Source organism: Vigna angularis, chromosome 7, assembly GCF_016808095.1.
Source record: "Vigna angularis cultivar LongXiaoDou No.4 chromosome 7, ASM1680809v1, whole genome shotgun sequence".
NCBI lineage: Eukaryota > Viridiplantae > Streptophyta > Magnoliopsida > Fabales > Fabaceae > Vigna > Vigna angularis.
In genome coordinates this window covers 16,850,405-16,994,583 of record NC_068976.1, presented here as the reverse complement: position 1 = coordinate 16,994,583, position 144,179 = coordinate 16,850,405, and the positions used below count along the sequence as shown (strand labels likewise).

Here is a 144,179-nt window from a genome sequence, read left to right as displayed (position 1 = left end):
TTTATACGTAATAATACATTTATGCAAGATATATATAAATGTAGATGGATCGGGAGAAGAAAAAAAGGTGTAATAGAAAAGAAAAAAATTAAAAAAAAAAGGTGATTGAATTGCATATGCGAGTGGTTTCACTTTAGGGACTGGTCTGCACTAGGCCAAGTTTGCGAATGGCCAAATGCATGGGAGACAAAGAAAAGACGCACCTGTTTCTCCCAGAAATCGTGCCAAGAGTTAAAAAGAATATATGCTTTTAAAATTCTATGCTTAACCAAACACGAAACCTATTTCGTTCCATTTTGATCCGGCAAACCAACGGATAAACGGGGGAAAAGAAAAGCAGCTTCGAGTTCAGCACCAACCACACAGCCACAGCCACACTCTTATTGTTAATCCACAACAACGAAAATACTATAAACAAATCAAATCAAATTAATCACACAGTGATAATAATTATAATAATTATAATAATGATAATAATAATAATAAGAAGAAAGCACACATCCAAATGCTGTTAGCTCCAAATGAAAATATATAGTATGTAGTAGATTAGATTAGAGTGCATGATGTGCAATGGAATTGATCGAGAATGAGAAGTGAGTATTTCGATAACAACGAAACAACATGAAAATCTGAACTGAGATTCGGACAAAACTAAACAAAATAAACAGGCTCCCTTTAATTTCGTGAATCATCATCTTCGACGTAATCATTTGTGACGAACTCTTAACTAGTCTAGCTAGTAGCAGCTACTTCAGCTGATGATGTTAAGAACTTAAGATCGATGCACATATAACACCCAACAACCTTAACCTTAATTATAAGAGTCCATGAAAAACAAATACCCGGTTTCAACTTTCAATCATTATTAGCTAGAGAGGAGAGAGAGTGAGTGAGAGAGTGAGAGAGAGAAACGTCCTTAGGATCTTGGGGGTGGGAAGAATTGCGTACCAGCCATGAAAGCATTCATCGGAGCCGGGTAGAGTGAAGCGTCAAAAGGGTTTCCAGCTGTTGTGGTTGTGGTTGTGGCGGCCATGAGAGCGAGTGGCCGAGCTTCACCGCCGCCACCGGAGGAACCCTCGCAACCTGCACTGGCGTAAGGACCGTCCACTCCTTGATCGTAGAGAATTCCCTTGAACACGTGCCCTCCTATGTTCACTGCGGTTTGGTACGCGTAACGCTCGTCCGGTGCATCCATTGCACTCACTTTGACGCACCGAAACACCGCTGGCGAGTTCAGCTCCGGTGGAAATTGACCCACCTCCAACCCTAACCAATAACCAACCAACCCACAGATTCATCAGAACCACAAATCAAATTAAACCGTTCATGTAAATCAAAGAAGCTAGTAGCTAGCTAGCTAGCTCCGATTTCTTCTCTCCCTCTAACGGATCACATGGAATTAGATTAACTTATTAACAGTAATGGAATAACAAAGAGAGAGAGTGGAAAAAAAAAAGCAAGGTGGTGATGGGTAACTATGGAAGAGAATTTCACTTTCAGAGTGAAGTGATATGGACCATAGATGTTAGGTATCAGACATAGAAGGCTATACTTGCTTGAGATCTCACTGTATCTTGATCTCTCTAGCAATAATATCTCATCCAATAGACTCAAATACCTATATAGTTTAACAACACGAAGAAGGATTTTCATTTTATGAACTTTTCTATCGTATGTGTATATATGGTGTTTCATCGTAATTTATTCTTTTACCTGTGGTGGTGATAGGAACTGGAGCGCAAGCGAGGGAACCACCGGCTGCAACACCTTCGATACTTTCCCTGTGTCGTTTGGAGTGATCTCCACGAAACTGTGGTGGTTGATTTTGTTGCTGCAACACAGCGAGTTGTTGCTGTCGTTCACGGCGTTTGGCGGCGGGAACCCAAGTGCTCTTAACGTGAGTCTGGCACTGAAACCCTCGACTCTTGCAGCAGGTTCTGCATCTGAGGTGCGAACAGTCTTTCTTGGCCTGGTTGCCACAGTCCTGACAGTTCATCCCGCCGCCTCCGCCGCCTCCCACGCCGCCTCCGCCGCCTCCCACGCCGCCTCCGGACCTCATGACGGTGAAGCCGAAGCGGTTGGACTCATCCGAGAAAGAGACAGAAACGTCGTCGTTTACGTTGTTGGAGGAGCTGTTGTTGGCGGTGTTGTTCCTGCGACTAGGGCCCACACCGAAGGAGTAGTAGTTGGTGAAGTTGTGGTGGTACGAGGATTGTGGCCATATCTCGAAGCCCTTGTTGGTGTTGTAGATCTCGTCGTTAACGTTTCTGAACAAAAATTGACTGTTATTATTATTGTTGTTGATGTTGTTGTCTTCTCTGTGATCCTCCTCGTCTTCTGCTTTGTTATGCCTTCCTCCTAGAGAGAAGAACCCCGCCATGCTCTGTTGCACTCTACGATCCCCAATTCAGAGATAATATCCATATCAGAAAGAAGAACCTTCGCGAATCTTTAAACAGTTCTTCACAGGTTTATATATTTTCAGACACACACCCCGCAACTGTAATACTAATATTTTTGGGTTTTACATATAAAGTGCATCTTTAATAAATTTTCTGACCGATACTAATACTTATTAATTTTCCACCCACTCAAAACCTCTTTTTTTTTCTTTATTTTTTCCTTTGTGGGTCTTGTTGACTCTCACTCTGTCACTGTGCCCAGACCGTGTGGGGGCGTCTCAACTATGATCTTCTGATCTCTTCCTTTTTTTCTGACTAAATCAGAAATTAGGTGCACTTCCCAAATTTCTAAATTCCCATTACTTTCGTTTTTAAACCGTAAAAACTATAATAACCACGTCCTCTCGTTCAATTTTGTTTCTTTCATCAACCCACAAGGTGAGATATTTTAAAAACGAACGTGACAGTAAAATTTAAAGATTAAGTTTTTATTTTTTGGTGAATTTAAACGTTCTGCAGGTTTTGAGGAAAAGTGATATTGAAAAAGAGAGAAAACGAAAGAAATGGTTGGTGTTTGTGTGGCGCAATAATGGCAGGGAATTAGAGTGTCTGCTACGCCGCCATGAGAAGTGGAAGCAGCGAAGAATTAGAAGAGAGAGTGGTTGGGAAATGAAAGAAATGTTATGTTGTGTTGTTGTGTTTGTGCTTACTCAGACTCAAACTGAGAGTGTTTGTTGTGTTGGTGTTGGTGTTGGTGTTTGTGATGTGAGACGGGGGAACAACAAAATCTGGGACTGCCAAGTTCTGAGTCTGGAATTCGATAGATCTGCGGGAATTTTGACCATCGGAGGGTGGACGATGGTCCACGTGTCGCGTCACTGGGTTTTTGTTATTCGTCCTTGCAGCGGAAAACCCGGTGGTACTTTGTCTGAGCGTGGCCATAATTAAGATTGTTTTCTTGCGATATTTATGGTGTGAAGCGACCACATATGATATTCTACACATGACAGCAGAGGAAACCCAATACGCTGCGTCACGCACATGCACTTACCTTCCTCACACGTCCCCATCACCGCTCAATTCTTCCTCCACTTCCCCATCAGACGCCTCTCCCACATCATATTCTTTTTCCACATTCGCTTCCACTTCTCATCATCCATAAAATCAAACATATTTTTTTTTTCAAGATTAATTAACTGATTATTAATAAAGAATAAAATGTAGTGTTTTTTTAATAGCGCGATTTTAATATATTCGTCACGCGTTATTGCGGCGAGGATATATTACCGATTCCGTAATATATAAATTAAAGAATAAAATATTCTTGAAAATATAAATATAAGGATAACGTTTTTCTTAATGTTTGAAACTAACAAGTACCTTCCTAATTTTAAGCAACTACTTCTATGTTAGGATTGATTACAAGTTAATTGAATATTAAAAACATAAAATTAGTTGGGTTAAATTTAGCCTAAGTCGTATTATATATTCACATTTTGATGTTCTAATGTTTCTAAACATTTTATGTGTGTTTTTTCCTCTTCAAAATCGGTATATGCTCATAAAAAGAGTCAAACCCTATATTTTTAAGATTGGATGAAAGTCTTGAGAATTCTCCAATCCTGTCTTAATTCTTATCTTGAAAATTTTTCTCAAGTGGCAAATCTTCTTCCATTTAAATAATTTTAAATAATCTATTTCTTTCATAGGATTAGTTACTTATATTTCCTTAAATTGATGAAGTGAAAAAAATGATAATATATCTTTTTTATCTCTTTCAATTTTCTTTTTCCATTCATCTTTTCTCTCTTTCTCTTACATTCAATTTACTTTGGTGGTTCCATTTTCTTTTTCAAACATGTTAATTAATATATAATTTTTTTTAATTTTAATATATCTTATATATTTGTCACCCCAAAATTCTAATATATCTATTTTGACACTTCTAAAATATTTCTTCAAGATTCATCACCGCATGTTTATCCGAAAATCAGAAAGAGTAAAAGAGATTTTAAGTCTTCTAGAAAAAAGTAATTAAGTGCAAAATTTTAAAACTTAATTGTTAATGCTGACTTTTTAACGACTTTTCTTTTTTTTTTAGATATTTTTTGGGTTAATTATCAAGTAGTTATTAACTTCTTTGGATGTATTAGTGACAGTTTAGTATTTTAAGTAAAAAATTGTGACAATTGCATTCTATAGTCAAGCTTCATAAAACCATCTTGTTATTATGAAATCGATGTTAAGGTATAGAGTTTAGTAAGCAATTTATATTTTTACACCCATTTACATAATTATTTCCTGAATATGTTAAGAGACAATAGTATGAACTAACTATTTTGGTTGTTGATAATAGATAAGATGTTGATGCACGATATCACCCACTTTTTTGTAAATTTCTTTTTTAAAACCTTTGTGAAATTGTGAATTTGATCACGTAAAGTAAGTGGAAATTATTAAATACAACTATTTAGAATTATAAGGAGTGAAATATCATATATAGTTAAAATATTTAGAATTAACAACGTGTTTGAATTATATGAGAAAATGTTAACCGTATAAAAAGTTTTATAAATAAAAAAATGTAAAACAATAACTTTATGATCATTTAAGTCCCTATTTTAAAGTTGGATAAACAATTTTAAATTTTCAACTATATATATAATTAAAATGAATTTGACATATATTATAATTATATTCAACGATTCAAAGTCAATTACGTTTAACTTGGACTTAAGGTGAAGAGGACCAGCCAAATTAAAGAGGTTTCGATTGATTTTATTTGCTTTAATTGGATTAAAATTATATAATAATTAATTTCAGTTTGAAATATAGTTATATATCACTAAATTTAATATAATATTTAGTACTACTACACACTCCAGTAGATTCATTTTGTGTGCGTGGAGCATTGCTTTCAAATTCAAGTTAAAAAATAATGCACTTTTTGTATTAATTTAATATCTTTTTGTGATTTCAATTTCCAAAATTTTCATACGTATTATCCTTCCCTTTTAAAAATCGCAAAAATTTTGTCCTTTTCATTATATCTCCGTTAAATTTCAAATGATATTAATACATTTTGATAGTTCTAAATCAAGTTAAGTTAATTATTTTTCACACAGTGATATTTTTTAGTTAAATTTAGTCTTTTTAATAATTTACGTTTTATTAAATAAATTATATATTATTAAGATGAAAATATTTTATTCTTATAAATATCCTTTAATTACAACTATTTGCAATATGTAATTTTGAGCTAATGCGAACCATATTGTCGATCTGGTTAAAATGGTGAAAGCCAAGGTAAAAGTGTATCTCTAAAACAACAATATGTTAAAAACTAGGAGACAAATTAAAAGATAATTGGAAGAAAAAACGCAATAAGCCAAGAATTTAAAGGGAATGATATCATTGATTGAAGTGAAAAAAAAAAGCTTAAAAAGTTTATCTGTGATGTCACTAATTACTTTGGTTAAATTATAAAACCCATTAATACCATAAAATAAAAATAATTTATTCTCGGGTGTAGTGAGAATTTACCTGCTAGTGTCTGCATTTTCAGATTAATGATATCAACAATTCAAATCCAACCTCGTTTTCAACTCAAAATTCTTGGCGTAATCATTATATGATTGACACTCAATTTCATATTATAATAATCTCACACATATTAAGAAATTTTTTTATTAATTAATAAATAAAATTACTAAAATGTTCTCACATTTACTTAATAAAGATTGATCAGCTTGCTTTACATTTTTCTCAATTTTATTATACATGATTGTTGTGTCATTAAAGACATAATAACTACATCTTTCTATAATACATTTATCACTAGATTTTTTTTATAAATATATAACACACTAAGGGTTGTTTCTCACTGAATTAAGTGGTTTGTAGCTTTTTCGACATAATAGCTAATACTGATCAAATAGTTCAAATAAATATTTATAAAAAATATTGAAATAAAATCATAACTTTTGCATTGAAAACAATAAATGATAATGAATTTACAAAATCATCGAAACAACTTAAATGACACATAATAGACGGGTGGTAAGTAACCAGTGAGCATGAAAGTACTTATCTTATAAGTTTTGAGATTTTATTAGAAATAAAATAATTTAATATTCATTAATTAATATATGAACATGTGGGAATGTAAAATAAATATTTATTTTCTATGATTAATTAAATTATATTCCAAAATTATTTTAGATGAATAATTCGAATTTCAATAAGATCTTTTTTTAAACTATTGATCCTTTTCTTTTAAAAAAAATACTAAGTAGATTTATAAATACAGAAAGGATAAATTAGAAGATAAACAGATATAAATATAAATAAAATATAATTTCAAAAATTATCAATTAAAACTCACTGCAAGATAGTGTTAGAACTGGGCCTTTGAAGAAGATGATAAAGTGAATATATAAAAACGTATAATGGAGAAAGTTAATAACACTCTCATTTTGTCCAAATCATATATCTAATAAATCAATTAACTGATTAAACAATTTGGAGTTCTTAAGATATTCTATATATTAGTTTTTGAGCATGTAATAACTTGAACACTGATAAAAAAGAAAAAAAAAAGCTTAACCATGTTGTTTTGAAGTGAAAAACAATGTTTTAAGTTGAAATTACTCATGAGATTCCACTTTTTCAGTGTACTTGGAAAACCTAATCTGCTTTAGTTAAACTGAGACTTCAATTTTAGGCCTTCCATTGTGGAAGATGCATCACGCATAAACCTCAAACATATATGTTTTTTTTTTTCACGTTTGATGATTACCATATATGTTGGGCGGTGGATATACTTCTCCACGACATGGTTTTTGTTTTATCTTTTTTTGAGGAATCTCATTGACATTGTTGTTGTTGCTTCCATCACTTCCACAAGTCGGGTAAATTCAAGGTTTTCAAATCCTATTTATTTGTCTTTTAAAGCATCACCCATGATCATTATGAGAGTGATGGATAGATAGATAGAAAGAAAGAAAGAAAGAAAGAAGAGTCTGACCTAGTTAACGCGTAACGTAACACACGTTACTTGACGCGTTATGCGAAGACCTACCTACATAATATTAAAGCCAAAAAAAAGTTAAATGCAATGAAATGCCTTTTTGAATGCTATCACACATCTTAAACCATCTTTAATGTCTTTAAATAATGCAGAATTTGTCATTTCATGTGGGTTGACATACATGCATGTAAGTAAATGCCAATAAAACTTTGCTATACTCTCTCAGCTACCCTTCTAAATCTCACAGACAACGTAAAATAATGGAACTGTTTCTTAATTACATTATATTTTAATATGTTTCATGAATCTGATCAGCAAGGAGAGGAGATGAGTACTACTGTCGTATAAAATTAGACACTGTGAATTGACAATGCATGCGTACTTTCAAATACAATATTATAATAATAGATTCATATACGTATGAGATTTTTCACATATTATGTCATTTCAAGTGGGAAAAATCTGGTAAATTCCGAGGGTCATTAATGGTTTGTTCAAAATTCAAATAATAGTCCAAGAGTTTTGGCTGTCATAATGTATTTTTAATGTGCCAACTTTTTTTTCTTGCATTGCTGCTGGATTGAAAGTTGTTTCAGAATATAGAGTAAATCACGTTTTCACAATTTAATTTTGGAAAATATCTCTTTAACAATTTTTTTTTTATAATTTTTTTACAACAACATATGTGGTAGCTTATGATTGGTCCGTTTCAAATATACAGACCAATAAAATAGTGACACGTAGTCTGTTGACAAAAAGTTGTTAAAATATCATGGTCCTTTAATCTTGTCTCTTGTGTCAACTTAGTCTTTTCTCTCCTTAAAATATGTTTGTTTCCGTTTTATACGGTCTAAATCCGAGCGGTGAATACTTGTTAAAGACATTTTGATGCTCAAATTAGTTTTGTATCGCTCATCGATTATAACAATTAAGTCTTAAAAGCTCAATAATACAACCACTTATCTTTTTACTTTTCCTCTCTATTTATAGGTTTTATATTGGACTTCTGCATAGGATTGATCTAATTGTGGTCCAATATTATCTAAACATGTTTTTATTTTGTTAATACGTGAATAAAAAGTTTAAATCGAACAATCTAGATATTGGAACGTCTCGAACATTCAATTCATTGGGTTGTGATTTTTGAAATTGCTTCTTATATGGTTGACCGATCAGGAAAGATGTACCGGTCGTTCCATACATTACAAAAACTTTTAATAAATGAAGTTTTTTGTTTGTATTGATTTCACTTATTATAGTATATCGATAGTAGAAAAACTGATATTGCACTGAGGTATTATTAGCAAAGAAAACGTTGGGGAGAAAGAGTTTCCTTTTTGAAACTGAACAGCATGAATTTGTATGGTGATGTGATGTGGCATGAGTCTGTGGTCACATAGGGTACAGTGTGCATAGCTGGTGAGATATAGTTTGTCACCGAATTTCTAGAAAGAAAAATGGTGCAATAGTAGTAAAGCAAAGTCAAGTAACAGAAAGATTGAGAAGAAAGAAATTTGGAATTGGTCAATTTGTAAGGATGAAGCAGCCTCATGCTCAGCTAGCTATGCTGAGCTAGTTGTCACTTAGAAAGCGAGAGCCACTAACACAACACAACACGAAACAAAACAAACAAATTCAGAATGCACAACACACAACAACAACAACAGTTCAAAACGAAACATCCAAATTAAAAAGGTTGTGTGTGTGTTTTTATTAGAGACAAAGGGAAGTAGCTATAGCAGAGAGGAAGGTTTAATTTAAGTAGCAGTAATTAACAGTGTTGTGTGGGAGCTGTCCACGGGTCTCAGAAATGAAATGAAAATTAAAATCCTCTTTCAAAATGATTCAGTAGCACGTGAACCGCCCCAAAGCGTAATTAATTTAAGACCACAAATAATTGCCTTCAATTATATAACTGGACCATGTAACAACAAAGGACAGTGTCTCATCGGCTGCGTTGCACTGCCGTACGCTAATTCCTTTTCATGTCATATTTCTATTCCGTTTTACTTCTCTTTAAAATCATAACACCCAAATCAAAAAATTACATTAACATTTATGATATGATTCATCGTCGTAACATTCAGTAAATTATATGCATTCGTACTCAATGGTAGGGATTGCAAACGTTGAAGAAGTTTAACTAGTCTGAACATCACTCCCAAATTTAAACCAGATTCTAGAATCGAAGAGAAAATGCTGGTTACAGTTATGCTTTCATATCAGGTAGATTATTTATAAAAAATAAACCTTAAATTTAATTCAATTCTATAATATTTACTTATAAGGTGAAATATTTATTTATTTATATAATATAAATTAGTTTTATATGATTATTAAGGAGTGAACTTTAAATGTAACCTACTCTCATAATATCATTTGTAAAATGAGATTTACATCTACTTATATATTTTCAAATTGATTTTATTTCTAGTCAATATAAAATTTTTATTAATAATTGAAATGAAGTTAAAAATATTTTTTATCACCTAAAAGTGTATACATATTAATATATATATATATATATATATATATATATATATATATATATATATATATATATATATATATATATATATATATATATATATAATTCGATAGGAGATGACTTATATACAGTAAACTTTGTTAAAATAAACTTTAACTCTAAGTGTAATTTAATTTTGTAAAACTTATCTGTGAAATGAAATTTCTGTGAATTGATTTTGAGAAACTTCTAACAATGGTTAAATTTAAATAGTACTTTTTAATGAAAAATTATAATTCATATTGTTATGAGAAGGGGAATGTTTGAGAAACTTGAAGTGGTGGAATGAAATATTGGTAAGAAAAAGTGTAAAAAAAGATGATTTTTTGAATAGTAACTGTGTTAAAAAGCAATGAAAAGTAAATAATGGAGAAGCATAAAAATTAGTTTAGACTTAACCAATGGTAATTTAGTGGGAGTATTATATATGATTAGGAAAGGAAAAGTTAGCATTATAAATAGAATTGTTATTAGGGGCCCGAGGAAAGAAATGATCTTTTTTTCACCAACTATTACTACTACCATTATTTGGCCGCCCCCTTTGTCCACTATGTCACATTCTCGCACTCTCAAGTAACTTTGCAGTGTTTCTCTTTTACTAACTTTTCGTTCTTTTGTTTTTGTTTCTTTCTTCTCTCTGCGGCATTAAAGATGCAGACCAACACTCTTTAATCAATATAATTATGATTAGACTAATTAGTGGCCCAATTCAAAATGCTGCTCTCAATCTCAAACAGGTCAACAATACCTTTTTACAAACACACCACAATCATACTATGCAAATTCTACCTCTAAACAAAACTCCCTTAGCTCAACACCTACCCACCACTTATCAAACTTAATTAATCCCAATCACTCCTTCAATTATAACTAATCACTCACTATTAGTTACACTGCTTCAACATATCATATTAACTAAAAATAATGTCAAATTTCAATTTACAACACAATTTTCTCAGATTCAAATAAACTTAAAAACTTCTTCATAACATAATATCAAAATTTATTTTGTTGAAAGTTTTACATTGGGATAAAGTCAATTTAAAATCTATAAGTGAATATAAAATTCATCTTACAAGTCGATTTTATAAGGTTGAGTCATGTTTAAAGTTCACTTCTTAATATGGTATCAGAGTTATGGTTAAAACTTATCTTAGCAATAATTATTATTTGTTGGACATATTATTTCACCCGCTATCATATCGCTTATGAATATCTAGTTTCATGCACGAGATATATATACCTCGAGAAGAAGAAAGGTGTTGAAAGTTTCACATCAATTAAAGATAAGGTTAATTTAAAGTATATAAGTGAATTTAAATCACACCTTAGAAACTGATTTTGAGAGATAAAGTTATGTTTAAAATCCAACTCTTAATATATTTTAATAAAGTTTATTAAGTTTATCATGTCTTAGAACATGTTAAGGGTATATAGTTTATTTTATAAATAAATTTTGTTAAATTGAATTAGATTTTAAATTATTTTTTTATTACGATATTTTTAGTACGATTTAGTAGAAATAAATTATTAAAAATTATCTAAGGTGGAGAAGTATTATCATGCATGTTATTGGCAGAAGCTGAAAAGAGGTTTTAAGAATGGAGAAGAAGCTGTATTTAGGGTTTCGATGTAACTTTCCTCTTTCTGTATGTTGCAAACCTCTTCTTCCCGATTTAGTGTATATCATGATTGAATTATAGACCGTTTTGAAGGTCGGTTTGGGCTGGCCCAACAAGATAACTTATTTAAGTAGCCATCATTCTTCGTGTCTTTTGTTCTCATCAAACTAATAGTGATAACCATTCAACTTGGTTTGATTTTCTAATAATAAACATATAAATCAAATGTAGTATTATTTAGTTTTATTTTAATTTAATGTAAAATTTAAATAAATCAAATTAACATTTTTAATTTGGTTTGAATTCTTTTTTATCATTATACAATTATTAAATAAATAATTATATTATATCTTTTTATGATTGTTCTGATATTCATAATTTTAATTTTCTCTCGTATTCATAACTAAAATACACGATCAAATAGTTAAAAATTATAATACAATTTTGTTATCATGTATAAGTATTATATTTAAATAAAATAAACGGTTTGATTATATGGTGTTCATTTTCAAGCGGAATTTTGAATCGAAATTCCTTAATTAAATTAATTTTGATTATTTCGCATTTTTTTAGTGGTATTTCATTCTTTTTTGGATGGATTTAATTTTAAAGAGGCATATATTTAAGTTGTGAATTACACATAAGGGAAGACGATGTGTGACAAGTCTAGTTACTAACCCTAGCTAGTTTCCTGTTTTACCATTCTTACTTTTCATAAAGGGTTTTATTATCTCTTTTATTTGCTTTTTATGTCACTTTTTTTCATTTATTTATTCTGAAAACCCTTTAGAGAAAGAGTTGATAAAGCAATTCATCGATCACATTCTCTATTATATATATATTAGTTTATGAAAACAAAATAATTTTAGTTCAGTTCAGAAGAACTTTGGGTCTCTAAAGTTTTGCTGTTGTAAGTTCAAATTCTAGAAAGTGTGATTTTAATATTATTGATACGATAAGTACAATGAAATAATTTAATTAAATATTCATAGGAATATTAAACATGTTTATAAGAAATTAACACTGGATTCATCCAAAATATTACTGATAAAAGCCAACTTCAATTTTTTATTATAAGACAGATAGTTTATCCACCTACTAATCCAAATTTAATGCACAAATCTTCTTTTAACTTATCATTAATACTTCTTCACATTACTCTTAAAATCATAAATAAAAGTATGTATATTTCAATATTCTATATACATAATAATATAAGTATCACATACCTCAAATATTTATACAAGAATGTAATGTTTAGATCCAAAAACTCTTTTTATTTAGAACTTTATTTGACATACTATATTCTAAAAAAATGTTATGAGGTAATAATATGATTTTTTACTATTTTGTTTTATTTTAATTAAATAATTTTATAAATCATTTAAATAATTTATTAATCAATGAAAACAGTTCCACAATGCATAATTTACACTAAAATAAACAAAAGACACAGAATTTGTATGGTTTGTTCATTACATTATTACATATGAAATTTTAAATTTAAAACTATATATCAATTTAACTGTTGGTGTCAAACATTTTGTAAAAAAAAAAATTATTGAATTGGGAGTAATGATATGATTTATGATGGGTTGTGCATGTTAGATTCATTTTTTCATCTCTCTCTCAGACAATATATGAATTTGAAAGTTTTATTTTAGTTATGAAGGTGAGAAAATTATTTAAAAAAGAGTATTATCCTAGTGGTCACTCATTCTTCCAATGTGAAGAACATTGTGAGCAAATTCTATATGATTATAGAATATTTCTCAAAGACAATATTTCACTCGAACAATATTTGTTGGCATTTCAGGGCATGTTTTATTTGTTAAAGAGTATTTTTGGATGTTTGTGGACCTAACATAATCTATTGTATGTGAGTATTGAGAGATATTCAAAATCAAACATTTAGACTATTCATCTTCTAAAATATATAAAGGATATTAAGTGGTGAAAAATCATCATAGATATTATAAGCTATTTTCAATATGTACTATATATCTTAATTATACGTGAGTTGTAAATTCGAATTAAAATTATACAACATAAGACATTCTGATATCAAATTGTTCATGATAAAAGGGAGAGTTTTCTTAAGATTGGTAAAGTTTTTTTAATGATGAATTTGTTTATGTTCTTCCTTAAGTGATTAGACTGTTAGATTAGATTAAATTCTATGAAAAATCATGTGAGATAGATGATTGGTTGGATAGAATAAAAAATCTGATCTTAGACTAAAAATTGTACAAATTTAGTGTTATGCTACTATCTTAATCGATTAACTATATTTCATAATTGATTAAAATGGATTAGAGGCACATTAGAAAAATGCTTTCTGTTTTGGTTGATTAAGAAATTAACCTAATCAATTAAAACAGAGTGTAAAACCTAATTGATTATGAAAATAACATAATTGATTAAATGCATTAGGTTGGTGCATAGACTATATATATGTGTTCCAAATCATTTTCAGACACGAAGAACATTATGTTTTTTTACCAAATTGAAGCAAGAACAAATTAAGTTGTCTTGAAATAATCTAGGAGCCATCAATCATAGTTTTGAAGAAGTTCAAAGAAAGTTGTTGTGTTTGTATTTGTGAAATCTTCAAGACAGAAGGGTGCCCATGCGAGCTTGCGAAGTAATGGCGCTCAGCGCCCTTAGAGGGGGCGTCCAAACGAGACTGCGAGGCTGATGGCGCTCAACGCCCTCTGCTAAGGGCGCTCAGCGCGAGCACACCTGAAATCAGCTTTTGTGCAGGTGGCGCTCAGCGCCCCTGGGGCCCTCAACCTGACTTTGCTGCACTGCATCTTTTTCTCTTTTTCTGTAGATTTTCTTACTTCTGTGGTTGGTTCAGTTCTTTACATTGTTGGAGATTCTTCCAAGCACATTTTAGCTACAAAATAAGGGGATTAGTGATGAATTTATATCAATGTAGCCCAAAATATAAATAACATTAAAATAAGATAAAAGACAGGATTTAAGCAAGTAATAAGCTAGAGGGGAGCTGATTGTGTCTCTAAAATGAACCTCAGATAATGGTAAGAATTATCTTTATGAGAGATTATTCTATTGTTGACTGTTATAAAATAGTGAATTCCATCGAACTCAAGTTGTTGGAGGATGATTAGATGTAGACTCGATTGAGAGTCAAATCAGTATAAAATTGTTGTGTTCTTTTGTTTTGTTTCTGTATTTACTTTGTTAATTAGAAAACCTTTTAAGAACAACATCAATAACTTAAATTTTTAAAGATTTTCAAAATTTGATTCTAATCCCATTCACGCCCTCTTGAGATTAAGAGGGTTTACATTTTAAAACAATTAATAAACAAATTATTAAAATGTTAAATATTTTTACAGAATCTAAACTTTTATTTAAAATTGGATTCTAAACTTGAATGTAAACTTTGGAGAACAAATTATAGTGAAACATTAATGAATTCTAATTTCACATCAAAATTTAAGCATTAAAAATATATTTAACCAGTTATTAAATTATATTTTTACTATTATATATATATATATATATAATATTGATCATAAACCAGTTACAAAATTAAGAAGTTTCCTTATCTTATACTCTCTCTAATTAAAAATCTAAATTATTGAGAATTTAAAATTAAATTAAATACTTACAAAATCAATTTAAAAATTGGTGGAAAAATGTCTTGAGTTTTAAATTAAGAAAAAGAAAAAAAAATGCAAATTCTTTTTATTGATTTTATTTTATTTGGCATATCAAATGGTTGGTTTAATTAATTTAAAGTTTTATTTATTTTGACCTTCTTGTAATTAGATAAATAGTCACTTCAGTGCAATATATATATATATATATATATATATATATATATATATATATATATATATATATATATTAATGTAATAAAATAAATAATAACTTTGTTAGTTTTATTTTTGTTAATAGTTTAGATAATTGAACAAGTGTCTAGCATTTAATAGTTATAATGCGTGTTTAGAAAATTAATGATCCTAATTTTAAAAGGATCACTAAAAATTCTAAATTTTACAAAACAAGATGTAAACAGTATAACAAGAGTAAATTTCAAAGTTAATTATATGTTGATGTTAATTTTCTCCTAATAAACACGCACGCCAATTATAATAAATAAAAATAAAACACATAGTTCCATTATCTTAATTATAAATAAAATATTCAACTAAAACTAACAAAATTAAAGTTTTTATATGAGAAATAGTATTTATTTATTGAATTAGAAATAAAATAATATTTATTTATTGTATTACATATATTTTAAGATTTTGTAAGAAAAAAAAAACTATCTTATGTAAGTTGTAAATTAGTATTAAAATTATAAGACATAAGACATTTGTGATATCAAATTTATCATAAGCAAATTATTAAAGAGTTAAAGAAATTTATTTATATTCTAAATGTTGATATATTTTTGTTACTAATTTTTATAAATAGATGACATAGTCTTCCTAATTTAATGTTATTAACTTTTTTACGTATCTAAATGATATTTTATACTAACATTTAAGCTAGAATGTGTCAAATATTATAAATAACTTAATTGATAATTGTCTAACATGTAAAAAATGTAACATGGTTAGATTGAAAAATGATATTTATTCAGTTTTAAAATTTGAAAATCTAAACATGCTAAAATAAAAACAAATTTTAATTTTATAGATTAAAAACATATTTAATTTATTATTAAATTATTTTTTTAGGATAATTTATATAAGATTAATTAATTAATCGTTTATATATATATATATATATATATATATATATATATTAGTTAAATATATTGATCATATATTAAAATAAGAAGTTTCTTATTTTATACCTTGAGTTTTAAATTAAGAAGAAGAAAAAAATGAAAATTTATTTTTATTGATTTTATTTTATATGACATAAGCAAAGGTTGTTTTAGATTAATTCAAAGTTTGATTTATTTTGATCCTCTTATAAATAAATAGTCATTTCAATGCAATATATATATATATATATATATATATATATATATATATATATATATATATATATATATATATATATATTGTTTTAATGCAATAAAATAAATAATAGTTTTAGTAGAAAAGCTTTAACTTAGTTTCTTTTTAATGGTTCAGGTAATTGAACATGTTTCTAATATTTAGTAACTGTCATGCTTGTTTAAAAAATAATTATCTAAAAATGCCATTAACTTTAAAAGGACCTCTAGAAAGTGTAAATGTACAAAACAAGATACAAAGACTATAACACATGTAATAAAGAGTAAAATTTCAAAGTTAATTATATATTGATGTTATTTTTTCTTAATAAATACGTATGAAAATTACTATAAAAAAATGCATTGTTCAATTATTTTAATTATTAACGAAATTAAACTAAAACTAATAAAATTAAAGTTTTTATATGAAAAATAGTATGTATTTATTGTATTACAAATAAAATATACCCTTATCGTACTGAATTCAATCGTTATTCCTCACCATTTTATTCATATATTAAATCCAACTTTATTTAATCATAATTGGATCAGTAATTTATAAATGAATTATACCTCTATTCACTTATTAACCCATTCAATATTTACCTTAGAAAAAACTAGTTCAATATTTAAAGCGTTAGCTTTTAATCAAGCATGAATTACGAAAAGTAAGGAAAAAGATATTTATAAAAATTGTTATATAAAAACATGTTCCAAAATTTATTAACGAGATAAAAAGTACAATCTTTCGTAGAATAATTTAACTAATGTTTTTTTTAATAAAATGTATCATCCATTAAATTAAAAAAAAAATCAGTATTTATTTGACAAAGGAAATAGATTTGTTTACCTTTTATAGAAATTGTCATTCAAATTGACATGAATTAGGGAGGGGAGATATCTTATTTTATTATGTTTTACTTTATAAAATCTAAATAACTTTGATAAAAAAAAGTAATAAATAATTTTGTCTTTCTGTTTGTTTATTAATAATAGTATTTTGAAGTAGAAACGTTATCCTTACGATTTGTAGTAATGTTATCCTTTTGAAGAATCCAAACGTGTCCCATCGCAGAATCCCGTTTTCCTCTCTCTCGAGCCTTGTGCTTCTTTTCTTCCATTCAAACTTCAGATGCTATGCTCCAACTTTATCATCACATCCATGCATCACTCATATCTTATCACATGTTTTTTTTTTAAATTTTAATTTCTTTTCTTAAAAACGTGATGAAAAAGTACTCAAATTCACATAAACATATATAAGTTAAGAAAAGTAATTTTTTATTTAATATATGTAATGTTACATAGAAGTCTTACGTTGGATGGTCCCCATGTTCCAATAGATATAGTTATAGTTATGTTATAGGGTTGGTCCAAAATCCAAATGACCTTGCATGTGACTCAAATGATGGTACATAAGAACATAGATTATAGCAAAATTATTGTTACACACTATTTTTTTAGTGTAAATAAATGAATAAATAATATGATAATATGTGATGTGATGTAATTAAAGGGAAAAAAGTGAAAGAAAAATAAGAATATTATCGAAAGTGTACGATCGTTGGCCTCTCAGCCGATAAATTGTCATCATGTCTCAACCAAGGTAACACAAAACTTTACTCACAATGTCTTTTCTCTCTTTTTCCTTTTCCTTTTCTTTAGTTAAAAAAATACTCAAAATAAACATTTTCTTATGTCTTCCTTACGTTATCATTCACGACAGAAGAAGAAAGAAGCACAAAATAAAATATTCTTTTTTCACCCTTTCTGATTTATGTTCAAGTGCTGTGTACCCTAAGTTATGAATTGTGCATATATTTATAATATAAAGTTTATCACAACTCATATGTCAAGGAAAAATTAGTTTAATAAAGTTGGGAGAAAATGAATAAATCCAAAGTTTAGCCTAATGAGCTGAGATTTTGTAGTATGTGATGTCCTTAAAGTTTTCTATTTGATTTTATCAATGACCTAATGAATTGAGATGTTTATGTTATGAGTCGTGTCATTTTAAGGAAATTAGTGATAAACAAAGAATTATTAATGAGATACGAAAAAGTAATGAGTATAAAATGAATCATCAAACGTAAATAATTATAATTAAAATACATAAATAAAGAGGAAAGTTTTAATAAAAATAGTAGAGTAAAAATATTTTTTAGTTTGCAAAAACAATATTTTCATATAATTTATGTGTTTCTACTCTCTTTTCCAAACCATATATTCGAACACAAGTTTTTTTGGTTTTTTTAAGACCAGACATGCTTTACTTTTGCCAGATAAAGAAGTTCTTGTCATGCATCTGCATTTTTTTCATCTATAATCTGTTGCTCAATTACAACTAGAGCTGTTATTATGCTGTTCAATGCAGTTAGTGTATTAATGATATATTCTTTCTGCTATGACGATACTGATCAGGACCACTTTCTATGTAATATGCATGATGATCCATCTGTAGATGATAAGTGCCTTGCTTTTGGTAACATTTCACGGAGAAGAAAAGCTATATATTGGATGAATTATCTATCCATGCACAGAATTTAATGCCTTATTCTGCTTGGTAGGGTTTCTTATAATGTTAAATTGCATTCTCGTTGTTATAGATTTTTCTGATATGACTATTTTAGAAATATATATTGCCTCAATAACATGTAAGGTGAAGTTTGATATATTTATATACTATAATATTGTTTTCTTTCTGGTTTGACCTAAGATTTTTAATATATATATTTATGTGAGATTAGACATTAACTAATAATTTAATAAAAACTCTATGAATGATACAATAAATTTAATAAATAACAAATTTTCATATAACAAAAACATGTAAGATTAGACATTGATAATTTAATAACGACTCGATAAAAATGATACAATAAGTTTAATTAATAATAAATTATCAGATAACGAATACACAATAAGTTCAATCAGTAACAAATTTCGTTAAAAAGTGATATCTTGGACATAACTAACATGTTAGAATTACATAGAGATGAAATAACATTAAAACTAATTATGCATATAATTGATATTTATATGTTATGTAAATTGAAAAGTTCTATTTCTTAGGTGTTGTAGGATGATTGTTTCTTGACACGAGGCTTCATTGTTCAAATGATTGTTTGATCTTTACCATCATTCTTGCTTTAAAATTGAACTTAAAGCACAGGGTATTGCTGAGCTTCTGCTTTATTCACGCCTCAAGTCCAAAGGATTTTTGTGGCAAGAAATGGTGTTTGAGATGTGACTAAAAGCAATTTCTAAGCTCACGCCTAATAGCTTAAACTTTTGGGTTGATTGCATCTTTGCATTTTCCTCTTTTCACTATTCTCTCTTCCTTTATTTCCTTTTCTATTCTCTGTCATTATTTCTATGTTCTCCTTCTTTTGTCATTATTCCTTAGCCTTCTTCTCTGTGCTTCTCCTTTTTACTTTCACATGCAAATTGCAAATATCTGTTTAAGCTTCTCATGTTTTCATATTAATTAATTACGTTGATTCGGTGAATATCTTGTAAGAAAAAATCTTTAGCTCGGTAAAGAGACAAGAACTGTTAGAAGATAAAAGAGTGAAAAAGAAAAAAATAAAAAAGAAGTTTTTTATTAAAACGAAACAAAGTGGAAATAAACAAATAAATACAAATATTTAATTGGTAAGAAAATTAAAAAGAAAAACACTTTTTAATTGACATTTTATCAAACCTGATTAATTACTAAGTTTGGTAACTGCCAAAAAAATTTGACTTCTTGTAATTTGGCATGGTTGCACAAACCATTAGCATCTTCTGTCATTACTCACATCTGTCCAAAATTGAAGGTAACACATTTTGAATTTGTGGCTGATGGTCTGAAAGACCAATCTTTTGGACCTTACAGACATGTCAGAATTGACTAAATTTAGGCCCAATCATCGGTGCTAACGTTGTCACAAAAAAACAAAAACTGTTCCTTTGTTAGCGTTGTCCCAAGTTTGTTTTGTGTATTACAAATTTAGCGTTGATACAAAAAAAATTGGATAGGACTCTACCCCTTAATAAATAATCTAGACCTACAATTATAGGTTTAATCATTACCTTCATCAATGAATATGAATTTATTCATAAAATTAAGGTTATCATTGCGTTAAACCATCTATAAGATATATAACAATGAAGATTTTAAAAAACAATTATACAAAATTTTAGGATTTTCAACACAATATATATATTTTGAATATAAAATTAGATTTAATAGCGATTTAATAGTGAGTAAAATAATATAATCAACATAATAAATATTTTGATAACGAATGACATAAACTTAATGAAAAGTAAGATAAATTTTAATTTATGACTATAATATTTTGTAATTCTATAATCTGAATTATAAAAATGAAATTTATATTGTAAAATCAACTTCTCTATAGGACGTAGAATTTCCAACCATTTCAAACAAAATCCCATAAATGTAAGCATAAATGTAAGTATGAAACCCTAATCATAACTACTGTGTAGGATAGGGTGACTCTCAAATGGTCTATCTGTGTGTATTAAATAAGGGTATGGTGGAAAGGATAAGATATGTTGTTCACTGTGCTATTACGCCACCTTCATGCAAAAGCATGTCTTCCCATTCCTCTATCTGATCCTCTCCATTGAAATTTATTATTAGACTGTGCACTAATTCTATCCAATCCATCTATAACTTTCAAGCATTTATGGAACAAATCAAATCATTTTAATGGTTAAAGTTTCATCTAATGAATATTTCTCAGAATAAAAATCTGAACTCATGAAAAAAAAAAATTCTTGATCAACCCGAACTTATATTGCGTAGACTACAATCCAACTTGATTTGTAGTTAATATTCCTATATGCAAGAGAGGAAATTTGAAGGGGAAAGAAAACTAAACCCCGCCATCGAATAAGGAATATTGAACTACTTGATTTTTGGTGATTATAAAGAATCTAAGTTGAATATATATTTAAACCTTATATAAGAAAAAAAAATCTATACATCTATTATTTTTAAGATTTTGGATTAAAAATTAATATGAATTTAGTTTAGATTTTATTATTTTTTATGAATTCGCATAAATGATTAATTGGGTATAGTTTTTGTTATTTAGGGTTGTTATTTTCATTTGACATATTTGGAGTGAGAGATTATTGGTATATACAATGATTAGTTGTTGCTATCACAAAAATTTACGAGGGATCATTTCTTCAGTCAACGCTTTTGTTAAGTGTTGGTTGTGGCAAGCACTCAATTATTGGTATAAAAAATTAGGTTATGTGAGAGAGAAAGAGAAATTGCATTTTGCAAGTGATTTTGGAGACAGAAGATTAGAAGAGGAGAAAAGAATGATAAAAATATTTAATACCATAATTAAAAGTAATGGCGGTGGTTTTTTTATATTTAATATTGTTTTATGGAAAGTGTAATAATAAGAGACACCCTGGCAAGAGTGGGCAAGTTGAGGGATGCTTTGTGTCGTAAAGTGTAAAAAAAACATTATCCGAGGCATAGTGTAGTGTCTGAGGTTTGAATTTTATGATTGAAGAATTCACATAAAAGATAATGATGGAAGAACCAGAACAATGTATAATGCGTATAAAATAGGAAGAACCTATTCATTTTCAATATTGCAACAAGTGAAGAAGCTGGTGTAGTCAATGTCATCAAAGAATATTGTTTATTTGTTTGTTCCTAAGTTAATGTTTTTGTTTTTTTTTTTTTTACTTTCAAAATAATGGATTATCAATGTGATGATGAATATTGGTATCTAGTTAATTTCAAAATAATTTGATGCTTAATATTTCTAATGATTTCATAAACCACATACTTAATGTAACTAGACATCAACAATGTATGTATGTTAATTAAAAATAAGAAAAAAATAAACTTATAGCATTACCTTAAGTATTAGCAATGTTCACTCGTGAATCTTTTAACTTGGACAATTTTTGAGGAAGTAAATTCTAAAAAAATCATTATCAATATATACGGATATAGAGTCAATTATTTGACTTAAAGATTGAGAATAATTGTCATTTTCAATCAACCAAAATTTAAAAAACAAAGGAGATTATTGATATTAGTTTGAAATTAGACACAAATTTCTAAGGGTTTTGGTTAGTGCAAATAAGTACTATTTTATTTAATTTTTGAAATTAAAACAAAGTTTGTTGTGTCATCTTTACATGTGTCATCATATGTGGTGTTGTTTCTTCGTCTATTTATTCTTTTTGAGAAACATATCATACATCTATCTTGTTTTGCAATATGTTATGCTTGATAATTGCCAAGATTTATTAGAATCTATCATTTGTACATCTTATATGCATGATCGAAATTTCCTAAAGAATAAATACTTTATTCATTTGTGTGCCTAGTTTACAAAAGTATCTCACAACGGAGTTTTTCAAAAGATATGTTTTTCCAATGCAATAAAGTTTATGCATACTTTAAGTGTAATATTTATGTTATCGAACATAAGATAAGGCAACACTTGAATGCATAATACACGTTATCAAATTAATTTCTTTTAATCTTGTTTTTATTGTTTTGCATATGTTATGATATTTGTTTTTATTCTGTTTTCTTCTTTATGTTTGTTACTTTCTTTCATCTATATATATAATCCTCTGCATATTTCACAATAAATAAGATTAATCTTTTTCAATCTTCTGTTATTATTTTGTTAATATACACTTAAATGTACGATAAAAGAGTATAATAAATTACAAAATATTTAATCAAAAAAGTCTAAGATCAGAATAACTTATATTGCAATATTTGTAGTTCTATGTCAAGAATTAAATGTATTATTTTATTAATGATATATTATGCAGGATAATTTTAAACAATTTGTAAAGTAAAATTTAACATATATGATTAAGATTAAGATGGTAACGTGGATATGTAAAAAAAAAACGTCGGTGTGCTGAATATTTTGACTCATTAACCTGCTTAGGTCTATTCATATAACCTGAGTGTGTGGATTAATATTGGAGTCGGACGAGTACATTGTGTGAATTTTTCTCCAAGTATGTTTATATAATTTATGATGTGTTCACTAATATGAATATTGTATGGATTTATAATTAATTAGGTTTTTTTGGATGATTCTTTATAAGTTTTTAGTTTTGTTTGACAACTTTAGTTACTTGGAATTTTCGTTTTGATTGTTGTTTCAGTTACATACATCACTTATGAAAATTTTCTGATAGATACACATATACTTAAAAATTAAATATTATAAAAGTATAAATATTACTTATTTTAAAAAATACACATATAGAATTTATTTTTTCTGCCAATTTAATTAAATTAAAATAAGGTTATCAAAATTTGTTATAACTAAAGGAAATAAATTAAAAATAAATAATTCCTCATTCGAGCCTACTTATAAACTTATCATGCCAAATGTTATATATGACGGATGAAAGAAATTAATCTACATTTTATATGGGAGACGGACCAAAGCGGGATGGGTCAACCCATATTACCATTCCTACATATTATACTTTTAAAATTCTAGTAACCTTACCACACTCGTTACAAAAAAAACCTAAATTTATTAATGGTCAATACGCATTTGAAATTGTAAGATTTTGTCCATAAAAATGTTTTGATAATATTTATTGCCTAAGTCTTCGATAATTATTGATAGATATGTCTTAGTAATTATCGACAATTACCAATAAATATATATATCGGTAATTATCGACAAATATATCCATTTGTAATTACAAATGGACTTATCTCTCGATAATGACATGACTCAAGCACTACAAAAAAGATGGGCATTACCGAAGGTCAGAAGCCCTCGGAAACAGTCCAAAACCGTTGGTAAAAGGTAATTACCTCGGTAAATCCCTTGTCGCTAACATTTACCGAAGGCTTTTGTCCTTCGGTAATTACCGAGGGCCAAAAGCTTTCGGTAATTACCGAGGGTCAAAAGCCTTCGGTAATTACCGAGGGCCCAAAGCCTTCGGTAATTACCGAAGGACAAAAGCCTTCGGTAATTACCGAAGAGCTGAAAAAAAAAGTATAAACTCAATCTAGAACCATGAACTGGGATTGAAGATTTCTATCAACAGAGTTCTAAGAATGAAACAGATGAGAATTCTGAGCAAAATGTATGAAGCACAAACTGGTCATATACCCTCCAAGTAATTAACAATGATTTTGGATGATACAAAGCAGATTGTGGTCCTATGTTGCGGCATTATTGGCAAGATTGCTCCATATCACAGACACTCCTCCAACAGGCTTCTTGTCTTTCAATTGATAGAAGGTACCAGCTAGCTCCTAAAATCTTCAACCAAAACAAAATGAATATTAGTAAAGTATGCTAAATTTTCTTTATTGATATCATTGATGTCATAATCTTGTAAATGTAAAACTAGATTTTCCTCAACAAAAATGTTAAGAAAATTGTAAAGAATAAAAAGGAAAAGGCTGGCACATATACAGTGGGAGTGGTAAGGTGAATTTGCTTGAGCAACAATCAAGGAAATGCAAGTTTCAATATACTCACATGGCTAGCCAACATGTACAGAACCAAGTTGTAAATAGCCCCTGCCCATGCTGTTTCTTTCACAACTCCCGTAGCTTTTACAATTTGGGATGAAAGTGGAAAAATCAGAAACAACCTTGGTAAATATTGAAAAATGATGATAAAGCGAAGCACATTCTTTGTGTTTGCCATGGTTGAACCTCCGAGATTGGGGATCACAATCCAAATTAACACCTGTGGCAAACATAACAACATCAATTTTACCTATCAAGTCAAAGAAACACCTTGGCTTCCATCAAGATAAAGGAAAAAGTATAGTAATTTACCTGAGGAAGAGGCAATGCAGCAATGAAGTCTAGACCAAAACCCTTTCTCAGGTACCTAGTAGCTATCTTGGTAGTGCCTATGACAAGTTCTCCCCTCCCAAATACCCGACAAGAAGGAGCAACATAAGCTGTTCGAAACTTCATGAGAATCTGAATCATGTAAAACACATCTGCCATTGATCTTATCATTGTGAGGAAAACTTCAAGTGTTGTTCCAATATCAATGCACACTTCATCTCGAACTAGTGGCAAATAAAAGAACAGAGGGTCCACAAACAAAGAAACTAGACATACTACCAAGAAAATTTTGTTCCATCGGTTAATGGTTTGTCCCCAGGGATCTAATAGTGTTTTTTTTCTAACTCTCTCGTAATCCTCTGAGAATACTCTCGACAATACTCTAGCCTTCAAGAACTTCCTTGTTTTCGTCAGACCCTTTTTACCCCTTATCTCAGCTAATCGTGTTCCATTGTTCCTGATTCCCTTGCCACTATTTGCAGTCGCAATTTTACCAATTCAGGGTCATCTTGAAATCTGTAAAGTGAAACTTTACATTAGAGGCTAATAGTATAGATTATGAAAATCACTTTGAAAGACAGCAGCAATTATTAGATATATATGTGAATTATGTGTATCTAAGAGTAAGGATTTTGTGTGAAGTGAATTTGTTTGTACAACAAATAGGTAAGGACAAGTTCATATTTGAGTTGCATCTTTAGCCTCAATCACTTAGTTTAATTGATGAAAACTGAGATTAAATGACAAATGAAACAAACAACATGACTGAGACATGCTAGAATATGATTTCCAATATTAAAAGACTCAATCAGAGGATTGCACCGAATAAAATGAAAATTACAATGACTCAAGCAACAGAACATTCAAACTTGGAGACCTAACACAGAAATGCAGATTCAAGAACAAACAAACAGATTGAATCTCATTCAAACCTTTAATCAAACAGTTCATGAGCAACATTAACCATAACACTCAAGACAATGCACAAAACAGAGGATTAAACCATAAGACAGTACAAACGAATAAAGAACAACGCGGAAGCTAAACGAAACTAAACGCATAAAATCAAAACAAGACAAAAACAAAGCAAATAAAGACAAAACGAAATGAAGATGACATAAACAGAAACACAAAACCAAAAACAAAGACTCGAAAGACTTATCTCCTGAAGATGCGCCTTAACCTAGGCTCTGAAATAGCATGGCGCTCCGAGGAGAAGACGAAACTTGAGCGATTTGGACTCCTCGAGGCATCCTTAAGGTTGATTCGCAGGGGAAAGAAGTAGAGAAACAGAAAACCCAAGGCGCCAAGGGAAAAACCCTAATTAGTGGAGGAAACCTTAAATGTACCGATTAATCAGTGAGAAATAGTGTTTAATCGGTGGGAAGTGAAGATTAAACGGTGAGAGGAGGTTTAATCAGACAAAACTGGCGAAAAAGGTGTAAGGAGGCAGAAACCATGGCAGTCGCGCGACACAATGCTCTAAAGGGATGCAAACAATTTCTTTTTTTTAGCCCCAATCGAGCCTCTTACCGAATGCCACACCCCCTCGCTAAACTCTTCTTTGCTGTCCGTAATGCTATTTCACCATGGTCTTCGGTAATCATCTATCTGACCGTCGGTAACGCACTTTTACCGAAGGCCAAGAGGCCGTCCATAAAAACCCTTCGGTAATAATTCAATTTCTTGTAGTGAAGTACATGACAATACTAACGACCAATATCCATTGATAAATAATATGTTATTTTCTAGTGCATTGGAATGTACTCTCTATACTCAAACCTGTCAATCTTACAAATTTAAACTATTTAACCGAGAATTCAAACAAACATTAATTTTAATACTAGACAAACATGACAATATGTTTATTAAGTAAGATAATCAAACAAACAACAAGTTTTTAAAATATGTTTATAAATTACTAAAGATGCATATTTGATCATAAGGTTGACTTTTTAAGTTAAAGCTCCAAATCAAGTTTTGGATGTTGGAGACCCTATACATCACTTGATTGCACGTATTAGAAGCCCCAATTTTAGGACGTCACGAGTCATAATTAATCCAAAAAATTTAAAACTTCGTATAGCGTAGAAACGTATTTTCTAAAAACTTAATGTTTGAAAGGTGCGGAAATAAATCAAATCATAAAAGTTCCAACAGCAATATCTAATTACATCGTTCAAAACTTATTTAAAATAATCCAGAAAATAAAAATAAAATCAATTACGTAGTTTCAAAAGTTTAAACATAAATAACTTTAAAGAACCTCAAATCTTTTTCGTCATCTCGTGTATCTATCATGCTTCTGAAACATCTATAATGTTATCTGCTCATGTATATACGATCATCGCCGAAATGAAAAACAACAAACATAAACATGCATGAGGTAAGTTACCGTTAAAATGAACCATAACAATAGAATATATGAATATCACTTAAACACAACATAATAATAATCACGCAAACCCTATCCTTATCATTATTATCACATTAATCACCAATCTTCTAAACCTCATCAATGTCTTTATCATAAATTCCTTGACTCTCGATATCATCACAAACGTCACTCACATGGGTCCTAGATCTATTCCTACATCAACACTCTTGCTAATTACACTACAATGGCAACCACCACGATCATAACCATCATAAAATCATCATGAGCATTATTAACATATCATAAACTTCACTATGAAAGACTCAATCACACTCTTATATCATACTTCATACATCTGTTATACTAAACAGAGTTGTTTGATTTGTTATCATCTTTCATATACTTTTTTTAATACCAACTTTAAAAAGAAAATAAGAATTATATATGCAAATAATAAGATTCATTTAGTGCAATATAAGTCATTAAAGAAAAGAAAGAAATTAATATTCTAACAACTATATTTTGTGTCCTTTCTAGTTGTAAAGGATTTAGTTTGCAATCATTGCAAAGATCATGTAACTTTGTTTTTCTTATAACAAAGATTCAAACTTATAAATCAATGTTTAATTTTTAAAAAGAAAATTTCTCTAACCGTCCAAATATAACTCAGAGTATTCACACAGTTATCAAATAGTACGACACAATGATTAATATTTTTTCTACAGATAACACGTGAAAAAAAAAAAGATTTAATAGTCTTTTTTGCCTTACCGTTATATGATAATTTTATTTTTATCATGTCTCACTATTTTGAATGTTCTTAATTTGATATCATTTACTTTAAATATAGGTTAGTTCTTTATGTCAAATTAATGGTAGGAATGTTACAATAATGATATGCCTAACAGAATTTTGACTCAAGCAACAAATATCACTTGTCACTGTATCAACATCAGTAACATTGTAATCATGAATTTGATCAAAGGAATTACATTAACTCTTTTATAAAAAAAATAAAATAAACCATATTCAAAACATTCAAAATTGAAAAAAAAAAAGTAAAATGAGAAAGGTAAAAGCTATTAAACGTAAAAGAAAATATATATTACATTTTCATTAGAAAACAGCACCAGTGGAAATGTTTTTTTAACTTTTAAAGTTTGAAAATGACATATTATTAATCAATCATTATAGAAGTGAAGAATGAATAACTAAATACGCAAAAAAATCAATAAAATTACGTATATTGAAAACATAATAACAAAGCCTTAACAATAAGCACATTTTAAAAAAATAATATATATATATATATATATATATATATATATATATATATATATATATATATATATATATAATATGTATTATGGTAATTAAATAGTAAAATAGTATATTATAATCATGGTTAATTATTTTTTTTATTGAGTTCATGTTATATTAAATGGTAATATGATAGTAAAACTATACTATAATCATATTGAAACTATGGTTAAAACATATGAAATAAAAATTTGATAGTAAAATATACAAAGAAAGCTTAATGTGTTTTAACTGTATTAATATGAATTGAAATTAAATTACTTTTTATAAAAAAATAATATCTAATAAGGATGGTAGACTAAACCACTTAATGAAGTTAAGCAATTGTTTCCACTGTTTGGTTTATTATTAATGCATAGATAACACGTTTCACAAAATGCGGATCTCCAAACCTAACCCAAACTACGACGGATAAATTAAGACAACGACGTTCCCTTCAGCCTCCGTTAATCGTATAGTGTAGTAGGCCATTCATTTATTTGCTTTCTTTCACTTCTTATGTTTTAGGCTATATTAAAGGAAAGAATGTTCTCTTCCTTTTTTTTCTTTCTTTTTCACACTCTTATAATGTTTTTTAGTACATATTCCAGTGGGTTCAGCAAAAATTTAAATTAAATTCAAAATTTATTCAATAATATTGAAATTGATAGAAATTGGTCCCAACAATGTTCTACTTTGGTTAGACGGATTGAGATAGATTTATACAATTTATTGGGTTAGATTTAGAGACTTTCTTTAACTTAAGTTGAAAGTGTAAATGAATCTCTTAGAAAATATCTCAGAGTTTACTTGAATAATTATAATGTTTGTTTTTTCATATTTAAAATTTTGTTATTAAAACTAGTTGAAAAACATGTCTTTTGAATGAATTTCAATTATAATAGCAAAATCATGTGAATGACTTTGAACTCTTGTATCGCAGAACTGTCGGACGGTCCTGGATAACAGGAAGTTGTTGAACAGTCCAAGAGCATAAGATACAGAACAAAGCGGAATCACTACAGACCCACTCGAACGAACATGAGCTGGTGTTGAGCAGCAGTATTTGGTAGTCAATTCCTCTCGTATCAAAGTTAAAGGTATGTATTGATTAAGTGTAATGAACACATATTAGGCGTAATTAAGGTTTCACTAATCCGAAATCTATCTTAAAAACTATAATTAGATATCAAAGTAAGAGATAGTGGTTGACATTTATTATACATTTAAGATTATTGCTCTGATATTTATTGTATATTTATTGTTTGCTAACTTAAACATCAGAGTACATTTTGGGATCAATTGGAACAAAGACAAAGAGAGAATCTAACACATGATTATCTAAACGAGTTGAAAATTTTTTTGTGAAAATGTTTGTAGTTACTTAATTCTGTATCCTAAACAAATTCATAACTATTAAAGGCCACCTTTTGACAAAAAACAAAAGTCATAATTCTTCTTTACTACAGTAAAAAAAGGTTCAAAATTGACAGCACATAAGAGAAGTTTTGGAAGTCGAAGCTGGGTAGCATTGACAATCGTAGACATTTTTGGAAAAGTCAAGGACGAATAGCTTCATCACATGAAAACAAAAAGATCACTGAAAAATTCTACGTTAATATAAAGGTAACCACATCAATAGAACTATGACAGCAAACCCAACTTTTATTTGAAATTTGAAACGTGACACTCTTCGATTGGAGAGAGAAGGATCGAGGATGGAAATTCCAACGTTAGACACTGTTAAGGTTTCTAAAAATTAACAAACACGATGACGTTGTTTCCAACAAAAGTAGTATTTTCTTTCTGTTTTGAATAAAAAAATCAAAAGCATGTTTTCTTTCTGTTTTGAATAAAAAATCAAAAGCAAGAAGAAGAAGAAAAAGGGAAGAAGAAAAAGGGAATGAGTTATGACCACTTGACCATATTTAAGTATCTCAATCACTTGCCACTTTTCATAACCATTCACGCTTCCTTTATTCTCCTTCTTCTCAAAACTTCATTCTCACACAAAAATCTTCAACTTTAAACCATGAAGATCCAATGTGACGTCTGTGACAAACACGATGCATCCATCTTTTGTACCGCCGATGAAGCCGTCCTCTGCGACGGCTGCGACCACCGCATCCACCACGCAAACAAACTAGCCTCCAAACACCAGCGTTTCTCTCTTCTTCGACCCAGACAACACCCTCTCTGCGATGTTTGTCAGGTTAGTAACTGATTAAACGAACGAAACAGAAACGAAAAAGAAAACTGTTTTTTCAGATGTTTGAAATTGTTGAAGATGGATTCTTTTCTGTGTTGTCGTAGGAGAGAAGAGCCTTCACGTTCTGTCAGCAAGACAGGGCGATTCTATGCAGAGAGTGTGACGTGTCGATTCACTCTGCGAATGAACACACCCTTAAGCATGATAGGTTCCTTCTCACTGGTGTTAAACTTTCTGCTTCTTCTTCATCGCAAGAAACCCCTTCTCCTTCAAACTCCGCCCCTGATTCTCTTTTTGACCTTTCGCATAAAAAAACAATACCTTTATCTTCCACCGTCAGTGAGCTTGGTGTTGAAGCGGCAGCTTCCATCGGCGCTAGCAGCATATCGGAGTATTTGATAGAGACTCTTCCTGGGTGGCAGGTTGAAGACTTTCTCGATTCGTATTCTGTTCCCTTTGGTTTCTGGAAGGTCTGCACTTTCTTCTTTTTTCTCTTCTTTCAATTGTTGAAATCAATTGATTCATCTATTCTCTTGCATTGAAAACATAAAGATGATATATTTTCTGTGACGGATCATTTGGGTACTATAAATATTTGACAGACTACGAGATACTATACAGTTTTCTGTTAATAATCTGAATTTGATAGTTGATCTTTGATGTGATACTACACATATTACCGGACGAAGTTTCAATTATGTAAATAAAAATGCATGAATTTATTTTATCTCATTCTAATTTCTTTTAATATAATAGATTTACTTCAATTAATTATAAAAAAATTTATAATAAAATAAAATAAATTTATCCATTTTTATTTACATAATTACAATGTTATAAATTATTTAATTGAAATCATTTTATAAAAATTTAATTTAATTACAAAAATAATTAAAACCATAAAATTTATTTATTTAATAATATTACATAACATTAATTACTAATTATATATAATTTACAATATTTTATATGCATTTAAATACATTATTTAAAAATTATAAATTATTTTAATTAATAAAAAATTAAAAAAGTAAAAATGTGTCGAGTGCACCACTTCATTACAAGAAATCGTCAACTCCCTACAATTTCAATTATAAAATACTTTTATTAATTTAAATAATTTATAATGAAAAAAATTGTTATAATTAATCATAATTCTTAAAAAAATATAATATAATAATAAAAATAAATTACAATGAAATAATTTTGTTTTGAATTTTTAATTACATGAAGTAAAAATGTGTGGGGTGTACCACTTCAATAGGAGAAGTCGTCAACCCCTACAATTTCAATATTTTTTTTTATCAATTTACAATGAAAAGAGACGTGGTAATCGATTACCACGTCCCAAAATCTTTTTTTAGGTACACAACTTTACCTCTGAAATATGTGTCAAGGTGAAGCCATGTAGGGGGCACAACTTATTCATTTGAAATCGTCTTGGTCTTCCACGACTTGCCTATATTGGTAATTACGAAATTTTTTGCCTAAATACGTAATTTTCGGTTTAAAATTGCCTATTTACCTACCAGGAGAAATTTCAATTCTGATAGTATTTCTAAAATTGGTATGCTGAATGATATGCTGAAACTTAAGTTCTGATGATAAAAATAAGTGAACAACATTAAAGGCACTTATAACCTGCATGAATTTTTTTTTTTCTGTTGTTTGTGGTTGGATATAAGATTTGATGATTTGTAGAGTGATGAAGTGTTGCCACGGTTTGATGGTGACATGGAAAATGGGTACCTTTTCAATAGAGAACGTGAGAATAAGGGTTCCTCAACCGTCGTCACCTCTTCTGAGTTCTTCACAGATGAATAGAGCGATTAGTCAAACGAAAACAACATCAAAGGTAGCAAATCGAGGTTGAAGGATGATAATTTCACTTTGCCACAGATTAGTCCTCAGTCAAATTCCAAGAGAGGAAGGTTTATGTGGTAAAAACAAACAAGCATCAATTTCCAATCTCATGAGCAAGAACTAACAACCTCTTTCTTTTGATTTGGTCTTAGGTTACTCTGTCAATGTTTTTAATTTACCTACATATTAAACTTTTAAAATTCTAGTAATATATTTTTCGGTAATTACCGATGGATATATTTGTAGGTAATTACAAATGGACTTATCTGTCGATAATGACATGACTCAAGTACAGGACATTATTGACGACCAATATCCATTAATAAATAATATGTTATTTTCCAGTGCATGTGAATGTACTCTCTATACTCAAACTTGTGAATCCTACAAAACTAAACAATTTAACTGAGAATTCAAACAAACATTAATTATAAATATTAGACAAACATGACAATATGTTTATTAAGTAAGATAATCCAAACAAACAATGAGTTTTTAAAATATGTTTATAAATGACTAAAGATGCATATTTGATCATAAGATTGAATTTTTAAGTTAAAGCTCCAAATCAAGTTTTGGTTATTGAAGACCCTGTACACCACTTGATTGAACGTATTAGAAGCCCCAATTTAGGAAGTCACGAGTCATAATTAAACCAAAAAATTTAAAATTTCATATAGCGCAAAAACATATTTTTTAAGAACTTAATGTTTAAAAGGTGCGGAAACAAATCAAATTATAATAGTTCCAAAAGCAATATCCAATTACATCGTTCAAAAATTATTTAAAATAATTCAGAAAACAAAAATAAAATCAATAACGTAGTTTCAAAAGTTTAAACATAAATAACTTTAAAGAACCCCAAATTTTTTCCGTCATCTCGTGTGTCTATCATGTTTCTGAAACATCTACAACGTTATCTGCTCATGTATATACGACCATCACTGAAATGAAAAACAACAAACATAAACATGCATGAAGTAAGTTACCGTTAAAATGAACCATAACAATATAATATATGAATATCACTTAAACACAACATAATAATAATCACGCAAACCCTATCCTTATCATTATTATCACATTAATCACCAATCCTCTAAACCTCATCAATGTCTTTATCATAAATTCCTTGACTCTCGATATCATCACAAACGTCACTCACATGGGTCCTAGATCTATCCCTACATCAACACTCTTGCTAATTACCCTATCATGGCAACAACCACGATCATAACCATTATCATAAAATCATCATGAGTATCATCATCATCATGAGCATCAACATCATCACAAACTTCACTATGAAAGATTCAGTCACACTTCATCCCTCACACATCTTTTATACTAAGCAGAACCGTTCGATTTGTTATCATTTTTCATATATTTTTTTAATGTCAGTTCTAAAAAGAAAATATGAATTATATATATATATATATATATACTAATAATAAGATTCGTTTAATCCAATGTAAATCATTAAAAAAAAGAAAGAAATTAATATTCTAACCAACTAAATAACAATTATATTTTGTGTCCTTTTTTGTAAAGGATTTAGTTTGTAATCATTACAAAGATCATGTAACTTTGTTTTTCTTATAACAAAGATTCAAACTTATAAATCAATGTTTATTTTTTAAAAAGCAAATTTCTCTGACCCTCCAAATATAACTCAGAGTATTCACAAAGTTATCAAATAGTACAACACAATTTAATGTTTAATATTTTTTCTATAGATTACACGTGAAAAAAATAAGATTTAATAGTCTTTTTTGCCTTACCATTATATGATAATTTTATTTTTATCATGTCTCACTATTTTGAATGTTCTTAATTTGATATCATTTACTTTAAATATAGGTTAGTTCTTTATGTCAAATTAATGGTAGGAATGTTACAATAATGATATGCCTAACAGAATTTTGACTCAAGCAACAAATATCACTTGTCACTGTATCAACATCAGTAACATTGTAATCATGAATTTGATCAAAGGAATTACATTAACTCTTTTATAAAAAAGCATAAACCATATTAAAAACATTCAAAATTGAAAAAACAATACAATGAAAAAGGGAATTTTATATATAGATATAAAATGATAAATAAATAGTAAAATAGTATATTATAATCATGTTTAATTATTATTTTTACTTAGTTCATGTTATATTAAATGGTAATATGATAGTAAAATTATACTATAATTACATTGAAACTCTGGTTAAAATATATGAAATAAAAATTTGATAGTAAAATATACAAAGAAAGCTTAATGTGTTTTAACTGTATTAATATGAATTGAAATTAAATTACTTTTTATAAAAAAAATAATATCTAATAAGGATGGTAGACTAAACCACCTAATGAAGTAAAGCAATTGTTTCAACTGTTTGGTTTATTATTAATAATGCACTGATAACACGTTACACAAAATGCGGATCTCCAAACCTAACCCAAACTACAACGGATGAATTAAGACAACGACGTTCCCTTCAGCCTCCGTCAATTGTATAGTGTAGTAGGCCATTCATTTATATGCTTTCTTTCACTTCTTATGTTTTAGGCTAAAATAAAGGACAGAATATTCTCTTATTCTTTGTTTTTTTTTCTTTTTCACACTCTTATAATGTTTTTTAGTATATATTTTAGTGGGTTCTGCAAAAATTTAAATTAAATTCAAAGTTGTTCCAATCATATTGGAATTGATAGAAATTGGTCCCAACAATGGTCTACTTTGGTTAGATGGATTGAAATAGATTTATAAACTTTATCGGGTTAGATTTAGAGACTTTGTTAAACTTAAGCTCAAAGTGTATACTATCTCTTAGAAAAAATCCCAGAGTTTATTTAATTCATTATAATTCATTAATGTTTATATTAGGAGTCTTACATCGATTATATATTAGGTCAATTTATAATATATAAGTATATGTAAATCTCATTTTATAAATTGGTTTTATGGAGTTGAGTTAGACTTAAAATTCAATTATTGGTATTAAAGGTAGCTTAAGAGTCTATCCCTGTGGGGACATATTATTCCACCCGCTATCGAACTACTGTTTATACGTGAAAATAGTGTGTTAAAAGTCTTAGATCGATTAAAGATAAACAAATTTATAACATATAAATAAGTGCAAATTTTATTTTATAACTCGATTTTATAAAATTAAGTTAAACTTCATTTCTTACCCGTTAGTTTTTTCATATTTATAATTTTGTTATTAAGACTTGCTGAAAAACATATGCCTCTTGAATGAACTTCAATTGTAATTGCAAAACCATGTGAATGACTTTGAATTCAGAACTATTAAAGACCTAAAACCTGTTGACAAAAAAAAAAGTCATAACTCTTCTGCAATACAGTAAAAAGGTTCACAATTGACAGTACAGAATAGAAGTGTTGGAAGTATTTTTCACAATCATATAGACATCTTAGGAAAAGTCAAGGATGAATAGCTTCATCACATGAAAACAAAAAGATCACTGGAATTCTACATTAATATAAGGGAACCCACATCAATAGAATTATGACAGCAAACCCAAATAATTATCATGCTACACCTACCATTCAGTGTGCTTATATTATTAAAAAGCTTAAGATAAAATTAAATAAAATACTACTGATGTTGGCTCTAAGCTGGTGCATCCTAATTCGATCAAAGGTGAAACTTTTATTTGAAATTTGAAACGTGACACTCTTCGATTGGATAGACAAGGATTGAGGATAGAAATTCCAATGTTAGACACTGTTAAGGTTTCTAAAAATCAACAACACTATCTGAGGTTGTTTCCAACAAAAGTAGTATTTTTCTTTCTGTTTTGAATAAAAAATCAAAAGCAAGAAGAAGAAGAAGAAGAAATGAATGAGTTATGACCATTTGACCATATTTAAGTATCTCAATCACTTGCCACTTTTCATAACCATTACACAACTAAACCCCACGCTTCCTTTATTCTCCTTCTTCTCAAAACTTCATTCTCACACAAAAACCTTCAACTTTAAACCATGAAGATCCAATGCGACGTCTGTGACAAACACGATGCATCCGTCTTTTGTACCGCCGATGAAGCCGTCCTCTGCGACGGCTGCGACCACCGCATCCACCACGCCAACAAACTAGCCTCCAAACACCAGCGTTTCTCTCTTCTTCGACCCAAACAACACCCTCTATGCGATGTTTGTCAGGTTAGTAACCGATTAAACGAACAAAACAGAAACGAAAAAGGAAACTGTTTTTTCAGATGTTTGAAATTGTTGAAGATGGATTCTTTTCTGTGTTGTCGTAGGAGAGAAGAGCCTTCACGTTCTGTCAGCAAGACAGGGCGATTCTGTGCAGAGAGTGTGACGTGTCGATTCATTCTGCGAATGAACACACCCTTAAGCATGATAGGTTCCTTCTCACTGGTGTTAAACTTTCTGCTTCTTCTTCATCGCAAGAAACCCCTTCTCCTTCAAACTCCGCCCCTGATTCTCCTTTTGACCTTTCGCATCAAAAAACAATACCTTTATCTTCCACCGTCAGTGAGGTTGGTGTTGAAGCGGCGGCATCCACCGGCGCTAGCAGCATATCGGAGTATTTGATAGAGACTCTTCCTGGGTGGCAGGTTGAAGACTTTCTCGATTCATATTCTGTTCCCTTTGGTTTCTGCAAGGTCTGCACTTTCTTCCTTTCTCTCCTCTTTCAATTAGTGAAATCAGTTTATTCATCTATTCTCTTGCATTGAAAACATAAAGATGGCATATTTTCTGTGATGGATCATTTGGGTACTGTAAATATTTGATAGATTACGTGATACTATACAGTTTCGTGTTCATAATCTGAATTTGATAGTTGATCTTTGATGTGATACTACACATATTGCCGGACGAAATTTCAATTCTGATAGTATTTCTAAAATTTGTATGCTGAACGACATGATGAAACTTAAGTTCGAACAAGTGAACAACATTAAAAGCACTTATGAACCTGCATGAAAAATTTGTCTTTTTTCTATTGTTGTTTGTGGTTGGATCTGAGATTTGATGATCTGCAGAGTGATGAATTGTTGCCACGGTTTGATGGTGACATGGAGAGTCATCTGGGTACCTTTTCAACAGAGAACATGGGAATATGGGTTCCTCAAGCGCCACCACCTCTTCTGAGTTCTTCACAGATGAATAGAGCGATTGGTCAAAACGAAAATAACATCAAAGGTAGCAGATCGAGGTTGAAGGATGATAATTTCACTGTGCCACAGATTAGTCCTCAGTCAAATTCCAAGAGAGGAAGGTTTCTGTGGTAGAAACAAACAAGCATCAGTTTCCAATCTCATGAGCAAGAATTAACAACCTCTTTCTTTTCATTTGGTCTTAGGTTACTCTGTCAATGTTTTTAATTTAGTTCTGTTTGATCTTTTTTTCTTGTCTCCCCCTCTATCTTTCCCACTGGTCTTTGTTTTGATGAATCTGTGTACCTTTCTGCTGCTGGTGCTGATTGTAAATATAAACTTTTCCAATTGCATGTTATTTTTGACACATGTTTAGAAGGGAAAAGGTCTTTTATGCAGAGAGAATGAAAGACATCTCTGTCATATCATACATTTCAAGACCATAATTGAAAAAAAGCTAATAAATTTGTTTTACCCACTAATATATAACTATATGATAATATACAAAACATTTTGAAAATCATAAAAAGACAGTCAAAATACTTGTATAGTGATAACTATGGAAAGTTGGTATTTGAGAGTGTTATGTTGTTTGAAATGAGTGGCACAGAGTAGTGAAAGTGTGTTCTTAGTAGTGTTGAAGGAGAAGGTTTTGATGAAGATGAATGAGGGAAGATGATTGAAGAGATTATGATGTGATGGTGATGGAATTGGGTAAAAGATAAGGACAGAGAGAAGGGCCACGTTTGGCGAAAAGGGTTTGAATAGATGCCAATGAAAATAGAAAATTCATTTGAAGGAGCAATTGTGCCTTATTCATCATTCTGTTGTTACCATCTCCAAACATGGAATTTCTTTTCATTACCTATTTCTTTCTTGCTTTCTACGTTAATTTTCTTTTTACAAAGTTCTCTTTGGATCAGACATAGAGATTAAAATAATTTGATCCAAACAGAATACATTAAAACATACTAAAGCATAAAAAAAATATTACTTTTATAAATAATAAACACATATAATATAATCAATTAAGATGTGACTATCATTAATGCCTATGTACGGTTTACTTTTGTGAAAATTAAGAAAAGTCACATTATTTATTTATTTATTTATTCTCACCTCTTCTTTTTATGCCATTAAGCTGTACATGTTTCAGTATTATATGATTTTTTGGTGGTTTCATATCTTAAACTTTTTTAATGAATCACTTTAAATAAAATATTCTATAAATAAAAATAATATCTAATATAAATTTTAAAATATTAGTTTTTAAGTTTTAAAAAATTGTATATAGATTCAAGGGAATTTCTTACATAAATAAAATTTATTAATATAATTTTTTTATATATCTGTCAAACAATTTTAATGAGTTTATATATATATATATATATATAGAATTATTGATGATAAAATAATAAAGTAATAACTTAATTGATATATTTTATTTTCTAAGAATATTGTAGAAGATTAAATCCGTGCATGTGGACACAATCTGACTTATTGTATCTGCCATGCCTGCTCTGCTCCACGCATCAGGACAATCATTACTGTATGGATGGTACCATAAATAACTTAATGTCCAACCCAAAATTTTCAACTTTTATTAAATTCACTACTTCTATTCTATGCCGTCAAAAAAATCAATATTGTTTAATAAACTGTAAAAAGGATATAATCCATAATAAAAATGGTCAATTTTGTCTCTTAGGTTGTTGCATATATCATATGGTAAGAGAATGTTAGACTAAGGTTGTGTTATTGTGAAAGAAATGAAAAATGGAAAGTATATGTTTGAATAGATTTGAAAGTGAAGTTTTATTGTATTTTCAAGGATTTGGAATAATGATGAGATAGATTTAGAAATAAAATTAGTAAAAGATTGATAGATTTTATTGATATGATAGATTAAATAAAAGTTTTAATAAATTAAAAAATAAGATTGTTAAATTATTTTTTTGTGTTAAAAATGATATAAAATGATATTTAGGTGATTTAGAATTATTACATAATTTTACATTTTTGGAGTTTTATAAGATGTCGAGCTTCTATACTGTTAATCTATTATGATGTTTGTCGAACTATTTTTATTATAGATTTTTGTCACAAACCATGAACGTAAATCATGTCCAGTATACTTATCAGACTCATTTTAGAACTTTGTGACACCAAACTATCTTCAAAACTTAGAGGAAACACCACAACACGAACAATGACACCAAACTATATTTTCACGAGAAAACACCATAACACAATTGTCCACTACTACTCGACTAATAATATATATCAATACACCAATAACTATTTAATGATGTATTGAAAAGACTCCTTTGTGCATGATCAAGTCAAAAATATGGTCAACAAGTCAAAGGTGTATGGTCACCTTTGAAGTCATCAATCTCTCCTATATTCTTCAAACAATTTTCATAAGTGCATGTGAAAAATAATAATATTAGTGGACATGTGAAAATAAAACAAAGAAGATATTTACTTAAAAATATCATATTCACTCCTAAATCTTTTCATGGTAGTGAGATGTCAAATTCTCATCTATCTTACAAATCATCGCTTTCCATAATTTTTTCATCTCTAAAAAATAACAAAAAAAATCTTCAAATCATCACTTTTTTTTTCTCTCTCAAGAATCATATCTTTCAAAAGAACACAAAAACAAATTTAATCATATCTATTAGAAGAAGATAATACAAATTTAGACATATATATCTAGACATAAACTCAAATTTATATAAAAAATTATAGTATCTTTAACTCAAAATATGGAACATTTATATGTTTTCATTGTTTTTCTAATAACGATATAATTATATAATATAATAGAAAGATATAATTTCTAACTAACTTAAAGATAAGACAAGATAGTGATATCATTCCAACAAAAATCTTAAAACAATAAATTTATAAATCTTCATCATATTCAACTTTTTTTTTTATAAGATGAAAGTTAAACTAATTTAAATTTTCAACGAACACTAAAGTAACATAAATCACATAATTTTGTGAGTAGTACAAACCAGAGTTTAAACTAGATGTTAACATAATTTCCTAGCTTACAAATGCAATGACATAGTAGTTATAATCTTGATGAACACAATTTTGGAACTGTGTCCACCTTAAAATCATTGGGAACAAACACAAATGAGCTGAACATATCTCAATGGAACTAGCTATAGGATAATCTTAACCCTGTGGTCAAGTTAATCTCTTCCTCACATATAATCAAATTTTACCATTGAATATATATAATGCAGAAATCGAGCAGAAGCATGTCATGATGTGTTGTATATCAAGGTCGACGACAATGAGCCTTGCACATATGTAAACAATCATAGAAACAAGGTCCACCACAGTGAAGAGGACAATCCAACCTCATACCTCGGCACCTTGTTCTTCCCATGCATTCTGCAAACTCTCCCATTCTATACTCTTCCTTGTTCGATCTCTGATGCTGCCCTTTTCCATGTCTATGTCTTGCTTCCCTTCCACACCCCCATTTCCACCATCCACCTCCTCCACCACCCCACCCCCATCCACTCCCTCCTCCACCGCCACCACCACCACCACCACCACCACCACCACCTCCCCCACCACCCCATCCCCATCTAAACCCTCCACCACCTCCACCTCCACCTCCACCTCCACCTCCTCTATAATACCAACTATCTTTGCTTGTGTTGAACAAAACTTCATTCAAGGAAGCATTGTGTTTTCCTTTTGGTTCATGGTTTTCATCTTGATGATGTGAGAGAGTTGCCATAGTGGCATTGCCTTGAGTTTGATGAGAAGTTCCATTTTTCACCTCTTCACCACTATGGCCAACCATTGTCAACACAAGAAGTAAGAAGAGAACCTGAAAAGTTCTCAAAGCCACCATCTTTTCTTTTGACAAAGAAAAAGGGAATGTTAAATATGTAGTGCTTGTGTTGTGACTATTCAATATATGTTGTTCCATCAACAGGTACCCACTTGAGAGGATCTGCGTATAAAAAATTTCAAAACACTTTTAGGTAGTAAAAATTGAGATGACTTAGTATTCACTTTGTCCCCACAGGCAAATATCGTAGCAATGAGTTGTTCAAAAACTTCATCTCTTTGCTTGGGCTTGTTTCTGTAATCATATATTCTGCCACACTTGCCCCATTCTCCAATGGAGTACAGACATTTCCAAATCCCTCAAAAGATGCACTGCAATGGTTAAAATATCTTCGTTAATTAACAGCTTTAAGAAGCATAATTGAACTTTTGCCGTAATATTATGAAAACGATCTTTTAGCATACAGTTGTTACTTTCTTTTCATAAATTGTAAAGATTGATGGTGAAGTTCCCACCCTATGATCAAAATTTACTGCAAAAGTTTCTCGATTTCTCCAAAAGACTTCAATAGAGAATGTTTCAAAACTATTATTCAGTTCGTTCAATATAAATTTAATGGCATATGTATGATGATAAAGAAGTAATGAAACCAAGAACATAAATTGATTAACAGTCTTGCAAATCTGACCCCATCTTTAGTTTTTTGTGAGATGGTTATATAAAGATTGTTGATGCATTAGGGAGTTTAATTTGGACAATAGAAGAAGAAACAGCGATGCAACATGTGCAAAAAGCATTCGGATAACAATGGACCCTCTGATAAGCATATGAAGCACCATTAACATAGGTCCTGTTGTAATCCTTTGTCATGCTATTTGCTTGACCTTTAAGCCTACTACTCGGAGAACGTATATGAAAAGACATTCTGCATATACCATACTTGAACATTATTACAAAATACATGCTTCATGCCTCCGACCATCCACGTGATATGTATTATTATATCAAGGCAACCAACTACATTATGAACTCTTTTTGGTACAACCCTATGATGCCAACAACTATATCAGTGTTTCTCCTTACAATCTACCATTAAAAAGAGTTATTAACAAGATACAATTTCATAACGTAATGGCTACATATGATGACCCTACATCCTATTTTAGAGAATTAAAAGATAGATGTAATAATCTCAACATATATTAACCATTTTTTATTTATTTTTTCTTTTGAAACTCTTTAGACCTAAAAAAAAGGTTTCAGTAGAGAATTAAGTCTCGCTTCATTTAAAAGTAGAGAGTAATGAAAAATTATTAACACTCTTTTCCTTTGTCACACGCTAATATCTTATTAACACAAATCATAACCAAGTTATCCCCACTATGTTCATTTAGGAATCAGAACTCAGAAATGTCAATCTTAACATATCTTAAATGAATTGTTTGCACCACACCTGATTCGAACATTAACTTCCACCATACTCTTCCAAAAGAAAATATTTAACAGTGTACTTTAGAGATAGTTTGATCATTAAAAAAGTTAAATTTAGTATTTTTTATAAAAAAAGAAAGATTGAAAAGTAATATAATAGATGTAAGTTGGTCATGCAGGCAATGTTTTGGTGCTTAGTGAATGCTATCAAGCTTGCCATAATAGTTTGCTTGCTGATGCAGTAGGCACGGTGTTCAGTGGAAGCGCGTAGTTTATTTCCTTTATTATTTTTCTATTTTCCGATGTATTAAAAAAATATTGGTTCGGTATAAGTCACTATCTTGCAAAATCAAATTGTGACCAGTGATTGGAAAGTGCAACGCTTGGTTTATTATCGATAGACATAATGAATCAGGAACTGAAACGATAGATAATTTACAACACTGAGGTACTACTACTGTAAAATTTTAATGAAATTAGATGCTAAAGTGGTTAATTACAATCTCAAGCTTTAGATTTATTCATTTCCTAATCATCTAAACATGGAGAATACGACAGTTTCCTTTTCATTTCCAAAGAAATGCAAGTAAAGCAGGGGGTTTGAGTATGATAGGAATGGCAAACACCGTACCGCCAGTATTTATCGCTCGACTTCAAAAGTGCGCACCGTTTAAAAAAGAAGTGCATATAAAGGGTGATCGATTGAAATTGAAGAGTGATTACCTAATAGATATACATTCGAGTTATAAAACAATAATATACTTACGACTCAAGGACAGATCCTTCAACAATTTTCCATCCTGGACCTGAAAAAGACATCTCATATCTCGTTGTGTAGGTTCTGCTGTTAGAAGCATCATGTTGTGGATGGCCTACGGCATTTAGGTGAGTAGACTCTGTTAGAGTTGTTTCCACCACTGCACGCTGCCCATTCTGTGATATGGTCACACTATCGATGTTGAGGTCCTCCAACATGTAGTCATAGGACCACCCACGCTCTGCAATCTCAGCTGCACGATCAGTCCATACCTTCAACATCTCACCGTCCAAAACCTACCAGGTCATAACTTTCAGCAAAACTTCATACACAAAATTGCCTCAAGACAGTTGCCAGCAACAAAATCAACAGAATCTTTTTACTGGTCCAGGAAAAAGAAAAATACTACAAATAATAAAGTACATTTTGAAGTTGCATCTCAATATGCCATAACATGGGACTTTGCCAAAATGCGATGATGATGCGATTACTCGCATCTAAGGGCTCATGTTATAATTGATAGTATTTGACCTGATTTCGAATTTCCAATCTGAAATAAAATTTAATCAGGTTCCTCTCTAAAACATTAAAAGGATGGAAATGCAACAACCATCTAAATCAGTGTGAGGGATGGATAGCAAAGGGAGCAGATTGAGAAGGGGGAATAAATAGTTTAAGTTTGTATAAGGTGCTCCGCTCATAAAAGCCCATCAGTGATACAAGCAACCCAGTCCGTTCAGAAACATAAGAAAGCTCCAAAACATAAAAAATAAATATGATGTAATTATATTACCTACATTAACAATAACAGGTTCATGGACAACCAGGGTGATCCAAAAATCATTGAGACCAGCCAACAATTACCCTAGTTTATTAAGTTTAGGGGATTTTTCGGTGGCCGGATATGGAGCCCCTATCATGTGATGAAGGAGTAGTTGGTTTATTATAAAGATTGTGTAGTAATCAGTTTTTAATATCCGTAAAACAAAATATAACAGTGCTTCCTTTTCAGAACTCCAAAACCATGGCCTACATGATAATGCATCATACCAGATTGTGAATCAATCGAAAAAACGGTAAACAAACTAAAGATGCATAATTGCACAGGTGCGACTGCATAATTGCCAGATTTAACATAACAAAGGGGGGAAATCAATTTACATAGATCATACCCTCGCTTCAATATGCAGATCAATTAAATATTATACCTCATGCAATCTTTCTAGGCAATGGTCAGGTCCAAATGCTTCGGATTTTATACTTTGCCACTTGCGAACTAGAGCTTCTGCAGCCCTTGCATCCATTTTTGGTAGTTGAACTCCTTTTTCTTCATCTCCCAATGAATCTATACAATAATAAGCAATCAATGCATGAAGCCAAGATTTTTACTCTATGAACTTAGAAAAGCTGATTTTGGATATGCAGCAAATAAATCATTCAGATCATCTATAAGAAATTATAAGTATTGATCTTCCAAATTGCAGATGTATCCGAAAACCATACCTAAGTTGACAGTATCCGATGACATTGCTGAACCAGTCATTTTATTAAGCACGGGCGAGCCATTCCTAGCAGGTAAAAACTTTAGACCAGCCAAAGTTACAAGTCCAATTACAACACCAGCACACATGATCTGCACACTTGCATTTTTAATTTCATCGGTAATAAATTCACCTTCACTTGCCACAGCAGTATTTTTTATTCCAGAACCATCAACACTGACAGAAGAATCCTCTTCTGATAATATCAGAGGATTCTCACTTTCGGAAAAGCTAAAATCATCTTTCTCACTGTTTTCTAGATGTTTCACAATTTGATCTTCAGAACCAACAGGAAACACTTTTTTCAAAGCATTTATTACATTAGCCTGAACCTGGGTAATAACAGCAGTAGCCTCAGCTCCGATCTTAACTATGGCTGCAGCAGCAGCTAAGGGTGAATGGCCAATACCCTCCAACCTTTCTAGATATCTAAGCACTGTAGGGTCATCATAATAATCTCCAAGCTTGAAACTTGTTTCTTTTGTATCTCTAAACCTAGGAAAAACCACCTCCATCAGCCATGTTTCCAACAATTTACAAAGTCCAGGAAGATCACTGTCTTCATCCCCCTTTGCATTTTCCATAATAAATTCTATAATAGACGGGTTTCTATAAGGAGAGCTATCGGTATCTAGTCCCAACCATGACCGACATTCATCGAGCTCCCCAACCAGCAGTGCACAAAGACCCCTTTCTAAAGCAAAATCAATCTCTCTCTTCTCACTGGGAGTATAAACAGAGGGAGCATTCCTCAAAGCTGTAACCTTAGTCTGTTGAAGTTGTTGGAACAAATTATCAGCATCTTGGATAAGATCCGGCTTTTTAGCCACAAAGGCTTGTGCAACAAGAGCAAGTGCCACTCCGTAAGCTTCAAAACTCTCAGCTGGAATATTACTTGGCGTGGCAACAAAAAGTTCAACCTTCAAAAGAAGATATGAGGAAAAGAAAAAAAATAAATGTAAATTCTTCTATTTGTAAACAAAGAAAAATAGAAAGAAAAGTCTGAAAACTTTATTTAGGAAAACCTGTTCGGATGCTGTCATGTGTAAGAATGCCTCATTCATGAAGTCTTCACGGGTATAACCCCCAGCAATGGCAGCTGCACCCCCTCCTCCAACTGCCCACAAAATGTTACGAACACCAAGAAGACCTTCCTCTCTCCGTGTTCGATGTTCGTCATCAAGTGGCAAGGCTAAAAGTTCCAAAACACAATGTGGGGTTATCTCTTCTAGCGTCTCGTCTATTTGAGCTTGCAAATCGGGAGCAAGGCTGGTTGCCCCTTCTTCCTACATGATCAGGGGGGTTATTGTGCAGTATATAGCAATGCAAGCACAACATAGAAATCTTCAAGATACATTACTATATGCAAATTATGTTATAGCACATTAAATACAAGAAGAAAATTTAAAAATGTAATAGTACAAAGCTTCAAAAGAAATTATATACTAAATGCTTTTCATTCACACATTTCAACCTCTAGGACCATTATTGTCTATACAAAATGACAGTGACTTGCTTTGATATGACAACAGCAATCTATGAAATCATCAACATGACAAAAGTTTTTTACATTGGAGGTTTAAAATTGTATTGGAAGAATAAAGAAGAGACACCGTAGATGAGGCTCCAGATAGTAGTGCCTTGAAGGGTAGATGTACAAGAACTAAGCCCTGCCACCACGAGAGTCTATTTCTGACCCACAGGTCACAACATCCCAACGTTACCATTGGACATTTGCAACAATGGTTGCTCTCATAAAGTTATGATGAAAGAATGGACCAAATTTAAAATGCACATGCTCTATAGCTTGTTAGCATTCCTCCAGCATTTAATGTGTTACTCCCTCCACTTTTTTTCATTATAATTTAGAAGATAATTTTTGTTCTTATTTGTCTCTCCTTTTCAAAGCCAAGTATACTATTAACAACTACTTTGTCTATTTTACCCTTCAATAATCTAATTGTTGAAAAATTTATACAGTTGCAGTAAATGGGTAAAAAATGACGTGGAGAAAGCTAACATAAGTAAGGAGAGAGAAATAAATTAACTAGAGCAATAATATAGAAGCTAACCGGCATATGTGGTAGTAAAGCCTTAGAATGTCATATCAAGAAGTTAAATTGTAATGAATTTGTGATTCAAAACATTACAAAGAAACTTTTTACTATCAGTGCATGAATTATTTATTCTATGAACTACTTATTCAACGTTTAAAGAAGCAAACAGAACATATAGGAGTGTGAATCACCTGCAAAAGCTTCAATGCCCTCTCAAGCATCTCACAAGCTGCAATGAAATCTGGTTGGGGCAAAGCCATGGCATCCCTTGAGAAGTCAACAAAAGCGAGCGCCATAGCCAACACAACATCCTGCTTGAACGTCTTCGGCAACCTCTCCCTAAGCAAACCCTGCCCAATCTCAAGCACAAGCTCGGGCTCTCCAGATTCCTGCAACACGCACAACGCTCCAGGAACCTACGAACCAACCACTTCAGTTATCAGTGAACCAACTAAAAATCAAACTACATTACGTTAAAAAAAGGAAGAGAAAGTAGAAGAAGCATTGGTTACAGCATCGGTCCCTGCCATAGACATGTTACTTTTTCTTCGCCACACCCAAGTTCAATTGTACAATTTTACATCCAACATTTAAAAGAAAAACTCATCAGAAACTTTATGCATCGCCAAATTAACATTTCTCTTAGCGACACAAATTCCACAATTAAAATAATGATATCAAATCCGCTAAAAAGAAAAATAAAATGGAGACGTCAAATTCACGAAAAATGACTACTGACTACAGTAAGAGAATTAAAATTCCAATTAAGCTAAATAGAGTGAATTACTTTGTCGAAAGGGATTTGAGTGAGATTGGCGGCGTCTTCGTCGTCGACGAGGCCTTGATTGTACTCTCTTCTGGAAGCAGGATCCGCTAGGGTTTCGCACGCGGCTTGGAGAATTTGACGGCGGCTAATTAACGCGTCGTTGCTGAATGCATACTGAGGAGGCTTCGAGAACTTCGCTTCGTAGGCTCTGCGAATGCCGTCGCCCAGAAAATGCGACTCCGCGCCTAGCACACGGTACAGGTCGAGCGGGATGGAGACGAAGCGCTCGGGAGGGTCCAGTCGCGGAGGAACGGAGGAGGGGCTCAGAGTGGCGGTGGCACCCGATGAGCCGTCTCCGAGGAATTGGAAATCGGCAATGAGGCGCTCCGCCCATCTACTGGTGGCGCAGGTGGCGGAGAGAGAACCTCCGCCGCGGCCGGCGACGGAAGAGGAGGAACGGAGCTTATTAGGTTTTGTAAAACGGTTAATTGTTGGGTGCGGAGTGCAGAGAGGGAGGCCAACGCGAGGTAGCAGCGTTTCCATTGAACTTAAAACCCTGTGTGTTTGCTACACTCTACTCTCTAGCGCATGTCGCAATGAAAAAGGTTTTCAACTATTTTATATTTTTACACAATTTGGAAATTTAATAAAATAAATGTGAACTGGATTAGATAAAATGTTGTCACATATTAATAAAATATTGACTTTGTAATATACAATTCAGTTTTTTTAATTGTTTAGTATTTGCATTAATGTAAGTGAGAAATGTGAAATCTGGAAAAAGATGAGATATATTTATAATTTCAGAAAGTTGGCCTTAATAGAAACTGTTTATAGGAAAACCATGGATAAGTTCTCACTGGTAATTAGATTTGTTTATTTACTGTTTAAAATCTTTAATACTAAGATTTCAAAATGGATGTTTAATTTAATTTCAAGGATCATCGTCCCACACATTAATATTTAATTTTTAATTGAATCATAAGTTATATTAAGAAATATTACTTATCTTAAAGTTGCCTTTATAAGAAACAACATAAAAGATTAACTTAATGTTCTAAATATTAATATTTTTATTTTTATATTTTTTTTATGATTTTAAGAAAAATGAGTTATTTAATAAATTATTTAAATATTAATTTATTTTTAATTTTTAGTTTAAACTTTTATATATTTATATTTTTGTTTTTATTTTTAATTTTGTATGTGTTTTTAAAAATATTGATATTTTCCTTTTTAATTTTTTAATGAAATTAAGAAAAAAAAGTATAGGTCGATGCGTAACTTCTCTTCAAAGGAAATTATGCTTAATATATACAATTAAATTTAAAAATAAAACAACACAAGTTGTTTGTCATGTAATACTTCTTGAAAGAAATGATTAGTCATCTTTATCATAAAAATTGTAAATCGTCTTTATTATGCACAAATTTAATAAAAAAAAATGCTATTCATATTTGTTTCATATGGCTTTAATTAATTCAGACAATTAACAAAACTAAAATTGTGCACGTGCAAAAATAAAATTTGAAAGTTACTTTTAGCTAACCAAAACTCCTTTGGAATTTTAAAATTAAAGTTCAATTCGAAGTTTTTAAATACGATTTCTTTGACATAAAAGTGTCTAATTTTAAAACACGACTTACGTGTAATTAAATAATAAGTTTTAATTTTGGTTATTGCGGTAATTTTGTGAAAAATTATACCACAATGGTATATTTTCCTATATTTGATCTTAATAGAAAAAAAAAATCAATCTAAGATAATACATTCCTGATTAATTTAACTGATTTAAAAATAATTATTTCTTTTCGAATAAATAATTTTCTTCAAAATAATCTAAACCAAACATGCTACAAGAATTCTCGAAAAGTCTTTTATTTTTCATTTGTTACACTTCAAAAAGTAAAATGGGGGCAAAGGTTTTCCCTCTTCAATACAGCCAAGAAAAATGTTAAAGATAAGAAATATCAAATATACTCTTTACTCAAATATATTACATTATCTATATTTAAATTTCATTTTTCTTATTCTTCAACCAAACAATTGAGATTATAAAAAAATAAACAGTATACATGTCAACAGAGATATCGTATTTACATTATAGTTGTAGTTGATTATAAATTTTCACCAGTAACACAATAAATAGACAACCTAATAACAAGTTATAATGAACATATTTTAGTGACAAGATCTATATTACAGGTCATTATTTTTTAAAATGCCCTTAGAGATGAAAAATCCATTTAAGCATGAACAGGACATGGCTTGAAATAATTAAGGAATTTAATTTGTGAAATTGTAAATAATCATAGACAGCAGTGCAGAGGAACAAGATTATTATACTCTATGCTGAGATTAGCCATTCAGGAAGGGATTCACGGTCTGGATGAGAACTTAGAAACCTTCGGCAAGCGTAAAACACAGCTGAATGAAAGCTACTAGGGTTGTCAATGAACACAAAGTGCCCGGCCTGTTATAATTGAATGAAGTTTGTTAATCCAAATAAGATTGAAGAAACTTTACTATTTGGGAAAATGGAGAGAGTGAGATACCTGAGGAACCCTAAGTATTTCACAGGGAACCTTCATATCTTTGCGAGCTTTTTGAGCTCCTTCATAATTCATCCAGTCCTGAAAACCATATATGAAAGTGGTGGGCACCTTCCACTCTGATGCCCTGTGAAACCAGAAAAATGGAGTTTAAGAACATAACACAAGCCGCGAGAACATGAAGGAGTACATCCTGTATAAGAGGAGTAGATAATTCGATGCAATACACTGATAAAGTTTTGACACAACCACTGCTAAAGCCAATGGTCATATGGCACATCTGTAGAAAACTACGTACTCAAACGTTTACATGTTCAGAATTTTGGATATTCACATAGGATTTTCAAACCATAGAAAACTTCCATTTGTCTCAGTCTCGTTTCATATGATATGATAAAGTAATTATCATCTGGATCTGAATAACATTGTTTTACTATTTGCTGATAAAAAAAAAAAACTAATAACAATCTTCCGATTAGAGACATTGTATTTTGCAATCGAAATGAAGAAATGAAACGTTAATTCAATAATATGATCAACAAACCTGTCAAGAAGAGGCGACCTCGGCAGTGCTCCAAATGAAAATAGATATTTTAAGCACAGCTCGCCACTAGCTTTCGCTGCTAAAGTATGGTAAACATAATCTGCAATAGCAAAATAACACTGAGTACTCAAAAAGAAGGGAAGAGAAAAGATATGTACATTCACAACTAAACCATGTATGGTTATCTATGTCAGCATACCTGTCAGTAATCTTGATTCAGATTCTGTCAGCATTTCTCCAGTTGTATGTGTAACAAACCTGGCACTGGTATACTTGCGGACCATATCAGGACCCCAAGGACCTAGACCCCTGCCAAAAAATATGAGAAGAAAATATTAAACAGAAATAACACTACAAACAAATGTTAACATATGAAAAGAAAAACAAAAAAAAAAAATCATATTCTTTTCTATATTTGTATTCCTATGATCAATTCTCAACTTTTTCTTTAATCATCCCCATTCCTCTACAACCAACCCCTCAATATATTTGATAGGAATATTATGATTCCACAATTTGCCACACCAGAAGTTAGGTTCCATGTGAGAGACTAGTCAAAGCAAAAACTATTCTATCCAAAAGTATTTATGACCATGACTTAGAGATTAAATTTAATCCCACTAATCATTCAATAAAGAGACAATGTGAATTTAACTACATATATTTGCCTACTTCAGTAACGGTGCCATTAGAAAAGATAACAAAGAATCAGATGTACTGACGTGAAAATGTGGACAAATATATGGTGCTTGTTATCATCAGATAAAAAAGTTAGTTTCGATAACAACTTACTTGAAAACATTTTAAAGATTTTGGTGTCCATTCGTGCATCTAGTGATCACTACATTATTATAATTGAATATCAGACGAAGTAACTAAACAAACATTTGAAACCCAACCATTTACAGATGATATACAAGCATGCGATACACCACCAAGGCGCAAAAGAACTGAAATAAAAAAGGAGTGGCTTTTATTTCTAGTGTCTCTATACTTTACATTTTCTGAATGATATTTCCTTCTAGCTATAGATTATAAAAATAATAAAGTATAAACATAATAGGATGAAAAAAATAGGGACCTGGTAAATTCTACCTGATGATTTTCTGAGGCGTAAAATTAGATTCCCATATTTGATTCAGGATTGATCCCTTCCATGTAGATAAGAACTTTGTAATTCTCTCTGATTCAGACGAAAATCCAGCAGGTCCCACCAAAATCAAGTGTTTTACATGTTCGGGGTGCTATATATAAATTATAAGATATATATATCAGAACAACAATCTAAAAAAGGAAATCAAACAACTCATTTTAATGCAATGCAGAAAGAAACTCACCTTAAGTGCGTATTTGGAAGCAACATAACCACCAAAAGAATGCCCTAGTAGTATAAAATTGCTCAGGTTTTTGGCTTTTCTCCATTCCTCAAAAGAATCAATGAACCACGCCTCAGTTTCTGTTGTATCAAGAAGTTTAGCATTTTGTCACAGTAACTTTCAAGTTAAACAAAAGCATTAAACATTCCCAATTCCAAATCAACTCTGGCACTGACCTTCAGTGCTTCTGCATGAAAAGTCAGGCCTGCTAGATCCACCCCAACTGCAAAAAATGTCACTAATTGAATAATCAGGTTGAAAAAAACTAATTTGCAATCATGGATGAAGTGAAGTCAAAGCTCACCCAAGTTGATCGATAGCAATAACTCTGAAACGAGTGGCAAGTGCATCAAAATTACGAAAAAAGAAACCCTGTGACGCGGCATATCCATGAACCATTACCAAAGTGGGAGAGTCATCCTTACTGTCAAATGTGACAGTGTTAATAAACCGTGGTTCATTGCTCGATGAACGAAACCATCTAACTCTGGAATCAGGTGGACCAGAACCAATATTAATCTGTTCTTGAACATATGGAGTCCTGCACAAAAAGAAAAGAAAAACATCACAACCCTATATATACATATACAACTTAAATTTACAATTTCAGGCTAAACACCCTTTTTTGTTACTGTTACACGAGGAGTAAAAGAATCCAGCTCATCTTGCTAATGCCCCAGCAGTTATTTAAGATGAAGTTACCGTAGTTATTTAGTTAAATTTATCCGAAACCATCATGTGTATGGTTTCCACCAATCTCCTTAGGATAACTTCAGAATAGGAGTGTTAATATATCTTCCAGTATATTCTTTCTTTAGCTATAATTTATTGAAGAACTACAAAAATCATGAGTGTGATTAAGTAAATAAGTAAAACCCATAATTTTTTGTGATTTTCGATAAGCATTGAATAATATGTTGTTACTATTTCTCTATTAGTCCATTAATAAGCATCGTGAACAACAATATTCAGAGATTTAAAAGCACATCAACAAGTGAACCAAATCCATGGTCAGAAGAGGAAAACAGAAGAAAAACAATCAGTTCATCAAAAAATTGTCCACGATTCACGTTCAGTGCGTAAAACAGGTGCCAATTGCAGAAAGACAAACGGAGAATTTAGGTTTGGTGAGAAGCGTACTTGACAAGAGAGAGAAGCCGCTTCTCGGAATTGATGATGTGGTCGGTGGAAGTGGGTATCCAACGTAAGACGGAAGGCCAAAAGCGTCGCGAGGTTGTCGTGGAAACAGAAGCAGCAGAGGATTCGAGGTTGCTCTTTCCAAGGTCTTCTGCCATTCTCATAAACCAACGAGAACGAATTGCGTTCATCCAATAACGAATAAACCAACTAACAGTGACTCTGTTTGGTATCAGAGTAGTTGGAAAAGTTACAAATGATTTGAACAAATTGAGAAAGATTTGAAGCAGAAGAGAGGAAAAAGGTTTTAAGCAGAAAAGAGAAGAACAACTGTCAAATTTGCTGATACTGAAACAACGAGAACGGAGCAGAAAGAAGAAAAAGGGAACATCGGAGAAAAAGCTTACGCGCGCAATGACGCATGTGCACCTTAATTTTTACTTCTTATAATTTAGAAAATATAGTATTTTATAGTTGTTATATATTTTTTTTAGTTATTATTTTTTTAGTAATTATTAAAACCTTAGAGACTACAAATTTGAGATTTTGGAACAGGCTTAAATTATGATTAACTTTGAATCAGAAAATAGTTACTTTAAAGAATAATTCTGAAAAGAAAATCTTAACAAATTTTTACGATATATAGTTGTGAAAATTTAATTGATATTTATATATATAGTAAGTAGTTATGTGATCCACTATGTAATTTTTGCTTGTTTGTTTGTTGTTATTAGAGAAATTAGAAAGAACCCAATATCTAGGTTTTATGATAAATGATAGAAAATAAACTAAAAGAAATATTAAATATTAAATTTTATCAATGTAATTAACTTACTTAAATTATTATATTATTCATATTTTTATATGATATATCATTTTTTTTATTTATTAAAAATATTAATAGGACGGTAATAAGTATGGCTTTGATGTTTATTTATTCTCCTTTGCATATTATAAAAATTTATATTAACTTTTATTTTTCATGACTTCTAGTATTTTTTAAGTTTTTAATTTTATTTTTTTACATTTAAAAATTTCTATAGTTTTTAAGCAAAAATAGCGATACGAGACACAATGATTTGCACTCAAATAAAAAAAATATTATTGTAATATAGATATATCAGTTATAAAAAAAACATAGTTTACTATAATAATGTATACTTAATATCCTACAAAAAAATATTAGTTTTTTACTTTTTGTTAAATTTAAAATGTGCAAATTCTGTTTTAAAAATTTTCATTTGTATCAATTCTGAAGGTAGACTTGCACCGCACACAAAGGCTTGACTTTTCATTCATTTTGAATTAGTTTAGCTGCTAATGATGTTGAAGATGTTTCAACCTAAGTGACTCTAAACTTTTACAGAGTTTTATTTAAAAAAAAAATACTCGAATAACATTTAATTTATTTTTATAAGCTTCAATAATATTCAAAATATCTTGATACTAATAATGTCAACACAAAATAAATTATATACGCTATTTTAAACAGAGAAATCTTATTTAATGCAATGTGAAGTACATTATTTTTAACTTAATTGTTCAGAAAGAGGTAGCATTATTTTATTTAATGACAAAAGTCTTTATGAAGCAATTGATATTAGTAATTTTAATGATTAGAATTCAATTAAAAATTACTTTTATTCAAACATTTACATTCGTTATTTAAATATTTATAATATATTGAGATTATGGGTTTCAAAGTGGAATTTATATTCATTTGTGGCAATTTAATACAATGACCATTTTAATACCATTATAGGAATCCCAATTTTCAAAAGGTAAATTGATATGAAAATTCAGTTTTAGAAAACTAACGTCAACTTCATTTGCAAAATTCATTTTATACTGTTTTAATTTACATTTTGAGTTTTACTATTCAACATTAAGCATATAGTATTACAAAACAAATGGAAATATTCAAATAAAAGGCAATAACAGAAGCGTAGCAAGCTTAAATGAGAAAATCAAATGCAAATTATAAGCAAACTAAAAGTAATGCCTGACAACTCTATGCACGAAGGCAAAGAGTGCCATAGTTTCATCGCGTAGATTTCAAAGCACCAAAACCTGTGATGTACTTGGCCGATGCAAAACCATTATCTAGAATGTGATCTTAACATCCAATGGTTGGCAATCCAACTAAATATGAAAAATAAATTGCAACAACCTTTCGATTCATCTATAAAGGTAATTAGAGAGGAACAGCACTGTAAAGATTAAGAGATATCAGAAGCAGCACAAAGATCAATACTGAGAGAACGTAATATGTTTTACACAAGGCAACTCTGAAGATATAGTATGCTGTGACATCTATGCATTATACAGTATGACTTTTTTTTCTCATATTTTTTCTGACCTCTGTCGAATGAGAATTCAAAATCCAACATCAAACCTAGAAACATAAAGCCAAAATGGTTATAACAAGATGATACAGCACAAATGTGTATTATACAGTACTGTACCCATAAACGATGCCGAATCATACCAGAAATGCGTCCAAAATAGAGTCTGAGGGTAAATTTTCCACTGGGGTATTCAGCCATTTTGAAATAGCATCACTAAAAATTAGGCTCATTCTCCTAGTGAATAAAAAAAGTACCACCAAGCAAACAACACAGATATTCTTGGCAACCAAATAGGTGCAACCAATATGAAAGGAATTCACAGGTTTGACCTATTGGGAGGGGAGAGGAGGGGGAGACTGCTGCAATGCAAAGACAAAATATGTACTCACCCCTAGATACACCCAGTGGAATTTAATTTCCCCAGCAGCGACATTTTTTAATCCAATAACACATACTGGTGGCTTGAAGACAGTCTGCAGCAGAAACAAAAGCAATAGAATCATAAACATGGCCATCCACCTCAACACTTTACAATGATACATACAGGTGAGAAAACAGAATAAACCTGAAAATTGGTTCTGAAGAAGGTAATAGTTCCAAATACATCAAAACAAACGGAAAATACAGAATACCTAGTTCCTCCCATTAGTGAATGAAATGATCTTTCTCAGCCTAGAAACCATCAGAAGAGCTGTAAGCATAATTAGTACAGGAGAACGACCATGATAGAACAGCAGCCCAATAATTACACACAAAGTACATAACCATATAAAAAGTCTTGGGCTGTTGGGCATCCCATGGCGCAGTCCTTTGAATCATCATTATAGTTACATTGACGAGCTTGTTTTGCAAGGAGGCGATGTATCTATTTAATTATTTTAAGCACACATGAGGAGGCTGACTAAACTATAAGTAAACAGGGTGTTCGCACATGTGCAACACAGACGAACAAAAAAGATAATGAGACAGAAGAAAAATAATTGGAGTAACAAAGTATCTTACAAAAGTTGGAATAATTCTTTCCCATCTTTGGAGAATGAAGAAAAAAAGTTAGTAATTGATGTTAAACTTAAATAAGAAAAATGTTTCTAGTAGGACATAGAAAATGGATATGTATGCTTGTCATCACTAGAACAATGCTAAGCTGTACAAATTGAAGAAATTGATAAGGTCATTTAATGTCTTGCCCTTCAGGAACCCCTTCAATAAAAATGGGGTCTAGTTTTTCAATCCTCAAAGGAATAAACCTCGATGAAAGATGATATATTAATCGACAGATGAATGCAACCTGCCGTCATCTTTAAACCTGCCAATACCCATCACCCTCAACATCCAACTGATATTTTCAATGAGTCTGCTTAGGTGTTGAAGCCTGTTTACTGGCAATCTACCAGCTGTATCTGGAATGCCGTTCAAGATTTTGCTAAGAAGGAATTCCATAGAACCCGCTTGATGTGAATGGATCAAGTTGTGTCTTTTTAATTATACCTTCTAGATCATTTACATAGGCAGATTGAGGTGCTCATGTGAGATCATGCTCATGGCCATCAAAACAGTGAGAACTGAAGTAGGAAGAAGAACCAGACTTTGGCAACTGTTACAAAAGACGTACAACAAAGTACAAACAATTCCCATCCAAAGAACATTAAGATTTCACATCTGATTTCATTGTCATGTGTCTCTCAATCAGTATATCCACAAAGGATCGAATCTGCATGTTAGGCATCAAATGAAAGTCGGTGAGAAAGAATAAATAAGTTAAAAGGGGATGTCAGAAGTGCATACATATTAAAAAGTAAAATAAGAAAATAAATAAATGATTATGGGCATATTTGATTCCTGTATTTGAAATATATTCCATTTAAAAATATTTTTAACAACAGTAGTTTTCGAAAATTATAGTAAAAAGTAATTCTTTTTTTCAGATTTTAAAATAAAATAAAAAATCAGAACATTTTTGTTTAGGTTTACTACTATCAGTTTTCTAATACTAATATTCCACCTTAAAATGTTCCATCTTCTTCCTCCACTCCCACATTCTAAACAATAGTTTTCTATAATAGCTTTTAGAAACTACAAAACAAAAGTGCAATCAAACACACCGTAACGCAGCTAACCCAATCCAACCCCACCCCTCAAGAAGCTGGAGTCCAATCAGTAAATCATGCCTATTAAGTAACATGAATAACATTTTCTAGAAAACAAGTATTCTGCAGAAGTATCGTATTATCAGTACCAGTAGATAAAACTGACACGGGAAGTAACAGAAAATTACCTTATTCTTCCGCTTAAAATCTAGAAACTCACGTACAGTCATGGCTTTTTCTGCGTCCGTAGCTTGCTCCATGACCTGAAACTTGTACCCACAAAGTTACAAAAAGGATGAAGAGCGTATTTCACTGAAGATAATATTCAAGTAATCCTTATAACCTCCTGCCAACCAGGTCACAGTGTAACACTTTCTTAATTTAGCAAATAAACAGTTTTAGAATATAGGGAAATATTAAAAAAAAAATCATATGTCACCAAACCTTTGTTTATCCTCTGAAATAAATTACCCGGTTACATTCTCTTACAATCAATTACCACATTTAAACTTACCATGATCTGTTCTCCTAATTCTGAATATATCAAACACATCAATACATACATTGTAATGCACCTCACTTAATATCAAATAGCATTTCATTCTCTTTTACCTCTCTGACTCCCTCTATACTTAAAAAACATAATTTCAACAGAAAGAAGCAAAATGCAGAATAAAAATTACCTTTGTTGCACTTTTCTTCATTATAGCCTTGTATCCATCCTTGTCTAGTTTTCTTGCCTTATAAAGGGGCATCAGCAGTGATGCAACATAGTCCACAACAGCCTGTTTAATATGATCTGCTGCTCGGGAATGACTCTTCAGGGCCTCCTTATTTACAGTAACCTGTGAAATAGAGCTCTCATTAGCAACACCATCACGCTTCCAGATTGGTAGCTTTGAACAGGCATTTGAGTCCTCCTCGTCCTTCAAATCAATGGTTGGGTTAGAAAAATAAGAATCTGCTGCAGCTGCTTGAGATTGCCATCTCTCAATGGCATGATGATCTTTAATTGCAACACCACCAGCTGTGTCAATCCAAGCTTTCGTATATATACTGCTGTCCCCAGCAGCACTTTCTCCTGAGTGCTCTCTGAAATTCAAATGGCTGGCAATCTCATTTGAATGACTCCTCTGTGAGAGGTTATCAACTGGCATTCTGGAATTATCAAGATTGACACAAGCAGCAGAGAAATCAACAGACCAATCCCTAACTCTGCAATTCCTAGAATCAATCTCTGAAATACAATCTTGCCTTCCAAAAACACCACCTGACCATCTTTTTCTACTATCACACTCGTCATTTTGTGAAGACTGCTCACGTCTAGCAAATTTATGGAATGAGGGTATCTTAGGAAGCTGTAACAGCGGATTGGATCTGGCTTCTGCAGAAGCATATGCCTGCAAAGAAGAACCATAGATTCTTGTAACAAACGTGACAACCAGTTAATGACGTAAATTTTCCCTATTATCCTATCTTTGCAAAAATAAGGGCACTTCAGATAAATAGAAACAAATATGTTCACAAATTCAGAGAAGAGTATAAAATTCAACTGAAAAAATTAATAATCTGCTAAAAGAAAAGACGACTCAAATAGAATGTTCAGTAAAAACCACAACCAAAGCAAATTGTCCTTTAGCCAAATCTTATAAGTATGCACACTAACAATGGAGCAACATAGTGGCATGAAAAAAATCTAAACACAAGGACAAAGCACAAGCACTAGCATCTGAACAAGTTTTGACATCAAAAACAGGACAAAGCACAACTAACACAATCCAACAAAGTTGCCCAAAAATCTCAAGTCTCAATGACCCAGGTTTGTCAATCAAATGAGTTAACTTGAGCTGGAAATCTGATTTATTCTATTCAATAAAGAAACTGGATTGAATTACAAACTTAGTACACAACAAACAATTTTATTAAGGAATCTTAAACACAGGCTCATAATTCAAATGATTCTTTAAAATCTAATATCAAATACAAGTTGTAGAAAGAATGGAACTGGCAGCAAAAAGAATTAAGCTTAAAGATTCACGCACACCAAGCAAATTAAAACTCTAGCAAAACCTTTTTACAGCACAATCACATTATACTATGAAATCTAACCAATTTAGCTTGAAACTATCAACTCATATTCAGAAGAAGCGCTGTAACAATAGACTCATGACATTAAAACCAAAACTCCAAGGGAAACAAACCTCAGCAGCAGCAAGAGCTTTAACACGTGCAGCCTCTGCAGCAGCTATAGCAGCCTGTTCTTCTTCAGATATAGCACAGTGGTTATCCTCCTTCTCTGTAACCACTCTGTCTATTGAACCTTTGGACCTGGAAGAACTGAATTCATGCCTTGAGTCATATGATGGCAGCTGTCTTCCTTGTTTGCTGTGCAATTTCTTCACATGGGCATGGGAAGGTGAATCGCTTCCAGCAGAGGTAGGATTCAGCAAGCCTCCTTTATTCTCATTGGTACCATGATATGTGCCCAGAGGTGGTTTTCCCGAGGCTGAATCTTTAGCAGATTTTCTCTTAGATAAATCTACTGCAGTTGTTTGTCTTGGTAACTTTAATCCACCATTAGAAGCTTTTTCCTTGCGAAAAACTTCAAGCCATACATTGACCAACTGGCTTGCTATAGCACGAATATCACGGCTAGTATGTACACAAACTTTTTCCTTCACTGTTTTCCCCATTCCTACACCAAGTAATAAAAAATAAATAAATACTAATACAGGGGAAACAGCAGACATTGTATTTCCATGTGACTTCATCCAACCAGAATCATCTACAGGACCATAAATATATCTTCCACTATAATTCATAGCTTCATAGGCTGATTACAAGATAGGAACCGATAAAAATAAGAAAAGACACAAACTAGGTCTCACATCAAATCTAAACATATATCTCATAACGTGTTACAATTAAAATTATTTTCATCTCCCACTTGAACAGCTATTTCTCCCTCAAAAGTATTATAAAAGGGTATGGCACATAAGTAAATAAACAAAACCTAAGATTAACGTAAATTCATGAAATAAATAAATAACTACCTGACAATCGTACAGCAAGAAGATCAGTTGAAACACGGACAAGAAGTCGCAAACAATGCCTCAAGAGTTGGGTCCCATCCTTTCCCATTGAATCCTGCATTTAGATATAAATTAGAAGCCCAAAACTAAAAAATTCCATAACCCTAAATAGCATGTTATGTCTAGCCTATTTTTTGGGGGGGGAAACAGCTTCATTTTCAAAAACTCTCACAAAAATTAACAGAAAAAAGCTATTATTTCTTCAAAATAAGCTGAACCAAACACACTAACACGCTTTACTTTGTAATTGTGAAAATGGATGTACTGTCAAACGTAAATATATTACACGGCAGTTTGAAAAATGCATCTAGTGATATAATAATACCAGTATCCATGAATTGAGAATGGCTAGCCCCTCTTTACTTCCAGCAAAAGACTTCAAGTTTCCAACAGAAAGAGTTAACAATTGTTTGGCCACATGCAAGCGTCCAGCAGTGGTTTTCGTATTAAAGAACATTTCCCTTAACAAAGCTTCCCGGGTTAAAATTTGAGCACCATCTAAAGAGTTCTTGTACATTATGTTAGAAAGTTCTACTGCATCAAGTCTCTTCATTATATCCCTCACTTCATCCCTTTCAGTGTCTAACTGTCCCCGTGCAGCTTCCAATGCCTCCACCTCAGCAATATAATCATTTCCAGTGCTCAATATGTCAATTATGCGAACAGACTCTCGTAGTCCACTCATCATTGCACCACCAACAGTATCCGGGTGCTCTTTGCAGGTTGCTTCACCAGCAAAAAACAAGCAGTTATCAACTGGTCTCCCTAATATATCATAGTCTTCTCCTGAGGCTCCAACCGCAACATAAGAATAAGCACCATAGCTAAAAGGATCCCTACCCCAATCAGTCACAACATAGGCAACAGGATCTGGAACTGAATCCTGCCCAAAAAGTTTTCGGAGAACCTTCAATGCATGTTTAACATGATCATAAGAGCTCAAGCTTTGACCATCTATGGCTGCCTTACCAACCACTAATGCAATAAGGACAGGAGCCCCAACTGTTTTCCTGACATTCCAGAACATAAAGCAATGACCTCTACTGTTTCTCTCCTCAGCTGTTGCTCCAAAGTAGTCCACGGCATCATCCCAAAATACACTAGGAAATTCCAAAGCCACTTTATTTAGAACTCCATAACCAAGACGCTGAACAGAAGAACATTTCCACTGTGGCAAAGGTGGGGAGAACTGTATAGTTTCAGCCTTCAAACAGCCAAGTGGAACAGTAACAAGGACAGCATCACCAAAGAACTCATTGCCATTTGCTGCAGAAACTTTGACTTTATAACTTTGACCAGGCTCCTTGATACCATATGACACATTTGTTACAACGTGGTTCAAGTGAATTGTAATTCCTTCTCCCAGAGACTCAACAACAGAACTGTAACCCCCTTTAATCATACAATGAGCTCCCCCAAAACCTCCATACACATCATCTTGATTCCAGTAGGGAAGAGAAACGTCATTAAGTGAAGCAGCACAACCATACTCCAAATGAGCAAAGTGCCAATCCATAACCCTCCTCTCCTGAGGGCTCAAAATCTCCTCATCAAGCTTTTTTTCCACAGAACTGTCCCTTTTGGAATCAAATGGTCTATTTGCAGAATTATTTTGTTCAGTTTCTTCACTGCTTTCGGTGCGTGCCATACGCCGAATCTTGAGGGCATATTCTAAACCATCTTCAAGAGACATTTTCATAGCTTGTTCACCTTTCTGAGCAACAACCAATACCATGTCATCTATAAGGGTATTATATTCAGCTTCAAGTGCTTCATCCATATCTGCAGGAACTTTTTTTTCTGTCACTATGTCATAAAGAGGGCAATCACTGTTCAACACCGTCAACTCAAGGCCCAACTGAGCACAAATCAACGAGGAAGGATCTGGTCTTCGCTCAGTGGCCACATCAGCCTCAACACCAGTTATAATGCTAGCTCCAAGATCAACAGGGACAGAAAGTGAGGAGTGATCAGTAAACACACGACCTCCTATCCTACTCCTAGCCTCAAGCACAGTAACAGGAAATCCTTGACGTTGCAAGTGGCGAGCAGCAGTTAACCCAGCAGGCCCAGCTCCAATCACAATTACTCTCTTTCTAGGATCTAAATCAGGCTGCAGATTGTCACCTACCTGACCATCCCAGACAGATTTAATGCAGGTAGAGTCATTGCTTTTCTCTTTAGCTATCAGAGAAGTTAATTTGCAAGCGGCAAAGTCGGAAGAAGGAACGGAACTGACAATAGTTCCATCCTGAAATCCATCATTGTCCTGGTAATCAAAAATTTTTCCTTCTGCCTGTTGTGATATGTTTGATAAATCCACCTTCACTTCATTACTGTGGCCCATACCTTCTGTAGCTTCAATTGTCAGGTCATTGCAATCCTTTCTTAGACCATTGTTAACCTCATTGGAAGCATCTGACATTTTAGTCTGACCAACAAGAAAGGAAACTCCATCTTCAGAGTCAGCCATTGAAGCTGCGAGACTTTCCTCAAAACCTTTTTCTTTTACCAGTTTATAACAGTGCCTTGCACTACTTCCAACATTCTCCTTCTGGGAGGCAATTCCAACATTTATATAACCCTGCCAAAATAGTATTATCATGTTTAAATTTCAATTACCAGAAAATAAACACCAATATGCTGTAATTTTTCAGCCAAAACAAACATGTAAAAGAAAAGGCTCAATTATCCTATGTTTGGTAGCAAACTAACCATTTTTTTTCTTTCAAAACCTCCCAAAAAGATAGCCAAATAAAAAGCTGAAGCAAACAAACTAAATATTCATCCATATATTCTTCTGGTGAGAATGCAAAGAGAACAAAACTGAAGGCAAACCAATATAACAAACAAACTTACATATTGATCAAGAAATGCATAGACCTCCCTAATAAGAGAAGAACGAGGACTTCCATCCTCAGAATCAGTATCATTAACTCCACATTCAGCAAGAGGCAAAATACGAGTGACATCTCGGCTCCAAAGACTTAAAATCTGATTTCTGCAATGAATTAAATTAAATGAGGCGAAACTCATTACAACAGGATACCTAGTTCAAAATAAGGGTATGAAAGAGATGTAGAACAGTCCCAGATTACTCCTCTCAGCATGATATTTCCATGAGAAGTTTAGAGTATTCGTCTATGACAAGGTGCTTTTACAGATCAAATATTATATAATCATAAAAAATGTCTCTAGTGCTTATACGCTGAAGCACTATTTAATGACCCAGCATTACCAAACACCCTCATAAGTTATCCCTATTTTTGAGCAGCAATAACATAATCCAAAACAGAATAAAATCCCGACAACAAAAATCAGTTACAAAAAAATCCAGATAACAAAATTAAATACCATAAATAAAATAATGAAACTAAACAGGTCAATCTATATCACACACTTGGGCCAAATTAAAAAAAAAAAAAAAGGGATAATAAAAACTAGATCGCATGATTCCCATCACTTAAAGAAAAAATCAGTATACGACATTTCACCAAGAGATGATGATAGTATTATATTGTATAACTAGTAGATATTAAACAAAATCATAGAAAACTTCTGAATATAATAAATTAACAGTAGTTAAGGGTAGCAGAACGTGTATGTATCACAGTAGAAGTATGCCCAACTCACAACTAGCTAATCATGTTGAAAATTTAGGAAAAAAGTAGCGATGAAAACATCTACTTGAATCTGCATGTGAAAAGCTATCGCAGATAAACTTTTAAAGGAGATAGAAGAGGAGAGATGGAGAATGATATTATGACCAATAAGTAATAAAAATATTATAAAGTGGAACACACAACCACATAATATACAAGTAAACATGAATTCCCATATAAACAAAAAAAAGGGAGAAAAATTCCATTGAATACAGGAAGTAGGCATGGTAAACTTTTCCAGTTCCAGTAAATACAGTCGGAAGGCCCTTAACCAGAAAATGTACAAACAAGTATCAAATCATAAACAATGGACAACAATGAGGGAAAAATTGAACCAACAAACAGCATCTCACCAAATGTATGAGTTTCTTTTTATATGTCCACTAAAATGTTCAGCTCCCAGCCCAACTAACTATACATGTGAATCAATAACCAGAAACATATCTACATACAGCAAGACTTCATTATCCAAATTTCATCCTTAAGCAACTAATGTGAACAACTCGTTCAATCATCACTCATGAAAGGTAAAAATTAAAAAAACATATATACAATTTTCTTGTTTAAGTAACTAAAACAAATAACATATTTGATCACCAGTCACAGAATCAAAAAGTATTCTCTGTAAATCAAGCACAAGACAAGAAAAACCCAAAATATTGAAAAAAAGAACCTCTGCTGCAAAAGGAAAACTGCAAATTTTCTGAACACTTGGAAAAAACAATTGCAAGCAAATGAAAAAGACCTGTTTGAAACAATAATTACCTGCAATCCAAATATTCCTTGAGACCACCTTTTCGTTTCAAGATCTCTTTAAACTTTATTTTCTCGATTGGACCAGCTTTACGGGCTTTCAGCCCAGCTGATACTGCCACTACTGCAACATTTTCAGAGTCTTCACCAGTATTCAAAGAGGAATCAAGCTTCATTCTTGTTCTAAGAGTGCGTTCAACATCTGTCATAACTTGACTTTCATTTAGAGCTTGATCATTAATTAAAACCTCCCAATCAGCATCCCCCTCATATGTCATGTCTCCATGCTTGCGCATTTTGGTCTTTCGCACCAACCTTGGAATGCTTGATATTTTACCATCATTATCGACAAAATCAGTCACAGAGGCATGGTATTCTGCAGAGTTCCCATTTTCATCTGGAATTGAAGATTGAAGAGAGGATCCATCCGATTGATTTGGATCTAAAACTGAGCTACATTTCATAATAGAAGCAGTGGGGTCTTTTGGAATATTGCAAGCTTCTACAGGTTTCTCTGGATGATTTGAGTGGGCGGCCAAATCAGCTTCATTAGACACCATAGAAGAACCACTGACAGTTACATCATTTCTTTTAGGTGAAAAACCTAGAACAAAATCATGCACTTCAGCCTTTGTATCTAAATTACTATAATCACAGAAATTTCTATCAGAAACAAACTCAGTTTCTGATTTTCCAGCTCCATCTGCTTCCATATGGCATCCAAATAAATTTAGAGCTCCATTACTCGAGGATTCCTGACAATCTTTTCCAGAAACCATATCATTATTCTCATTCAATGCATTTTCAGTTGATTTAATCAAGGGTTCAGTGTGCGAAGATTTCAAGACATTTTTTTTCCCTGCAGAAGTAGAAATATCATGTTCTGGAGCACTAATGCATGCTTGTACTAGGTCATCAGTCAATCTATTCTCAAGCTCCCAGACCTCAGTAAATTGTCTTTCCCCTTCCGCCAGTTTTGAGAGAGAGGCAGTATCAACTATTTCATCGTTTAACATAGAAGATAACTTATGTAAATCACCACTGATAACACCACTTTCCTGCAGTGCAACCTTGTTGTCAGAATCACAAGAAATATCTTCAGCTTTTACAACACAAGAAAACTGCTTCCCATCTTCACGGTAGACATCATTTGACGGATTCCGTCCACCTGGAATGTCCAAATCACATTCACCCTTAACAGTTCCCTCCTGAAAACAGTCATTAACACACTTCTGATCCTCCACCATGGATGTGACAACCGGTTCAGACGCTTGAGGCAAAGCATCATCAGACATAGCATTCCCCCCAACCAATTTCGAGCCAGAAGCAGATCCGGATCTACTTTCAACCCCAGAATCCACAGTTTCCACAAAATCTCCAGGGCACAACCCACTATCCACCTTCTGAATCCCCCTTTTCTGCCTCGAAACCCCACGAGATTTCCTAGCAGAACTAGACTGCGCCTTGTGAAAAATCGCAGACAACGAATCCTCCATGTGTTGATCAGAAGAATCCTCCATCTGCATGTCCTCACCACCAGGCACCAAGGCCACCCCTTTCCCATCCTTATCCTTAGCTCCCAATCCAACCAATTCTTCATCAGACACATGCAAAGCAGGACTTGCTCCTCTTCCAAACCCAGATCCCTGATCTCTTTTAGGACCCTTCAATCTCTTCCTAAAGCTAGCCAAGGTATCATTATCATCCATACCCCCCAAATCCTCCTTCTCCCTAACAGCCTCACCACCACCACTACCCTTCCTCTTGGACCTCTTCAGCTTAAAGATTGAGCCAATGGGCTCGTCGTCGTCAGAGTCAAAACCAATTTCCTTCTTGGATCGCTTCTTCCTGGTCCCAGACCTAATATCCTCTCCCTCCATTTTGCAACCCTAGTTTTTACAAACAACAAATTTCGGAACGATTCCTTTATGCCGTCGCTTTCCTCCACTTACCCATCACCAGATTAACAACCCTCGCTCTTCAATGAACATAATCGAAATCCTAATTGAAGAAAAACAGTAATATAATACCATGGATAGATAGTGAAGAACCAAAAGCTGAATAAACAAATAAATAACAAAAATCACACAGCACACTTAATGAGAAGATATATGGATAGGGAAAGGTAAATGCATATAAATGTAAAAAAGAAAAAAAATTAAAAAAAAAAAAGACAAAATAGTGAGCTTCTGGCACCTGTGTTCTGCAATTGCTATTATGTTAAGTTGTGTGTTGAATCTATTGGAGAAAGAAAGAGACTATGGTGTCTCTCTGTGAACTGCGCACGGCAACAGAGTAACGGCTTCTCACGGCAAGGGAAAAACGTTCATGACCTTAACCGTGACCACTGAAGGAGGAGAATAATAACAATAATAATATTATAATAATAATATTAATAATAATAGTAATAATATATCATTGTTATTATTAAGATTGGAATAAATATTTAGAAAATTATGCCCTTTATATTAAAGATAGACTCGTTTTTATTTCAGAGATGTCAAATATTAAAAAGTATTTGTAAAAATACTAATTAGGGTTGCTGACAAATAATAAAAGACTAATTATTAGGTTTGTTAAGTGAAAATTAGTTTGGTAGGATTTGTATATTTTTCTATAATGTTTTCATTTATGTAAGTTATTATTAATTATTAATATGCATGAACTAAAAGAAATTATAAATTTAATTAACATTCGGATTCAAAATGTAAATAGGTTGAAGGGATTGAAAATCTAAAATCATGAATATCGAATAACAGAATTCAAAGTCTAAAATTATGAATATGGAACAATTTTAGATTCAGGAAACTAATACTTAAGAAAAATACATGGAGAAACCGCTAATTACAAAATTCTGATACTTAATTATCAAAATTATCAAATTAGGTGGAAAAATTAAAAAAACATTAATTAATTATATTGACTATCAATAAAATCTAAACAAAAATAACACAATTACGTTAGTATTTAATCTACAAGGCACTGATATGATTTACTCTGTCCAACTCTTATATTCATTTAGGCTTGTTATTAACAAAATTTGAATAATATTGAAAAAAAAATAGATTCAAGAACAATTATGAAACACTAATAATTTTCATGAAAAATACGTGGAGAAAGATCAAATTGCAAAATTGAACAGTAATTTTATTATAATTCAATTTTTTACATTTATTTAACAGTATTTTTTTATCTTTTTATATTTTAAAAAAATATAAAAAATTATGTATTTATGATTATTTTATTTTTATGTTATGTGTGTGAAATGAATGTGAAAATATATTTTTTTTTCTTTCCTTCATATTTATTTATTTGTTAATTAATTATATTCAATTATAAGAAATCATGATTTTGACCAAAGGAAGTGAAATAACCCATTTCAACAAATTCTACATAACTCAAATAGAAATTTCAACCAAAAAAATGGCTAAAAATTATAGTCATGAACTCCCTAATCCCAAATACTAATTTAATTATTATACTTATTCCTTGTTCCTACAAATTAAACCCAAAAGATTTTACTGGGCCATAGCACAAATTAAGCATGCAGGCCAAAGCCCAACCATTTTTAAACATAGACGGTATTTACTTTCTGCACTCCCGTAATTTCTAATTAGACTCCATAATTTTTAAATTGCCTCTTTGAAAAACTGATTTCCGGATTACTTGTTGGAGAAATTTGTTGGAATAAGTTTTCCAGAATCTCTGGCACATGATTTACAGAAAAGGATTATTATAATAAAAATTCTAGAACAAACTTTATGAAAGTATTTTAAAACACACAAAATGCATTCTAAAATTTGTCAATATCTATACAAGAAATAAATATAATAGAGAATTACCAAAAAATACTAATTATAATATTATAACACTTGTGTAGTATTTTGGTTTTTTAATCATTTAGTTATCTTAAAACTTTTCGATGTTTTACTTTCTCTTTTCTCTTTTTTTAATCTGCATTACTTTTACGATTTTTTATCTTTTTATTCAGTCCTAACTTATTTTTATTTTTCAAAGTTTGTTCTTCTATTTTTTAATCATTTATCGTTTTTTAATCATTTGGTTGTTTGTTACTTAAAATTTTTTGTTCTCTCTTCCACTTAAATGTCTTACTTTCTCTTTTTTTTCAATATGCATTACTTTTACGGTCGCTCATCTTCTTATTCGGTCCTAACTTCTTTTTATTTTTCAAAGTTTGTTCTTCTACTTTTTTTCTTGATCAATATCAATTTGAAGGTAAGTCTTCTTCAACCACATCTTTTATGTCATGGTTCTTAAAGAAGTTGTTATCATTTTGTCCTTCTTAGTTTCGTTTTTCATATTGTCGACCAGATGGTTAGATGGAAGGGTTGATGGGATAGCCAAGATGGACATGCTTATGGGATGATTGGAATTGACAGACTGACAGGATGGTCGGGATGGTAGGGCAAACGGGGATAGCTGGGATGGACTAGGCTTATTGGATGGTTGGGATGGTAGGGATGGACGAGCTAATGAGATGAACGGGATGGACGGGCTAGGATGATGGTCGGGTTGATGGGGATGGTCGAGATTGACGAGCTGCTGCAATGGTCGAGATGGATAGGCTAGCTTAGATGGCCAAGATGGAAAGATGGTCAGACTGATAGGTGAACAAATTGGTCGGAATAACTACGATGAACAGTTGACAAAATGACCAAGATAAACGAGATGGACGAGCTAACGGCTATGAAAGATTGGTTGGTTGAGCTGATGAGGTTGGAATGATGGTCAAGTTGACAGGGATGGACCGAGATGACTAGATGGGTGAGATGTACAAGATGGACGTGGGCTTGCCAATTTAACAGAATGGTTGGACTGATTGGGATGAACATGCTCACGAGATAGTTGGGATAGACAAGATGAACGATAGATGAGATGATCGAGATGCTTGGGATGGATGAATTGGTTGTGTTAGTTGTGCTGGTTGTGTTGGGTAGGATGGACGAGGTGATGAATGACTGAGATGGACTAGGCTGACAGAAAGGTGAAAAAAGACATATTAAGAAAATGGTTGGAATGGACAAAATTGTCAAACTTAGTCCATTTTGCCTTCCCTTAAAAAGAAAAAAAGAAAGAATCATGCACTAATCAAAAGATTAGTTTTTCTATAATAAATGTTCTAAAATGTATATGATATTTTCTTGAATAGACTTGCCAAAACAAATGTGATATAAACCAAGTTTTTTGGACAAAATTTTTAAAACAATTTCTTTTTCTAGCATAATTTCTTCTCTTGTTATTCTTCTTCATCACAAAGAGTGCACTTTAGTGTAATGAGAACGGAGGTGCTAAAAAAACTATTACGGTAACCACCACAACATAAAACAACAGTTATTCCTATTCATATGGAGCTATAGTTAGCAATAAATTGAGGTAAAGGAATAAAAAAAACGTTATGAAGCAAAATAGATTTGTAGAATACATCCAAAATTGTATTAAAACACATGCATAGTTAAAAAAATTCTATCAATCTACTACATCTAAAATTTAAAATTAATTTAATTCATATGACTTAATTTTTTGAAAAAAAAAACATTATTGTAATTGTTATTTGTCTTTAAAATTAAAAGTAAAATTTAAGCATACCCTTAGTTCATATGAGGATAAGTATATAGAGTGTTTTAATTCAGTGAGCAAGAGAGTTTTTGAATTTAGTGAGCAATAAGCAAATAGTCTTTATTAAATAATGACACAGAGAATGATATTATAACACCAAGTTATTTTCCCTTCTTGATATTATTTTTAATTATTTTTTTCTTTTTTTAAAATACAAAAAGATTACTTTTGTTAAATTAAAATTCTTCTTTGTCAAATGGTAGGAAGTGGTGTCAAATAAGACCTTTTTAATTATATTTTTGCATGTAAAATTCTTTACATTGACATTTTCTTTATAAATAAATAAATTTATTTTTTGTGATTATTATGTCTCTATAATCTACCATCAAATAAATGTAACATATATCCTTACTTTACTTCTGCAATGTGTGGAATGTTTACTTCAGGAACGAACCTTCGTTGCGATACATGAAATATTGACCCTATAATTTGTTTTTTTTTTTCACATAAATTAATACATAATTTTAACTATTTGTTTTAAAATTTTATTATACTTTTATATGTATCGTACGACCTCAACTGTTCAACCTTATATTGGCTTCAACTACTCGGCTACCTCTCACAGGCACTCGGTCAATCTTGGTTTAAAGTGTTTGGCTTCGTTAGGTCTTACCTTAACCTCAACTGCTTGACTACCCATAGTCTGACAAGAACTCGACCAATCTTAGTCTAAAGCATTTTGCCTCAACTTTTTGACCTTCTCTTAGCCTGAACTGCTCGACCACCCATGGCCTCACAAGTACTTGGTTAATCTTGGCCTAAACTATTTAGCCTTACCTTGGCCTCAATTGCTCGGTCACCCATGGCCACACAGGTACTTGGCCAATCTCGACCTAAAGTGTTCGACCTTGACTGCTCGGCCACCATGGCCTGAAAAGTACTCGACCAATCTTGATCTAAAGCGTTCAACCAAAAGTGTTCGATCTCAACTGTTCGGCCTTATCTTAGCCATAATTTTTTGGCCACCCATGACCTCATAGGTACTTAGCCAATATTGACCTAAAGTATTCGGCTTTAATTATTCGGTGATCGTTGATCTTCATCAATTGAGTCTCGGCTGGCCTCATCGAAATTCGATGACCATGAATCTTCGTGACATGTCACTTAAGTAGGATAAGTAGCCTATCTGACTCAACAGTCAAAAGCACAACCGCTTATAGTCTTCAACAACTCACTTTGATCAACGAGCGTGCACAAAGACAAAAGTCAACTAAATAATATGTCCTCGTCAGAAAAACCCCTTCGTAAAACATCATGCTCGGTCTTAGGGGATTTGTGTATCGTACGGTCTCCCTTGGAACCAAGTACCACCTAAGTCGACCACCCATGTCGTCCACCCAGACCGACCACTCAGGTCGCCCACCCAGGTCGTGCCTAGTATGACCTAACAATATAAGCAGATTATTAGTGGCAATGACTCATTAAGCTCCTAATGTAGATTAAGATGTATTGGGTTGTCATTAAGTTAACAAAAGGTAAAGGCCCATGATAGCTACTATAAATAAATGTTCCAGGTATGACTTATGGATCATGCACATTATATGCATCAATTGTTGTGTTAACCGATCGGTTATATTACTGACTTGAGTGTCAGAATGTTCTTTATAGATACACACTAACATGACTTAGACAAGAAGGAGGGAGAACGAACAACGTAACTTAGATGATGGATAACCATTAGAGAATTCATCCGATCTTCAAAATAGTTAAAGTATTTTGAATAAGAGACCTCAATCTCATACATGAAACACTATATTTTTTATATTTAACATTTAAAATAATTATACATTTATATGAAACTTTTGATATCCTAAAATATCGTGGAAGATCTCAAATTTCCAATAAATTTATGTGCAAAAAGTTTATAGATCAAAGTAAAAAAAAATTGATATTTTAATACACAATTTTTTTTATATTTATTTGAAATTATTTATTTATTTATTTTTAAATGCAAAATTTTATTTTGTATAACTATTTTTCTTTTTGTACTATATATATCAAATAAATATAAAATTATATCTCCATTGCTTAAGGACAAATGCAAGCAAAGAACAGAGTGGAAGAGACTGACCAGAGAAGCTGTATGATCAAAAGGTGGACCAAGATGAAAATCGTGGTGGAGACTCTCATGCCATATGCGTGCAAGTATTTATTACACTTATGCTGGTTTATTTATTTATTTATTCTTATCATAACATATTATCAAATATTCTTGATTAGTCTTTAACAAATTATTGATCGGCTTTAATTAAAAAAATTAAAAAAAATAATTTCTTCTTGTAAAAAGCTTGTCTAAAATTTCTTTCAAAAACCGTGACGTGCAAGCAATAGTATATAAAATTTGAAAAATATTTGTTTTATTATGTATACTTTTTTTTTCATTTCTGTCACTACCAGTAAGATATGACCTATACTTCATCTGTGTGAATACCTGTAATTATAATAAAATAAAGTAAGATATCAAACACTAAATACCACTAAAAAATACCATCTTTTTTTCTTTTTTGGCTCTTAATAAAGGTTAAGAGATGAGAAAAAAAAGGAAATTATTAAAAGAAAAATAAGTACTAGATATTTTTTAATCTTTTCATTTCCGTGTATTCAAAGTATAATCTCAAAAGTAAAAATATGTGCAAACAAAAAAATATTTTTATTTAACATTGCTTTATTTCTTTTGTTGTTTCTCATTATTGACTTTTATTCCAAAAGGTAATAATAAATGAAACTACAATGTCCACGTGACAAAATTGGAGAACTATCATCCCTACATATATCTCCTCTCTCGTCTATTTTTTTATCCATTTTTCACACATTTTCCATCACCATTATTATTACTTTAATATTTAATAATTTTTTACATAAACTTTATATTTATTGTTTTACTTTTTAATTTATTTTATTATTACAAATACAATAATTATTTTTTAATAACTTAAATATCTCTAAAAGTAAATTTACGTTTAATTTCAATTTTTTTTTCGTTTGATCTCTTTCTTCATCTACCTCATACAGTAGAACCAACCCGTTACCATTTTGAAACAATTACACTCCATTCTAAAAACAGAAGTTTAATTTTTTTATTGACTTTTTATTGAATTAATTCTTAAGTCGTTCATCTAATCTTATTCTAACTTTTAAAAGGACTCCTAATTATTTATTTTTAACCTCAATTTTTAATTTTTTAAAAACATTAAATTTAAAATTTTAGCTTTTTTTTTTCAATATCTAATTTAGTTCTTTAATTTTTTAAAAACATTTATTTTGATCTTCTTGACTGTTTATTGATTCTTTAATTTTTAATCAATCATTTGTTATTTCTCTTTCCATTTATAATTAAGTTTATTTTTTTTCAAACCACTATTTATAGTCAAGCGAGAAGTTAGCAAATTGATAAAGAGCCAAATTGTTTTTAAAAAGTTAAATGACTAAACCAAAAAGATTAACAACTAAAGAAATTTTTTAAAATTCGAATAAAATTAATAAATAGGATTAAATTAGAAAATAATTATTTTTTATTTTACTTTTTACAAAATAGTAAGAGAAAAGAGCTTATGTCTTGAAGATTAGAAAAAAAAGTAGTCGTATAACACTGAAAAATAATAAGTGAGTGAAACATTTTTATATTTATTTGATATATAAAAATAAAATTTTTATAAAAGAATAAATTTTTATATAATTTTTTAAAATAAGTAAAAAGTAAAAAGGAATAGTATAAAATGAATATCAAGATTTTATGTGTATTAAATATTATGTTTCTAAACTGAATGTTTCTACTGTTAGAATGCTTAAAAACGAACATTTCAAAGCTCACTTCAATCATCATCGTCATCATGATTCTTCATTCAATATTCATGATGGTGATTCTTCGTCCTTATTACCTCACCATTTCACTACTTATTCTCACTTCACCAAACTCGTCCTCATACGTCAACAAAATGAGACAACCTTTTTCAATCTTCTTCACAATTCTCCTCCTCGCCGTCACACTCCCGCCGCCATGTGCCGTCGTCTCCGCCGGCTCCGGCCAGTGGCAGCTTCTTCAGAAAAGCATCGGCATTGTCGCCATGCACATGCAGCTCCTCCACACCGACACTATACTCATCTTCGACCGCACCGACTTCGGCCTCTCCAACCTGTCCCTCCCCGGCGGCCGCTGCCGCCACGACCCCAACGAACGGGTCGTCAAAACAGACTGCACTGCCCACTCCGTCGAATACGACGTCGCCTCCAACACCTTCCGCCCCCTTTTCCTTCAAACCAACATATGGTGCTCCTCCGCCTCCGTCGCCGTCGACGGAACGCTGGTTCAAACCGGCGGCTTCAACGACGGCGACAGAGTTGTGCGGACATTTTTCCCTTGCGCCACCTGCGACTGGAAAGAAATCCCCGGCGGCCTCGCCGTGCGCCGCTGGTATGCCACCAACCATAAACTCCCGGACGGGCGCCAAATCATCGTCGGCGGCAGAAGACAATTCAACTACGAGTTTTACCCTAAAAGCTACGCCACAGCCAAAAACGCCTACTCCTTACCCTTCCTCGTTCAAACCACAGATCTTTTCGAAGAAAACAACCTCTACCCCTTTGTTTTCCTCAACGTGGATGGCACCCTCTTCATCTTCGCCAACAACAAAGCCATTCTCTTAGACTACACCAAAAACACCGTCGTTAAAACGTTCCCCAACATTCCCGGCAACGACCCCAGGTGTTACCCCAGCACCGGTTCCGCTGTTCTCATACCCCTACGCAGTAAAACCCCAGACTTTTCTTTTACCGAAGCTGAGGTTTTAATCTGTGGCGGAGCCCCGAGAGGGGCTTATACTCAAGCCAAAAGAAAGCGTACATTTATCGGAGCTTTGACAACCTGTGCTCGGATTAAAATAACCGACCCGAATCCAACCTGGGTCGTGGAGACAATGCCCGGAGGTAAAGGTAGACTCATGGGCGATATGCTTCTCCTTCCAAACGGCAACGTTTTGATTATTAACGGTGCAGGTTCCGGAAGCGCTGGCTGGGAATACGGGCGCGACCCGGTTCTGGCTCCGTTAGTTTATTACCCGGATAACAATCCCGGGTCGAGGTTCGAGATTCTTAACGCCAGCAATACTCCTCGAATGTATCACTCAACTGCGATTTTAGTTCGTGATGGAAGGGTTCTGGTTGCGGGGAGTAACCCCCACGTGGGGTACAATTTCTCGCACGTGATTTTCCCCACCGAGCTTAGCATTGAAGCGTTTTCGCCGCCGTATTTAGAAGCGGCGTTTCAGAATGTGCGTCCGAGAATCGTTGGTCCGGTGTCGGGGACGAGGGTAGCCTACGGGCAGACAGTGAAGGTTCGGGTCGACGTGGCGAGCGGGTCTTTGGTTCGGAGTTTGGTGCGGGTGACGGTGCTGGCGCCGCCTTTCAACACGCACTCGTTTTCGATGAATCAGAGGATGCTGGTGCTGGAACCCAGCAACGTGACAAACGTTGATGGACCAACAACGTTTGAGTTTGAGGTGACAACACCCGGTTCGCCCGTTCTTGCACCACCCGGTTTTTATCTACTGTTTGTGGTCCACCAAGAAATTCCAAGCGAAGGAATTTGGATCCAAATTCTTTAATCCTTATCACAACAAAACCCTAATTAAAAAAAAGAAATTCATATTTATAAAACCTTATAATATTGCTTGTGTATAGTTTCTAGTAATATTAACTACAAGTGTATGACATCCTAGTTGCATGTGGATAGAAGGATTTGGTGTGGTCACCGGAAAATGTCCGTGACTAATATAAAGATAATCTTTAAATTTCAGTGTAATGTAATCTATAAATATTAAAATATTATTGTTTTAATATACATATTATATATTCCTATCGTGGATCTGATGATCAATGATAAAGTACTTTTTCTAATTTTTAAATATTATACTGTGAGGTATTATCTGGGCATGTTTGACATTGAAGATCACGCCCAGTTGGTTGTAGTATGAACAAGAACAATTTCAGTCATGTGATGTGTAAACAGAACTCTAAAAACGACAGTGACAAAGTTTGCAGAAGCATATGTTGCAATAAGGAATAATGAACATAATAGTAGTACAGATTTCTTCACGTAAATGCACCAAACCTTGTAAAAAATATAAGAGGAATCATACGATGACATATATTAATATTTATTTGACTTGTAGGAACAAAATAACTATTAAAAATTAAACTTTTATATTTGTAAAAAATAAATAAAAGATAATGTCAGATGTAAAAATTTGTGTATCAAAATATTATTACTCAAAATATAATTAAATGCATGAAATACCAATACTTATAAAATCCAAAAGGACAAAAAGAAATTTTTTTCCTGAGTTTTTTTCACGGTTTATTGAAACCCATAAGAAATTATCAATTTGAGTAGGTCCTATAGAGATGATATTTACCGAAATTTATAATTTTTATTTACATTTATAATATTAAATATAAATTATTTTCACTTACAACAAGAGATAATTTTACGGGGGAGGTCAAAGATATTCATATGATAGATTAACAATTTACGTGTGTAAGGTATCTTTTAAAAGGAAATGATTTTTTATCAGAAAAATTTAGAAGAAATTGTTGGTCATCTTCTAAGAAATTTTATAACTACAAAATAATTTTCTCAATGTATATTTTATTTAATCCTATTAAATATTATGATTATTAATGCTTTATATCAAGGAATGGTAAGAGTTTAAAAAAAGGAACAATTAACAATGAAAGTTAATTTGGTAATATCTTTTAAAAATTTGTACTAAGTTAAATATTTTTATTATAATTATATTAAGAGTATCATATATTAAAGAGTGTATTATAAAATGAGGTTTAAATGGTATTTTAAATCTCTAAACATCTCTGTTGTACTATTTAAATTATGTAAACAATGAAAGTGACCCCAAATTTGCAAGTTTATGAAAGTACTTTATTAAAAAGTGGGAAGTTTTGTTGCCTGAGTAATTATATTCTATCTAAATCAATTAGATCAATAGGACGTGTATCTGGCCTTTTGTGATCAAAAGAAGCTTAAGTTGATTAAATCAAAATTAAACAAGAAACTGAATCAGAGAAATGTACATAATCTTCTTTGTTCTTAAACTGGAAATGTTATTATTTTCTATTTACAATAACATTCAAAACCTGATTATTTTTAGTGAGTTTGGTTAATCAAAATTGTCAATTATCATATCCAACTACAAGAAGGGGTCACGTAAACTAACTAAAAATTATTTATGATAATCCAGTCATTTTTTAATTTTTTAGAAAAATATTATTTAACACATCTAAAAATTTTACATTCATTTCACATTATTTTTATTTTTTTTTTTCTTTTTTTTTTAATATACCAAATTTTACGTTTTTATGATATTTTATTCTTATATTATGTGTCAAATGAGTATAAAAATGTATGATGTATTATTTCTTAATTTTTTAATCATATTATCGAGTATTTTGTTTTATTTCGAAAAGTAAAACAAAAGTGGTATCATGTATGATATGATTTGTAAAAGTGTATGAATCTTTTATACTTTTGCTTAAACTCTGAAAATTCCAAACCAGTTATCTCCAAATAGTATCTGTTTTGACAATTTCCTGATATCAATAATTAGAAAATCTTATCTCAATGCGTGGAGTTTCTCAGAAATCAACTCCAAATTCCAAAAACCAGACACTGACACCACCAAATCTCATAGTTAGATTGACTGCATAATTCAATAAATAGCAGTGTGTCCACAGTATAATATCATAATTGTTACAAGGATTGTTTTTTAATTAAATTTTAGTTCGCCTTTTTTAGATTGGGTGATGGGAAATAAAAGGGTGAAAAAAAAAGTAAATGAAGAAAGTTGTAGTAAAAAACGACATTATTTTGTATTAGGTAAAAAATAGAGAAAAAGAAAACACAATTATCGACTTTATAAATGAATGGATCGGTTTAAAAAAGAAAAAACAAATTTTAGTTAGCTTTTTTATAAAATAATTATAGAATCTAAAATCAGGTTAAATTAAATAGTAGTAATTCAGTTAAAGTTTTATAGATAAAAAAAGTAAAAAATTAATTATATTTAGTTTAGTTAATTGATTAATTTTGTCTAAAGTTAAATAAGGTGTATAATTGATTATCATAATAACATAATTGATCATGATATACTGTATTAAAAAGAATGTTTTCAGCTTATATTATTGATTAAAAACCATTCATAAAAGATTGCTTAAGTAGATTTCTTCAGTAGTTATAATAATATTAAAAAAATTTATAGTTGATTATGTTTTACTTCATAAGTTCATATTGAACCCAAACTATTCACAAAATCAATTATAATAAAAGATATAATTGGTTTTATATAACATGTATAACAACTATTCATTTTTATAAATAATGCATAACAATTATGTAAGTCCATATGATAATTATAGTTATCCTTTAAAAATTTCTAAACCTTAATCTTTAAAAATAATAATATAATTGATTACGTATGTCTAAATAATCACTCGATTATACTACAAATAACTTTCCTTAAATTTCAATGAAGCAAATAAGTTATTGCAAATCTCTAACATTGCACCCACGGATTCAAACAAAGTCTTAAAAGTGTGAAACATGGTTAATTAAATTCTTAAAACGCTAAAAGGTTATGATTTAGGATCTTAGCATATGCATTTTTTTTTAATATGGTTGGAATTGAAATATGGAATGTGTGGCTTGTGACAGATGATGTTGTGGATGAGTGTGTCTGAATTTTGATTCACGGGTGCTACATATAAACACCGATTCACTTCACGGGTCAGTTTGTTGAGTCAAATTTCATTCACGGGTCTCCCTAATTTCTGCTTTTTTATTCTGCAAAAAACTCATACCTTTTATCATTCAATCTTCCCTATTTACCATAGGTGCATTTGTTAACAAAAAGTTCACCTTTTATGTTCCTCAGAGCAAATGGGCTAATATGTAGGCCACTTTTCCTTTTTCTCTTTCAAAAATTAACCATACTAACAAAATTATTACAGAATTTTTCACTTTATTTCGTGCGGTTTAAATACAGTAATTAGTTGCTCATATTAAACATAAAACATCAACAGATTTAGCACTATAAGGGATTTTAAAACTGGAACGACTTCATTATCCGATGATATTTTTCATCACTGATAATCACGATTTCAAAAAGTTAAATTATGTTTTGTCCATATAATAATCTAGAAATAAAAAGCACCTTTAATAACAAAAAAAAATCCTTAGAGTGCTAGAATTTCACCTAAGTAATTTCCAATCTCATGGAAAAGAAATAAATTATAGTACTCCATAACAAAACTAATAATACGATCATCTTAGGAAAAATTAAATAAAGTCAATTAAATATAAATAATAATAAAACAACTCATTTAAACAGAGAAAGAAAATTCCAATAAAAAAAAGTTGTGTATATACATTACAGAATCTTATATTAGTTTCTATAATAAATACTCAATGACATAATTTGTTTAAAAAAGACAAAATTTCACAATCCAATTTGAAGACTTGGTTGAATCCAGTAAAATCGCAGAAAAAAAAAATCAGTAATCCGAAATATAAATCAATTAAAAGTATGAAAATTAATTTTTCTAATAACGAGATTGTATTAGTCAAACATCAGTCATTAGGATGTAGAAATGCTAAGAACTAGTTGATATAGTGTATCTTCTGTACATCACATATGAAACTCAGATAAAACTAAAACCCTACAAGAAAGAAATATAATGCGAAACTAAGAAATACGAATGCTTCATAAAATTGGCCTAAGCACGTTCTCCACGGATACGGCGTGCCAGTTGAATATCTTTAGGCATAATGGTGACCCTCTTGGCGTGAATTGCACACAAATTGGTGTCCTCAAACAAACCAACCAAATAAGCCTCAGCGGCTTCCTGAAGTGCAAGAACAGCGTGGCTCTGGAACCTCAGATCAGTCTGTCAAACACGAAACATAATCAGTATGACGAAAATATCACATGGGTAAAAGTATAAACAGTTTGAGTTTTGAAATTAGAACAAACCTTGAAATCTTGGGCGATTTCACGAACCAGACGCTGGAATGGAAGTTTGCGGATCAGTAGCTCTGTGCTCTTCTGGTACTTACGGATCTCACTGAAATCATTGAAGGAATATATCAATATTAAGAGAAAAGGAGATAACGAGGAGAAACACCATGATTTCTGATAAGGAAGATAATTACCGAAGAGCGACGGTTCCAGGGCGATAGCGATGGGGCTTCTTCACGCCACCGGTAGTCGGTGCAGATTTTCTCGCAGCCTACAATTAAATCGCGAATTAATCAATAACTAGCCTTAAAAATCATGAAATCGGTAACCGGAAAAACAAATTCTCAAAAGCCCTTTGTCAGTCGCCAAGAATACGCGATTGAATCTGGAAAACGAAACAATCAGAAGCCCTAGCATGCGAAACACCTAAATTGCACTTGAATTTGAAAAACCCTTTGTTTGACTACAGGAATATGCAATTGAATTAGAAAAACTTAACAACCAGAAACCCTAGCGTAGGAAACCCGTAAATTTCACATGAATTTGAAAAACCCTGTGTTTGCCAACAGGAATGTGCAATTGAATTAGAAAAACTTCACAGTCAGAAACCCTGGAATAGGAAAACCCTAAATTGCATTTAAATATGAAATTGACTTTCAAAAACGTCAAATAAAAAGCCCTAGCATAAAGAAACCCTAGATTGCAATTGGATTTGAAAAAACATCCGTTAATGAACAAGAATACGCAATTGACTTTGATAAAAACGTCATAATCAGATGAAATCGAATACCTTTGTGGCGAGCTGCTTCCTTGGAGCCTTTCCACCGGTGGACTTGCGAGCGGTTTGCTTGGTACGAGCCATGGGAGAGGAGAAAAAGGTGAAGAGAGAAGATTGGTCTTTCGATTACGCAAACGAATAATGTCTTAGATACGAAAGAAAGAGAAGAGATTTATGTATTTATATAAGCGTGTGTAATACGAGGGTTAGGTCGGTTTAATCAGAGATAAGCGAGCGTGGACTTTTAATATATTTCATTATTAATGATCGCGATCCGTGTGCTTGTTTCCTATTGGCTGGAGCGTGAAGAAAGGATTGCCAGCGTGGAGCATTTGTGTTTCTTTCGTTAAAACTTCGCTCCGCTATCTCTAATACCCCGTGTCCTTTTTATGTTACCTTACACTACCAAAAAAACACAAACTATAATATTAAAATATGAATACACTTTGAAATATTTAAACCTAAGCTTTGTTTAGAAAATATTAGTTTATAGTTAACATATTTCATTTTTTTTTTTAACAGATTTCTTTATTTGATCATAGCTATTTAGTAAAACTAATTACAGATTAATTCGTAAATATAAAATTGCATGCAAAAAAATATACCAACATAAATTTTATTATATTTTAAAAAATATATATTCTAAAAAAATATAGTATTATATAATTTTAATTTGAGATTTAAAAGACTTCTTTTTTTCAAACTTTTTAATGTTGAATCTATTTTTTACAAGGTGTATATACTTTTCTTATTAGGATAAGTCAATCTTATTTAAACGTTGAATTCAAGTTCAAGAAAACATTTGTTTGGCTTTTTGTTCGTATATGCTTAAGGGAATAGAGTGTAAAATATAATTTGATCTGAATCTCAACAAACTTAAGTTGTGTAGTTTGATAGATTCGAGTTATTCAAAATGTGTTTCGTTTAATGGTCATAGCTGATATTTAAATTTAGTTAAATAAGTTTTTATTTTATTAAAGATTTTACGTCAGTAAGAGAACATGAAAGTTTCTCATTTATACTGGTCATAGCCCACTTAACATGAAAGATAATTTTTACATTTATACTGATATATACAAAGACTAAAAGACCATGAAAGTTTTCAATATTCAAACTTCATACAAATACAAAATAATGGTATGGTAATGTGTGTAAATAATAATATGATTTCATATTGTTTGAATTATTAAAGTAACAATTACTTAGCAATAATTGCTACGAACTAAATACTGAACACCTTAAAAACATGAGATATATAGACTTCCCCAAACGAGACCATGAGTCAACCGTATTGCAAGAGTTAAAATAATAAAATTAAGTTCATATACACTATTCATTACAGAGTATACTCACATAATCATAAAATTTAAGATTGGTTCATAAGAATAATAAACTTTTGCATCTGTTCTGAAAACAAAAATCTCTCCATATAAATATATCAAAATTTATTAAAGTATCACTAATACAAAAATAGATTTTTAACATGCTTAATAAATTATGGTTTCGATGAAAACGAAACATAAAAAAGTCACAGTTACATTTTGCAATTTTCACAAATTTATAGTTTTCATTATAAAAGAATTGAAGTCATATTTTTTTTAGCATCAATAAATGAATAACTAGAACCTAAAGGTGGATCACATTAACACAAATTTAAAATTTTCAATTAAGTACGTAGTAATCATGATTTACTACCTCGGTTCTTCTCATAACAGGTGACATAAGGTCCTGACATTCTCATTTGCAGAGAGGTATGTCAGACTTTTCTGATTTTGAACAGGTCTATGGTCTCGGTTCTTTGCAGAATCGCTGTCACGGGGTTTTGACTTCGTACCTTGCAGAAAGAACTTCAGATTGTTCAAATTCTAAATGGATCCTATGGTCTCGGTTGTTCAGAGAATCAGTGTCATAAACCAGTTTTGCTTCGGTTTTATAAAAAACTAAGACCATTGACTGGGTTTCAACTCCTTCTGAGTGGTCTTTCTTTCGTTCATTTGTTTCTCCACGGTGAGCTTTGGTTCCTTCGTTCTTTACCTTCTTTTGGGTGTTCTTGAGTTACTTTTGGTTTTTCACACTAATAAAATTTTTGTTTTTGTGTCCACGTATTATTTTATGTGGTGGGCTTTTGATGCATTACAAATATCGAGTAGAGTCACCGTTCACCATTGTTCTCTGCCTTTTTCGCTCCTAGATTCATATTTTTTTATCTTAAATTTATTTTATAATATGAGCAACTAATTTTATATCATGTGGCAATAGATTATTCAATTTTTGTATGTTTGATATGGGATTAATTGTATGCTAAATTATATTGTTGTTTTGAATTAGCCTTAATTTTCTATTTGAGATTCAATACAAAAATTATTTATTGAAGAAATGTATGTTTTAAAATTGAATATAAGAGGAGACAATAATTATAATTTATGCTATTGAATCTTGAATTATTCGGTTGAAAAATTTAAGAAGCGTAATCACTTTTTCACAGTTTATTAATGCAAACAAAATTTTAATATACATGTCTTCAATGATTTTCAACAGCTAAGAAACATGTGTCTTCAATGATTTTCAAAACATATTTTCACTTATAAAGATATATAAAGTGTTAATCCCTGTACCACCTTATGTTTCTCATTGCACTCCCCGTATGTTTTGAAAATTCCAAAATTATCCCTGTATTTATAAAAACTCTATACACCCTTTTTTTTCAAAAGATTTGAAAATCCGTTAAAAGATTTTCTAAGCCTTTAACAAATTTCGATGTTCTTTAAAACTTTTTTGAAAACAAATTTTGAAAATTTTAAAAGATTTTTCTAAAGCTTTAACAGATTTTGAAAGCCGTTAAATAAATATATTTTTAAAATACAAAGGTGCAAGAAAAAATAGGGAAGTGCATCGAGCAACCCTCAAATAAATATATATATATATATATATATATATATATATATATATATATATATATATATATATATATATATATGTATATATATATATATAGGGGTTTGCTAACGCGCGTACGCCTGTTTTTCAGTTGGTACGTTTTAGCAATGTGTACCGGGTTTTAGTAGACAAAAATATCTTTATATATCATGGATTCTAAGTTTTAAGGTTAAGGGTATTTTAATAATTTTCATTCTCAACCATTTCTCTTTCATCTTTCTCACTCCAATCTTTTCTCTGTCATCCCTACTGTAGCCCCAATTGAAAAAATCAAAAATTTCTCTCAACCTTTTCTCTTTCATCTTTCTCACTCCAATCTTTTCTCTGTCATCCCTACTGTAGCTCCAATTGAAAAAATCAAAAACACTTGTCGTTAAACAATCTTACAAAAAAATGATTTTATAATGAGTTTTCATCTTATAATTTTTGTCTTATCTAATTTTATCCAATTTTCACAAGCATAAAGGAATTGGTAATTGACCTGGAAAAAATCAGAAATACAAACAATTTCTTACAAAAAATGATTTTATAATGAGTTTTTATTTTATAATTTTTGTCTTATCTAATTTTCACAAGCATAATGACATCAAAGGAATTGGTAATTGGCCTGGAAAAAGTCATAAACATTCATTGTTAAATAATTTCTAACAAAAAATGACTTTATATTGAGTTTTCATTTTATAATTTTTGTCGTATATAATTTTATCTAATTTTCACAAGCATAATGACATCCAAAAGAATTGGTAATTGGCCTGGAGGGTTTTTTCAGAGATGATGATTCAACATATGCAGATGATGAAATTAGAGAGGTTAGTGAAGATGGTGAAATTGAAGAGATCTTGAATGAACCTTTGCCTGAAGGTGAATATGTCAATGACTCAACTCTTTACAAAAGACAAATTGTTTAAAGGCAAATGTTTCTGATTTTTTCAATTGGAACTACAATAGGGATGAAAGAGAAAAGGTTGGAGTGAGAGAGATGAAAGAGAAATGATTGAGACGAATGAGAGAGGTGACTAAGGGTTTGGGGTTTTTTTTCTTTTTTTTAAGTTTTGAGAATGAAAATTATTAAAATACCCTTAACCTTAAAACTTAGAATCTATGATATATAAGAGTATTTTTGTCTACTAAAATCCGGTACACATTGCTAAAATGTACCAACTGAAAAACAGGCGTACGCGCGTTAGCAAACCCCATATATATATATATATATATATGGATAATGGGCTATTTCCAACAAAAAAAACTATTTTAAGTCTCCCGAACCCTTAAAAAAATCGTAGAAAACTATAAAAATTGTCATGTGCAAAATTACTAATCTAAATAAGATTGGACAAAATTATTTATGAAGTCACCGATATAAGTATATATTACAAACATTCATAAATATGATCATACATATGTTTATAAATAAATTACAAATATATCTATAATTAATAATAAAATATACAATAATATCTCACTATACTTTTTAAAAAATTTATAATCAATACTTTTATTTTTTAAATCAACACTCTTCATCATTTTCATTAGAATCAATCATTATAAAAAAAAAAACAACTTTCACCCAGTATTAATAAAAGGGTTAAATATGTTTTTGATCCCTTAACTTTTAGTGAAATTTGGAATTAGTGCCTCTTCAAAACTTTGGCCTAATTTAGTCCCCAGACTTTAAAAATGTGTAAATTTAGTCCTTTTAACTAAATTTTGTTAGATTTATTTGATGTTTCAAGTACATGATAGCATTTGAGTTGTTTATACCAACACATTTTTGCTTCAATATGCGTTTGAAACATCAAATAAAGTTAACAAAATTAGGTTAAAAGGACTAAATTCACACATTTCTAAAGTTTGGGGACTAAATTAGTCCAAAGTTTTGAAGAGAAACTAATTTCAATTTTTGCTAAAAGTTAAGGGATAAAAAACATATTTAACCCTTGATAAAAAATCAATGTTATTTTCTTGAAAAATTAACTAAAAAATAATATTCAATATCAAATTTAAAATATTAATAATATTTAGAAGTTATTAACAATTGAGAAAATATTAAGCAATCCCTTATATTAAATTATTAGTGAGAACACATTTATTACACGCATGGTCAATTCTTTTTGTAATAAAAAAGTAAAAAAATTATTGAATTTTATAAATATAAAATGTAATTTGATTAATTTGTATAGTTTTAGTGTAGGTAATGTTTATTTTATTCTTTTAGATAATCTTTCGTTCCAATAGTTATTAAATTTCAGAAAAAAGTGATTAAATTTTAGAAAAAAATTATTTAAAAAAAAACAACAAAAGTCACTCAAAACGTAAATTTGATAAAATAATTATTATTTTTATCAAAGGGTACACTTTTACGTAATAATAGTGTGGATAAGCATACTTAATAAGAAATAATTTTTTTAATAACTTTACATATATTTATAAAAATAAAATATCTAAAATAAAATTAATTCCAATTTAATTACATTTCAAAATTTGCTATTCCAACTTAGGGGATTTTACCATTAATATATTGATTTATGTTTGGTCGAAGTAATAGAAGTAAGACCACTTGTCAGATTGTCAGTCATACAAAAATTAAAATAAAATGTGAAAGCTAAGAATATATACAAAATTAAGTGGAAAAAAATTGATATAAAAATGGATTCGAGATTTAAGTGGAACAAATGTCATAAAATTACAAAAAAAATAAAGAAGCATATATAATAAAGTTAAAAATTTTAGTTAACTTTCAAGTTAATATAAATTTAAATATTTTTAAATAATTTTTTATAATTATTTTTAAAACAATACTTAAATTTTCAAATCATGACTTCTTTTAAATATAATTTAAGAAACAGTCTTCTTTTTAATATCGTTTTACCTTAACCACATGTATAAAATTTACGTTTGAACTTTCTTATAAATTTAAAGATTTCTAATTAAAGTTGTATTATTGATTTTTTAAAGTTGTATACCTTTCGATCTAAGTCTTCTCATAAATGTTTTAAATAATTAAAAAAAATCCATTCTGGTTAATATTTTTAATGGATATAGAAGTATCCCTTTTTATTTTCAGTCCCATTTTACATGATTACGTTGGGACATAACTGATTTACTTATACCCGAATTAGAAAAACATAATTTTTAGAAAAAGATAATTTTAGTTTTAATAGTTAATATTAGAAATATAAAGTTATTATTCAATACTAATTGAAATAGTACATAGGAATTTTGAAACCACGAACAAAAACACCTATTTCTTGGAAGCAAAGACTGCGTCAGATTACAAATTTTCATCACCTGCTAGATCAGCCAGGGATAACTGTAAATTTGATACTTCTCATCATCCACAGCGCTGCATAGATCGAAGACTGACAGCCGGTAACAAATCATAGGAATGATAAACATCAAAACACAAAAAAATTCAATAACAAAAAGAAATCATTATTTTAAATCGGATTCAGTAGCCTCAGACCGTCCTAGTTCAAAATTTTCAACAAAAATGCGAAAAGTCGCATTTCAGCTAGTTATGATATCTGCATCACTGACCACTGCACCAATTAATCAGATACAAACTTTGCCTATTGTAAACATTGAAAAAAAATGATTAAAACCATTTCAAAGAATGATTGAAAAAACAAGTAGGTTGCAAAAGTATAAACAAAAAAACGGGAAGAAAATCGAAATGTACGAATGCGGCATCAGATCTTCCTATTCAATGAAAAGTATTCATCGCACTCAAAATCAAAGTTTGAGCACTCAACATTTCGAAAGATTCATCAATTGGCGTCAGGTAGAAGAAGCATAGAGATAAAACCAAAACGATTGCGAGAAAAGAAAAAAGAGAAAAGTGAGAAGAGAGAACCTGCAAACGAAAACTAGGGTTTTACATAAACAAAAGGAAAGCAGCTTCAATTTATAGGACGGGACGGAGCACGCTCATACGGAAACCTAATGGATGGTTGTGGTTATGTGGAATTTCACAAGCTCTCCAATTTGTGGGCCGGTTAATGATCCTTCGGCCCAATCTGTCTGTCAACAAGTATTTGGGCCAGCAAGGGCTATTTTCACATTATTAAGTTCATGTTGGAAGCTTGCGGATCAGAAGCTATGTGCTCTGCAGGTATTTACTGATGTAGCTGAAATCAATAAATGGACAAATCAAGTAATTGAAACAAAATTCTATTTCTAATTAATAAAGTTTATAATTATAATATATTGATGTTATACTTATCACACCAATATAATTTTATTTTAAATATAACGAAATGTGAAGTGATATATAATACTATAAAATTTAATGTATAATTAAAATGATTTAATATAATTTAAAATCTCTGTAATTTTCTTATAAAATATTATAAATTGTATAATTTATATTAAATATGGTTTCATATATATAATTAATATTTTGAAATATATTTTCATTTGTAAATAAAACTTAGTATTTATATAAATGTTATATAATTTAGTTTAAAATGAATGTTATACACAAATATTAATGTTATACATACATATTATATAATTAATGTTAATTGTAGAATTTTTACTAAATATCAAGCAACAAGAACCACTACATGATTAAGATATTCTTATAAAATCGTTTTTTTTTTAGTTTTTGTTTATTTATTTGTATTATTCACTAAACTATCTTATTTGACTTAGGTTTTAGTTGATTAAAATAATTACAAATTTTTTTTATTAATTTTTTCGTCCTCCATGAGAAGAAAATCTTCACGAAACAAAAGTTACTTGTTAAATGAATTAAAAAAATAAAAATTTATAATATAATGAAAATATTTGAATATCAAGTTTAGATCATTCAATTAATATTAGAGGGCCAATCACTAAAAGAATTGTTTAATTCCAAACCTAGTCTGAATTTTTTTTGGTTGACTATTTTAGGTCAAAAATCCCTCTAGATTGAGTTTTTTTATATTGACCACTACATATCGAGTTCCTCTGAGCCTAGTTTCTTTAGATTGACCACTCTAAGTTGAACTCCTCAGAACATAGTTATTGGCCAAACTTCTCTGGACTGACTACTATTGGGCAACTACTTCGGGAGTTAATTTGAATTGATCGCTCTTGATCAACCATTTGAGGCCAACCTCTGGGACATCACCCCATGGTAGATCACATTGACCAAACGACATGACCGATCGATTATAAAATGATCATATTAATAATGGTAGTAAAGAATCAAGATATTAATATCAATTAAGGTATGATTATACATTATTAGGTCGACAAAAAGGTAAAAATCCATAACAACTACTATAGATAAATGTGTAAGGTATGAATTTCATATACATGCACATAACATGCATCACTGCATTAATTGCTAACAGATTGGTTATCTATTGACTTTAACATTAGAGTATCTTTTACATGTAGCATCTTAGTGGTTCTACACAAACGGGAGACTCTAGAGACCTAAGGAACAAGGAAAAAACATAACAGAACAAACAAACAAGGAATTTACACAATATTACTAAACTAAAAGACGACCCATTATCTGTTCGACCACCTCTGAATAATTTGAATGCACAAAAGACTCAAAATCAAACAACTTAAAATTTAGATGACATACAAAAATCAATTATACTTGATGTTGAAAACCAACTAGAAACCTCACTCTTACCGTCTTGAAACAACTAGCTTAAAAGTTTAAAAAGAAAAATATAATTAATCAAATTTAAGTTTTTCTTAGTTATAAAAACATTGAAACAAAATCATAAAAGTAAAATATAAAGGAAAAAAAAAACAGAAGTAGAAAAGCTTCCTATTAAAACACCGTCGCATGTGACTACACAATAGTTAAGCTTCTCTACTTACCTAGTTTGTACTTACCTATTATTAAAAGTGCAACAATTATAAATATAGCTTTTTTTAGATGAATATGCATCATATGTGTATAACTTACATTACGATTCACAACATTAAAGGCTTTGCCAACCTTTAGAAAACCACGTGTGCCATCAATGGCTCAAATTTATTACCAAAAGTTACGACAAGAAAAATTAAACATCAGAAGTAAATATATAATAAATATTCCGTATCAACCAGCAGATAAAAAGGCTATTTTACTAATAAGTCAACTTGTAAAAGCGTGCACTTTTCATAAACAGATAAAACAATTACCACCAGACCAACAAATATCTCATACAACAACATAAAAAATTAAGCAATGAATGAAACTTTTAAGAACCTATATTCATTTAATTTTGTTTTGATGACCACCTATGACTATACCAAAATTTTCACATTTAACCATCCTTCTTAAATACTAGTAATTTATTGTTAGAAAGACTATACAAACAACAAACATAAATAAAAATTATATTAATTATTCTAAATATAAATAATATGTTTTTCTTCTTATATTTAGATTTTAAAATTATAATTAGTACATATCTTAAGTTTTGATAAAGTTTGATCATCAAATTTTAAAAAATAATAATATAACTATTTTAACACAGTTGTGTATTTTTTAACATGCTAAACTACATTTTAAATTGATGTGAATTGACATTTTTGTTTTGTAACATTTCCTTTGAAACAAAATGTATCTAAGATAAAAACGAATTTCATTTTTACATTTAAGTATAAAGACTAAAAATATATTTAATCCTAAACAATTCACAAAACAATAAAATGTATTAAATAAAAAGGAGAAAAACCAATTCACACATTCAATTCCGAAAATTGAAAAAAAAAACTTAGTTTAGTAAAATTTAAAAACTACAAATCACACTACTACATAAAAGACATTTTATGACAAATGAAAATGACATATTATGATAGGTATTATGGTGTCATAGTTGCGATAGTTATTGAAAATGTGGTCTTTCTATGACTTCGTGAAAAATCTATCATAGTAAATATGAGAGGTATTTGAATAACAATCATATTAAGTATAACTCAACTGCATTGCATGATGCACATAAACATGGCTTATCTCACACTAAGTCATGTGATATTATTTTGTACGTTTCACCTACAAACTCTTCAAACTCTAATTAATACATGATTTAGGTTTAGGACATTAAATACATTTTCAAGAATTAATGACAAAGGTAACATAAAAAGGAAACGAGTCTTCAAACTTTCCCAATCAATTAACACATTAAAACATTAAATATAAAGGTTTAAAATTTGTTGCAAAAAGAAGAAAACCAAATGAGAAAAGTGAGATACCGATGCGGTAATGCGGAGATCAAACTCGAGGATGAGGGCGCAACCAAGATCAACCTTGTCGAGGCACGACAATGGAAGACGAGGGCAAGATAATACAAACTAAGAAGCGACAATTGAAGATGAGGCACCACCATGTGAGACAGAGGGGACAACGACGCAAGACGAGGCAGGCTTGTGTGAGACGAAGAAGATGACGACCCAACTATGGTAGACACGACGCTACCAAAGGTGGATGACAACGTCACTGCGTGAGAACAAACTAGAAAAACGACGATTGTATGAGAAAACTTGAAAATGAAAAACTGGGAGAAAGATTGAGCGTGAACTGATTGTGAAACACAAAAGTGACAAAAATTAGGGATTTAAAGATACCATGACAAATGTGGAACTGGTCGTCATTACAATAGGTCTTCCAAAAAATAACGTAATAGTTTTCAACATAATTATATTTGTGCCATTACGTCTCACTATGATAGGTTCACTACATTTGTCATAATAAGTTTTTTCTATTCACTTATTATGTTAGGTCCCCTTTTACGAGTATAACAATTGTTATTTTTATTATAAAATTGTTATCGGTCAACTTATCGTGACAGGTGGACTATAATGTTCATAATTTTCATTAGTGTCACCATGTATTCTCTTCGCTAATGAGTTTATTGATATCATAAGAATGTTCTAACAAGTATCAAAAGAAGGAACCAAGTTCATCAGATAAATGATGTAAAACCTCTCATCTAAGCTAGTTTTTATGTAAATATTTGCTAGATATCACACTTTACTTTATTATTATTTCAAACTTAAGTAAGTTGAGATAAGTCAAATCATAGTATTGTTCATTTTGGAACCTAAAACTTTTGTCATATTATTGTTTTTTTCAAAAGACTTTTTAAAATGTTAAAGAAAGAATATGTATTTAAATGTATCTTGGGTTGAGAAAGTTTTCTAAGTAAATATTTTGACTTCAAATTCGTCTTAATAATATCGTTATAATAATTTAACACATTTAAAATATTGTTTGTTTTAACATCTTATCATAATTTTATATCTTTTAATATAAATGTTAAAAGAAAAAGATGTTTTTGATTTCAACTCCTATATAAATAATATGAGACTATTCATGTATTAAAACAATCATCATAAGTATTTTTTTTATTTCTACGTCCCATATAAATCTTAATATAAAAAATTATTTTTTACTTATAACCCATAAAAAAATAACTATTTTTTTTAAACTAAGTCTGTTTAAGTTCAATACATTAGTAACATGACAAAACTCAATAATTTAATTTCCCCTTTTATTGTGTTTAGAATCTTGAAGGTGAAAGGAGATAAACACAAAACGAAAACAAAGTAGGAAAAGGAAATTGTCATAGTCACTTTGAGAAGCTCAACATCTACAATGATGATTAAGAGTGGGGGTTCTATCAATCACCACTATTAGAATAAAAACTGAAAAATAACATACAAGTGTAGCCATAACCTTAAGCTTTATTCCATGCGACAGGAAAACATTTCAACAACTTTTGACATGATATGTGTAAGACACATTACCTAATACAACTTTATTTTAATATCAACACCATGTATTAGACCATTGAAATGGCTAACTCAACTAACTATTAAGTCTGACCTAAAATCGTATGATCAAGTTCATGCAAGTGCCCAACTAATCTAACAAGAGTTCCATTAATCTTTCTTTTTGTGAATACTTAATAAAACTATAATTGAAATTATATATGTGTAATGATTCCAACGATTACGCTTCTTTTTCTTTGAAGATTTTTTGAATTATACTATTTTCATCTTTAGCATTTCAAACTGTATTTTTTCTTTCTTTTAATAAATAAATATAAAATTAGCATTTTATGTTTATTTATTGTATAATATCAAAATTTAAAATATTTTGTTATGATTAATAGGGTTGACGGTGTTTTGAGAGATGACTATATAATCACTTTTTTTTTATAATTGTTTTAATGATCTAGATAGAAATTAAAGGATTTCTTCTTTTTTTAAAAAGTCGTGTTCTCTTTTAAATTTATGAAGGGATTATATATTTTTTATATTTAGTGAATTTTTATTAACTGATTAGGTATGATGATGGTGAATTTAGAAGAAAAAGGATGTAAATAATAATTAAGTGGATCTGTGAGTTGAAGTGAGAAGAAAATGAGTGTAACATACTTACATGCAGAAATTACGAAGATAGAGAAAGTTTAAGTTAAAATTTGAATTTGAATATTTGAAATTTCATGATTAGAGTTATGTTATTTAAGTGATTTAAAAGGTTTTTAATATGTTTATTTTACTCTTGGTAAAGAGATAAATGTGTAAAGGAAAAAAAAAAGGTAAAGAAAATTAATGTATCTCCAATTTTTTTTTTCATTTTTTTATCTTATTTTCTAATTAGGTTGGAACCATAAATCTAGTGTCTGAATTTGATATAAATTTTTTGGAGTAATTAAATTTGCATGAGAAGAAAACGTGAACTCTCCACTTAAGTCTTACATGTAATAAAAGTATCTAATTTAATTTTTTTAAAAATTAACACATACTTAATTATCATTCATTTTAAAAAATGAAAAATAACGGAAGAAAAACTTAAATATGAGATTCTCCAAACATGGGAGTAAAAGCATGTTTGAAGCAAAATTAGAAAAAGAAACCAAGTAAATGGAGTTATTGATTAAATTAATTATATAAAACAATAATCACAAACAATTCTCACACGGCTATTGAAGTGGTAGAATTTAAAAAAAAATGGTATTTTCTATTATCTATACTATATATAAAAGTGACATTTTTTTATGTGTATATAATTTATATTTCTATTATATCTTCTATAATATAATTATTAACACTTTTTTTAAATATATAATCATTAACTGATTTTTTTATAAGTAATTTATATTTTAAAATATTTTGTATAGTATTTTTTTTTATTTCTTAATTATATTTATAGCTTTTATTATTGATATTAAAGTACTTCTTACTACTTTCATGGTTTCTTTCTTATATATTATCTTAATCAATTAACATATATTATTAACTTATAATAAAATATAAATATTTTAAAAATACAGATAGTAATTGGGTTATAATTTGACTAAACAACAATGTAAATTTGACATTTTAGCTAAGTTAGAAGTAGACCATGCAAATCCAACATTTTGAACTATAATGTCAATAGATAGTAATATAACTAAACAAAAATACAATATTACATTTCAGCTAGACTAAAAATAAACCATAACCCAATTAAACAAAAATGTAAATTTAACATTCTAAAATAAAAACTAATATTTTATGTCATGTTATTCAAATTGAACATCTATTTATAAATACAAAATTCAATTCAATAATACAAAGCAAGAATTATAAATATTTAAATCTCATGAAAATTAATCTATATATATATATATATATATATATATATATAATTAACGGATAACTATTGATTCATAATATTTTTATTTGTATATATACACGGTCAATATTTTACACCCCATCGATTCAATACATGTTTACTTGACCGTTAGTTTTGACCATGAAATACAAAATACAAATTTAGTTGTTTTTAATAAACACTTGCAACATATTTTGAATTTTCAATTGGGCCTATGGTTTTTGGGTTAAAAGGAAGACATAGCTCAAATAAAATAATAAACTGCGTAAAAAAAAAAATCATAAACGTTGATCCAAACATAGAAGAAATGTGACGTGTGGAAACGCGTATGTTGTGTCTACATCAAAACAAGATGTAAAGTTGTTAAAGCATATTGACTAATTGGGAGTTTCCTATTACGTATAGATTTCGAATCAATTAGATAACAAATAAATAATACTCTATACTTCTACACACCACCATCACCTACTCACAATAATTTAAATAAAAAATAAACTTCAATGTTGTCCTCTTTTTTATTTTTTTTTTCAAATTAGTTTTGCCATAAAAATTGTGAGTTAAATAAAAAAAACAAATTTGAAAAGAATTATAAAAGTATTATAAAACATGTTAATTAAAATTTGAAGGTAATTTTTTCTTTTTAATTTGATGTTAAAAAAATAAAACGGAGTCCGGAAATGAAGGGAAAAAAACAATATCCGCGTTCCAGCGAAGTTGACACGCGCATGCCATTTATTTCACGACCAGAGGAGAAAAAAGAGACTCTCACAAATTTACCTTCTAGCACACACAACACAACCACATCGTCATCTTCGTCCTCCGACACTTCAGCTTCTCATGTTCTTTCTCTAGAAACCTCTTCCGCATCACCGTGGAATTTTCCTGCTTCTGTGACACAGAACACACACTCTGCTTCTGATATAATTTACTCTTGTCTTTGTCACCGTGCTGGTTGCAAGATAGGGTTTGCACTTTTTAATCTGCTCTGGCTATGACCAGGTACACAAAGTACTGTGTTAGTTAGAACTTTCTGCAATTATTAGCAATTTTTTTCACTGCACTAGCCTGGGTGAATTGTGTGTAAGGATTTTGAAGGTTTGTATGTGTTGATTGGTGAGTATTGTTGAAAGTTGTGATTTTTTAGTAGAAGGGTTGGCGGTTGTTGAGTCAATGGAAGGTGTTGATCAAAGTAATTTGAAACGAAATGGTAGTGGTTTTGGTTCATCATCGGGAGCAAATCTCAGGCCCCCAAATCGATTGAATACTGCTGTGCCTGTTAGTCAATTGGGTGTTGCTGAGAATCAGAAACCCTATGGTATACCACCCTCACACCCTAATACGAATATTTCACCTTCTTCAGCCTATCCTCAGTTTTTTGGCTCCCAATCCCATTCCAATTCGGTTTCTCAGCGTTTGGGTTCTCCCAATTTGAGTTCTGTTTCATCCCATTCTAGGTCTCTGTCTCAGCCCTCTTTTTTCTCTCTGGATTCCTTGCCCCCATTGAGTCCTTCTCCTTATAGGGAGCCATCCGTTTCTGACCCAATTTCATTAGATTTGTCTGCTGAGGAAAGCTTGGTTAACCCACATGCCCCTTTGCCTAATCGTGGTCCTGCACTTCAGCTTGGCCATTCTCTTCCACCTCGGAAAGGACACAGGCGATCCAGCAGTGATTCCCCTTTGGGAATCTCTGATTTTATCCAGTCTGCCCCTCAGTCGGTTCCCTCCAGGACTTGGAGTGATCGTGATGTTTCTAGGGGAGGGAACTTAGGATACGAGAAACCGATTCAGTTGGTGTTAAAGGAACCGATTAAGAGTATGGACCGTGTTGATGGTTTTGGTGGGGAGCCTGTGGTTGGGAGGAAAGAGGATGATTCACTGGATGATTTGTTTAGTGCATATATGAATTTGGACAACATTGATACTCTGAATTTTTCTGGTATGGAAGATAAAGATTTGGATAGCAGAACCAGTGGTTCCAAGACTGTTGAAAGCAGTGATAACGAAGTTGAGAGTCATGCGAATGGGAAAACAACTGGTGCTCGAGGGGCTAGTTCAAGCTGTTCTGAGGACAGAAGGGAAGGAGTTAAGAGGAGTTCTAATGGGGACATTGCACCGGGATCCCGGCACCGGAGAAGTTACTCGTTGGACAGCTCCATTGGAAATTTTCATATTGGAGATGAATCACCTAAGCTTCCTCCTCTGCAAAACCGGGGTGGTCAACACTCGCCTAGCAATTCACTAGAGGGTAAGACATCTGAAACAAGCATAGAGTTTGGAAATGGTGAATTCAGCTCGGAGGAGCTAAAGAAAATAAAGGAGAATGATAAACTTGCTGAAATTGCCATGGCTGATCCTAAACGTGCAAAAAGGTAATAATAGTCTTATGTTTTACTGCTTTTATGTTGTTCTCTTTTGGTGGAAAACAACTAAGACTCTAAAATATTTGTCCAGGATTTTGGCCAATAGGCTATCTGCTGCTCGCTCGAAAGAGCGGAAGATGCGATACATTTCTGAATTGGAGCTGAAAGTCCAAACACTTCAGACAGAGACAACCACATTGTCTACTCAATTTACCAAATTACAGGTGCGTGCCTTCTGAGTTCAGCCGATATTTTTCGTCAAATTGTCATCTATATTTTACTGTGATGAATATAATGTTCCCTTTCATCATTCCTTTATTCTTTTTCTCCCGTTTCTTTTGTTGTGCTTGTCTGCAGATGGACAATTCAGAGCTTAAAAGTGAGAACAATGAGTACAAATTGAGGATTCAAGCCTTGGAACAGCAGTCCCAACTGAAAGATGGTATGGATTTACATTTTCTTCTACTTAATGTATTAGCTCAAATCTGTTTTTGCTTATTCTAACCTGTAAAATGTGAACTTTGTTGTTTTTGTACACACCACTTTTACGTATGATCAGGTTCAATGATGTCTGCTTTTCATTTAGTAAACGGATTTTATGTGCTAACAAGGTTTACTACATGACAATTTTTAATGAATACAGATAAACTAATCAAACTTGTTCTGGTCCTCAACATGTAAATGGCTGATGTTATGTTACTAAAACTGGAGTGATTTACTATCCAATTATATTCAGGGTACCTGCACAACTCACCTTTGAAATCTACCTGTCCAGCTGGAATTTACTTTCATTTTTACAAACGCTTGTAAAGTACATTTTGCACCAGTACTACGTTTTTCTGATGTTCTATTTTGTTTGTCATACCCTTTTTAAAACTGTATATTTAAAGATATTGGGGCCATTTTGCCCACATATTGGTGTCACTAAAACACCCTTAATGCCAAATAGAAAGAAAAAAAGAGAGAAAACGAGACTTGGAAGGAAAGGTATCTCGGATAGTCAAGGTTCAAGTATTTGATGTTTTGATGCTTGATACAAATGGTCAGAACCTGTTCTAACCATGATTCTTACTACAACTTTTTTGGCTTCATGCCTAATGCCTCTATCAGCTGTGACTTATTTCATGATTGTTGCAGTTATAGTGTATGTAAACTATCATCTCTAAGATCAAGTCATTAGCAATATATTTTTAGCATCTTAAACTTGTAATTCAGAAATATGTATCTCCATTTCATCATCTCTCCCTTCTTCAAATGAACAAAAATTCATCTGCATGCTTATTTTGGCAGCTCTGAATGAGACTTTGGATGCCGAAGTGCGGCGGTTGAGGCGCACGGTCGCAGACCTTGGCGGTGAGTCCCTCCTCTCGAGTCGAATGGCTCAACAGCTTGCTATTAGCCAACAAATGTTCCCGTTACAGCACCAGCAGCACCCTAACCAGCTTAGACATGGTCAACTGCACAACAGCCATTCCCAGGAACAAACACAGACTCAGTCACAGCGCCAGAATGGCAAAGCAACAGCCTACTGATCTCATCGGTTGCCCTTCAAAACTCTACAACCATATATACTCAATGTTTGTGATGTGAATCACAGCACACTGCATCACCAAGTTCAAGTAAAAAAAAGACTCCACTCAGAATCAAAAATAAAGTTTAGATTTGTTGATTTTACTGCCCAAGTTTAGTTACTATCTGTAAATTTTATGATGATTTCAGATTGATTTCATTAGGATTTATGATTTATTTTATTAAGATTTGTTTTTATTCACTTTTAAAAATTTATTTCTTATATTAAGGCGATGATTCTATCATTATTTGCGGTTCATTTTCTAATTTTTCTTACATATTTAAGTTTAACAGAAAATGATTGAGTATAAATGAAATATGAGCATTCATATTGCTTATGTAATTTAGGTAGAAGCTTGTTACTTCGACCATGTCGTTGGTGTTGCGGTTCTTTCTATTCTTATTAAATTATCTTTGTTGAAATCATTTTGATATTTACATGTGCTTTTGGCAACTCATGAAACTTGAGATGATCAATCTTCAAACACTAGAAGGTGAGTATTTTAATGTAATTTCCTTACGTTGTTATTTAGAATGTTGGAGTATTAGCAGTGACTATTATAATCAACTTTTGTCATTTTCATGTTTGTTTGCACCATGTTTGTAATACGTTGTATCTGGGTGAACTAAATGACATTCTAACAAATGAGAATAAGACTCGCACTGAGTTAACACCGTTTGAAATAATGTTGATATGATTGGATAAAAAGTACGAATAGTGAGATGTTGCTTAGTGCATTAGCAAGTAAATGGATCGAGAATAGATGAGGATTTCAGATAAGGTTTGAAAATGTGAATTTTGCATAAAAATATGCTAGTTGTTACACTTGGAGGAGATTATTTAATACAACACATGTTACATGGAAAAATATTTTATATGGATTTGTTAAACATCCAAAATGATAGTAATGTTTACTTTTTGAATTAAATATATTTTTAATTTTCAAGAACGAAGTAATAATTTATTTATCTTTTAATTTAAACTTTAAAAACAAATGGAGATATATTTTCTAACATAATTTTCTTAAAGATTTTTCAAGTATTAAATAATATTTCAAATTAATGTTTGAATTGTTAATATCATTTGACATGTTCAAATATCAATCTAAATCGTTGTTTAATACATAAAAGAAATTTAACACTATTAAATTAAAAAGATTATATTCTATTATTTTTAAATTTTAAAAACAAAAATATATCAAAATTTAAAATATGGACGAATTTGAGTTGATGTTTAGATTGTCAGTATCATTTGATACATTTTAATTTAAATATCAGTCTAAAAAGTTGTTTACCACATAAAATAAATTTCAAATTATTGATTTAAAAAAAATACATTAATTTATTTTTAAATATAAAAACAAAAATGTATTAAAATTATTTAAAATATGGACGAATTCTAATTTCGTAGTTTAAATATTATTATGTTTATCTCTTATGTTTAGTAAGTTTATATCTGTAATAATTTGTTATTCCTAAATTGAACAATAAATATTTAGGTAATTTAAGTTATTAGATGATTTTTTTTTAGAAAATAAAATTGGGTAGAGTTGTGTATAAATATTTTGTTGGAAGTTTGTGTCGTTAATCTATTTGTTTGATGTGTATTGTCTTTTTGTTTGGCGTTGATAATATATTGAAAATTTTGCATGTTTAATTGAATTGAATAGATATTTTTATACTTTACTTTAAGTTTTAATTGTTTAATTATTTTTATTTATTTTTTCATTTATATTGATTATTATATTTTATATGTTAAAGAATCAATCCCAATAGTTATAAAAAAATTGTTAAAAAAACTTTTTCTTTTTCCTTTTACTTCACCACCATGACGTAAGAACAAAAAAAGTGAGGCCAGTAAAGCTTATTCATTGGAGTTGATGCAGTGGTTTAAGAGTTTGAAAGATAATCTTACACCGATGATGAACATTCAACGTATACTAGGTTGTCCTCTTCTTGGGAACAAGGTAAAGGTCAGTTTTCTTGTGCATTGTTATTCCTGGTTTCACTTCCGTGTCTAACATGTCCTCTCTGTCACTCCCTGGGTCCACTTCCCAGTCAAAACTGTGGAGCAGATTCGCAAGAGAGAGCTCAACGTTCACCATTCCCATGTGCTTCGCCGGACACATTCTCCGGCCACTCCCAAACGGCAGCACCTCAAACTCCTTCCCCTTCAACTCCATCTCACTCCCGAGAAACCTCTCGGGACAAAACTCTAGGGGCTTTTCCCAGTTCTCAGGGTCCCTCGCTATAGCCCACGCGTTAACGTACACCAAGGTTTTGGCTTCAATCTCGTACCCCTCTATGCTGCAACGCTCTATCGCTTCTCTCGGCAACAGAAGCGGCGACGGTGGGAACAGTCTCAACGTCTCCTTCACCACTGCTTTCAGATATGGAAGCCTTTCAACGTCGTCTTCGTTTATGAAATCTTTCTCACCGAATAAACTTCTCACTTCTCCTTGAACCTTTCTCATTACTTCACCATTATTCAACAGTGCCGTCATCGCCCAAACTATTGTCGCCGAAGGAGGGTCTGTTCCCGCTATGAAGATGTTCTGCATGCATACGTAAACTCATATATAAGTGGATTTTGTAAAAATACTCAATTTAAACTAAAAAATTATTGTAATAATTATTACTATTTTTATATTAACAAAGAGAATTGTTAAATAATTGTATTTTGAAAAATAGGTATCAACATATAGTTGTTTTTCTTTATCGGACATATGTGCCCATTAACTCATCTCTCTTTTTAATATGGTGAAACACCCATTTTTTTTCCTTAACCTCCGTCCAAAATCAATAAAATAACAATTTTATGTTAAATATAAAATGTTTTAGGATGAATTAAGTAGAAAATATTATTATTTTATAACTGGTGTTGGAAAGTGTAGAAAACTGAATAGGACACGAAACATGGCCTACTTAACTTTCACGGATCTAATGCTTATCCTACTTTTCGAAAAAATCGATTACGGAATTGCTTACCTGTCGACTTAGGCACGTTTGGATCATTTTTATCTGATTATACACTTTATTTTGAGATTTTAAATATTTTTTTTGGGATTTTATAAAAAAAATCTATAATTTTACTTTTGGGAAGTGATTTTTTTTTTTTAAAATAAAGATCTCGAGACTTGCTTTAGATACTTTAAATTTTTATTTTGATTTCAGTGCAAATGTTATAAAAAAAATTAAAAATTATACCAGATATACACTAAAAGTCTTGTTGTGAAGATACTCTGGATTCCTCTATTGTGACATAATATAAATTATTGTAAGGAACATGACAAACGATGACGATGACTACCACTGTCTAATACGGTGAACCAAAACTATTACCAGAAGAATAGTCTATGCAATGAAAGAGAAGGTTGAACGAGGAAGTTACCATGAGCACCGCTTTTATGTGGTCAACAGTGAAATGAAACGAGAGAGAACGATCACGAAGAAGCTGAAGAAAGATATCGATGATATCTTGCACTTCTTTCTCATCATCACCATCTTTAGCCATGGCAGAATCCATGTGCTCCAAGATCACTCGTTCGTAGAACGCATCCAACTCCTTGAACGTTTTCTCCAGCCGCTGCCTTTTACCCGTCAACCAATCAACCCAACCCAGCAACGGAAAATAATCCGAAAAGAAAAACTCAGTCAGCAACGCCTGCGCCTCGTTCAGCATAACCTGCAACCGGCTCCTCCGCTTTCCCTTCTCAACAACTTCCTCGTACTCGTCGACGTACTTTTTTTTCCCGAACGCGATTCTGCATATCAGAGAACTCGTGAAAGACATAAGTATTTCGGTTAGGTTCACGACAGTGCCCGAAGCTTCTTGCTCCGACAGCTTCCGAAGCATTTGAGCTACCTCGTCTTCTCGAACGGAGCGAAAGGACTGAACGCGGTGCGCGCTGAAGAGGTGGATCATGCAGAGTTTCTTCAATTCTCTCCAGCATGGGCCGTAGGGCGCGAAGCCCAAGTCGAGCCCGTTGTAGGAGAGCTTTCTGGGGCCGACGAAGGCGGGCCTGGTTCCGAAGTTGAGGTCATGGGTTTTGAGGATTTCTTTGGCGACTTGTGCCGAGGAAACGACGAGGGTTTGTACAGAGGCGAGTCGTAGCGACATGAGAGGGCCGTAGCGCTTGGCGAGTTGCCATAGGGAGCGATGTGGGGATGAGTGATGGAGTTGGTGAAGGTTGCCGATGAGAGGAAGAGATGGAGGACCTGGTGGTGCTGCAAGTTTTCTTTTTTGCGAGATAACAATGAAGAAGATGAAGATAAAGATACAAGGTAGAGAGAGAACAACAGACAGAACCATCGTTGTTCAAACAGCTTTTCGTACTGTACTAGATTTTAGTTGTAGATGCTTTTGTGTCCGTTGAATTTACTTATGCTATTACATTTCAATAAGTGGAACGGTACTCTGAGAAGTATGGTCACAAAAAATTAAAAATTTTGTATTTTTTTGATAAAAATGAAAATAAAAAATAAGAAAAAAAATGTCAATAATTTTTTTTATGTATATTAAAGTATATTTTCCTTTCAATAAAATTCAATGAATAACTTCCCATCTTGATATTTTTGAAAGATGACTTACGACCATGAATCCTGGCTTAATTTTCAATATATTCGTTTTCGCCTGGTTTGTCTAATCTATCAAATTATCAAGTGGATTAGTCTGTGTCGGCATGCTGACTTGTTTTTTTTTAATTAAAAATTATAATAAAAATAATTTAAAAGATTAATTTTTCATATTATATTTTTGTAAAAATATAAATATACGGTATTGGTGTGATTTAAAATATTAACTTGACAATATTGTTGTAATTCTATCAATTGACAGCTTTCCTTCATGATTAACCATTTAAATGTTTTTTTTTTTCAATAATTCTTTCTTCAATAATGTTCGGATTTGGCTTTGAATTTTTGAGATGAGAATAACTGACTTATTTACCTACAAAATTCTTCTATAATAAAGCCATTATTACATATAACACGTTTTTCTCCTAAAACTTTACAACTTAATAAAATAATAAAAATTAATAATACATATATTCCAAACAATAATAATAATTATATTATATTTCTCTTAATACAACTTTGAAAAAAAAAACGAACACACTGATCTAAGACTAATTAGTAAATAAAAATTAATGTTAATGTTCAGTGAACATTGAACTCAACTTTTGTTGTATAATGATTTCAAAATTTAGAAGATATTTTGTAATTACTATTTAATAACATTTTCCGTATGGAATTATTTGAGAGAAATGCATTGTATAATTTACATTTATTTTTAATATAGAATATGATCAATTGAACTTAAACTCGAATCCATCTTTTTTGTTTTTTGTGTTGTGTAAGGACCGTATATTATTTTAGAAAAGAAAATGTGGTGGAGGTGGGTCTCATGTGGGCAGCTGAGCATGTGAAGGGGTGGGGGAAGCAATTAGGAAGTCACGGGATTTGGTTTTACTTGGAAGTGGGGAAGGGCTTCACGGGGAGCATCTGTTGAAGAGGTGGGGGAGAAGCTTTAAGTGGGCTTGACAATGAGGAAGCAAAGAAAATGGCTAAGGTTCATCCGGCAACACACAAAAGGAGATTCACTTCTTCATTTTTAGAGATTTTGGAAGTAGGAAAGAAGAAGAAGGGAGGAAGAGGTGGACACTGTGGCACGGGGTTGAAACGGCAGAGGAGAAACACATGAAGGGATTGATTCAAGATTTTGCAAAGGAAGTCTTCAAGAGGTAAGGGGAGCTAGATCTTTTGTTTGATTGATGATATATGTTGTGATTAATGCAAATCTGGGAAGAAGGGGATGAAAAGTTGGGTTTCTGGTTTTCTGGGTTTCTGAATTCGCGATTCTGCAGAATTCTGCAGATCGCGCGTTCGTCCAAATTTGATGAGCCAAATTGGACGTTCGTCCAAGTCGCTCGTAGGCAGGAATGGGTTGAGCGTCCGTCCTCAAGTTATATGTTGGCGTTCGTCCTTAAATTATTCTGAGCGTTCGTCCCTAAGATTTCAGTTGAACGTTCGTCCCAACTGTCGAGCGTTCGTTTCTGAACGAACGTCCGCGTTCGTTCGTCTTAGTATAGGACGCTCGTCCAAACAGTGTTTGTCGAGCGTTCGTCCTCCCATTGAGTGTAACGTTCGTCCTAGAGAGCGTTCGTCCTTCCCAGCGAGCGTTCGTCCCAGTTAGCGTTCGTCCTTCCCAACGAGCGTTCGTCCCAGTGAGCGTTCGTCCTTCAACTCCAGAGAGCGTTCGTCCTTCAACACCAGAGAGCGTTCGTCCAGTGGAGTGTTCGGCAAGCGTTCGTCCGTCCGGAAAATGGACGTTCGTCCAAACTGTGAAAAGTGGACGTTCGTCCTAAACTTGAGCGTTCGTCCATTTTTTTTTAAATAATGTTCGTCCAGATCCTTAATAGCGTTCGTCCAATTTGGTAGTGAATAGTGTTCGTCCAAGAGTGTGTAAAGGGTTAAATTGCTATTGTTTTGGATTGAATTAAATATGTAAAATGTTGAAAGTATGATACGATGTGATTTATTTGAAAATGTGAGCATGTATGAATTATGATAAATTACCGTGATTATATGATGAAAATGATGAATGTGAGTATGATTCGGAAATCTCAGGGAGAGATGGATGGAAGTAGTTATGTGAAATATTGTGGTTGTGTCTGTATAATTGTAGGGGCTTCGAAATGGTATGTCTATCCCTACACTCAAAGCATTATTCACACTCAAGTAGAGAAGAATAATGTCAGTGGTGAGAGTAGAGGGAGATCCTCGTCTATAGTCTTTGAATTTAGACATAGGCAGCTTGGGGGATTTATATTGCTAGCGTTGGAGAAAGACCAGCAGAGCTAGCAAGTGTAGAGACGACCAATAGTTCGACAATTATACAAAATCCGGATGAGTTGTGTGAGTATGTAGATTGTGGTTTAATAAGTATGCCTAAGTATTTCTATATTTAAATCTATGTATGATGACGTGAATTAACTGTACTAGGAGATAACATGCTTTTTATATCTAGCTCACCCTTGCATTGTTTGTGTTGTATGCCTATTCGGATTATGTTATTCGGCAATGATCATCCACTTGGATGGGAGCAGATATGGTCGAGGAGAATGTCGAGGAGAGTCCTCTGGAGCAAAAGCTTGGGAATAATGTGGCTGCGGAGTAGTGTGCTTAGGAAGTTTCATATCTGAACACGTGTAGTGTTCTAATATATGAACTTTTAAGTTTGAATTTCCGTTTTCTTTTATTTTGGATGACTGTAATTTGTACTTAAATTACACGTCGTATTCTGACTGTTCTCTATATTTTAAATGATGACGTCTTTATTATGTAATAATTGTTATTATATAATCGGGATGTTACATGTTGTCCTTTAAAATCTTTTAAACTGTATTTTAAAACATTAAAATTAGTGTCTATCACTAATATGTTTTGTGAACACAACAGAAAAACAAGAAAATAAAATAAAATACAAATTCCTTAAACTCGTACTAGGTAGTTGACTATAAAATTCTAATTTTCTTACACTTTTAAAATAAGATCAAACGATTAATAATTTTTTTCATAATTGGTTTTATTATACATAAAATTTATCATTTATTGTTACTATATTTTAAAAAAATATTTATTCATTTGTTATAGTTTTACAATTTAGTAAATGTAATATATTATAAAATGTTAATACTTTTCCTAAACCTAAAAATGTTGAATCTTTTGCCTAAAATTTGATTTCACGCATGATTCTACTTTTTAAATAAGATGCTTTTCTTTTTCTTAATAAACCTACGTAACATCCCAAAAATACAGTAAAACCATATAATAGAATTAATTACAGTCTTATACTAAACAAGGATACGGTTTTGGCCAAACGGCCTTACATAATTTTGCCAAAAATTAAGCTGTACAAGATTAAGGGAAAACATGACCGAACGGCTTACAAAAGTCGAATTACCGATCGGTCAAATAACAAAAGGAAAAGGAAGTGACCGAACGGTCACTTCATGCTAAACTACTAACTACAACCGAACGTCCTACTGTTTGGCCTTTACTTCCACATCTACGAGGTTCGCGTCTTCCAAAACTTCTTCTTCCAGCGCCTCTTCAAGTAGCGCGTTTCCATCTGCTCACATCCACACGGATGATCATTGCAAAACAAGACGGACGTACAACAAGACAACACAAGGAAAACGCAGGGTAAGCTTATGTAATTTAATTCAAGAAAATAACATACATTTATCAATTCAAACACATCAAGTACATTTCAACATACTTATACAAACAATGCCTACTACTAGACTGATCGTCCGGACTGTATGAATTCTGTGTAGCTACGACATTCTTGCACCCGGGTGATGTAGTAACTGGAATGCTCATCAGCTGCCACCCGAGGTTAGTCCGTTCCGTCCAAAGTACCCCTAAGGACTAGGACCTCCTACCGTTCCCACACATGATCTACCCTCCTCTACGTGAGGACGAGTACTCACGGAACATCAGGATGAACCGCCAGCCAAGCATTTCCACATTCATACTTTACCAATTCCAATATTCATCCAAGAGTCGTTCCTCCCCGGAACGCTCGTTCAAATCCAAAATCTTACATTCATCTCATATACTCCTCATCCTTCATAACCTTTCACTTAGGTGTCATTTCCATCATCTCTTCTAAACATATAAAATAACGAACGTTCTGCCCTCTTCATAACGAGAACGAACAATAAAAACGAGACCGATAAGAACTCTTGTTCCAGAATGGAATAAGACCAAGAGAATTACTTTCAGGTTTGAGAATAGCTCTAGTACAACAATATACCATAAATGACGAACGTTATTTACATAGTGAATCAGTTAAATGAACTGACTACCATGAATTCAAACCCGTACTCAAGCAATAATTTAAGCACAGGGGCTCAAGGCCGGAGCCAATGAAGGTAGACACGTCAGACCGTTAAATGACCATATTTAAAATCATTCATATACAGAAATCGAATGCCAGTCAGTGACCAAGCATGGTAAGAATATGTTACTGAAAATTTGGACGAACGCTATTTCATCAAGACTGATTATACAAGAAAGGGTACGAGCGCTTGGTATAAGACCGAGCACTACTCCTTACGAGCACTAGGTGTAATACCGAGCACTAATAAACTTAAAATAGAAGGGTTGATAATTATATTAAGTTACTATCGAAGTGGTGTTTACAAACAATAATAATATACAAGTACATATACATATAATAGGTTTATCACATTAGATTCAGGCCCCACTATGCTTGGCCGAACGCTCAAGCATAGTATTACCACACAAAGGTGCTCGTCCTACACTAGAATTCTCTCCAAATGAAAGAATCCCGTTTCAACTAGGTCTACTAGAAAAACCGAACGGTCAATGACCATTCAGTAACAAACGTACTTTATCATAGTGAAATCTCATATACAGAATCTTTTACATTCAAACTCCTTTTTCTTAACTTATAACTTCAAAACTTTATAAAATTCCTATCATAATCCATTTTCATATCTCATACAGCACATATCATGTAAGTTTCATACATTTCATACATTATAACCTAATCCATTCATATTTCATTTCATCTCATCCAATAAACGAACGTTCATTCCATACAATCATTTCAACCATCATGCATCAAACTCATTCAATCAACTAAACGAACATTCAGACAGTTCAACAGCAACAAATCAAATTAAATTAAATAAGCTTCCCTTACCTCTAGTGTGAACGTACGTCCTTCTGACTAAAACTCAGTTCGCAGAAAATAAGATTTCTTCTACCCACAACGCTCAACCAAACTCTTCAAACTAAACAAATTACAGAAAACCAAGATTGGTTCAGATAAGGTGACCGCGTGCAACCAAAGCTTGGCTTGCATGCTCATATGAACGAACAGCTAAAGATGAGGGACTTACCAGTTTCAGAATCCAAAACTGTTCGGTTTAAATAGAAGCTTGGGACGCCGGTGATGCTTCTACGGTGCCTGAATGATGATCGAGAAGAAGAAGGGTAATTTTTCTTAGAGAGAAGGTAGGGTTTCTAGTGAGAAGGGGGAGAAAATGAAAGTTCAAAGTTTGGGAAGGAGGGTGCATGCAGAGGAGAGTGGGACGGAAGTTTCAAAAACAATCATTTTCTTCCCACGTCCAAACGAGCGTCCACTCTCCTGCCGACACCTGCCTTCCACTATCTGATTTCAGAATTTCGGTGATTGGCACCTGGCGTCCGCATAAGGGATTTGAGTGCGCTTTAAATGACTGACCAGAGAGGTTTTTGGATTGAAATTTACGAGGTCTAACAACCTAAGTAACAAAACTCATTTAAAAAAAAAACTTTAAAAAGGTGTTCACAACTATAACTTCTTACATTTTTTGAAGGAATAATCTATCATATATGTCACCTGAAATAACAAAAATATTAATGCCTACAAATATACGTGAATAAAATCTATGGTGTACTAAATATCTATTATCTGCATAAATATTTTAATATTTATTTATAAACGTTTTGGATGCTAGGATCATAATATCTCTATTCGAAAGCTAAAAAAGTGAAATTAAAACTTAATTAATATTTTATTAATTAAAATTAAAAGTAAAATTTAATTTATATTTTATTAAGTTAAATTTAATTTAATTTAATTTATATTTTTTGTAATTTTTTTGAAAAAATTATAAAAATTATAAAATATTTTTTAAATACTTTATAACGAAAATAAAGTATATAATATATATTTTGACACCACTTAAAGATATTTAATCATTAAAAATTAATTTTTATATTTGTAAAAGGATATTAAAGCATAAAATTTAAATGTAAGATGTGTGTAAAAATTTATTGAATATCGAAATAATATATATCAGTCATATTTGTAGTTATAATATTTAAATTAAGAGAAAATAAAGTATATAATATGTAAAAATGAGAGAAAATAATACAGTGGAAAGGAGTAATTAATTTCAAAATAAACTAACTAAATAAGAAAACTTCATCTACAAATTGAGTGTTTAATTTTTCATTGAGTATTTGTTGTTTAATTATGTTTTTTCATTGGATAATATAACTTATTTATCATGTTATCTTAATTACTTGTCTCCAGTTACTAAAAAAATGTAGTTTTTTCTATTAATAAACATAATATTTTAGTTATTGTAAAATGATAACTATTTTTTATTAATTTAATTGAAAACATATTGCATAATGACATCATCATACTTTATAATGATTTTCATATTATCACGACAAAAAAAATTGTCATCATCGTTTTGATAGGTGATCACAATAATGACTTGTTATCCTATTTGTTTTTAATAAAATCAATAAAAGTAATTTATTATTTTATATAAATCACTAATTACTAAAACTCACATTAGAAGATAAGTAAGTGAAATTACGAAAAAAATAATAATCATATTATCCATTAACATTAAAATTAAATAAGATTAACTGAAAAATATTTTTTTTAAAATTAATATGAAAAATATTTAAAATTAATAAACACTCAATTAAAAATATTTAAATTTATAAAAACCTTAAAAATTAATTAAATCTTAAATATATAAAATAAATATGTACATATAAATACATATTAAATATATATAATAAAACATTTACTGTTCTTATATATCCAATAATCTCGTATTATTTAAAAGTGAACACAAAAACAATTTAAATATTTTTTTATTTCTCTACTATGTCATGCATCTTTTAAAAATAAAATCATAAAATTCTTTGAATAACATTATTAAAGTCAATAACTCTCATTCGTTATGCTTCATAAAAAAATATTTAAACTGATACGTTTATTAGATAAGTGTAAACAAAATAATACAATAAATAGAATACATTAAATGCATATAATAAATATACTATCAATTCTATATTGTTTTCTAAGTTTCCTTTAATATTTAAAAAAAAGAAAAAGAGAAATATGATAAATTTAATCGGTTTCATTAAAAAAAATATATGATTTTAATTTTTTTTTGTTTTTTTCACATTAAATACATATAAGTAAACTAATATTAGGTAAAATATAAAATTACAAGTAAAAGAACAAAATTGATTTACAAATATTAGATTGATAAATATGAAATTCTATAGCTGTTTTATTAGAACGTATATATAATATGTTTGAATACCCAAATGCATATAATAAGATAAAACTGTCTTCTTAATTTTATTCTCAAACGTTTTACATCATATGAGCTCCTAAATCATAAGAATATGTTAATAAAATATATATTTTTTAAATCCAATAACTTTATTATGTTTTTAAAACTTTTTTATTAAGGTTGTTTCTCTCTGTACTTCCATCTATTTTTTACTGCATCTTCACATTCCAAAAATAGTCTCAAAATTATTTTTTTTTTCAACAAATTTTAAAATTTGTTGAAAAAAAAAATAAAAATTTGTTGAAAAGATTTTTTTTTTCAACAAATTTTAAAAATTTGTTGAAGCTTTTGAAATTTTTTTCAATAAAATTCATTAAAATATCAGTTGAAGCACCAAAAATGAAGTGTAGGATTTTCTAAATTATAAAAAGTAGTTTTAGAATTTTAAAAAATGTGAAAGTACATAAAGAAATAAGTCGAGGTGCAAGAAGAAATAATCTAAATTTAAAATAGATATTACATTTATTTGGGTCGGATCCAAACAATTTAAATTTAAAATAAATATTACATTTATTTGGGTCGGATCCAAACAACTGAAACGGTATAAATACCATCACGGTGAGTGTTTGTTGTTTAAGTTGTAACTTTGCTTTAGTAATTTGCATTCTACAACAACATTATTGTGTGTATTTTACGAATGTTTAGTAACTTATGAAATTATTGTAGTATTTCTATTAAATCTCTTGCAATTAATGTCTATTGATGTATCTTTTTCTTGAGACATTATAGTGTGAGAAGGTTTAGAAAATGATGGATACCAAAATTAAGGTTTCGTTGGTGATAACGATGATGATTATGTTGGGTTTGATAGGAAGTGATTACAATGTTTCATTTATGCAAGTTGAGTCAAAACCTACGTATCGTGATATCGTTTGCGATTGGAAATGTTTAACAGAATGTTCACCTTTAGGATTAATTCCTCCTTTATATAGGTCATGTGTTAAAGGTTGCTGCAAAAAATGCTGCAATGATCATCCCATTCATACCAATACTGGTATTTATTTTTTCCTTTTCTAAATCATTTTCTTTATTATTTTATAGATATTATCTTTTTAATTAATTTTATTTGGCAGATGCTCGAGATCTTGAGGCTTCTGAGGTGAATGCTTGTATTCAACAATGTGAGCTTAAAATCAGATATCCATCCTTGCTGTAATGGAAAATTTTAATCAATAAATAACTTTTGTGAACCCTTTTGCTATTATTTCCTTCATTTTATTATTGTTTTTATAATGTTGTTGGAACTCAATAAACAACATATCAACGAAAATAAATAATCACTGATGTTGCTATGAATGCTAAAATAAATAAATTTGAAGTATCTGGATTCTATTTAACGATACTATCTCAAAGATATAATTTTTCATTATTTTTTTGCTTATTTACTGAGTTAATTCTACCTAGTTTACTAACTGAGTTCATTTATCAGTGAGCTGACAAAATTTGAACCTGATTCGATCAACCACGGGTTCATAAGTTAAGAGGGTTGACTCATTGACTCATTTAATTATAAATTTTTTAAAATAAAAAATTACAATTTTTTAAATTCAAATCTAAATAAACGTCACTCTAAAATAAAATGATGTTAAACTCCAAAGATAATTCAAAATAAATCATACAATACAAACGTTATAAAAAAAACATGTACAAAAAAGTGAACAAATAAATTTTTAATATTGATAATTTTTGTATCACTTGTCCATTTATAATATTAAAATCTTCTTTTTTATTACCATTTACAATATAATAAAAAATGCTAACTAATAATATTGAAACAAAATAATAAATAATTAAATTAAATTAGGTGAGTCAAGCTTGTTCAGGTTCAACCCGATTCTAAGTGAGTTAAATTGAAATAATTAAATTACTTTTTTTCAAACTAACCTAACTTAAACTCGTGATTACAACCCATCTTCACATCACTATTTATTATATTAAAACAATTATACTCGTATTCATTCTATTAATTTTAGTAAAAGTGTAAAAACGGTTAATTAAAAAATAATATTTAAAATGTTATGAGCATTTAATGAATTATTTATTATATGAATTTAATGAACTATTTATTATATGCGTTTAGTGACGTATTCAATATATGATATTTACGAATGTACCCTTTTCATTTTTTATATGTTTTCAAGGATATTTTTTAAGAATAAAAAATATATTTATTATAATAAAATAGTTGAATAATTCCACATTTTATCATTTTATCATTTTATTTTTTCGTATAATATAATAAATACATGTAAGTTATTTTGAAAATTAAGAGCTAAGAATACTTTGAAAACTTCTTCTATAAAAAGATAATATTATAATATTTTAGTAATCAAAGGTTAAGTTATGTAAAGTTTCTAATAAAAGAAAATTCATTTTACAAAATCACAATATCTTTAAAACCTTCTTTTTACTTTTTCTTTTTAATTTTGACTTTATTATTATTTTTTAACATGTCTTTTAAATCATAAGAATATGTTATAAAAAAAACAAAAATTTCCTAAGAATTTTGGACTCAATAACTTTGTTGTATTTTTAAAATTTTCAAATAAGTTCAAAATAGATATTACATGTGTTTGGATGGTATATAGACAAATTATAAATGTTAACTATTATAGGCATTGTTATCCCATTAAAATTGATACTTTGCTTTAGTAATTTATGTTTAATTTCTTTCAACTTCATTTTTGTGTCTATAAAATGATATGTTTTTTTTTCTTGAAACATTATAGTTTGTGAAGGTTTAAAAAAAGAATTGATACAAAAGACAAAGATGAAAACTAAGGGAATTTGGGTGATTATGATGATTATGTTGGTTTTGATAGGAAGTGATTACAATGTTTGGTTTGTGCAAATTGAGTCAAAAGATGTGCCTAATTCAGTCAATTGCGATGGGAAATGTATATTCGCATGTTTTCCTATAATAGGACTTCCTACTTTATATTTATTATGTGTAAGAGATTGTTGCAAAAGATGTTGCGAAAAACATTATAAAGTGTTAGATTGCAGATTACATTGCACTTAAATATCAATACTGGTATTTATTTATTCCTCTACAAAATCATTTTCTTTATCATTTTATACATATTTTCTGAAATTTACTCAAATTATGATTTTAATACATGTTCTTTTTAATTAATACATGTTTCTTGATTGCAGGAACGTGAGAAGAAGAAAAGATTTCTGTACTTGCTGTGATGGAAAAACTTTAGTCAATAAATAACTGTTCGTCAAACCTTTCATTATTATTTCCTTCATTTTATTATTATTTTTATATTGGTGTTGGAACTCAATAATTCACAAGTCAACGAAAATAAATAATAATCGATATTGTTATGAATGCTGTAACATAAATATAGCTATAAACTATACTCAAAGATCCTTATATTTATAATAAAATAAAACAGTTACAGAAAAATAAAGCTAACTTACAATTATTTTAAAATAACCATAAATTAAAACTTTACAGAAACCTATACTAATACAAATCATAAAAGCAGACCGATCGGTCATACAAGAGGTGTATCAACCGAATAATCCTATAACAGTGTATTACACCGAACGGTCTTATACTAAAAGCAAAAACAAATACAAGACCGAACAGTCTTCCTCTTAGCGAAAACCCCCCTCTCGTGCCAGCGCATACTCCAGAATATCTTCTGCACACTCTGCTCACACCCAAAGGGTGATCATTGTAAGGACAAGGACGACCGAACGAACAACATGACAAGAAAGGAAAATAAGGGTAAGCTAGTGTAATTTAATTAACTCTGTAAACATTCATTTCATACAAAACACATAAAACAATCATACTTCTACAAAAATCACACCAACATATTATAACCGACCACTTTCACTTTGACTGTCCGGACTGTATGAATTATGTAGCTACGACGTTCTTGCACTCGTGGAAAGGTAATCTGGAAAATCATCAGAATTACCATAGCTGGAAACCCAAGCCGCCACACGAGGTTAGCCTTTCATCCCTCACTGTAGCTGGAAACCCAAGTCTACACATGAGTTTAGTCCGATAGCTGGAACCCCAAGCTATACGCAACCAGGCCTCCTGCTATTCTCACCACATGCGCCACCATTCTCTACTTGAGACTCGGTGACCATTAGAATGTCAGGATGAACGACACCTTAGTCTGATCATATTCATACTTTACAATTCCATAACCATTTCTGAGATATTCCTCCTTGGAACACTCGTTCATATCCATATTATTTCATTCATATCACCTTTTAAATACTATACTTCATTAACAACATATTTCCTCATCCATAACACCTTTAAATAACTTCAAACCGAACATTAAAATAACATCACCATTGAGCACAACTAACTCGAAAATATCAACACTTATTTGGAACAAAACCAGACGGTAGAACCCCTCCTATTTGCGAACATGACCGTACGGGGATATTGTTTCCCTATGGTGAACTTGACTGAATGAAATACTATGAAAAAGTCATGAAACTCAAACATGAGCCGAACGTCTTTGAAGCTGGACATCAGAACAACAACATTCTAAAACTAAAACTGAACACTTATTGATTAATGCCGACTACTAGTATACCATACCGAACACTATTATCTTAGACTAATCACTATAGGCTTAGGCTGAACACTTAGGGCTTATGCAAAACGTTATAACCAGGCTAAACACTTTAGTTGAACTAAATACTTATTGTGAGACAGAACATTTTCTCATTATTCAAAGACTATAACCGAACTGTATTTACTAGACATAATCCAAACAATTGACTGAATATTATAGAACATCTGTAATTGGACATAATCAAATACTAAAGCTTATAATCAAAATCTAAGAGCTTAAACTGAATACTACGAGCTTAGACTGAACACTCTTAGTTTCAATTTCAGTTACATAATTTTGGTAATATGATGAGACCGAGTGCTTAGTGCATCACCAAGCACTACTGAAACCGAGTGTTGGCATCTGGCCGAGCACTACTAAGACCGAGTGTTGACATCTGGCCAAGCACTACCGAGACTGAGTGCTGGCATCTGGCCAAGCACTACTGAGACCGAGCGGTCACTAACAGTTACAGTATATGACAGACCGAACACTATATTAAATTAAAAATCAACACTAGACCGAGCGGTCATTAACTGAGAATCCACAATAGCAGAACTCAGTTAAGATCGAGCACTAGAGAAAAGTCGAACGGTCAATTAAAGACCTTTAGTAAACTACAAAATTTTGCAGAATAACTGTAAAATTATGATCACCACCAAACCTTACCAATTTCACTCGACAACTGAACCATAATCATACAGAAACTTCAAACCTCATGAACATAGTATAACAGTCCACACCCAAAATCACCGAACATCAAACAATTCAATTTTACATACATGCAACATCATTAAACAACAGTTTCATACATCAAAACTAAGTAATTAAATTAGCTAGCTTCCCTTACTTCTTAATCGGACCGAACAACTTCAACAACTGCAGACTCGATCACCACCAGAAATTCCTATGAATGCCTACAATTCATCGATTTGTGAGAAAAGACCACCCAATGAACCAAAAATGGAGTTAGAAAAGGGAAAAGAATGTTGAAGAACACATGCAACTAGTAGGCTATCGTGCATGTGACAGAAAACAACCATTCTAAGAAGAGAATGAACTTACCAACTCTAAGCTTGATTTTGGTCGGTGGAAAACAATGATCTTGACTCCTAGTTTGCTTAAACAATGGCTGGTTGAATATAAGAATGAAAGGGGATGAAGAATTTCTAGAGAGAAGGAGGAGAAAAGGTAGAGGCTTGAGTTTTAGAGAGATGCAGATTTCTGAGAAAATAAGATGAGCTGTAGTTTGAAAAATTCCATAAAATGTTAAATCTCTTTTGGTTGAGACATTTGTCCCTCCCTTCCAAGTGTCATTTTCAGAGTTTGACAAATACCAACATAAATAATTGAAGTATCTCAATTCTATTTAACGTTACTATCTCAAAAATATATTATTTTTTTAATAATTGAAGGTAATTAATACATATAATTATTTATTATACAAAAACGGTAATATTGGTATTTATTCTATTATTTCCAATGTGTAGAAATTAATATTTAAAATAAATATTTATCAAATGCATTTAATGAATTATTTATTTTTGTGTCAATAAAATGATATGTTTTTTTTTTCTTAAAACATTATAGTTTGTGAAGGTTTTGATAAAGGATTGATACACAAAAGATAAGATGAAAACTAAGGGAGTTTGGGTGATTATGATGATTATGTTTGTTTTGATAGTAAGTGATTACAATGTTTTGTCCGTGCAAATTGAGTCAAAAGATGTGTCTGATGCACTCGGTTGCAGTGGCAAATGTACATTGGAATGTTCTCCTTTAGCATTGTTTACTCCTTTATATTTAATATGTGCAAGAGATTGCTGCAGAAAATGCTGCAAAAAAAAAAATAACGTGTTAGAATGCACATCACAATGCCCTAATATCAGTACTGGTATTTATTTATTCCTTTACAAAATCATTTTCTTTATCATTTTATATATATATACTGAAATTTAGTCAAATTATTATTTTATTACATGTTCTTTTTAATTGATACATGTTCTTGATTACAGGAAAGTGAGAAGAAGAGAAGATTTCTGTGCTTGCTGTAATGGAAAAACTTTATTCAATAAATAACTGTTCGTCAACCCTTTAATTATTATTTCTTTCGTTTTATTATTATTTTTATATTGTTGTTGGAACTCAATAAATCACATATAAACGAAAATAAATAATCACCGATGTTGTTATGAATTCTATTTAATTACCATCTCAAAAATATAATTTCTCATTAATTTTTTATAATTGAACGTAATTACGGAAATATACTTATTTATTATATTAAATCAGTAATATTGATATTTGTTTCTCTTTCGGTTGGTGGAGTCGGTCAACTTATTCTATTGATATGTTTTTCATCTTTAAGTTCACGTCAAAGTTTTTTTTTATTCTGTTTTTTATTGTTAGGTTAAATGGGAGAGTTACTTTCATAATAATAATTTAATTATTAATCTAATTATAACTGAACTAATAATAATTTTACTTAAATTTAAGATAATTACTTTTAATATTAATATTTATTTAATTCAACCGCTCAATTAATCGGTCAACTATTTTTGAATTTTTATAGTAACAGAACCGTATGATTTTCTAGTGACCAAACGGTTATATTAGTTTCATTGTTTTCAATATGTGTATAAATGGTTTAATAGCTTTCTATTTCATATTTATTTATTTTTCTCAATTAGGTCAATTCTTTTAAAAGTGTGTCAAATTAGATTTTACTTGTTAAATTTTACATCAAGGTTGTCCATTCAGTTAAATACTTATAAGCAACGTTAACTTTTTATTGTCTCTCCTTTACTTTTTTTTAACAGAGCAGCTTTTGTCAATAGCATGATTAGTTTTCATTTTAAAATATTCTAAAAACAACACCACTCTTAATTCATTTATTTAATGTTTTCTCTTAATTCATATATTATATAAAGCTATATTATATAATATATAAACTCATAATCCCCACCTTCTTTTATTTATATATATATATATATATATATTTATATTTATATATATATATATATTTATATTTATATATATATATATATATATATTAACTTAATATATTATCCTCTGGACCTAAACAGATCTTAGATCTCTACTTTTATTCACAACACAAATATACTTCTAACCCTTTTTTTAATAAAATAATTCACAATCCAAAAGATCCAAAAGATCCAAAATTTCCTCCCCTGCTAAGACTGCCATGGACCCATGGCTGGACTGCCTTCACCCTTCTTCACCTTCTCTTTTCACGCAAGGCAGTCATGGAGCAGCACCAACCTTCGAGCATCCTCCATCGGGCAGAAGTCATCGCATTACGTTTTCGATGTCGACGACATCATCAACACCACCGACACCACCTTCTTCTTCACCTTCCAAAAACGTGTAAGGCTTTTCTCCTCTTCCCCAATTTCTCTACTTGGATTGACAGAAGTCGCGACTTTATTTTCAATCATGGCCATGACCAGGGTGGCACAACATCATCAGCGTTGGATTAAGAGCTTTTCCGTTGTCGATTTTGGGACCGATCTGACTCTAGACCAGTTGCATTGTTTCAAAATCTCAGGGAGAATGGTTGAAGATAGGATTGAAAATGAAGGCCAACGTGGAGGTCTATGTTGTGGTGGAAGAAGATGCAGAATGAGTTCTTTGTTTTGTATTGTGAGGTGTGAGATTAAAGAAGAAGAGAAGAAGAAAAAGAATGTGTTGAGCATGTGCAATTAAAGAAGTAGATGAAACGTTTGTGTTATTGCTGAATTGAAGAAATGAAGAATGTTTTTCACGTTTTAAGGAGTGAAAATGGAGTTGAATTGTATGCATCACTATCAGCCCATTTTAATTCTAGTATTTTAATTCTTATTATTTATTCTTTTATCTCAAATATTTAATGTTGGGCTTAATAGCTTTTAAAAGTGAGGACATATTGGTCTGCTGCATTGCAGAAGATTGCAAAATCGAAAGGTCTGTTGCATTGCAGAAAAGCAGAAGAGAGAGAAGAAAAGTTAACGTTGTTTGTGCGTATAAGAGACAGTGTTGACGCAAAATTTACTAGGTGAAGACTAATTTGACACACTTTTAAAAGAAATAACCTAATTGAGAAAAATATGTGAATCTAGGAACAGACTATAAATCGTCAATTAAAAAATAATGTTTAAATATGTATTTAATGAACTATTTATTATACGCGTTTAGTGACTCGGTAAATGATATTACACATGTACCCTTCTGGTTTTTTTTGTATGTTTTCAAGGATATTTTTAAGAATAAAAAATATAATAAATATATTTATTACAGTAAGATAGTTGTATAATTCCTATTTTTGTGAATTTAAATATAGAGAATGATATGTTAACAACTTTTTCAAATCACTTTTTGAAAATAAAGTTTGTGTCACTGTTTCATCGATATTATATTTAAAATAAATCAATCAAAAACTAAAGATTGTAGAAAACAGTTTTTAAAAGAACATTTTCCTTCAAATATAAACAAAATTTGTGTTTCATGATGTCGGCGTGAGCATAATAAAAACGTTCGAGACTTAATTCAGTAATAAATATATAAAAATAAGAATAAATCATAAAATTTATATAAAAAGAACAAAATATTTATTAAGTTTAAGTTTAAGTTTATAATTTTTAAATATAATTGTTTAAAATTGAAATTCCAAAAAACACGTTACATGCTAACACTAGATCCCATCCATAAAAACTAAAGATACGTACCTTCATTGTGAAAGAAATCCATCATTAAATCAATAAAATAACTTCGAGTTCTATTGTACTAAGTTTGATATATTTTTCTTCATTAGTCCAACGTATTTAATCGATTAGATTAAGTTTAACCATTTGGGTTATAAGTTTCAAACTTTTTTATTAGAATTTGTAATTTCAAATTTTTATATCTTTTACAATAATTAATTTTTAAAAAAATAGACTTATGCAATAGTTAAATGATTAGATACTTTAGTATTTCAAATATACATTATTTTTATTAATATTATTTATTAAATTTTGTAGACTTGAGCTGACTGAATATTGGGTTTTAAGGTATAAATTTTTTTTTCTCATTACCAAAAAAAATTAAATATACTTTTGTTTCTGAACTTTAATACAAAATTAGAATACATTGCTCCAAATTTTCATATATTTTAATTTTCAATTTTTAAAAATAAATGAATGTAAGAACCCAAAAAATAGCCGGTTAAACATAGATGAATGTATTGAAATAATGAGACTGAACACTTTGTGTTAAAATAAGCCAATAGTATAAATAGAAGTTTCAAACACTCGGTTCATTATCTAAATAATTTCCATCCTTCTAAAACATTATTCTCTACTCTTCCTCTCCCTTCTCTCTAGAAATTCTCATCGATGGTTCATCTGTTCGACGATCAGGAGGTACCTAGGTGATCCTGGCGTCAAGGGCTTTCTGTTTCACCGATCAGTTTGAGAAAAAGAGCTGGTAAGTTTCGTTCTCTGGTTTTTAGTGATTTTTGGTTTATGATGCATGCAAGGAAACAATGTTGTTTGCATGCGTTCCGCAATCCTTTTCTTCCCTTTCTAATTCTTATTTTGGTTCTACGGGTGATCTTCTTTCATCAACCGGTGGTCCATAGGTGTTCTTATAATTTCCTGGAAGTGTGAGCAAATTTCTGGAAGGGTAGAAGATTCCCGTTCGATTAAGAGGTAAGGGAAGCTAGTTAATTTAATTGTGATTTTCTATGTATGAAATTACTGTTTAGATGGTTGCATGTGTGTAACTTGAATGTTTGATTGAATTTGTGTTGAATCTGTGAATGCTAGAACCTGTGAACTGGTTGGAGTTTCTTTACATAAGTGTTTGGTCTATTCTGATTTTAAGGAAGTAGGTATGCGAAAATGAGAATTTAGGGTCGGAGAGAATTTGGTCAGTGGGGGGAAAGTCTAGGCAAGTTTCTTTAGACCTTTTAAGCCTCTCTAAAATGTGTAAAAAGTAGGAAAATGGATTTTGGGTCATTGAGTTGTTGATTTTACAGAATTTGGAGTGAAATCTAGTATGAGACTCTTTGGAATGATGTTAGGAAGATTCAGGTACCCTTGGGTAGGTGTAAATTGGTATATGATTCATGTATGTAAGATTTGAAGTTGGGAAAAATGTTTAGTTTTGGTAAAGTCTAGCTTGTTCATCCTTCTACAGAATTATGCAGAGCTGAGCACACTCTGTTGACCACTCGGTCATGCACTGTTGGCCGCTCGGCCATGTTCAAGTACTCGGTCATTAACTAGGTGCGGTCTCTAGTCTTTCCAGCTCATGACCTTCGATCTTAGGTGGTCGGTCTTGGTAGTGCTCGGTCTTGTACTAATTAAGGAAAGTTAGTGATTGTCTAATTTATTGAATTTTATGGAATTGAATGAATTATCTATTATGTGAATTGTTGTTATGTAGCATGGTAATTTAATTTGATACTGGTTTGTTGTTATGTAGGGACGATTATTCAGTCAATTATTACTAAAGGTTCTCATAAATTATAATTTTGTCACTGTACACTTTTTTTACTATGATGACTTTTTAAAAGTTATCAATCAATATCGTGAAAAACTTTTTTCACTAATGTATCAACACTTAGAGATAAGTAAGTGAGATTATGTGATAATAGTCTTTTTCTCATTTGTTCAAGTTGCTTGAAAGAAAATTGGACGTAGGTTCAAGTTGAATCCAACATTATAAAATTAGTGTGTTTTTTTTTTCTTTTTTTTCATCAATTTTGTGTTTCTTTATTGGTTTGAAAAAGTTTAAACACTTGGCATCTCAATAATTGTTTTAAAAAGAAAAATTTTGTTAAACCAATTCACCTTCGTTCGAAAATATTAACTATTTATGTTTTTAACACTTGCATTCTACAAATATATAACCGTCATATGTTTCTTCATTTCTATCAAGTTTTAACAATGTTTTCTATATAACTGTCATTATTTATCGTTTATCTCACTTTTAATTATTATTTTATAAATAATAGTCATCATTTTTATTTTTAACGACGATTATTTAACCAATTGTGATTAAAAAGTTCTCATAAATTACAGTTTTCTCACCACACATTATTTATAACTACGGTAACTTATTAAATGTTATCAATAAATACAGTTAAAAACCTTTTTACACCAATTTATCAACATTTGAAGATAAGTAAATGAGAGTGCGAGATAATAATCTATTACCCATTAACATAAAATTTAAAAAAGAGAGGTTCAATTAAAAATAATTTTTTAAAAATTAATAATTTTTTTAATAAATACTAATTAAAAGTATTTAAATTTATAAAAATATTAAAACCTAATTAACTTTTAAATATATGAAATAAATATATACATATAAATGCAGTATATTAAATACGCATTTAGTGCATTTATTCGATACGTGTGATAATGCATGTAATAAATATTACATTCACTACTTTCTTAGGACTGACAAGGTAATTACAAATTTATTATATTATTTTATAAGTTAATTTATTTAACTAATAAGTTTTTTAAAGTGATTTATTTTAACAATTTTTTATACTTTATTTTCTTTTTGTACTATTCTTTATATTTTGATAACTTTTTTATTATTGATTATTACTGGAGTAGCAAAAAACCTTAGACAACTACAATAAAAGAAAAAAAAAATACAACGTATTAAATGCATGCCTTAAATTCACTTTGTGTTTATTACTCCTCCATTCATTTTTGCAATATCTAAGAAATTACCAATTCAAATTTATACTTATGCAGTGTAAATGTTTTTTATTAGGCAGGGAAATAAAATACGTTATTTCCCGTTTTAATTATAGGAAGAATGTTTTTTATCTCTATTTTTAGAATATTAAAAATATTTTTGTTATTTTTTCTATTACAAGCTTAGCTTTTACTTTTTCTAAATGATTTACAAATATTTATTATGAAATGTGGAAAGTGATAAATATGAAATTCTATAACTCTTTTACTAGAACAAAAATATTTATATGTCTTGATTCTTAAAAAATATCCTTGAAAACATAAAAGAGAACGAAGGTCCATGCGTATAAATAATGTGTTGAATACGTAAATGCATACAATAAATGTTTATTAAATGCATATTGACAAACTCCAAATACCAATTTAAATCAGTTAATTTAGTAAAACTAAATTCAAATTTTGTACTCTTCTAATCAATAGTTGGATACTCTAAATAAAAAAACAAAAGAGAATAATAATTTGATTCAAAGTTAATAGTATTTTTAATTAGAAAATTTAACTCCCTAAGTTTTAGAATTGTCTTTTTATTTATTTTAAAGTTGTACATCATATATTTCTAAGCCCAACAATATATTAACCAAAAAATAAATAATAATTATAAGATAACATGTCTTTTAAATCATAAGAATATGTTAAAAAAACAAAAATTTCCTAAGAATTTTTGGACTCATTAAAATTGATACTTTGCTTTAGTAATTTATGTTTAATCTCTTTCAACTTCATTTTTGTGTCAATAAAATGATATGTTTTTTTTTTTCTTGAAACATTATAGTTTGTGAAGGTTTAAAAAAAGGATTGATACAAAAGTTAAGATGAAAACTAAGGGAATTTGGGTGATTATGATTATTATGTTGGTTTTGATAGGAAGTGATTACAATGTTTGGTTTGTGCAAATTGAGTCAAAAGATGTGTCTAATTCAGTCAATTGCGATGGGAAATGTGTATTCGCATGTTTTCCTATAATAGGACTTCCTACTTTATATTTATTATGTGTAAGAGATTGTTGCAAAAGATGCTGCAAAAAACATTATAAAGTGTTAGATTGCAGATTACATTGCACTTAAATATCAATACTGGTATTTATTTATTCCTTTACAAAATCATTTTCTTTATCATTTTATACATATTTTCTGAAATTTACTCAAATTATATGCTCTTTTTAATTAATACATGTTCTTGATTGCAGGAATGTGAGAAGAAGAAAAGATTTCTATGCTTCCTGTAATGGAAAAACTTTAGTCAATAAATAACTATTGGTCAAACCTTTCACTATTATTTCCTTCATTTTATTATTATTTTTATATTGTTGTTGCAACTCAATAATTCACAAGTCAACGAAATTAAATAGTAACCGATGTTGTTATGAATGCCAACATAAATAATTTGAAGTATCTTAATTCTATTTAACGTTATTGTCTCAAAAATATATTAATTTTTTTATAATTGAAGGTAATTAATAAATATAATTATTTATTATATAAAAACAATAATATTGGTATTTATTCTATTATTTTCAATAAGTGTAGAAATAAATATTTATGAAATGCATTTAATGAAATATTTATTTTTGTGTCTATAAAATGATATGTTTTTTTTTCTTGAAACATTATAGTTTGTGAAGGTTTTGAAAAAGGATTGATATACAAAAGATAAGATGAAAACGAAGGGAGTTTGGGTGATTATGATGATTATGTTTGTTTTGATAGTAAGTGATTACAATGTTTTGTCTGTGCAAATTGAGTCAAAAGATGTGTCTGATGCACTCGGTTGCAGTGGCAAATGTACATTGGAATGTTCTCCTTTAGCAGTGTTTCCTACTTTATATTTAATATGTGCAAGAGATTGCTGCAGAAAATGCTGCAAAAAACAAAATAATGTGGTAGAATGCACATCACATTGCCCTAATATCAGTACTGGTATTTATTTATTCCTTTACAAAATCATTTTCTTTATCATTTTATATATATTTTCTGAAATTTAATCAAATTATATGCTCTTTTTAATTAATACATGTTCTTGATTGCAGGAATGTGAGAAGAAGAAAAGATTTTTGTGCTTGCTGTAATGGAAAAACTTTAGTCAATAAATAACTGTTCGTCAACCCTTTCACTATTATTTCCTTCGTTTTATTATTATTTTTATATTATTGTTGCAACTCAATAAATAACATATCAACGAAAATAAATAATCACCGTGTTGTTATGAATGCCAACATAACTAATTTGAAGTATTCAGTTCTATTTAACATTACCATTTCAAAAATATAAATTTTCATTAATTTTTTATAATTGAAGGTAATTACGGAAATATACTTATTTATTATATTAAAACAGTAATATTGATATTTGTTTCTCTTTCGGTTGGTGGAGTTCTATTAATCTGATTTTTATCTGTTTCAGGTCAAATTTGTTTTTTACATTAATGATTCTTTAACACATTTAAAATTTTAAATTTATTTGAAACAATTTTTATTTATTTTTTATTTTCTTTATTTTTGAAACAATACAAAAGTTTACATGTTTATTATCATTTTATCTTTATAGTTTATGTCAAATAAATATAAAAGTGTATTATGATATCATTATCTTTTTTATTTTTATTTTATGCCTTTTATAGTTAGGTTTAATAGGAGAATTACTTCATAGATACTCTCTCCAAGTTAATAAGAATTGGACGATACTAAATAATAAATGTGTATTAAATATAACAAACCTATTAAACTTATATTTATAAATTTTAAAATAAATTTTGGATTAACCTCAATTTAATTATAACTCAACTAATAATAATTTTACTTAAATTTAAGATAATTATTTTTAATATTAGTCTTTATTTAATTCAACCTTCAATTAATCGGTGAACTCTTTTTAATTTTTATAGTAACAGAACCGTGTGATTTTGTAGTGACCAAATGGTTATATTATATAGTTCCATTGTTTTTAATAGGTGTATAAATCGTCAGTTAAAAAATAATGTTTAAAATATGAATAATATATGTATTTAATGAACTATTTATTATACGCGTTTAGTGATGTATTCACTAAATGATATTACGCATGTACCCTTCTAGTTTTTTTATATGTTTTCAAGGATATTTTTTAAGAATAAAAAATATAATAAATATATTTATTAGAGTGAGATAGTTGTATAATTTCACATTTATCATTTTATTTCTTCGAATAACATAATAATTAAATGTAAATTATTTTTAAAATATTGAAAGCTAAGAGTATAATTGAAAATAATAATAAATGTATTATTCAAATTCTCTCGCTATATATATTTTTGTGAATTTAAATATGAACAATTATATGTTCAGAATTTTTTTATATAATTTTTTGACAATAAATTTTGTGTTATTATTTTATTGATTTATATATTTAAAACGGATTAATCATAAATTACTAAGTAAGCGTTGTAAAAAAATAATTGTTAAAAAATATTTTCTTACAAATATAAACAAAATTTGTGTTTCGTGATTCTAAAGACGTAGTAATGGAACGAGGTTGACTATATTTAAAATAATATTGAGACTTAATTCAATAATAAATATATAAAAGTAAGAATAAATCATAAAATTTATATAAAAAGAACAAAATATTTATTAAATTTAAGTTTAAGTTTATAATTTTTAAATATAATTGTTTAAAATTGAAATTCAAAAAAACGTTACATGCTAACACTATAATTGATCCCATCCATAAAAACTAAAGATATGTATCTTCATGGTGAAAGAAATTCATCATTAAATCCATAAAATAACTTCGAGTTCAATTGTACTAAGTTTGATATATTTTTCTTCCCTAGTCCAATTCAATCCCTATTTAATCGATTAGATTAAGTTTAACCATTTGAGTTATAAGTTTCAAACTTTTTTATTAGAATTTGTAATTTCAAATTTTTATATCTTTTATAATAATTAATTTTTTTTAAAAATAGACTTATACAATAGTTAAATGATTAGATATTATAGTATTTCAAATATACATTATTTTTATTAATATTATTTATTAAATTTTGTTGACTTGAGTTGAGTGAATATTGGGTTTTAAGGTATAAGATTTTTTTTTCTCAATCTTACAAAAAAATTAAATATGTTTTTTATTCTCAACTTTAATATAAAATTAGAATACATTGTTTCAAATTTTCATATATTTTAATTTTCAATTTTTTAAAATTAATAAATATAATACTTTTAATCAAATTATATTTTATTTTACGTATTAAATATATTTTTATTTAATATTAAAATAATAAAATATTAAATTATGTAAATAACTCAAGTTCTACCATTAAATATATTAAATAAATCAAATTAAACATCAAAGACATAATCAATGTCTTTTGACATTGATGTAATATAATATTTGTCATCAAGAAAACTCTATAATCATCATTATCCGAAGTATCAATTTTCAATTTCAACGTCAACATATAACATCACCGAATATAACGTTAAAATTAACGTCAAAAATAAAAAATAGAATACCTCAAGGAAATCATTTTTGTATTACTGCCAGTTGATATTTTTAACCATTATTATGTATGATAGGAGAAAGTAACAAATACGTGTATAATTACATATATAAAGTAAATACATACGATACAATAAATACGTGTAGTAAATACATATAAATGCAGTATATTAAATACATATATTAAAGCATTTATCACATTTATTAAATACATTTCAATACCATAATGATAACACATGTGATAAATACAATATATGAAACGCATCTATTAAATGTACTATTTCCCCCTTCTTCTTCTTTAAGTTTCGCTTAAGATTTTTTTTTAAAATATACGATAAATTTAATTGGTTTAATTAAATAATTATAATACTTTTCAATTTTTGTTTTTATTTTTAGGTCACAATAAATACATGTAAGCAAAATAATATTAGATAAAATATAAGATTATAAAAAAGAATGACAAAAATCTTTAAAAAAGTTGCAACACTCACAAAGGAAGGGAAGGGAGATGATTTATTACTTTCCTATGAGTGTATTTGACAAGGTTGTTAAGGTAATTACAATTTTATTTAATTATTTTATAAGTTAATTTATTTAACTAATGAGTTGTTTCAAAATATTTTATTTTTTCTATAGTTTTTTTATTATTATTACCTTTTACATTTTAATATTTTTACTATTGTTATTATTTAATTATTACATTATTTAAATATGTGTTGGGTTACTTTTTAATTTGTAGGAAGTTCTAATTAAAAAAATAACATTATAAATTAAAGTGCTTAATATTTTATGAGATGACTTTTAAGAAAAATACATGTTAAGAAGTAGACTTTAAAATTGGTTTGTAAGGTGATGTTTACATTCACTGATACCATGTTAAGAGGTGGACTTTAAGCCTAACTCAATCCCACAAAATCGACTTGTAAAGTGAGGTTTGCACCCACTTATATACTATGAATTGACTTTATTTTTAGTCGACTTGGGACTTCCAACAATATATACGTTCAAAATTATAAAAAAGAATAATATTAGTTTAAATTGAAAAATAAATAAATATTAAATTTAATTAATACACATTATTAACTATTTTCTATAAATTGGTGTTTAGTTTTCCATTCATCACAAGAAGAATTTAACGTATACCTACACACAAAATTTTAGGATAACTCGTAAATATTTCAAAAGGAAACATGACAATGAATTTGATGAAAACAGTTGGGATTATGATTTTACTTATGATTGTGTTGGGTGATGCAGAGGTTCATTACAAACATCCTTCTCGACAAGTTAAGTTAAATGCTGACTCTTCTCTTGCATGTAGGGTTAAATGTTCATTCCATTGTGAAGTTTATCAACCAGAACCACCAATTTATTCAAAATGTATGGAAGATTGTAAAAAAAAATGTGGTAAAACATTCGTTGATTATGTTCATGAATGTGTTACTGGTTGCAACTTGATGAAAAGTTCATTTATTAATTATTGTTTACAAAAGTGTAAGAATGAGTAATGATTTATTATATCATTGTTCAAATAATATTCATATAATGAATAAATAAATGTTAACATACGAGTATTTTCTTCCCATTTATTTCATTGATAATTGTTTATATACGTAATTTATTATTTATACACATACGTAAAAATAGATACTTATTATTTACTACGACAAATGATTGAAAATATATTAGAGTAAGTTGGCTTATTGCGACATATTTTCAAAATTATACCATATAGGAAGTTGAACTTATTATATAATTTATAACAGATTTTCAAAAATGTCTTATAATAAATTAAATTTATTATGATTATTATTTGTGTATTTGTGACAATAAATCAAACTTATTATAATATGTTTTCACAACATTATAAAAAAACAAACTTTTTATTATTCTTGTAACTATGACCCTAAAATCTTGTCATAAGTCTGTTCTACTTGTCATAAAAAGTCTTGTGTCTAATAGTATATTTTCGTGTTTATTTTATGATTTAATTATAAGGATGAAAAATATTAAAACCTATCATCAAATTTTATTAAGAACCATTAAGAAATCTTTTACAATGAAAAAGTTTAAGTATTTGCATTTATTTATATATGTATTTAATAATTTTACTATTTTTTTTACCTTATGTACTTACCCTGGAACTTAATACACTCAACTCTTTAAGAAAAAAATTACAATATGATGTGTACAAAATTCTAAAAATTAGACTCTTTAAATACGTCAAAGTACCTTCACATCACATTATTAATAAGTCATTACTCGTAGTGTGTAACGTGTTTAACTTTTGTTTTTTTATTTGACAGATACTCGTGATATGGTTTTTGTTGTTATTATATTGTTTCCGTAAACCACGTAACGACAAAAATTAAATAATCACTCACATTATTATAATTTAACATAAATAAATTTTAAGTATCTTAATTCGTTGTTGTTATTTGTTTCTATAAACCACGTAACAACAAAATTAAATAATCAGTCGTATTATTATAATTTGACATAAATAAATTTTAAGTATCTTAATTTGGTTAATTATAAACCGGACGATTAACAATCCAATATTGATGTGATTGACTGGTTAAAAACAATAATTAAAGTTATTAATGAGTATCAGAGTAATTAAAATTATTTATGAGTATTAAGAGCAATTAAAATCATTAATAAATAATTAATATAAATAATAAAAACCATTTATAAATGATTAATGAGTCGACTGGAAGCTCATCACAATATCTATAAATATAGGTTTGACTTCATGATAGAATACATTTTTTCTTTAAATTAGCTAATCATATTATTAATAAGCAAAGTCATTGGAAGCGTTGAACGCTTCTTGCATATAACTTTCAAACTGACCGAATGGTTTGAAAGTTTTTACAAACTGCTTGGATATTAGAGTTTAGGAGAGCCCGAAAACAAGGATATTATTTCTCAATCCTTTAAACCAAAACGATGTTACCTATCAAAAATGTAATTTTTCACTAAATTTATATGGGAAAGATAGTTAAGAAAATATAATTATTTATTATATAAAAACAGTGATATTGGTATTTATTCTATTATTTTCAATAAGTGTAGAAACTAATATTTAAAATAAACATTTACGATGTGCATTTAATGAACTATTTATTTTTGTGTCTATAAAATGATATGTTTTTTTTTTCTTGAAACATTATAGTTTGTGAAGGTTTTAAAAAAGGATTGATACAAAAGATAAGATGAAAAGTAAGGGAGTTTGGGTGATTATGATGATTATGTTGGTTTTGATAGGAAGTGATTACAATGTTTCGTCTGTGCAAATTAGGTCAAAAGATGTGGCTGATGGGCTCGATTGCGAGGGGAGATATACATGGGAATGTTCTCCTTTAGCAGTGTTACCTTCTTTATATTTAAGATGTGTACGAGATTGCTGCAGAAGATGCTGCAAAAAACATTATAAAGTGTTAGATTGCAGATCACATTGCACTAATACCACTACTGGTATTTATTTATTCCTTTAATAAATCATTTTCTTTATCATTTATATATTTTCTGAAATTTAATCATCAAATTATGATTTTAATACATGTTCTTTTTAATTAATACATGTTCTTGACTGCAGGAATGTGAGAAGAAGAAAAGATTTCTATGCTTCCTGTAATGGAAAAACTTTAATCAATAAATAGCTATTCGTCAACCCTTTCACTATTATTTCTTTCGTTTTTTTATTATTTTTATATTGTTGTTGCAACTTAATAAATCATATATCAACGAAAATAAATAATCACCATGTTGTTATGAATGCCAACATAAATAAATTTGAAGTATCTCAATTCTATTTAATGTTACCATCTCAAAAATATAAACTTAGAATTAAACTTGATGCAATTATAATTCAACTAATAATCATCATACTTAAATTTAACATTTATATGCATTTAATGAATTATTTATTATACACGTTTAATGAGGTATTCAATAAATGATATCACGCATGTATCCTTCTGGCTTTTTTATACGTTTTCGAGGATATTTTTTAAGAATAAAAAATATAATAAATATATTTATTATGGTAAGATAGTTGTATAATTCCACACTTATCATTTTATTTCTCCGTATGACATAATAAATAAATGTAGATTACTTTTAAAATATTGAAAGCTGAGAATATAATTGAAAAAAATAATAAATGTATTATTCACATTTATAATATATATTTTAATATTTTTACTATTATTATTATTATGTAATTATTACATTATTTTAATATGTGTTGGGTTACTTTTTAATCTGTAGGGTGGTTCTAATTAAAAAAAAAACATTATAAATTAAAGTAATCAGTATTTTATGAAGATGACTTTATAAGAAAAATACACACATTCAAAATTATAAAAAAGAATAGTATTAGTTTAAATTGAAAAATAATAATGAATTTTAAAATAAATAAACATTAAATTTAATTAATACACATTGTTAACTATTTTCTATAAATTGGTGTTTAGTTTTCCTTTCATCACAAGAAGAATTTAACAATACCTACACACAAAATTTTAGGATAGCTAGTAATAAAGATTTCAAAAGGAAATATGACAACGAATGAGATGAAAGCAGTTGGGATTATTTTGTTTTTTATCTTCTCGTGTAAGAAAATGACTGATTTTGTAGTTAATATAAAATTATATTATGATCATAATATAAAATAATAAGTGACTTATATTATTTTTATTGAAAACATGTTAGATGATAAACAACCATTATCATCCTTGTTAAAGGACATTGAAAATCTCTTGATTGGTTTACATGATGACATGAGAGTTATTAGAGAGCATGATCTTTATTACAATTCAACATGTTTTAAATAAAATAACAAAAATGACTTATCTTTTACATTCAAACAACCAATATTCATGTGACAAAACAATTGATTGAACAAAGAAAGATCTAAGTGTTGTTATCAAGTTGAAGTGGTAGTTAAATTGCTTATCATGATGAAACTCATTTAAATATTTAAAAAAGTATGTTAAAGTAAAATTTTTGAACTAAAAATATATATATTTGATACTTTATCATTTTAGATTATAGTTGTTTCACTTTTACATTTTACCATGCATATGAAAAACAATATTAAAACAACTAACTTTAAGTCGATTGAAACACCATACGTTTCAAATTATTTATCGAGAATGATTACATTCGTATTTTCAAGAACAAATTGATAAACAAATATTATTAATAATTGAGTATAGTTTCAAAGAAGAAACTTTTTAATTCTAACATTGTGTCTACTTGAAATGTTTCGATAACTTCAAAGAAAACAATTATGATCTCTTTCTACATGTAATGATACTCTCTTATCAGCGTATTCTCACAAACTCTATAACAACTAGTAATAATATGAATAAAAAAGTAATAAGTAAATAAAAATTCTTTTCATTTTGAAGTTTTAGATTATAAAATATGACGTGAAAAATTACAAAATAAAATAAAACACACACTTATATTAAGGTTACATCTCTCTTTTACCCAAATTAAAGTTTCTTTTAATTATTTTTTAAGGTTATATCTTTCTGTTAAAGTTGTATTTTCTTTATATAAACCTTGTTTAATTATTTAATATTTTTATTTTAGTAATTGTAATTCTTATATTTTATAAAACTGTAATATTGGTTTGCAATTTTTTCATATAATTTAGTCCATTGTCTTAACTACATGTAATTTTGTTCAGCTTTAAAAATATACTTATTCATTATCAAACTTTTGTTCAACAAAGTCTTGTAATGATACTCTTTTTTCAATTACATGAAAAATTATAAATATTATTAAATATAGTAAAAATTACATATGAAATTAATTTCAGATAATTTTTTTATTTATAATAAAAAAATATAGATCAAACTCAAAATATAAATAAAAAATAATAATAAATTAACTAAAAAATAAAAAATAAAAAAATATTAAAACAATATATCTAAGAAATATAATGTATTTTTCTAACATCAATATCAGTTTTGTGAAAAACATTACAAATATTATATATCTTTTCGCTAATATCACGGTCTAAGATTTTAAGTATATATACATATTTTCCCTCACCCTATTCATAAACAACCTACAATTTTTTTTTTCATCTTATTCATTTGGTCCCGCGAATGAATGCTTCGGTTTCATTAGGTTAGTTCTGGTTTATACCTGGAATCAAATCGTCCCTGTAACTAGGCTTCTGCGAAATCAAGCAATCCACGAGGAACAAGGTTTTTGGTGCTCTGAGGAGAAACAACCCACTTTAATTGCTCTTCATTCATCTACACGCGAAGCGCACAAACCCCTGTTTTTCCATTCAGCAGGTACGTACAGTGTTACGTTCATCTGAACCCTACGTTCTACATCATAATCAGTTTTGTATCAGCGAAATAGACTGAGCCTTTTCAACGCTTGTTTGTTTTGAACTCAACGAATTTTGACGAATATCTCCTTTTTTATTATAATTAGGGTTCCGATAGATGGCGGTAGATAATCCTGAGGATGGATTGAAGAAGTTGGAATATTTGTCTCTTGTGTCGAAGGTGTGCACCGAGTTGGAGTCCCACACCGGCACCGGCGACAAAGTTCTGGCGGAGTTCATCACTGAGTTGGGTCGGTCGTCGGAGAATGTTGAGGAATTTGACGCGAAATTGAAGGAGAATGGTGCGGAAATGCCGGATTACTTTGTCCGAACGCTCCTCACTATTATTCACGCGATTCTCCCTCCCAAGCCGAAGGATTTGAAAAAGGAGAAAGAGACTGTCAACGGCAAGACCAAGTTCAAGGCTCTGGCCATCGCAGACGATAGGGACCGGGCCAAGGAGCTTCGGCAGGAGATGGAATCTGAGGCAAGGGAGAAGCAGAGTGAGCAAATTGAGGAAGATGATGGGTACAGAGACAGAGATAGAAGAGATAGGCGCAGAGATAGGTATGATGAAGATGATAGAAGAGATCATCGCAGAAGAGGAAGAGACAGAGATGATGAAGATGATAGAAGGGATTACGGCAGAAGAGGTAGAGACAGAGATAGAGACGATGAAGATGATAGAAGGGATTACAGCCGAAGAGGAAGAGATAAATATGATAAGGATAGAGATAGGGATGGTGACAGGTATGAGAGGCGCAGGAGAGATGATAATGAAGAGAATGGTCGTGGAAGGGAGAATGGAGATAGAGATGGTAATAGGAAGGCTACACGGCATGTTTCTGGTGAACCTGAATTATATGCCGTTTACAAAGGGAGGGTGTCCAGGGTAATGGAAACTGGGTGCTTTGTCCAGTTAGAAGACATAAGAGGGAAGGAGGGGTTGGTCCATGTGTCACAGATGGCCACTCGGAGGATCACAAATGCCAAAGACGTCATTAAGCGCGACCAGGAGGTTTATGTAAAGGTGATCTCAGTTTCCGGTCAGAAGTTGTCTCTTTCCATGAGGGACGTTGATCAGCACACAGGTAAGGATCTCCTTCCGTTGAAGAAGAGCTCCGAGGACGATGCCTTGAGGATGAATCCGCAGGGTTCAAGGGATGGACCGGTTACCAGGACAGGTCTTTCAGGTATCAGGATTGTAGAAGAAGACGATGTTGGTTCTTCACGGAGACCTCTGAAGAGAATGAGCTCACCGGAGAGATGGGAAGCAAAACAGTTGATTGCTTCAGGTGTGATGAGTGTTTCAGAGTATCCAACTTATGACGAGGAGGGAGATGGATTGCTGTACCAAGAGGAAGGAGCTGAGGAGGAGCTTGAGATTGAGTTGAATGAGGATGAACCCGCATTCTTGCAAGGGCAGAGCAGATACTCAATGGATATGTCTCCTGTTAAGATTTTTAAGAATCCTGAAGGTTCTCTGGGTCGAGCTGCTGCACTTCAGTCTGCACTTATAAAGGAGCGTAGGGAAGTGCGAGAACAGCAACAACGGACAATGCTTGATTCAATTCCAAAGGATCTGAATCGGCCTTGGGAAGACCCTATGCCAGAGTCAGGTGAAAGGCATCTTGCCCAGGAGCTTAGGGGTGTTGGTTTATCAGCCTATGATATGCCAGAATGGAAGAAGGATGCATATGGGAAAACAATTACCTTTGGGCAAAGGTCGAAGCTTTCTATTCAAGAACAGAGGCAGAGTTTGCCAATTTACAAGTTAAAAAAAGAATTGATTCAGGCTGTGCATGATAATCAGGTGTTGGTTGTTATTGGAGAAACTGGTTCGGGTAAGACTACTCAGGTCACACAGTATCTTGCCGAAGCAGGTTATACCACAAAAGGAAAAATTGGATGTACTCAACCTCGTAGGGTGGCTGCAATGTCTGTTGCAAAGAGAGTAGCAGAAGAGTTTGGTTGTAGATTGGGAGAAGAAGTTGGTTATGCCATTCGGTTTGAGGATTGCACTGGACCAGATACTGTTATCAAGTACATGACAGATGGTATGCTTCTTAGGGAAATATTGGTCGATGAGAATCTGTCACAGTATTCTGTTATAATGCTTGACGAAGCCCATGAAAGAACTATTCATACTGATGTTCTTTTTGGACTGCTCAAGCAGCTAGTGAAGCGAAGACCCGAATTGCGATTGATTGTCACTTCTGCTACTCTGGACGCTGAGAAATTTTCAGGATATTTCTTTAACTGTAACATCTTTACAATTCCTGGTAGAACTTTTCCTGTTGAGATACTTTATACTAAACAGCCGGAAAGTGATTATTTAGATGCATCTTTAATAACTGTCCTACAGATACACTTGACTGAGCCCGAGGGAGACATTCTTCTCTTTTTGACTGGGCAAGAGGAGATTGATTTTGCTTGCCAATCTCTATACGAGAGAATGAAGGGATTAGGTAAGAATGTTCCAGAGCTGATCATTTTACCGGTTTATAGTGCCCTTCCTAGTGAAATGCAGTCTAGGATATTTGATCCTGCTCCTCCAGGGAAAAGGAAAGTGGTCGTGGCTACTAACATTGCTGAGGCTTCTTTGACTATTGATGGGATATTTTATGTAATTGATCCTGGATTTGCTAAGCAAAATGTTTATAACCCAAAGCAAGGTCTTGATTCTTTGGTAATAACTCCAATTTCACAAGCATCAGCCAAACAAAGAGCTGGACGTGCAGGGCGTACTGGACCTGGGAAGTGTTATCGCCTTTATACCGAGAGTGCATACAGGAATGAGATGTCTCCCACTACAATTCCTGAGATTCAAAGGATAAATCTGGGGATGACTACACTTAATATGAAAGCAATGGGGATAAATGATCTACTGTCCTTTGATTTTATGGATCCACCATCACCTCAAGCACTGATTTCTGCCATGGAGCAGCTTTACAGTCTTGGAGCATTGGATGAAGAGGGCCTTCTGACCAAATTGGGGAGGAAAATGGCAGAATTTCCTTTGGATCCACCTTTGTCCAAGATGTTGCTTGCCAGCGTCGACCTTGGATGCAGTGATGAGATTTTGACCATAATTGCCATGATCCAGACTGGTAATATTTTCTACAGGCCAAGGGAAAAGCAAGCCCAAGCAGATCAGAAGAGGGCAAAGTTTTTCCAGCCAGAGGGTGATCATCTGACACTACTTGCTGTTTATGAGGCTTGGAAAGCCAAGAATTTTTCTGGGCCCTGGTGTTTTGAGAATTTTGTGCAATCTAGATCGTTGAGAAGAGCACAGGATGTCAGGAAACAACTGCTCACCATTATGGATAAGTATGATATCTATCTATTCTTTTAAACATTTTTTTTGCTATGTTGCTTTGTGTTTCTACCATGCAGAATTATTCAGGTTCCCAATGGTTTTATAAATGTTTTTGTTTTAGTATTATCTTCTTTGTATTGAGAAAATTGGAAATTCTGCTCTTTATGTAAGGGATACCTTAAGTATTTTTATTTTAGGCTTCATGTTCTTGTTGTAAGCAACATTTTATTGTGGTTGATAGTTATTGTGTTGACTAGAGTTTCTTGCATTATTATTTAAATCATATTAAATTGCAATCTAAATCACTTGTATGGATATTCAGGTACAAATTGGATGTTGTAAGTGCTGGAAAAAACTTCACCAAAGTAAGGAAGGCTATCACTGCTGGATTCTTTTTTCACGCTGCCAGAAAGGATCCCCAGGAAGGATACAGAACTCTAGTTGAGAACCAACCTGTGTATATCCATCCAAGTTCTGCTTTGTTCCAGAGGCAGCCAGACTGGGTCATATACCATGAGCTTGTGATGACAACTAAGGAGTATATGCGTGAGGTCACTGTCATAGACCCCAAATGGCTTGTTGAGCTGGCTCCAAGATTTTTCAAAGTAGCAGATCCTACAAAGATGAGCAAGCGGAAGCGTCAAGAGCGAATTGAGCCACTTTATGATAGATACCACGAGCCAAATTCATGGCGTTTGAGTAAACGTCGTGCATGATATGTAATTCATCCATTTCTTCTCAATGCAATGTCTTGGATACTGTCATATGTTGCATTTAGTTTAAATGTCTATTTTCTCCTTACATGATGATTTAAATGGAAATTTAGACATATTTTCATTTTTATTTCTTCGGAAGGCTAAAATTTTAAGAATTCTAGGTTCTTGGTAGGAGTGTATAGTCCTAATCACTAACTTCTGTATATATTTAATTTTCCAAGATATTACTGACAATATACAATGTAGAACTGCCAATTCTTCTGTCTCTGGTTGATTAGGTTAGTTCTGCTGAAGCTTAACTTGATAGAATGTTCTCTTCTCTAAAAATTGCCAGAGACACAAAATATATATTTTTTTAATGTTCGAAGATATCAGTAATTATAAAGAATTATATTTCGAACATATTTATGATTGGTTGCAGCTTTAGCTGTTTATTTTCTTTTGTCCTTTAGAAGGACTAGTATTTGAGTTGTCTATATGTTTTCTAAATGTTGATATCCATGATTGTTTACAACCCTGTTCCTTTTATGTGGTTGTATTATAAGCTAGAGGCACAGCATCGTTAGTTGCTGAGGTGATTTGATAAAAATTAGTGATGAAAAATTAATCTACGAGTTTGTAATGTATAAAAGGCTATGTATTGGGAGACCTATAAAATGACAGGCTAAGAAAGGGTCTACAGGAGAAGAATAGAGATGTTGATCCTTTTTAGGTTCAGGATGAGACAATCTCTTGTTTAATAATCATTAGTAAAATTATTAATGGAAAACTTTAGACATGGAAGTGATGGCAACAAACAATAAGTTCAACATCACTTTTCAATACAAGCTATTATTGAAAAACAATAATCAAAGTGTGTTTACAGTTTGAGACACGATGGAGGTACAAATTAGAAGAAAACTGTGGCCTAATTTCATTGGAACTGAACTGATTCGTCAGATTAGCTCCACTGAATGATCATTATTACTTGCATATCAAACTAAATGTAATTATTTATGCCTCTTAACAACATAGTCTCTCATGCACATGGTCAATAATTGATCTCATAGAAACAAAAACAAAAAATTGAGTCAATTCTTTTTGGCTGAAATAACACACTCGACCAAAAAAAGGGAATCAACACATGCTTCTGTACTTGTATTTGAACCTTTCGACCTATGTAAATATCAGATTCCTTGATACTGTTATATAAATACTCTGTAATGAGAATTCTTCATATCTCAAATTTGATTCCTAGATAGCATAAAAGTTTCTTATTTGGTGCTTGTTCTAGCATCAGATGTTGAAATGCAAGTTGGTTAATTAGTTATCGTCATTTTGTGCTGATGTTTGTTGGTTTTGCTGCATTATCTTTTTCTATTCTTATTTTTATGATCTATTAATATTTTAGAAGCGTCTGTCTGTGTTTAAATATGACACTGTTGAACTTGTAATGCCCTCTTCTGCAGACTGTAACTTCAAAAGTACCCTTGTGGTGTGCCAGATATTGAAATCCAAGATATTAGTTTTATAGAGGCTTCTGTCAGTGTTTAACATCAGATTTTGAAATCCAAGATGATTAATTAGTTATCATCATTTAGTGCTGATGTTTGTTGATTTTGCTGCATTATATTTTTCTATTCTGATGTTTATGATCTATTAATTTTTTAGAAGCGTCTGTCTGTGTTTAAATATGACACTGTTGAACTTGAAATGCCCTCTTCTGCAGATTGTAACTTCAAAAGTACCCTTGTGGTGTGCCAGATAAAACTCCGTATGCTTTATTCTGAAAAATAAGCTGTTACCCCATTGATTAATCAATAAACCAGAACATTCTTGCGGTCTCTGATAGGATATTAGATATAATGTGATAGGATATAATGGGTGTAGGACCGAAGGAAACAAGGAAACAGATTAGGAATTAGTTGTTTGTTGGTTAGTTGTTTAGTTAGTTGGGGGGCCTTTATAAGAAGGAGGGAGGTCTTGTGTGAGGGTAGCTTTTGGTTAATTCATTTGTATAGACATGACCTTTGTATCCTGTGGAGGGAGAGTGCTCCCTTGTGAGTGTTGGAGGTGTACATTGTATTCTTTGGTTACAAGAATAATAAACAGGGTGTTTCCAGTAATCTGGGTGTGTGAGTGTTTCTTTTCAAGAGAGATTGATTTCTTTACTGAAGAAACCTATCAGTCTTAATATCTAAATTTGAGTTCTAGGCTAGTGACTTGAACACAATTCCCAGTTGCCATCTTTTTTTAATTCAAATTACATATGCATTGATGCATGTCCTTTTAAAGCGTGGCATTGGATACAAAACTTAGTGTGGTTCTTTTCCATAATTTTAATCTATCTATCACCTAGAAGATATTGATGTTTATACTACTATTCTTGAACTCTTTCTGTTTTATTGCAATTATTTTGTTCTGAGCTTGATCCATGAATAACCCTACTTACCTTTATTCATTCATGTTAAGCATTAGTTTTTCTCCACCATATCCTTTGTTAATTTCACTTTCTTGTCTGTAGATTAAGTTCTATCATCATCCATCTTGTGCATCTGAAGGGAAGATATTCCTGAAGAAAATCTGTCTGCAGAATTTGTATGCTAGAATTGAGAGAAAGGTGCTAATACTCTTAAATGGAGTGTGGCTTTAAAGGTGCACTTGCACTGATACATCAAGAATGTGCTGTTAAATGGTTTAACATTAAATGCAGCAGATCATCTGATTGCAGACATGAAGTTCTCTACCTACCTGTCAGTGACATGATCTGTTACTATTACAGGCTGCTCGTTTGATGTATTATTGGGAAACTCATCGTTTGTAATTGGAGGATAACTGCTGGTTAGTTACCAGTTACTAGTTACCTACTGATTACAAGTTTGATAGTTTTATTGAAAGGTTGCTTGAGGCTCATTTTGAAAGAAGGCAGGTTCAGAACATGTGATGTATTTCTTGCTTCATGTTTATTTTGATAGAGCAAAACTGACAAGAATATAGCTTTTGTTTTGTAGGCCGTCATAGGAAAGAGACCACTAATTGTAGTATTTAGGTGGATACTTGTGACTAAATTATTGGTATATTGAAAAAATAGCATATGTTGAATTGGTTTTATGGATATTCAAGGCATGTTTTCCCACTTTTTACTTTTAAAACAACCATTTTTAAAAATGATTTGAAAAAAACATTTTCTTAAAACAGGTTTAAGGATAGAAAAAGGTTTTTAAGACACTTTCAAAATAAGCTTCTAAACTGGTTCACATAAAATCCGAACCGCTTTTGCATAGAGGAAATTATCTGCTTTTTATATTCAAACTGATGATTGGTTTTGGTTTGGGTTTTAGAAAACCCGCATCACCTACTAAATGACTGCGGTCTCTGGAACACAAGATGATTTAAGTGTCCACACCAGGAAATAAATAAAGTGGTGTTTCATGAACATACTAACCAATATGAGGAAGCTTGGTGATTGAACTTTGCTTCTTCAGTCGTGTTGGATGAACCATTTAAGCCATTCTCAAAATTGAAGGTACAGAATTCTTTTATTTGTTTTCGTTTTGGACCCTTATTTCTATTTTCTTTGGTCATGGATGCTGATATCATTTACTTGTTATGCTACTTTCAAGTGTTTTTGTCATGGTTTGGGGTTTGGTTTTGATTTCCCTCTCCTTTCCTCATTGCAGTGTTTGTTGTTTACTTCAGTGAATGCTCGAGGTAATTGATTTTTCAAGGGCTGAGCTAATACTTCACTTATCTTTATGGTTGAGTAGTAGCATAAAAGAATGCAATCACAATATTATGGTGCAGATTGTGGCATTGTGAAGGCCCATACCCTGATAATCATTTGGTTGTGAGCAAACACCAAGTATGCTATCATTTGCCATGATGGAAACGGGATCATATTTATAGAGAAAAATGGGAAAATTCCCCTGAATACAGTATGATTGCAGATCTTCGGGGGTTTGCACTTCCCATTGTCCAAAGGCTAGTCTTTATTTCACCCGGGTCAAACACAAACATGTGAAGGCTCCCATACTCTTCCAGCACTCTTTCCTCCAGAGCATCAGAACCTCTGTAGTTAGTCTAAAGAGATACCATGTCGCTTTCTGCAAAAACTGAACTTTTGCTCGGATTAGCTGATGAGATCTATCATAGTCCTTTTCTGGTTGTAGTTTGCTTCTTCTCTATAGTGTGGCTCTTGTTTTTATACCTTGGAATGCTCGTATCTTTGTTTCTTTCTTCAGGTTCTTGATTCAGAATGTTGAGCAGTTGCTGTGTTCTCCTGCTTTTCTTCCCTTGGTTTCTTCCTCTCTCATCATGTTTCTTTTGTTCTTCTCTGTTTGCTTTTATTGTTGGATTTCTCCTTCTTGGAATGTTCCCTTTCATAGAATTCTGGCAGCCCCCAATTCTGTATAAATTTCTGATTTCCTCATTTCTTCATTTCTTGTCTTAGTCTCATGTTCCGTTCTTTCTAATAATTCTCAATCTTCTTTTATGTTTTCTTGCTGCCTTTCACTCCAGCCTCTACCTTGATCATCCACCGATAGGCCTCCCTTCCATGAATCTTTGAATCAATCCTTAAGCCATTTTCATGACAACTTCCTCTCATGTATCCTAGATCAGGACTCTGATACCGATTGCTAGAT

The 144,179-nt window shown here is 30.7% G+C and overlaps 12 protein-coding genes, 4 long non-coding RNA genes and 3 other non-coding genes across 26 annotated transcripts in view; 7 read left to right on the top strand and 12 right to left on the bottom strand.

Annotated features, from left to right (window-relative positions):
* Nucleotides 1-652: 652 nt before the first annotated feature.
* Nucleotides 653-2,660, bottom strand: LOC108337617 (protein EXPRESSION OF TERPENOIDS 1). The gene is made up of 2 exons (XM_017574178.2): nucleotides 1,714-2,660; nucleotides 653-1,266 (listed from the first exon to the last, which is right to left on the bottom strand). The coding sequence occupies exons 1-2, from the start codon at nucleotides 2,378-2,380 to the stop codon at nucleotides 917-919; spliced, it is 1,017 nt and encodes a 338-aa protein (XP_017429667.1). The 5' UTR covers nucleotides 2,381-2,660; the 3' UTR covers nucleotides 653-916.
* A 28,378-nt stretch (nucleotides 2,661-31,038) lies between these two features.
* LOC108337894 (B-box zinc finger protein 21-like) lies at nucleotides 31,039-33,341 on the top strand. Its single transcript, XM_052880657.1, has 4 exons — nucleotides 31,039-31,303; nucleotides 31,405-31,835; nucleotides 33,002-33,065; nucleotides 33,134-33,341. Exons 1-4 carry the CDS (start codon nucleotides 31,124-31,126, stop codon nucleotides 33,242-33,244), a joined length of 786 nt encoding a protein of 261 aa, XP_052736617.1. The 5' UTR covers nucleotides 31,039-31,123; the 3' UTR covers nucleotides 33,245-33,341.
* Nucleotides 33,342-36,999: 3,658 nt separating this feature from the next.
* On the top strand, nucleotides 37,000-38,706 carry LOC108337470 (B-box zinc finger protein 21). The gene is made up of 3 exons (XM_017574003.2): nucleotides 37,000-37,349; nucleotides 37,451-37,816; nucleotides 38,198-38,706. The coding sequence occupies exons 1-3, from the start codon at nucleotides 37,170-37,172 to the stop codon at nucleotides 38,444-38,446; spliced, it is 795 nt and encodes a 264-aa protein (XP_017429492.1). The 5' UTR covers nucleotides 37,000-37,169; the 3' UTR covers nucleotides 38,447-38,706.
* A 2,906-nt stretch (nucleotides 38,707-41,612) lies between these two features.
* Nucleotides 41,613-42,200, bottom strand: LOC128197833 (uncharacterized). Its single transcript, XM_052880656.1, has one exon. It carries the CDS (start codon nucleotides 42,198-42,200, stop codon nucleotides 41,613-41,615), a length of 588 nt encoding a protein of 195 aa, XP_052736616.1.
* A 1,924-nt stretch (nucleotides 42,201-44,124) lies between these two features.
* Nucleotides 44,125-49,295, bottom strand: LOC108338413 (protein ACCUMULATION AND REPLICATION OF CHLOROPLASTS 6, chloroplastic). 2 transcript variants are annotated; one of them, XM_017575278.2, is made up of 6 exons: nucleotides 48,714-49,295; nucleotides 48,118-48,342; nucleotides 46,895-47,155; nucleotides 45,832-46,789; nucleotides 45,537-45,673; nucleotides 44,125-44,624 (listed from the first exon to the last, which is right to left on the bottom strand). In XM_017575278.2, the coding sequence occupies exons 1-6, from the start codon at nucleotides 49,233-49,235 to the stop codon at nucleotides 44,334-44,336; spliced, it is 2,394 nt and encodes a 797-aa protein (XP_017430767.1). In that variant the 5' UTR covers nucleotides 49,236-49,295; the 3' UTR covers nucleotides 44,125-44,333. The 2 variants fall into 2 exon arrangements, with proteins under 2 accessions (XP_017430767.1, XP_017430768.1); XM_017575279.2 differs by lacking the exon at nucleotides 44,125-44,624 and adding an exon at nucleotides 44,659-44,878.
* A 1,543-nt stretch (nucleotides 49,296-50,838) lies between these two features.
* Nucleotides 50,839-54,719, bottom strand: LOC108337240 (probable 1-acylglycerol-3-phosphate O-acyltransferase). Its single transcript, XM_017573722.2, has 9 exons — nucleotides 54,305-54,719; nucleotides 53,469-53,705; nucleotides 53,341-53,387; nucleotides 53,126-53,244; nucleotides 52,884-53,032; nucleotides 51,988-52,097; nucleotides 51,789-51,888; nucleotides 51,248-51,371; nucleotides 50,839-51,165 (listed from the first exon to the last, which is right to left on the bottom strand). The coding sequence occupies exons 1-9, from the start codon at nucleotides 54,490-54,492 to the stop codon at nucleotides 51,040-51,042; spliced, it is 1,200 nt and encodes a 399-aa protein (XP_017429211.1). The 5' UTR covers nucleotides 54,493-54,719; the 3' UTR covers nucleotides 50,839-51,039.
* Nucleotides 54,720-57,610: 2,891 nt separating this feature from the next.
* Nucleotides 57,611-68,590, bottom strand: LOC108337979 (lysine-specific histone demethylase 1 homolog 3). The gene is made up of 9 exons (XM_017574576.2): nucleotides 68,440-68,590; nucleotides 66,256-68,244; nucleotides 64,688-64,829; nucleotides 62,154-64,412; nucleotides 61,790-61,883; nucleotides 60,938-61,431; nucleotides 59,420-60,136; nucleotides 58,925-58,999; nucleotides 57,611-58,360 (listed from the first exon to the last, which is right to left on the bottom strand). Exons 2-9 carry the CDS (start codon nucleotides 68,121-68,123, stop codon nucleotides 58,295-58,297), a joined length of 5,715 nt encoding a protein of 1,904 aa, XP_017430065.1. The 5' UTR covers nucleotides 68,124-68,244; nucleotides 68,440-68,590; the 3' UTR covers nucleotides 57,611-58,294.
* A 7,046-nt stretch (nucleotides 68,591-75,636) lies between these two features.
* Nucleotides 75,637-77,699, top strand: LOC108337454 (aldehyde oxidase GLOX1). Its single transcript, XM_017573984.2, has one exon. It carries the CDS (start codon nucleotides 75,645-75,647, stop codon nucleotides 77,478-77,480), a length of 1,836 nt encoding a protein of 611 aa, XP_017429473.2. The 5' UTR covers nucleotides 75,637-75,644; the 3' UTR covers nucleotides 77,481-77,699.
* A 3,782-nt stretch (nucleotides 77,700-81,481) lies between these two features.
* Nucleotides 81,482-82,894, bottom strand: LOC108338265 (histone H3.3). The gene is made up of 4 exons (XM_017575040.2): nucleotides 82,693-82,894; nucleotides 82,097-82,173; nucleotides 81,918-82,008; nucleotides 81,482-81,831 (listed from the first exon to the last, which is right to left on the bottom strand). Exons 1-4 carry the CDS (start codon nucleotides 82,762-82,764, stop codon nucleotides 81,661-81,663), a joined length of 411 nt encoding a protein of 136 aa, XP_017430529.1. The 5' UTR covers nucleotides 82,765-82,894; the 3' UTR covers nucleotides 81,482-81,660.
* A 5,890-nt stretch (nucleotides 82,895-88,784) lies between these two features.
* On the bottom strand, nucleotides 88,785-89,567 carry LOC128197719 (uncharacterized). Its single transcript, XR_008250412.1, has 2 exons — nucleotides 89,471-89,567; nucleotides 88,785-88,960 (listed from the first exon to the last, which is right to left on the bottom strand). It is a non-coding gene; the product is annotated as an uncharacterized LOC128197719 (long non-coding RNA).
* LOC128193418 (small nucleolar RNA R38) lies at nucleotides 88,877-88,960 on the bottom strand. Its single transcript, XR_008244639.1, has one exon. It is a non-coding gene; the product is annotated as a small nucleolar RNA R38 (small nucleolar RNA).
* Nucleotides 89,072-89,154, bottom strand: LOC128193428 (small nucleolar RNA snoR20a). Its single transcript, XR_008244649.1, has one exon. It is a non-coding gene; the product is annotated as a small nucleolar RNA snoR20a (small nucleolar RNA).
* On the bottom strand, nucleotides 89,304-89,384 carry LOC128193427 (small nucleolar RNA snoR64a). Its single transcript, XR_008244648.1, has one exon. It is a non-coding gene; the product is annotated as a small nucleolar RNA snoR64a (small nucleolar RNA).
* Nucleotides 89,568-96,917: 7,350 nt separating the features above from the next.
* Nucleotides 96,918-100,389, top strand: LOC108338477 (bZIP transcription factor 29). The gene is made up of 4 exons (XM_017575378.2): nucleotides 96,918-98,583; nucleotides 98,666-98,798; nucleotides 98,932-99,016; nucleotides 99,865-100,389. Exons 1-4 carry the CDS (start codon nucleotides 97,385-97,387, stop codon nucleotides 100,104-100,106), a joined length of 1,659 nt encoding a protein of 552 aa, XP_017430867.1. The 5' UTR covers nucleotides 96,918-97,384; the 3' UTR covers nucleotides 100,107-100,389.
* Nucleotides 100,390-101,992: 1,603 nt separating this feature from the next.
* Nucleotides 101,993-104,661, bottom strand: LOC108337061 (cytochrome P450 71A1). Its single transcript, XM_017573499.2, has 2 exons — nucleotides 103,535-104,661; nucleotides 101,993-102,698 (listed from the first exon to the last, which is right to left on the bottom strand). Exons 1-2 carry the CDS (start codon nucleotides 104,453-104,455, stop codon nucleotides 102,084-102,086), a joined length of 1,536 nt encoding a protein of 511 aa, XP_017428988.1. The 5' UTR covers nucleotides 104,456-104,661; the 3' UTR covers nucleotides 101,993-102,083.
* Nucleotides 104,662-112,921: 8,260 nt separating this feature from the next.
* LOC108337879 (uncharacterized) lies at nucleotides 112,922-113,521 on the top strand. Its single transcript, XR_001832954.1, has 2 exons — nucleotides 112,922-113,325; nucleotides 113,405-113,521. It is a non-coding gene; the product is annotated as an uncharacterized LOC108337879 (long non-coding RNA).
* Nucleotides 113,522-115,857: 2,336 nt separating this feature from the next.
* Nucleotides 115,858-118,150, bottom strand: LOC108337922 (uncharacterized). Its single transcript, XR_001832967.1, has 3 exons — nucleotides 117,995-118,150; nucleotides 117,780-117,846; nucleotides 115,858-115,996 (listed from the first exon to the last, which is right to left on the bottom strand). It is a non-coding gene; the product is annotated as an uncharacterized LOC108337922 (long non-coding RNA).
* An 8,159-nt stretch (nucleotides 118,151-126,309) lies between these two features.
* LOC108337875 (uncharacterized) lies at nucleotides 126,310-126,787 on the top strand. The gene is made up of 2 exons (XR_001832953.2): nucleotides 126,310-126,602; nucleotides 126,713-126,787. It is a non-coding gene; the product is annotated as an uncharacterized LOC108337875 (long non-coding RNA).
* Nucleotides 126,788-135,231: 8,444 nt separating this feature from the next.
* The window catches only part of LOC108337974 (probable pre-mRNA-splicing factor ATP-dependent RNA helicase DEAH5), a 9,058-nt gene continuing 110 nt past the window's right edge, over nucleotides 135,232-144,179 (top strand). The window contains exons 1-8 of one of the 7 annotated variants that reach the window (XR_008250410.1): nucleotides 135,232-135,484; nucleotides 135,630-138,852; nucleotides 139,164-139,560; nucleotides 142,061-142,156; nucleotides 142,319-142,377; nucleotides 142,878-143,062; nucleotides 143,217-143,247; nucleotides 143,341-144,179. The exon at nucleotides 143,341-144,179 is cut by the window's right edge and continues 110 nt beyond it. Coding sequence is in view for 1 of the 7 variants with exons in the window: in XM_017574568.2 (XP_017430057.1) it covers nucleotides 135,641-138,852; nucleotides 139,164-139,557 (3,606 nt within the window). In the remaining 6 variants the exon portion in view is untranslated. Of the gene's footprint in view, nucleotides 135,485-135,629; nucleotides 138,853-139,163; nucleotides 139,561-142,060; nucleotides 142,458-142,877; nucleotides 143,063-143,216 lie in introns of those variants that run through there. The other 6 variants (XR_008250411.1, XR_008250406.1, XR_008250408.1 and 3 more) reach the window with 6 other exon arrangements.

Excerpts from the sequence above, each read along its gene's own strand:
- LOC108337470 (XM_017574003.2), top strand. The coding sequence starts at position 37,170 with ATGAAGATCCAATGCGACGTCTGTGACAAACACGATGCATCCGTCTTT. Across the intron at positions 37,350-37,450 it reads CTCTATGCGATGTTTGTCAG|GAGAGAAGAGCCTTCACGTT; the intron begins GTTAGTAACCGA and ends GTGTTGTCGTAG. Across the intron at positions 37,817-38,197 it reads TTCCCTTTGGTTTCTGCAAG|AGTGATGAATTGTTGCCACG; the intron begins GTCTGCACTTTC and ends GATGATCTGCAG.
- LOC108337061 (XM_017573499.2), bottom strand. The coding sequence starts at position 104,455 with ATGGTTCTGTCTGTTGTTCTCTCTCTACCTTGTATCTTTATCTTCATC. Across the intron at positions 102,699-103,534 it reads ACATAAAAGCGGTGCTCATG|AACATCTTCATAGCGGGAAC; the intron begins GTAACTTCCTCG and ends GTATGCATGCAG.
- LOC108337240 (XM_017573722.2), bottom strand. The coding sequence starts at position 54,492 with ATGAACGCAATTCGTTCTCGTTGGTTTATGAGAATGGCAGAAGACCTT. Across the intron at positions 53,388-53,468 it reads ATTGCTATCGATCAACTTGG|TTGGGGTGGATCTAGCAGGC; the intron begins GTGAGCTTTGAC and ends CATTTTTTGCAG. Across the intron at positions 53,033-53,125 it reads CTTCCAAATACGCACTTAAG|CACCCCGAACATGTAAAACA; the intron begins GTGAGTTTCTTT and ends ATTTATATATAG.
- LOC108338477 (XM_017575378.2), top strand. The coding sequence starts at position 97,385 with ATGGAAGGTGTTGATCAAAGTAATTTGAAACGAAATGGTAGTGGTTTT. Across the intron at positions 98,584-98,665 it reads GATCCTAAACGTGCAAAAAG|GATTTTGGCCAATAGGCTAT; the intron begins GTAATAATAGTC and ends ATATTTGTCCAG. Across the intron at positions 98,799-98,931 it reads CTCAATTTACCAAATTACAG|ATGGACAATTCAGAGCTTAA; the intron begins GTGCGTGCCTTC and ends GCTTGTCTGCAG.
- LOC108337617 (XM_017574178.2), bottom strand. The coding sequence starts at position 2,380 with ATGGCGGGGTTCTTCTCTCTAGGAGGAAGGCATAACAAAGCAGAAGAC. Across the intron at positions 1,267-1,713 it reads AGTTCCTATCACCACCACAG|GGTTGGAGGTGGGTCAATTT; the intron begins GTAAAAGAATAA and ends GTTATTGGTTAG.
- LOC108337979 (XM_017574576.2), bottom strand. The coding sequence starts at position 68,123 with ATGGAGGGAGAGGATATTAGGTCTGGGACCAGGAAGAAGCGATCCAAG. Across the intron at positions 64,830-66,255 it reads AAGGAATATTTGGATTGCAG|AAATCAGATTTTAAGTCTTT; the intron begins GTAATTATTGTT and ends AATTCATTGCAG. Across the intron at positions 61,884-62,153 it reads TTCTCAATTCATGGATACTG|GATTCAATGGGAAAGGATGG; the intron begins GTATTATTATAT and ends ATCTAAATGCAG.
- LOC128197833 (XM_052880656.1), bottom strand. The coding sequence starts at position 42,200 with ATGGTGGCTTTGAGAACTTTTCAGGTTCTCTTCTTACTTCTTGTGTTG.
- LOC108338265 (XM_017575040.2), bottom strand. The coding sequence starts at position 82,764 with ATGGCTCGTACCAAGCAAACCGCTCGCAAGTCCACCGGTGGAAAGGCT. Across the intron at positions 82,009-82,096 it reads CCTGGAACCGTCGCTCTTCG|TGAGATCCGTAAGTACCAGA; the intron begins GTAATTATCTTC and ends CAATGATTTCAG. Across the intron at positions 81,832-81,917 it reads AAATCGCCCAAGATTTCAAG|ACTGATCTGAGGTTCCAGAG; the intron begins GTTTGTTCTAAT and ends CGTGTTTGACAG.
- LOC108337454 (XM_017573984.2), top strand. The coding sequence starts at position 75,645 with ATGTTTCTACTGTTAGAATGCTTAAAAACGAACATTTCAAAGCTCACT.
- LOC108337894 (XM_052880657.1), top strand. The coding sequence starts at position 31,124 with ATGAAGATCCAATGTGACGTCTGTGACAAACACGATGCATCCATCTTT. Across the intron at positions 31,304-31,404 it reads CTCTCTGCGATGTTTGTCAG|GAGAGAAGAGCCTTCACGTT; the intron begins GTTAGTAACTGA and ends GTGTTGTCGTAG. Across the intron at positions 31,836-33,001 it reads ATTGATTCATCTATTCTCTT|AGTGATGAAGTGTTGCCACG; the intron begins GCATTGAAAACA and ends GATGATTTGTAG.
- LOC108338413 (XM_017575278.2), bottom strand. The coding sequence starts at position 49,235 with ATGGAAACGCTGCTACCTCGCGTTGGCCTCCCTCTCTGCACTCCGCAC. Across the intron at positions 48,343-48,713 it reads CTCAAATCCCTTTCGACAAA|GTTCCTGGAGCGTTGTGCGT; the intron begins GTAATTCACTCT and ends GTTGGTTCGTAG. Across the intron at positions 46,790-46,894 it reads ACATGACAGCATCCGAACAG|GTTGAACTTTTTGTTGCCAC; the intron begins GTTTTCCTAAAT and ends CTTCTTTTGAAG.